Source organism: Colossoma macropomum, unplaced genomic scaffold, assembly GCF_904425465.1.
Source record: "Colossoma macropomum unplaced genomic scaffold, Colossoma_macropomum, whole genome shotgun sequence".
Lineage (NCBI taxonomy): Eukaryota > Metazoa > Chordata > Actinopteri > Characiformes > Serrasalmidae > Colossoma > Colossoma macropomum.
The window spans coordinates 18,951,274-19,086,076 of NW_023494786.1; the positions used below are offsets into that span (position 1 = coordinate 18,951,274).

At 39.2% G+C, this 134,803-nt stretch overlaps 7 protein-coding genes across 15 annotated transcripts; 5 read left to right on the top strand and 2 right to left on the bottom strand.

Annotated features, from left to right (window-relative positions):
* Nucleotides 1-14,305: 14,305 nt before the first annotated feature.
* On the top strand, nucleotides 14,306-76,316 carry ece2b (endothelin converting enzyme 2b). Of its 7 annotated transcripts, none has more exons than XM_036563106.1 (20): nucleotides 14,306-14,614; nucleotides 14,724-14,882; nucleotides 45,620-45,706; nucleotides 50,041-50,185; nucleotides 50,775-50,990; nucleotides 56,523-56,647; nucleotides 58,756-58,902; nucleotides 60,129-60,191; nucleotides 62,408-62,596; nucleotides 66,805-66,947; nucleotides 67,908-68,022; nucleotides 68,197-68,307; nucleotides 69,017-69,115; nucleotides 69,221-69,298; nucleotides 69,458-69,561; nucleotides 71,344-71,454; nucleotides 71,584-71,651; nucleotides 71,945-72,135; nucleotides 72,681-72,776; nucleotides 73,046-76,316. In XM_036563106.1, exons 2-20 carry the CDS (start codon nucleotides 14,850-14,852, stop codon nucleotides 73,220-73,222), a joined length of 2,298 nt encoding a protein of 765 aa, XP_036418999.1. In that variant the 5' UTR covers nucleotides 14,306-14,614; nucleotides 14,724-14,849; the 3' UTR covers nucleotides 73,223-76,316. The 7 variants fall into 7 exon arrangements, with proteins under 7 accessions (XP_036418999.1, XP_036419000.1, XP_036419024.1 ...); XM_036563107.1 differs by having other exon boundaries at nucleotides 14,727-14,882; XM_036563131.1 differs by lacking the exon at nucleotides 14,724-14,882 and having other exon boundaries at nucleotides 14,307-14,614.
* Nucleotides 76,317-76,496: 180 nt separating this feature from the next.
* Nucleotides 76,497-91,199, bottom strand: si:ch1073-280e3.1 (complement factor B). The gene is made up of 19 exons (XM_036563103.1): nucleotides 91,067-91,199; nucleotides 89,300-89,515; nucleotides 88,896-89,132; nucleotides 88,367-88,552; nucleotides 87,775-87,948; nucleotides 87,180-87,278; nucleotides 86,665-86,798; nucleotides 86,245-86,383; nucleotides 85,684-85,815; nucleotides 85,431-85,535; nucleotides 84,431-84,568; nucleotides 82,377-82,474; nucleotides 82,153-82,279; nucleotides 79,134-79,287; nucleotides 78,916-78,992; nucleotides 78,720-78,811; nucleotides 78,482-78,614; nucleotides 78,343-78,392; nucleotides 76,497-76,878 (listed from the first exon to the last, which is right to left on the bottom strand). The coding sequence occupies exons 1-19, from the start codon at nucleotides 91,122-91,124 to the stop codon at nucleotides 76,717-76,719; spliced, it is 2,511 nt and encodes an 836-aa protein (XP_036418996.1). The 5' UTR covers nucleotides 91,125-91,199; the 3' UTR covers nucleotides 76,497-76,716.
* Nucleotides 91,200-91,936: 737 nt separating this feature from the next.
* Nucleotides 91,937-103,020, top strand: LOC118802691 (membrane frizzled-related protein). The gene is made up of 13 exons (XM_036563139.1): nucleotides 91,937-92,043; nucleotides 92,139-92,244; nucleotides 93,105-93,239; nucleotides 93,996-94,154; nucleotides 95,133-95,352; nucleotides 95,956-96,086; nucleotides 96,933-97,058; nucleotides 97,173-97,249; nucleotides 98,270-98,418; nucleotides 98,749-98,879; nucleotides 100,085-100,219; nucleotides 100,622-100,749; nucleotides 102,109-103,020. Exons 1-13 carry the CDS (start codon nucleotides 91,999-92,001, stop codon nucleotides 102,331-102,333), a joined length of 1,767 nt encoding a protein of 588 aa, XP_036419032.1. The 5' UTR covers nucleotides 91,937-91,998; the 3' UTR covers nucleotides 102,334-103,020.
* A 951-nt stretch (nucleotides 103,021-103,971) lies between these two features.
* On the bottom strand, nucleotides 103,972-108,449 carry nudt8 (nudix (nucleoside diphosphate linked moiety X)-type motif 8). Of its 2 annotated transcripts, none has more exons than XM_036563159.1 (5): nucleotides 108,307-108,449; nucleotides 105,687-106,505; nucleotides 104,960-105,092; nucleotides 104,598-104,670; nucleotides 103,972-104,516 (listed from the first exon to the last, which is right to left on the bottom strand). In XM_036563159.1, exons 2-5 carry the CDS (start codon nucleotides 106,502-106,504, stop codon nucleotides 104,398-104,400), a joined length of 1,143 nt encoding a protein of 380 aa, XP_036419052.1. In that variant the 5' UTR covers nucleotide 106,505; nucleotides 108,307-108,449; the 3' UTR covers nucleotides 103,972-104,397. The 2 variants fall into 2 exon arrangements, with proteins under 2 accessions (XP_036419052.1, XP_036419044.1); XM_036563151.1 differs by having other exon boundaries at nucleotides 104,593-104,670; nucleotides 108,307-108,448.
* A 1,396-nt stretch (nucleotides 108,450-109,845) lies between these two features.
* ftr86 (finTRIM family, member 86) lies at nucleotides 109,846-117,745 on the top strand. Of its 2 annotated transcripts, XM_036599184.1 has the most exons (10): nucleotides 109,846-110,429; nucleotides 110,590-110,685; nucleotides 111,171-111,404; nucleotides 111,577-111,736; nucleotides 112,249-112,344; nucleotides 112,838-112,936; nucleotides 113,249-113,347; nucleotides 113,437-113,502; nucleotides 114,212-114,414; nucleotides 117,265-117,745. In XM_036599184.1, the coding sequence occupies exons 1-10, from the start codon at nucleotides 109,884-109,886 to the stop codon at nucleotides 117,598-117,600; spliced, it is 1,935 nt and encodes a 644-aa protein (XP_036455077.1). In that variant the 5' UTR covers nucleotides 109,846-109,883; the 3' UTR covers nucleotides 117,601-117,745. The 2 variants fall into 2 exon arrangements, with proteins under 2 accessions (XP_036455077.1, XP_036455085.1); XM_036599192.1 differs by lacking the exon at nucleotides 113,249-113,347.
* A 2,877-nt stretch (nucleotides 117,746-120,622) lies between these two features.
* Nucleotides 120,623-122,863, top strand: cbln20 (cerebellin 20). The gene is made up of 4 exons (XM_036599205.1): nucleotides 120,623-120,729; nucleotides 121,266-121,370; nucleotides 121,588-121,728; nucleotides 121,954-122,863. The coding sequence occupies exons 1-4, from the start codon at nucleotides 120,723-120,725 to the stop codon at nucleotides 122,379-122,381; spliced, it is 681 nt and encodes a 226-aa protein (XP_036455098.1). The 5' UTR covers nucleotides 120,623-120,722; the 3' UTR covers nucleotides 122,382-122,863.
* A 1,978-nt stretch (nucleotides 122,864-124,841) lies between these two features.
* cbln18 (cerebellin 18) lies at nucleotides 124,842-129,139 on the top strand. Its single transcript, XM_036599217.1, has 5 exons — nucleotides 124,842-124,965; nucleotides 125,566-125,696; nucleotides 126,900-127,079; nucleotides 127,240-127,371; nucleotides 128,427-129,139. Exons 2-5 carry the CDS (start codon nucleotides 125,594-125,596, stop codon nucleotides 128,735-128,737), a joined length of 726 nt encoding a protein of 241 aa, XP_036455110.1. The 5' UTR covers nucleotides 124,842-124,965; nucleotides 125,566-125,593; the 3' UTR covers nucleotides 128,738-129,139.
* The last annotated feature ends 5,664 nt before the right edge of the window (nucleotides 129,140-134,803 follow it).

The following is a 134,803-nucleotide window of genomic DNA, read 5'->3' on the forward strand; positions in this document are numbered from 1 at the left end:
CTGAAAAAAAGAAAAGGCTATGGATAGGGAGCTTACTTTGCTGTAGTAATAATGTCTACTCTTCTGTGAAGGCTTTACACTAGATGTGTAGTCAATTTAGTTGAGAATGTATTTGTATAGCGCTTTTTACAACAGACGTTGTCACAACGTAGCTTTTATAGAAAATCTGGGTCCAAGCCCAGTGAGCAAGACAAGGGGGACAGCAGCAAGGAGAAACTCCCTAACAGCAAGAGGAAGAAACCTTAAGAGGAGCCAAGACTCAAAAGTAGAACCAATCCTCCTTTGGTCAACACTGGATAGCAAAACAATAAATAACATGAGCGATATGAAAAGAAGAAGAATTTTACAATGAATGTGCATGAATACTGTGAGGTCTACATTGCTATGAGGATTTGCTTGGTGTTGATTGGCTAATTAAGTGGATAGAGGATGTTCCACTGCTCTAAAGCCCTACGCTGGGGAGCTTCTTCTAGCCAACACTTGAAACTGGTCATGGTGAATTTTTGCTTATGCGCAGCTGCTCCAGTGTGTCCTATTCCATTGACAATGCTTTTCTATGCAGATTATACAAGGTTTGTGTGCAATTAAACACCTGTGTCAGCAATAAGTACATCTTAAACTAGCCAAATTTACTAATTTGCAGGAGCTCTCTGGATACATTTGGACATGTAGTTGACACTTCTCATGTATTTAGTATTCTCTGTCTACTTGTTTACTCCACCCGTCTGTGACTTTGAAATGCAAAACCTGCATGTTAGAATCACCAAAGCAGCTGCCACTTAGATATTCAGCTTATCCTCTTATCTGCTTGCTGCTAGGATCAGAACTGGAGCTTCCCACGAGATGAGTAAATGAGGCATTAAAGAAAAAAATGAGTCAACCCTCTGAAACGTTTAGAGAAACACAAACAAGTGCACACATGTACACTATTACCTCAATGGGCAGTTTTCCAGCAGTATTAGGTCCATGTGAATCACATAAGGGGATGGAGGGGGCAGTTGGATGAAAGGGAATAGCAAATACAGAGCAGCTCAGTGAGATGTTCCAAATGAAACACCAATCAATATATTAACAGAATGAACGAGAGCTTCCCCCATCCCTCCAGAGCACACATCACCCTCCCCCTCCACTCATCCTCTCTGTGGGAAGAAAGGATCACTGGCCTCCAACAGGCTGGAGGAGTTGCTATGGCAATACTATGACAACGCCTCAACCCATCTCCTTGGTAATACTATGACCGGTGCCGAGCGTGAAAGTTTCAAAGCATAATGACATGGAAACAAACATTACATCACCGCTGTCACATCAAGGCCTTATAATTCAATTGTTTTTGGTTTATTTTTTTCTACACTGTTGGAAAGAAACAGCTTGCCTTCATATTGTGTGTATTGTTTTTTCATGAGGAATGGACAGCTGGACCAATAGAAATGACCAATTCAATTTACTTAGAAGAAAATCTAATCAAGCATCCTGACCATAAGCAAAAGGTGAACTGTTCATGGCTGGGTGAGTTACAACTATGACACCAATATTTGTTCAGAAATCAAGGGTATTAATAGAGAATGCATTCCTTTTTTGCTGGAGTAACTCTTCTGAGAAGGCTTACACTAGATATTGGACCATTGCTCTGAGGATTTAATTGCATTCACAAGAGCATTAGTGAGGTCAGGGACTGACCAGTTCTGAATCACAAACATCACTCTAGCTCATCTCAGAAGTCGTAGATGATGCTCCATCACTCTAGAGAATGAAGTTCCACTGCTCAACAGCTCAATGCTGGCATGCTTTACACCTCTAGCTATCAATTGGCAATGAGCATGTTGACCTTAGGCTCATGTGTGGCTGATCTAGATCAGTGGTTCCCAGCCCTGGTCCCGGAGGACCCCTTGCCCTGTGCATTTTCCTGCCAAAACACACCCACTTCAACTCAGGAAGGGCTGACCAGTTGGATCAAGTGTGTTGAGCGCAGGGCAAACACTAAAATGTGCAGGGCAGGGGGTCCTCCAGGACCAGGGCATCCCATTCTATTGGTAATACTTTTCTATGGGGATTATAAGTTCTATGCACAACTATACAGTAATTGAATTCACTAATTAGACAGAGTGTCTACTACTTTTTGATGTATATGTGTTTTGTTACCAGTTTTGGTTCTTTTCAGCCTTTTTCAGTCCTACTGTGCTGCTACAACAGTGTCGCAAAGGCAGTGTTAACCAGAAATACAACCATAAAATAAAATAAAATCCAATGACCGTTGACAGCTTCTGACTGACCTAAGCTGCCCATCTGTTCTCAGGAATATGTATGCTCTGTTCCTTTGTGACATTGTTAAGGCAAGTCTTGCAATTTACTACCAGACTGGCTGCCTGCAGATTTGATTCAGCACCATGCTAGAACTGAGGAAAGATGACAGTAAAAACGTGGAATCCCGAAAGACTGAGTAACCCTGTGGGGCTTTCTTTGAGGACACTGAGTCAGAAATCTGCCCTCATCTGCACTACAGCGCATCTGAAAAGCGCACTCCTATCTCTCTGTTGATTTCTGATGTGATAAAAATCAAAGCATTTCTGTCTATCACTGGTTTCATAAGCTATGAAAGGAAGAATGATGAAACAAGTGGGTAATAGTAAATACCGTTTGGATTAACTAACCATTGATTTGACATCTAATAGCATACCAGCGCTGCTCATCCATCCATTTATTCAGACTTGTGGATAATTCAGCCATTGAAGAGCTGCTACAAAAGAATTCATGTAACAAGAGAACTCAGATACAAATAATCTGTTGTTTTGACAAGATGCAGCTGCAGCCCCGGTCTTGAACTCAGACACAGAGCTAAACCCACTAGATGATCAAAATCCCACAAGATGATCAATCAGTAGACAAAAAGGTACTTGTTTTTATGTAATGGTTACACAATTTTGGCATATTAACCCTCCTGTTTTCCTCAAATTTACTAACATCTTTTATCCTTGGGGTCAATTCGAGCCCAGCAATTAAAGCCTCCAGGAAATACTAAGTTCTGGTGGGAATTCTGTTTTCCCCTCTCTTGTGTCATGTGAACTATTAGTGGTTCATGCACTAATGCAGGTGTGGTTATGTTAGGTTAGAGCCCTAAAGTAGAGGGAAGTTTTTGAAGATTATAAAATTGCATGTTATAGTGACCTCTATATGATCCAAAGCAACCAAACTGAACCCAAGGGACACAGATGTGTGCAAAATGTGTACAGGACATTGAAAATATATCATGTTAATTTTATTTACCCAGTTTTCACAATTAAGTTAGGAGAATTAATTAAATATGAAGCAAGAAAATGCTGTCAATCTTTTATTTAGAGATGTTAAACACTGAATGGGGTCAAATTGACCTCAAAGACATCAGGAAGGTTAATACTAATTATAGTAATTGATCAAAATATTAAAATGTATAGGCCTAGATTTACCATCCAGCTTTTGGTGAACTAAATATTGACTTTTTAATTATTCTGTGCATAAAAAGACACAAGCAACATCTGTACAACAAGGATAGTATGGGCCAGTTTCCCAGACCCAGATTAAGCCTAGACCAACACTAAAAAGAATGGTTTCAATGGTTATTTAACATTGCACTGCAATTTAGTCCAAGACTAGTCTTAATCTATGTTCTGAAAACCAGCCCTGTAGCTTGCATATCAAACAATGGGTTTTACTCAGATTGATAAAAAGTCCTCTTGCAGCTTTTGTTGTATTGATTTGTTATTTAATATCTAGTCTATTTATCATCAGATACAAAGTCTTTTGACTTATGACTATGTGCTTACAAATGTGAACAAAAAATTATGTAAATCGTTGTTGGCAATTACAGCTTTGAGATGTCTACAGTATTTTGGCCCGCTCCTCTTGGCAAACAATCTTCCCTTCCCCAAGGGCCTCTCTGAAGGACAAGCAATTTCAAAATCCTCCATAAATTTTTAATGGGATTCAAGTCAAGCAATCAGCTAGGCAATGCAAGCACCTTTATATTCTTTCTTAGAAACCAGTCTTGAATGCTTTTGGCTGCAAATAATAACATCTTCTTCCTGGGTTCATGGCCAATGAAGTTAAATTCTTCTCTTAATATTTGGTACATTCACGTTTCTGTGATGTGTAATACCCCAGTACTATTTGCAAGCAAACAGCCCCATATCATGATGCTCCCAGCTCTGTCCTGCAGCCCTTTTTTCTCAAAACATGAGTTTTATTACTGCCAAAGAGTTCCATTTCCAGTGTTGTCTGACCAGAGTACTGTTGCCTGACCAATGTTCCAAAAGAGTTCTGATTTGTCTTACAACTTCTATTCAAACTGTTATTTAACTGAGATTATTTCAATGCAGTTCATGCTTATTGTTCTCCATATAACTGTTGTTCTTGCTGCTGTAGGTACAAACAACACAAACTCACCATCAGCCACAGGCTTCACCCTGACGGTGATCCACGCTCACAGTTAAAACCCAAACAACTAAACCCACACCCCAACACAGAACACCCCAATAAACACATACACTTCAGTTAAACTAACAAATGACATATATATAGTAGTGTTTACCACTACGGAACAAGACACAGCTTATGCAAAAGTTGTTGTGCTCTATTAACAGGCTGTAGTTGGCCCCATCCATGCCACACAGAAAGAGAACTTTGCTCCAACAGTTCACTCTAACCCAAACTTCCATCTGCCTCACAGCTTTAGCTCTCTGCCCCCCAGTTCTCTCTGCCCCCCACAAAAAATAAACACACAGCCAGCATGCATATATATATATATATATATATATATATATATATATATATATATATAATTCTTTTTCCCTATCAGTTTCATTAATTTCATTTCATATTCAATAGCAAAAACAAAAACAAAGGTGTCTTAACACTTGTTTGCCCTCACCATTTGTGCATCAAGTTAAGATTCTAAAGACACATATTAATATTAGAACTATTTGGGGCTCCTTCCTACACCATATACCTTTAAAATCTTCCCTGAATTCCACACATGTGCATACACATAAAAAAGAGGGACTAACTGACCCACTTTGCTAAAGGACAGAGATAATATACAAGGGAAAAGGAAAATTAATACAATACTGAGTGTGGGCAATGTGTTTAAATGGGGTGTATTCACTTCTATGTGAGTGTGTGTGTGTGTGTGTGTGTGTGTGTGTGTGTGTGTGTGTGTGTTCTCTTGATTCCTGGTAGGCCTTGGTCTTGCTCAAGGTGAGCTGTACTGATGGCAGTAGACAGCCTATCAACAGACCTATCTGTCTTGTGACCTTGCTTTCGCATCTGGCAAGACTAAAAGCAGGGAAATAAGGAAGAGGTAGATTCTTATTTATGGAGATTCTTATTTTAAACTTATCTTTGCAATGAAAACACTTCCCATCTAGCTAATACTGGGCCATTACACCTCTTTGCACTAACAATATTCATAAAAAAATCTATGGAAACAAAGTCAGCAGGTGTACAGAGGTCATAAGATCTGTGACAGAAGAGAGTAGACTGAATGAATGTGTAAATGTGAAATTATGTACATCAGAAACATATAATGACCCAGAAGAAATGGGCTGAACACTGTCTTCACTGTAATGATGCATGTCTGTCAATGTGTCTCTGTGACAGTATTAAACATTTATTTGGATTCAGAAAGCTTCCCGACACATTTGCCTGGTTTGTAGCTCTTTAAAAGCACTGACTATTCTGAAGTTAGATACACAGTGTAGTGGATTTAAGTAACAGTGAATCTTTTTAGTATTATACAATATAATTTGTTGGGTTTAGTTATCTAACTTACGTTATTTATGCTTGAACATTCTTTCTTAAAGACAGGAGTAGAATGAGTAGAATCCATCATTCTCCCCAAAAACTTGTCTTTGTAAAGATGCAGATTATGCTTCCGTTAGTGACTGAGTGTCTGCTAAGGTCAGGGGGAGTATTACGTTATTGTTTTGATGAAAGAATGGGGCTGAATGGGGGTCCTGCACAAAGGACTGAATAGGTGGGTGTTACAGATGTTTGTACTCTTTCCTCAGAGCAGCCATGGAGAATTAATGTTGCTGATCTGGAAGCTTAACAGGGCATGCAGATGAAGCGCTGGAGTACTAGAACCATTCAATTCTGTTTCTTCAATAGCTCATGAATTATTGATTTGAGTATATGACATTTCATTTCATTAGTTATTTTTGCTTTTCTTTGTATTTCTATTTGCAAAAGCCTGGTGAGGTAGACAAGCTGGAGTGAAGCTGAGATAAGGATGTCTGCTAGGAAGAATTTGATCTGATAAGGTTAGTAAGGAATGCAAATCCCGAATGGTTTTGCTGTGAATGGTATAAAAAGAAAACACTTCATCTAGCTTTCTGATTGCACTGCAAGTGATTTGATGTACAATTTTTATCCCCCCTAACTTTGAATTGCTATAACAGCCTTGAAGATATTGTCAAAAAAAAAGAAACCAGTGAATTTAGTCTTTTTTATAGTTTTCAGTTTACAATATCAGTATATTTTATAAACTACACTTTTTCTTCAAGAGTTCTTTAGTAAAGACAATGGTTCTGTAGAGAACCATGAACACTCAGACAACCACTTGCATGCTTAAAGGGCTCTTTGCATGGTGAAGTAGTTCTATATAGCACCAAAAAGGGTTCTTCTATTGTTATGATGTCAAGTTTGTAACAGTAGAAGAACGCTTTTTGGTGCTATTTAGAACACTTTTCAAAAAGGTTCTACATAGCACCATGAACCATTTCACTATGCAAAAGAACCCTTTAGGCATGCAAATGGTTCTTTGAATATTCATGGTTCTACGTAGAACCAATTTTTATACTAAAGAACACTTGAAGAACCTTCTTTTTCCACTCACTATCTTCTGCATTCTGCAGGTCCTCCAGTCTTGAAGACAACCTCACATGGTGTTGTAATTCTTTGCTTTATTTTTTATTTTTTAAAGAGTTAAATATACTCCTTCCTACACATTCTTCACTGCCGTCCACAGATCATACATAGTGGTTGGATTTTTCTTCTCCACACGTTTCCCAACAAAGATCTCAGTGGAGCCTGATTTTCACAATGAACTGTCATTTTGCATTGTCTTATTGGAGTACCCATTAATTGTTGTGGTTTTCCTCATTTAAGTGAACAGACTGGATAAACACATCAAAACAATTGCTAAACATCAGTGTATTACCACACATGCATGTGAGCAATTCTTTTTGACTGGACTCCCAGTGTTTTTAAATTAATCACCCGTGGAAGGTGGTCTTATGCAAGTATCTGAAACCTATTAGACTCCACATTGTTTTGCTCTGTTACATCTCTATAATAGCACACAGTGTGGAACTCTTGAGTCCAATTGGTAATGATGAGGTGTGACAATAATAAATAACAACAGATGATGCAATTACTTAGACAGAAGTTTGTTCTGTGGCCACATGCCCAAACATATTTATGTAAACTGTCTTGTAAGTATCTTCCACAGTCTTGACAACTCCCAGACATCTTGAGTTTCGTAATTAGGTGCCATTTCACTGTAACAGTGAGGAGAATCAGTGTGATTGGTGCGTGTACCATATGCGAAGGAATAATGCAGCAAATCTGTTGTTGTTTGATTGAAAGGACTGCCTCCACAATCATGGCTTTGTTTTTCCATGGGATATTAAATCTGTAGTTAAACACTTACTTTTCTTAAGAAATGGCTTCCTTCCAAGCATCTTCGAAAATACTCCCAAGCAAATCTCTATATCGTGATCTCATTTAATGGCAAAGTAATTAACTCAAATAAATACAAACACTGTTTCTGCACTGAATCCTTTTTTGTCAAGTTTTTACAAGGATTGTCAATAAACTGTTCCAGTGACTAATCTGTGTCTCGGTATTGTGAGAAATTGAGATGAATATTTGTTTACACTCAGAAGTGTACACTTTTTCTTTCAATAAGCAGCACCCTCCCAGTTTCCAGCACTGACTGGCAAACTTCCTGTAGCATTGAGTCAATTGAAAAGATTGTTGGAGAAAAGCCAAACAGTGCTGGTTGGTTATTTGACCATGGTTAGCACTCGTGCTGTTGCCTAAGGCTCTTTAAACAAGGGTGCTTCACATTACAAGATCTTACATAAAGTGAAAAAAACAAACCAGAAATACAGATTACTGTTGATCTGTCACTCATCAGAGCTACAGAAATTGGTTTCAAGGTGTATCTGTTACGGAAAGTTTGGCTTAGCTGGCTGAGGCTCAGCCACTCTCCTTTCAGAATTCAAAGAGCATGGAACACACTCAAAGTTGCCAACTTATCTGCAAAGAGCTGGTGTCGCTGCAGGTTTTCATTCCAAGCATGATCCCACCAGATTCCACTAGATTAATTAGTTGGTCTCAGTCTTGAAACAATGAGTGTGTTTACATGCGTTTAATAATCCGATAACTGCAGAAAATCAGATTTTGTCAGTAATCCGATCGTATTTACGTGCAATTGAGCAATCAGAAAATGTGAAAACTCTGGATCTACATAAGTCACACAGTAATCAGATTTCTGCTTTACAACGAGCCAATAAACTCACAGGAGAAGACGTGACATAAACGTAATGTAAAATCGAACTTCATGCTGTTTTTTTAAAAAAAACATTGCACCACTTTGCCTGAAAATATTAACATACATCATCTAGAAGATGAAGAATAATTAAATCCTTAATTTCATCGAGAATGTAGTTGGTTTCAGCATCACTACAAAAGTGTTCTGCTGCCATCTCACCGCAACACTGCTTACTTATTTCCAGTACAGCAGTCTGTTTCACACATGCACAGACTGAGAAATCCAAAAGAAATCAGAGTAAGAGTTTACATGCACTGAGAAATCTGATTACTGAGCTAAAATCTAGCTCTCTTTATCAGATTTCTTAATAGAATTACTAGATCGGAGTATGGTGTTTACATAACCCTTTGAATAATCAGATAACTGCAGAAATCAGATTATGATCGGATTATTGAGTGCATGTAAACCTACTCCGTGAAAACCAAGAAGCTCCACATAATATTATGAATCTAAAGAACCTCCACAGAATTTGAAGAATCTTTATCAATTAAAAGGCCTTCTGGTCTAAAACTAGCATTTAATATGCTATTTGTCAGATTATGTAACATTGTGCAGTGCAGCACTGTATGTCCCGGCCTCATTTGGCAGAATTCATGACTTTGTATCCCTTTTTCGTCTATCTACTATTGCTTTGTACCCATTTTGTATCCATCTACTATCACTATTCCCCCCACAGCTTTAAAAAAATCATGACTGCTAGCATAGAGGCTAGTAGAGACGTAATATTCAGCAGTAATGTCAGCTGGCTTTCTCCCCCAGCCCCGAGTCTTTAAATCAGAAAACCTTACTCCAGAGACCTTAATCTGGAACCACTGTAGGAGGAAAGCTTGCATGTTTACAACAGATATAGTAACAGTAAAATGTTTCATTTTGGCCAGAGTACCCCTTTAAACACCGCAGAATAGTGGTTATTGGAAGGTTTCTGATAACCACTCAGAAACCTTTATATTTAGAGTGCAGATGACTTTACTATGTTAACAACACAAATATGCTTGTACAACTAAATCTCATTACTCCAACCTCTGTTAAAATTCATGGGAATTATTTGTCTTACATCTAGAGCACTCACAAGTTTAACACGTAGTATGAAATCCAACCAGTTTGTGTGATAGTGTCCTGTCCTCCAGCAACAACAGCAGCACAGCCAAAGACTCTGTGATTCACACACTTAGTGACATTCTGTTAAATTCTAAGACATACCAGAAATTCTTCTCTCACAAAGTTCTCTGCTCAGTGGTTGTGGACATGCCTCTGTGGATGTGCTGGGAACCATGGCCTTCCTGTTTCATGATGGAACAAAAACTTGCGTAACTTCATTTTTCACATCACCCAGCAGGGAGCCATCTTGTTTGGCTTGTTTGACTCGTATGTGGAACTGGTATTCTCAGTTAGCAGCAACATGAGCCAAGACATACTGTGCATTTTTAAGGGTTTGGTTGTCCTTTTGCTTTCACTCGTGAAACTGTACTGCACGTAACACAGAAATGACCATAGGTCATTTCCCTTTCCATATTAACAGGGAAACTGTACGTCTGTTATGATCTGAGATGTGTAGAAAGCTATAGTGCCAGTTATATCCCATTACCAAATGCTGAGAATCTTAGTGTGACATTCAACAGCTCTCCTAGAGTTTCCAAACTGGCATTCTGACAGGGAGATGTGGATGGGCCTCTCCATCTGGACAGCAGCAACTTCATTACCATTTACAAAGCACAAGGTGATCTTCAGGTACACACTATAGACAGGGTTCTGTGCAACATCCTCACAGATATGCGTCTGCAACTAGGGGGTCAGAAAGCAAAAGAAAGCAGCACTCTTAATGGCATAAAGCAACAATGACAAAGAGCTGTTGTGCAATAAACTGCACCAACCGCAGAGAACATGGTTGAATGATGTTTAATATCTCGAGGGGATCACATTCCCTTTGCCAAACACATGCAGAACATTACAGATCCAGGCCATCAAAAGGGCGGACTGGGGTCCCAATGGTCCAAAGTCTGTGCAGGGCCCACTCCGAATGGAGTGTTTTTTTGATAGGGTGATCAACACATCTGAACTGTAGTTTTAATGCTGGCAGCATATTCTGACACAGTGATTTAGATGAGGCTGTAGTCCTTCCTATTTGCCAGCTTCTTGTTTGAATTTTCCCATTCCACCTTAAATGGTGCCTGAGTGCGCAGTGACCTGAGGCACCAGAACATAGCTGCTACACCATTTAAGGTGGAATGGGAAAATTCAAACAAGAACCTGGTGAATAAGAAGCTGTGACCAAAATATCCTGCCTACAGTTTTATGTAGAGCTCTACCCTTAAATATGCACTACAATAGGACATTTTAACAAGGTAGCACAATTAATCAGCACCGGTACGTTTCTGTTTGCTAACATCAGTGACAGCTAAACTAAACAATATTGCTTTTGTTCAGGAGGTCACAGTCTAACTAACTGGTCAACTAAATTGTCTGTTTACCTAGCTTAGTGACACTAATGGTACCACAGACAGGCTCAACAAACAACTAAACCATGTAAGTTGGACAAAAATCATAGGACATATCAGCAAGCTACAAAGCTTTTTGTGATTTGGATAGTTCCTATTAGCTAAACATTTAGTGAATAGCAAACTTAGTGGGGTGTTCATAGACACCTGATGACTAGCCACTGACTGATACAAATGAAAGACAAACAGATTCAGCTTAGAAATGGCATTTTATTATTCAGTTCACAAGAATTTACAAACAATGCGAAATCTATGTTGATTACAACAGTTGACTAATGTTAGAAATTTGAAACCTAAGCTGTTTCCAAAAGTCCATGTGGTGCATAATTACAGACACAGATATATTCATATATAGATAGAGGCATGGTTCCATAGTTATCTGCGTCAATGTTTCCTAATTATGGTTCTGGAGTACTCCTGCACTGGCCCTTCATTTTAGGCTTTGCCCTGCCATAACACTCCCACTTTTTTGATACATGAGCTTATTAATTAGCTGATGAGGTGAGTTGAGAGTGTACTCCGTGTCGGAGTGTTTGACAAGGACTTGGAAACATTGATATACCTCAATGACATGGTGCTCCTGACCCACAACATGTGAGTTAAACACGGTCATTCTTAAAGCACTCTACATAGGGACAGAGTGTAAGATGTCTTTGGAGGCCTCTCACACACCAACAAAAGTGAGATAAATAGTACATATATATACAGGGACATGAGAACACATTTTCAATTTCTGAAGGGCAGCATTTGTCAAATATGATTCCATTCCACCTTCCACCAATGTCAAGGGCAACTAACTCTTTTTGGAATTAGCCGTTATATTGTCTATAAAGGTTTAGGTCAGTTGTTATGCTATGTTAAATAACCTTTTAAACGCTGCCCTTCAGTAAAGTGCAACAAATTCTTTTTATATTTTATTTATTTAGTCAGCTGCATATATTCAAAAGCTAGTTTTTCATCTAATATTTACATCTGCGATGGATGATCTCATGTGTTTAGGCCATCTATAAGGCCCCCCAGATCCCCCCAGTCAGATGCCCCTGTCACTGGCCCCAATGGCCCGTCAGTACTCTATCTCTGGAAATACATCTCCGTGCATGCATTTCGGTTTGTTCTGTTATTTGTTCTGTCAGGGTTTCACCACATTAGTACAATGTGGATGCAATTCAGTGCATACCACAGCTCTCCAAAGCACCCTTAATGGGGATAATGGCTGATCACTACTTTGATACTCTTCTTTTGCATGTCCTAGAGCTGTAGTATGAAGTGTTCAAGCACCATCTCCCTTCACTGAGGTATGTATCCCAATAGTTAAAGCTATTTTTGAAGTGTAGAAACCAGCAGCTTTTACTAATGGTCTGTCATGCACAGAACAAAGGTCCTCTGCTGGTGATCAGAAAAGCAGTGACAGGTATCGATTGCATAGTAAGATGGTTAGAACAGAACAACAGGCATCCACTGTGCTTATGTCTATGCTGGTTTCCTCAACACCAACATGTATAACTTTTAAGTGCCATTCTTGTCCTGGACAGACCACCGTTAGTGGTTGCCAGGTACTATAAGCCTAACAGCTGACTAAAAGACATCACTAGCACAGTGGGGCTCTACTGCCAGGATTTGAGTTCAAATCAGGTTGTCCATGACAACATAACTGGCTGCGCTCTTATTATGTGGGACGGATGGCTTAGTTAATGAATTATCTAACAATATAGAGCAATGGTAGCCAATCGAAAATGTACGTAGGTCATACAGGCTATACAGGACTGTACATTACTGCATTACAGTAAGTAAAGTAATTAAGTAAGTAAATAAATGAATAAAAATAACAACGCATACAGTGGTCCCAAACTGCATTTGGACATCTGTGTCATACTCAAATGTATTGAGTTAACTGTGTTAGGAAACAAAATGTCAAACCAAGTGGCCTTTATTTTAAATTATTATTATTGGCAGTTTATTATTGATCAGTTTGTTTGGAGATTTCTACAGGTTTCCAGACTTACTTGACTGTGATATGCCTGTTTACTCCCTACAGCTATGTCTTAAACAGGTAAATGGTCTAAAAGCATGCTCTAGAACCCCTTGGTTCTAATGTTTACCTAAATGTTTGTTAGTGCCTATTTGGATTGCAGCAGTTCTGTTATATTTAGATGTCTGACATAGTGCTAGCCAATAAGAAAGTTACATATATTAATTTGCATTTATTAATGATGATTATATCATATTGTAGGTTGTGAAGGATACGTTCAAACATGATTGCCATGGATGAGATATATTATGAATAAGACTGAGATAAACAGATGTCTAAACTGTCTTGCGTAGTGTTGTTGAACGCTAATTGGTGAGGTATGACGTTAAGAAATTGGATCTTCATGTCATGGGTGTACAATTGAGTAAGTATCCATATGAGGGGCCCAAAAAAGATTTTAGGGGGCCTGGTTGCCACATGCTCCCCTGTGCCATGAGGCTAGTGCACCTTGGATCCCCCCTCCACCCCCCAAGGTTTTTATGCCACTGTACTTAAAAAATCTCTTATGTAAATGGTTTGAATGTCATGTAGGAGGTTTCTCAGAGAAACTCTGAGGTCATTTCTGAATAAGGGCCCAGAACTTTTACACAACACTTCATTCGGTGAAACTACTTGAGTGAATCCAAGCCCAATCAGTGTGTCCTTGTTTTGGATGAAAGCCAATTGATATAGACTAATCTAGCTTCTGGTCCAGGGCCAGCTCTACAGTTTGCTGCAGCCGCTTCTAACGGATGCAGAAGCTGGGTGGGGCCCAGCGCTGCGGAGATAGGTGATGTCAGTATTTACGTTGAGCCCTTGATGAAGTGTTACGTAATAACAACAAAACATGGCATGGAGAGGACGTACAATTGTCCAGTTAAACACTTCTCCCTCACCTTTCACAAACAGGCATTTTCAGATTGGCTTAACATTGTGTTTATATTTGTGAACTTGAACTTCGTCGTAACCTCACATACAAGCGCGGTCGTTATGAGGGACCCACCTGATGCACATGTTGCATGCTGTCATTTCATGCCCCGAGCAACGGGCACGCGCGAGAGATAAAGAGCAAACAGGGGGAAAGCAAGGGCGTGCGCGCGAGCGAAAGAGAGAGCATGTAGAGAAGGAGGGGGGCAGGAGCGACAGAAAGAGAGGGGGGCGAGAGAGAGAGAAAGAGAGAAAGAAAGAGAGAGAGAGAGAGAGAGAGGGAGAGGAGAGCGCTCAATGGCAAGAAAAAATGTAGACAGAGCAAAAGAGAAAGCAAGGGCGCGCGCGCGCGAGAGAGAGAGAGAGAAGATCAAAGGAAAGAGAGAAATTAAAGAGAGAGGGACAGAGAGAGAGAGAGATAGAGCGAGAGAGAGATGGGCGGGGGGAGGAGAGGGATAGGCTGCAATGAGGAGCTGATAGCGATCTCCCACAGTCGTCGGCGCATGTTGCTGAGCGCCGCTCGCAGTCAGTCGGAGGGGAAGATCACCGTGTTTGACCATCATGCCCGCCGCCCTCTAAACAACGTCAGGCGACCAGGTAAACACTTCTCTACCGCACGTATCGAGTCAAATGCAGTGTCGTCGTGCCGCACGCTCGTGCTGTTGAGATGTAACAGTGTACTGGCGTCCATGCTAATGTCTTTCAGCAGTAGCAGCAGCGCTTTGGTAAAGGCATGGCTTAGCCCGCCGGCCCCTGTGAAGCCCCCTGCAGAGGCGGAGTGAGTGAAGAGCTCGCCTCCCCTGCTTCTTCTCCCCGGCTCGCTCTGTGCACGATGAGCCTGGCGCTGCAGGATCTGCGGAACAACGTGAGTCCCCCTCGCTGCTGCTTCTCTCCTCATATCTCGCTCTATCTTTCTATCTCTCTCTCTCTCTCTCTCGCCCATCTTGCCGCGTTTGAGCAAGAAGAGCAGCAACCGGCGTGACATGCGGGCTGGATAATGGATCATATGAGCAGCTTCTCCAGAGCTCAGGGTGATTTCTGGCTCTGTGAGCAAACTGCAGATTCCAGGATAGGCTGCGAAGTGCGTAAGCCTGCTTGTTTTTCCTGCTCGCAGGACGCGCTTGCGTGAGTGAGTGAGTGAGTGTCTGTGGACAGTTTCGAAATGTATCGCACAGGGAGCGTTCGCTTCACTTCAGCCGCGCGCGGTACATGTTGTCCTTAAGCTGCAGCCTATTTGAACCTGTTTGAGTGTTTTAACCAGACATGTATGTGTGTGCATGTACTAATGGGGGTTTGTTGAGGTCTTTGGCACAGATTCGCTTCGTTCAGAGCGGAGAAAAATCAATAAAAATCCTCCTCTGGCTTCGGCTCGCGAGCGATTCGGTTCTGTTGTGAATGTAATTAGCCTGACTCTCACCTGAGCACTGCGAGATCTGACCCCTTGAACGCGGCCGACTTGTTGCTCATTTAGAAAGATTCACAGCCCGTCCTTCCTCCTCCCTCGTCTCCCTCGCGGGTTTTGTGGGGGCAGGAGAACAGGGGCTCGCGCTCAGCCCCGCCGCTCCGCTGCTTTTACAAAACGAAATGTGAATTCGTGCAGCTCGCTGCTCGTGCAAAGCGCCGCTCCTATTGGACGGTTCCAGCGCACGCGGAGCGTCTTGAAGTGGAAAATAATTAGTGGCACGCGGTTTCCATGACGACCACGAGGGTCTGTTCTAACAGACAGAGATAAGGCTGTTCGATTCCAGACATTCGATTCCGAGAGTCGATTCCGATTCCAAGTGATGAAAATCGATTCCAAGATTCGATTCCACGCCATCATTTTCTCGATTTCAATAATTGAAACACAGGGAAGGAGATTTGACAACACAAGAAGTACAATATTACGTAAATAATACACTGTTGTTATTTGATTATATGAATAACAGGGAATACTGTCATAGTAACTTGGAGCCTGTTTACACCTTTCATTAACATGTGTTTTGGATCGTATCTGGATAAACTTTGGCTGGATTCCATTTACACCTTTCACTAAAATGCTCCCCCAGTTTGACCAGATGAAATCCGATTTTATTTTCCTGTGTGAAAAACACATCAACACATACTTTCTGTTTTCATTTTGGTTACTTTTCCTCATTACTGAGGAAGCTTGGCTAGGACCATTTCAGTGGCCCAGAGTGCAGCAAGGCTGTTGGTTTGGGATAACTTCAGCCACTTGGGCTAAATGCGGTCAGATCCATCTCTGACCACCTCTGAATGTGGTTTGAGTGATCCGATTTGTTATCTGCTCGCAGTGCGTCCTGGGGTGTTTACACCTGCCTTTTCATGTGTTCAAGTGATTGTAATCCAATAACCAAAAATGCATACTGATGCAAACAGGCCCTTGTGTTCTCCCACCTCAGACCTATTAGACCTTAGCAAGGCAGTTTGGGAGCTAGTGCTAGCCAAATTAACTTCAGTGCATGATTTTCATCTGTCAGCTTCGGGTGTGTAGATGTTTCACACTGGGGAAGTTAATTAAGCCTTTTTTTAATTATAAATTGTAAGTTTTCCTTTACTAGTCAGCTCTCTTTGGGATCGACTCCCAGCCCTAGACAGAGATGCCTGAGCCGTCGTGAACACCTTGACAATATTAGTCCAAATATTGTCACAGTATTTGTCTATCGTCAGAGTATTCTGTCATCAGTGATCTCATCTGTGATCATTGTTTTTAATAGGTAACTTTTTGGCACCTTCTATGAACACTTTTTCTACATTTTCAGGTACACATGGAAGAAGGAGAGACCATAAATGTGAGGTTAACTTATTGATACTGCTTCTACTGAATAACAGAAAACTCAAATGTAGTTGGACAGCCAAGACATATTTAATGTTCCCATAGTTTGTTTTAGTTTCACACTGGGACTGTTCACTACCAAGCCTAAACTCCACCAATTAGCATCTTGCAAACTGTATGTGTAAATCATCACGCATTTGCCTCAGATTAGTTTTAAATAATCTAAAATCTCAAACTGTCTTGCTTGTGTTGTTTCTGATAGTGTGTGACAGTTATCTATAAACATGATCAAGAGTATCTCACAAAGCTAAAATCAGTGGTACAATTTATTTTGAAACCTAAATTTTCTTCCTACTTTTGTGTCTTTGCATAACCCTACTACAAAAACCAGCACAGACCAGCATTGCTGGTCACCAGCAAAACCAGCAAATGTTGTGTTTTGAATGCTGGTCAGTAGCAACGGAAGCTGATAAGCTGATAACCATCAAAACCCAAGATGTGTTTTGATGCCAGGGTGCTGTTCATTTTGGTATTCTTTGGGTGACTAGCTAAATCAGCACCAGACCAGCATTGACCAGCATAGACAAGCTTAGACCCACATGGAATGCATGCTGGACTGTGCGGTGTTTTTCAGCAGGGAATACTGTACATACGTTGTCAGAAACCACATAAACATGTTTATTTAAGATTACTTAACGCCTCCACACTGTTTGAGACAAATAAATGGCTAGTTTTGGCAATTTGTATGATGATAACTGGTGTACCTAACCTTCTGTTACTATTAGCCACTTTAGCCTCGTAACTCCATTGCAAAATGAAAACGCTTCAGACACCAAGCATGGCTTGGTTGGTCAAGTATGTTCGAGGTGATAAAGGACAATAGTTTGGTGCCTATGTTCAGGAAAGCATAGGAGTTTAGCTAATATTTCTCTGCTTGTTTTATATCAAATTCCTGATTTTCAGTGCTATATGTCTTTAAAAAAATAGCATTACTGAAGCAGGAAAATGCTCAGGTAAAGCATCCTACAATACAATATCAACCTAAATTTGTGGCTATTGATCAACCTCTCAGAACACGTAGAGGGAGCTCTGTCATGCTGTCATGTCTAGTGGTGGAATTCATAGGATCAATTTTGGTTTCATTGCATTGAATGTAAAACTGAAAGTGCCATATAAATCTTAAATGTAGCTGTTGTTGATAAACATGTTTATGGTAATCAAGAATTAGGCAGTATATGGCTGTGTGTAGCAGAATGTAACATATTTGTTGCACTTATTTAGATATAATCTTTTGCTGGACCAGTTTCAGTTTAGTGAAAACTGATACAGTGCCGTGCTGCTGTAGTGTGCATTATGTGTTAGGTGATGGCGTCATGATGATAAGGATGCTGTATAATCAGCACAGATGCATGTGAGGCCTAAATGTGGGGTCACGCCACTTGCTCATAGCCCATTATCAGCAATAGCTCAGGAAAATAATCGTTTACACAATTTTCCTGTTACCCCAAATTAAGTTGATTAGCCAAGACATGTTTGTGTTTCCAGTCTTGCTTCTTTCATTTTGCACTGTAGTTTTGTGGCTAATGTAGTAATGAAAGCTTATAACCACCACTTACTCTTATCATACTTATAAATAAATATATAAAAATGGGCAATAGTAAGGATAAAATTCAGGCTACAAGATGGCTGCTACGACTGTCAGCTGTGCATCATATTTATAGTCCTGTAGCTTCAGTGCAAAACTAAAGAACTAGAAATGTCATGGCTGGTTGATGATATTTGGGGTCAGGGGGGAAAACTGTGTAAATTTGATTTGAACCTTAACTCTGACACCCCGTAAGGTGTCCCGTAAAGGCTTTTAAGTGGCTGTGAGTCTGTAGGACACTTTTTCATTCTTTGGCAATGACCCGTGGCCCGCGTCCACAGCTTAGATTTGCACCCTAAACTTCTGTGTGAGAAAGTGTGCGAACTGGTCTCAGACCTGTGGCGCTGCTTGGGTGTGGTGGTGTGGGAAAGAGAGCTGTTGGAGCTCTCTGGAGGTGGAGTGCTCTCTCTCCTCGACCCCTGCCTGACCCTGGAGGGCTGCTCAGGGCTTGGGAGGGCTGGTGCATCCTGCCTAAGGGTGTGTGAGTGCAGGGAGATGGCCACGCTTTCCTGTGTGTGTGTGTGTGTATGTGCGCATATGTGCGTGCATGCGTAAATGTGTGCAGGGGCCAGTCTAGGTCAGCAAGCTCACAGTCCACCTTCGCACTCATGTTCTTCACTGAGTCACCAAGGACGCAGGGGTTGAGCATGAGGATGGACCGAGAATAATTTTTACTTAACAGATACATTCAAGCTCTACAGACATCCATTATTCGAAAAGTCCAGTTTGCTTGTGTGTTCCTCTAAAGCACTTTTTTGTGATTGGTTTACAAATGAGTGTGACGTAGCTAAACCTACTACTGGTTTCATCACTTTGGAGAGTGTGACTCAAACTGAAGCTGACTGAAAGCATAAGGGGAAGTGGTTGGATGTGAAATGGGTCATAAGATAGATACATTTACCAAGTTAGAATTATTCACAGTGGTGGTGATAGGGACTAAGCATCTGAAGCATGTAATTGCACTAAAAGCTACCTCACAGAATTATTACCCAATATGGTTACAATTATGCTGCCTGATGCCTCTTATTTATGCGAGTTTTGTGTCACATTTTTGGTCTAAAACTTTGGGTTTGGTTTTTTTCATGTTGAGTTCTATTTTACTGCTATCAACTTTATAAAACGTCACTGGTCGTTTAGGATAGTGAATAAAGTTAGACTATATTTGCATTGTAGACATTGTGACCCCTGGTTCTTATCACCGTCTGAGTGGTAAGTTTCTCTACCATGTACCATTTCACATTAAACCACTCTGTGCAAACCACAGTGACTTCGTTTGTTAAATTTGTTGTCAAGCTCAATGATTGAATCGTTCAGAAAAATTGGAGGTTACTTATTAAGTTATGGTCATTATGTTATTGAGTGATGTCGAGTTGGCAAGGAGCAGTCGAGCCATGGCCATAGCCAGGACACATGCTATAAATCAGTTAGCCTAATGCTAATGGACCTAAGGTCACTTCTGCTTAGTCGGGATCATGTTCACAGGTAAAATACTAAGAAACCAATAGATTGAACAAATCTATTGAGCACAAACACATGAAAAATTCAAAAGTAAATAAACATGATATGTCCATACTTTTGTGCCCAAGCCAAGAAGAAGAAAAACAAGAAAGAAAAGAGAGAACCTATAAACTTAGGGTGCCTCCACTACACACACCCCTCGGCCTCCAATCAGGTTATTTATGAGCACATATTTAGGGATGTGCAGTATGACGTTATTTATTGTTATCACATTACGTCACATTGCCTTACAGTACGCTTTTCTAAGCTTGTCATGTGTATCGGTACAGAAAGACCAACTGCATGTTTCATTACAAAGAGCGTAATTAGTGCTGGTTGATTGGATTTAAGTGCAGCAAATAAAAATCTTTATATTCATAGTTTTCCATTCCAATTTTTGTGGCACTTGCCTGTTCCTAATTATGAAACCTCAGAAAAGCAAAATACTGTGCTACATATTGGCCTTTATTCATCAAAGTTGATGAGTCAGTGATCGGACACAAGTTTCACCGACAGTTATTCATCATTTTTAGAAGTGTGTGTAAAGTTAAGCGTAATATTTTAACCTGATACAGCAATAACAGTAAAAATAGTAAATAATGATTGTGAATACAACAACCCTTGTACTGAAGTAGATATACTTACTTTTTATGTGTACACTGACAAATGTTGTGAGTATGTGTTCAAGTTTACTTTATATTACTGGTACAGTAAATCAAAAACCCGAAACATAGCTCACCTAGTACAGTATAAGCCACCTTGTATTCTGCGGTATTATCACTCAAGCAGTCAGTGTTTTAGGAAAATATGCGCACTATATATCACGTCACTCTGTAGTTTGAAAAAAAGGTTACACAGGTTTCACATTTTACTCTTTTCAATTGTTGTAATTTGGCCTGTCACAATTATTACATATTCACCTGATCACAGTTATTTAATCTAACTGCATTTTTTTTCCACAGTCGCTAGATTTCACAATCATGTTGTATTGCAACAAACAAAATAGCCGGATGCCTTTTTTATTAGTTGGCTTGAGCCAAATAAATGTAAATATAAGAAATCACTTCTTTCTTCTGACTTCTAGTTCTAACTTTTAACTGTGGGCTATAACACATTTAAGGGGAATGTTTCTATGTTAATTTGCTAAATTTAGCATGTATGTTTGCAGAACAAGTCTCAAGAGAAAAATGTAAGCTTTGGTTGACAGTGTATCTGTAGACACTTGTTGCGCACAGTATACAGAACTAATCTCTTGTTTGCTGCAAAACTAAAGAGCTGCCTAAGCAAGATGGCTTGTAAATTAGTCTAGCTGCTTTAGACTTGTAAATCATTCATTGTACTTATATAAATAATAATCAGCTAAAATTTTGTGGTTGTGACACTGCTAAGCTATTTAGACTCTTGCCAGTAGAGGGAGCAGTTCTCCGGCTCACTTATATTAATGAGGGTAAATCGGGGCGTGTTTGCAGCAAATTATAAATAAAGTAATCGTGCATGGCTGCTTGTTTCCACATGCTGAAGCCGATTCATCTGTTGTGCCCAAATCACTGCTTGTTTCGTTGTCGTATGGCAGTTTTGTGTATCAGGTGCGGAGTAGTTTGTACTTCGTTCAGGGTGGTCAAATCTGCGCTTGTTTCTACTCAACTTTGCTGAATAAGGGCCATTGTGTATTGCGATGATGTCTTGAAGTATCCTGATGTTATATCTTTGCCATGTTGCCCACCTCTAAATCTGTTGGAAATGTATAGAATGAGTTGTTGTTCAGTCTGTAAATCATCTCCTCAAATGACACATGGTCCTCTTTCCTAGCCTCTCCACACAGGTGCTGACACCTTTTGTTGTCCAACGCCACAGCACTAATCTGTAGCCTGTTATGGACATTAAAGGAATACTCTATCATCTGCATCTGTAGTGTATGGAAAACAATTATGGCACTTTTCCCAGTTTCCCAGTAAAAAACAGAAAGCCCATAGACTCAAAACACTTGTCCACTGGCTTATATTACAAGTATGCTTTGAGTCAACGTGTTTTTTGTCCAGGGAAATTATTGTCCATAGTGATCGACTGTAATGCATGGTCCTTTATTAGACGCACTGCCCAAATTAGTCTTGAGGAAAAGAGAGAACTGCGAAGTCCACATAACCCTACACAGGCTTTCAATAATGTACCAAGCAGACACACTGCATCATTTATGTATGCACACCGAAGTGAAGGGATGCTGTATGTGAGACAGGCATGCTCTTAGTGCTTGTCTCAGTACTTGTCTGGCTGGAAGAGTGTTGTTTTAAGGTCTGCTGAAAGGTGAACTTGGTGTAAGAAGAACCTTTATATATTTTCCATTTCAATTTGTGTTACCGCTCTCTCCTTAAACTTATACTTTCTTTCTTTACAGCCGTTTGTTTTGTCACCTCTAGAAGACAGGACCATTTCTCAATTCCCTTTCACTCTGCAGCACCCCATCTTTCCTCCTTTCCCCAGTCAATTCATCCTTCAATCTGTTCTGACACTTCCCCACATTAGCTTTTGGTGTTCCTTTAAGCATCTTTGGATGTTTAGCATTCTGCCAACTCTGCACTGCAGCAACTGAGAGAGAGAGAAGGAGGTTGACAGACTGAGAGAGGGAGAGAAAGTAATGAGGAGAGAGAATACCCTCTGCTCTCTCTCCTTTCCATCTTGATAGTGAAACAGTCAGCCAGAAAACACGAACACACACACACAGAGTGCACGGAAGAAAGAATAAATCAAGGTACAGCACTGTGCAAAAGTCAGAGACCACCCTTCTTTTATTTGATTTCCAGTAAAAACGGCCAATAAGAACAGGCTATGAAATTTTCTGAAGACATTTTTGAGGAGATTACATGTAAAATAATACATGTGAATAAGGAAGAGGACAGTCAAAGTAAAATTACTGAAAAAAAAAAAACATTTCCAAAATTGGAAAAATTACTGAAACGATACAGGGAAAATGGGATTCCTAACAACTGTGCAAGACCTGCTGGACCACCAAAACTGTCACCATCAGATTAACAGTATTTAAAGCTTTCATCTTTGAAACATAGGTTAACATCAAGCACCACTCATCCATCCACTATGAGAAGACAATTCAACGCTGGGTCTGAAAGGATATGTGGCTGCCAAGCAGCAGTTACTAAGAAAAGAAAATAGATAAAAAAGAAAATTTGTAGATCAACTAAAAGAAGCTGCTGGTTTGGTCAGAACAATTGGATTGGTCTCCTCAGAATCTAGACCTCAACAGCATTGAATATGTTTGGGATTACTTAAGAAGCAGAAAATGCAACAAGCTTCTAAGCCTGAACTTTGGAGGTGTGGAACTGAATCCCTGCAGATTTCTTTGAAACACTGAAATCAAGTCAAGAAAAGAATGGAAGCTGTAATAAAGGCGAAGGGCAGAGACAGTGAGTACTAAAAGGAGCATGGCTGAAACCCCTCGTTCTTCCAATCTAACTCCATGTAAATTCACCATCTCACCTTCCGTTTCCGTGATGAAGTGTTCGCAGTCCCCACCGCCACCCCATCTCCTCCCTGTTTCTCAGTCCTACATCAGCCCTGCTACAGCTGTGAGGGGGAACCTGGCCTTCTAGATACAGACAGAAGCTGCCCAGAGCTCCAGCCCAAGTTCTCAGAGTTCTACCCCCTCCCTCAATCAGTCTTCCCTCATGCTACCACCACATGTTGAAGGCATGGTCTGAACTTGCAAAATCACATTATTGATCAGATCTTGCTTGCCTGTGCAAAATTTCACATTTTTAGAATTATTTTCAATTTTTAGATCAGGCTGGCTTGGTACCAGAGCAGAGTAGGTGGAGTCTGTACAGGCTGTGCTGTGTGTAATCTCTTATAAAACATTTTGTAAACATGGTGCGAGCGCTTCAGGCACTTTAAGCTGCAGAGAAAGAAAAGACAGAGATTTATGTTCATTTTGCTTAGCGCCCACCACTGAAGCACAGTTGGAAAAAAAAATGGATTAAAATCACAGCGAGGAGTTGTCAGAGATCTGTGTACTGTGCTTCTCGGACAGCAGCTTCCTTCTTTAGCTTTCATATTCATGAGCGTACATTTGAATACATGTGTAAACGGCTAAAATGACTCATTTAATGAGAGGAGACAGTGATATGTCAAATGTTCCGGATGGAGTGCCTGTGACTTTAGACTGTAAATGTAGTTAAGCTGGCTGAACTACACACACACAGATTTGATCACAAGTACCGATGTATACCTTGTATTAGCATGTTTTTGGTGATCGAATCATGTTCACATTTCACTTGTATGCATGAAAAGCTAGGTGAGAACCCCCTTAAGACACATTGTGAGCAGATCATTCAAACCACATTCAGATGTGGTCGGGGCAGACCTTGACCATGTTTAACATGAGTGTGAATGAAATGTGTTTTCATTATCTATATACAATTACGTGAGCAGGAAAGTGTCTGTCGAGCACTGACTAGCAGGTGAGAAAATAAAAACAAAATGAAAGATGAAAAATACACAAGGGTGAAATCATCCCCAAACCAACAGTCTTCTTGCACTCCGGACCGATGAACGATACAAGCTGAGCTAGTCGACTCATATTGCTGCAATGGGGGGAAAAGGAAACAAACGTAAAAGGGAAAAGATGTGCGTGTTGATGTGCATTTACAGCGGGAAAAGTACAATCGGATCACATTTGGTCACACTGGGGACGCATTTCCGTGAAATGTGTAAATGGAGTTCACACTGACGTTAGACGAGAAGGCCTGACTCACAATTGATGTTCCACTTCATCCTAAGGTGTTCACTGGGGCTGAGGTCAGGGCTCTGCTTTGGCCACTGAAGTTCTTTCACACCAAACTTGTCAAACCTTGTCTTTATAGAGCTCACTTTGTGCTCAGGGCTGAAACAGGAAATGGTTTTTGTATGCTGTAGCATTAACATCACTGCCCTACTTGCTGAGTTTGCGCGGCCTACTGCTTTGACGCTAAGCTGTTGTTGCTTCCGTTTTTTTACAATGATAGCACTTGCAGCTGACTGGAACAGATCTCGCAGGGCAGAAAATTTACAAACTGACTTGTGGCAAAAGTGACATCCTTTGATATTTGTACATTTAAAGTCACTGAGCTCTTCACTGAAGCCCATTCTACTGCAAGTGTTTATCCATGGAGATTGCTTGGCCATGTGCTTGATTTTATTCACCTGTTAGCAACAGTTGTGGCCAAAACACCTGAATTCCAGGGGTGTCCACATACTTTTGGCCATATGATGTACAATCCAGTCACAAAACGTTATTGCAAAGTGCAAACAGGTTCAGTGTGTGCTCAACTACCTCAGGATCAGGACAGCTAGGTTTGAACACATACTGATCAGAAACGCTGTTACACTTGTCTTTTACATCAGTATAAGGACAACATCCAAATACAGAATGCATTTTAATGCCAAGTGTAAACAAGGTCAAAGCAGCCAGCAGTTCAGCTCGCCATCATGAAAATGCAGTGGTACCCTGAACTGCACATGGCTGTATCGTCAACATCCAAAGAAACACAAGTGTCTCCAAAACTGTAAATTTACAGGTTACTGTTCTTTACTATTTGTGAAGGTTAACATAAAGAGATTTTATTCCAAGTTGTTTTGGAGCAACTCTATTAGTCCATTCATCACAAAGGTTTCACACAATGTAAAGGACAGCTCAAAGGACAGTGTTCAAATGATGCAGGAAAAAAAAATGAAAATATGGAGCAACAAAATATAAATCAAACATATTAAACTGCAAAAAAAAAATTAAAAATACAAATTCCAGTCTGAAACAAGCACACATATAGGTCTCACCTAGGCTAGAATTATTTTAGTTTTGAGATCTTTGTTTTTCTGTAGTAGCAGAGAAATCTGAGGGTGCAGCAGCCCCTCACCACCCCCACTTTCCACAGGTTTCTTTGGAGTGATGCTTATAGAACAGGCGTGTCCAATCTTATCCACAAAGGGCCGGTGTGGCTGCAGGTTTTCACTCCAAATGATCTGAAGTACACCTGAAGTACACTTGTTTAATCGGTCAGTCTTAGTCTTCGAACATTTCATCAGGAAGCTTTGTTGGAGTGAAAACCTACAGCCACACTGGCACTCTGCAGATCAGTTTTAGTAAGGGGAGGTAATGCAATGTAATTATTACAGCTGTTTTTCAACTATGTCAGTCGGGTCCGCGACAGTGATTTTTACAGACTGTATGTATTTTTCTATAGAAATTGCCATAATGTTCATTATATCCTGAGGAAAAGGAGTTTTCGAGCATACCTCTTAAGTATGGAGGCACTTTTTCTGAGTAGTCCACGTAAAGTGTACAACAGCAAAAATTAAAACAAAGGTTCTTGGCCCATGCAACCGACCACCAAAGCTTCCATGGCTCACAAGTTTATCGACCACTTAAAGTGCAAACAAATATAATACAATAATCATTGTAGTCTGTCAGTTGTGCTTGATTTTATAATATAATGCAACACAATAAACACTAAAAAGTAACAAAATATTTCCCATTTTGTGAGGAGCAAAGAACACTTTTGTCTGAAGACATTCAACATGTTTATTTGTTTTTTTGTCACAGTGCAATAAGGCTCAGTGCTCACTGTGGTATTTTTCTTCATTTTGGTTAATACTTGGTTTTATAGGGTTTCTCAATATGAGATACTGTGGCTGTTTCACTCCTCGGGGGCCAGGCTTGGAATCTTTCTTTTTGAAAGCCTATTTTATAACCATTTATCCAGTTAGGGGGCCGTGGCCGGGTTTTATTTATTTATTTTTTTAACTGTATGTAGACATTTAGGCCGTTATTATTTTAAATATGACTTTTTATAATAGACCTCCATATTTAGGTTAACCTTGCAATAAAACGTGTAAATGACAGAACAAATTTGTTGACTGTTCCCAGGCTTAGAACAATGCTGACACACTGCATTTACTTAAGACAGCTAGGTAGAGTAAACAATATTAGAATTAAATTGAATGTTTAAATGTTTTCTAATCGTGAACAGTTGAACATATTACATATGTTAATTGAGTAGCCACTTCAATAATTTATACAGAGGCTACTTATCCTGCACGAGCTGGTCATAAACATTAGATGCCCAGTGGAAAAACATCCTGTCCAAATAATACAAATAATACAGTGACGGATTGTTTGTTTTTGTAAAAGCATGTTCAGTGTTAATGGCGCTATCTGTATTCAGTCCCTGATCAATGCACTGTTGACAGTCCTCATTGTGCACGTGGACCTGTGCGTGCGTGTGTGTGCGTGTGTGCGTGGGTGGGACGGGAGGTAGCAGAAGGCGAAATGAGGACTTGTTTGTGCTGCTTTTAGGACATTTGCAGGAGATGTGTTGTATATTTGTATAATTCATTTCCACAAAAGGCACCATGACATAGTTCTCTTCACAGAAAAGGGGAGGAAAGAGGAAACGTAAGTGAAAGAAGGAGAAGAGAGACATTTAAAGAGATTAAATCTGTGAAGCTGATCATTGCTTGCTGCTCTAATCCTCAGCTGAGAGAACGAGCTAAAACACTACAGATACTCCCAATCATCTCTCTCTTTGATCTTCTTTGCGGCCTTCAAAGATGGAGAAACTCTCTGTCATCCATCCTGCTCCCAGCTCCTCCAACTTTTGTTCTCCCTCTGCTGTATTTTTTTCCTCTCTTTCTTCCTTCCTTCCCTCTCTCTTCCATCAGTTCCTCCCTCTTTCCTTTCCCTCGCCATGTGCACAGAGCATGGTAACCTTGGTGCCCAAAGAGTGACATCATTCTGCCTCTCTAGAGAAAGTGTATGTCCTCTCTCTCTCTCTCTGTCTCTCTCTCTCTCTCTCTTTCTCTTTCTCTCTCTCTCTCTACTTTTCTCTCTCTTTGTTTTTCTCCCTCCCTGCTGTTCTTTCTTTTTGTTCCTCTGTCCATATCTACTATTTCTCTCCCTTTTTCTGTCTTTTTTCTGCCTCTCTTTCTCTGTTTTGCCTCTCTGTCTCTCTCTCTCAATCTCTCTGTATCTTTGTCCTTCCGACTCTTTCTATCCCCACTCTGTTGTTTCTCTCTCTCTCTCTCTCTCTCTTCTCTCTCTCTCTCTCTCTCTCTCTTTCTCTCCCCCTCCCCCTCTTCCCCTCTTTCTTCCTCTTATCTCTTTCAAATTTCTCCTTCTTTGTTTCCCTCTGCATCTCTCTGTCCTCCTTTCTTCCTGTTTTTTCTGTCCTCTCTATACCCCTGTCTCTTTCTCTCTTTCTCTCCCTCTCTCTCTGCTGTGTTTAAACAGTGAGCTGCAGTGAGGGCATGGCAGTATGGTAATGAACACACAGACTGGTGTGAAGATGAGGATCAGTGTACATGCACAGGACTGGAGGCTGGTGTTAAAACAGGATTGTAAACAAATGTCCTTTTTTCACCGCTCATCTACCTGAAACACTGCGTGTGTGACCGGTGTCTGTGTCAGATACACCACATGGGTCTGTGAGTCTGACAGTGAGACTGGTTTTAACTGACACTGCCGTGTTGGGCTGATGTCCCTTATGTAATGTTTACATAACAAAAGAGGCACGCTCTGGCGGCTTTTGTTTGGTGGGCCTGTTGGTTTACAGGGCAGAGTGCTTGTGTGAAGTGCATCCGAGTGGCTAACTGCATTAGGACACATTGGCCTGTCAGCGCAGAGCAGAATGGCCCTTTGTGCCACAACAGTACGCCTGTCTGTTTGGCACGGCCCTCTGCTGGTGGTGGCGTGGTACTGCCCTCAGCGCGGGCCGGCTGAATGAGGTCTTTATGAATGGTGAAGGCCGAGGGTGATTGTGAAAGACGCTTACTGTGCGGGAGGCATGTATTTATGCGCTGTGGGTCCCACACTGTGGCAGCACAAGAAGGTTTCTCTGAGATCATTTGAAGAAACTGGAGAGCTGCAGCAGAGAACACGCATACATGCACTCATACACTCTCTACGCCTCTTGGCAGCTCAGGGGAGAGATGGGTGGCTCCTTCTTTTGGAACTTTCTGTTCTTTATTATCATAATGCTCTCAGATTGGAGCTTGCCAGAAAAACAGCCTCCCTCTCCCCTCTTCCCACTCTCTCTTCTCTCTTCTTGGGGCGAAATGTTCCACTTATGCTTTTTGCCTATCACTTCTATCAGAACACACACACACACACACCTATACACACACACACACACACTGAGTCTCTTGCTCTCTCTTTCCATCTGTCTCTGTCTCTTTTTCTGTCTCTCTCTCACTCTCTGTTTCTTTTCTCTCCCTTTTTTACCTCTCCGTCTGTCTCTTTCTCTCTCTATCTCTCTCATGGTCTCTCTATCACACACTCTTACTATCTCTCTCTTTTTTGTGTCTCTGAGTCTCTTTCCATCTTTCGCTGTCTCTTGGTCTCTCTCAGTCTCTCTTTTCTATTTCTTTTTTCCCTCTCAGTCTTCTCTCAACCTCTCTTTCACTGTCTCTTTCTGTCTCTCTCTCTCTCTCTCTCTTTTCTATCCCCCCTCCCCTTTATCCTATGCTATTTATTTGTGCTGTTCCTCTCTTGCATTCTTTTTCTTCCCCTGCCTTCCCTCCCTCTCCCTCTCTCTCTCCCTCCCACTCTCTCTCCCTCCCTCGCACGCTCACTCTTTCTCTCTCTCTCCTCTCTCTGGGGCTGCATGTTTACTGTCTCTCTCTCTCTGACCACCAGCAGGAAGACTTAGCAGCCGTGTGTAGTGTTGCGGCTCTTTAATGCGCAGGGCGCTCTCACTCTGTAAGGTAGGTTGTCTGCTGTCGGGCTGCGTTTTCTCTCCGCTCCTCTCTTTGCTCTCATGAGGGTTGAGGAAGCGTTGCGTTTGTGCGCGTTTGGCGGTCGGGGGACTGCTGTTGACAGTTGCAGTGTTCCCCCCACCCCTACAGAACTAGGCAGTCGCGGAGTGGGATCTAAAGTGGGTTGCGCAGGCTGTAGTGAGAGTGCACTGTGCTCAGTGGCAAGAACAGTAGATTTTAATGCATAAAGCAAGAGCAGTGTTTTTATTCAAGGTGCATAATCTAAGCCCAAAGTGAAGGCTGTCCAGTAGCAATGTTCCTCACCTCTTCTCCTGTTGAACAGACTTTCCTCTTAGCTTCAGTTATCTGTCTTCTGCTTTGGCTACAGTGTTCTCCTTTGGGGAATACCCCCATGTTCGCGCTATGTGCATGAGTTAAGACGTGTAGATGCTGTATGTGTGGATCAGTTCTAAACAGCCAGGTTGCGGAGCTTAGCACAGTAGTGAATGTGTGAATGTGTGAGTGTGAGAGTGGGGCTGATTGTAGGGGCGAGGAGAGAGGTCATGAATTGAAGAAAAGAGGAAAGGGAGATTGCTGAACCCCGACTTCCTTTTTGTGTCACCACTGCTCGCTCAGGCCAGCACTTTTCTCTCTGAATTCACATTCTATGTCACTCTGTCTGTTTTTTCTGTCTTAGTGTTTTGATCTTCTGAATAGGACGAAAGGTTCAGCGCTCACTCTTGCATAACAATACTAAACAGTTTATTAAGTTAAAGAGGCCATATTCTACATTTTATATGTTTTCCTTCCAATTTTGACATTTGCATCACAATTCATTTTTACATGACCACTCTCCAACCTCTCTTTAGAATTAAGCTGGCTGTTTTTGTTACTGTCTCTTTAAGACTGATATATGTAAATGATCTCTGTTCTGTTTGGCTGCCTTGTGTTGAACTGAAACACTCCTTATAACGTAGGTGTAAATGGGTGTGGCTAAACTGTACCTGAATAGGTGGGTGTATGTGTATGTGTTGGTTTTTGTGACATCACAAAAACACTACATTTAAAACAGTACATTTTCCAGCGTAGTTTACATATATGGGCCCTGAACTGGAGCATGAACAGTACTTTAGAGGATTTCAACAGTGATTGTGTTTACTTGCACTTAATAATCCGATAACTGCAGAAAATCAGATTTTGTCAGTATTCTGATCAACGCGATTTCATGCACTTGAGTAATCTGATAATGAGGAAACTCCGAATCTGCATGAGTCAGGCAGTAATCAGATTTCTGCTTTGCAACCGGCCAATAGACTCACAGAAGCTGACGTGACATAAACATAATGTAAAACTCAAACTTAATGAACATACATCATCTAAAAGATGAAGAATATTTAAATCCTTCATTTCGTCAAGCATGTAGTTGGTTTGAGTGTTGCCCCAAAAGTGTTTTGCTGCCATCTGGTGGCAACGCTGCCTGCTTATTTTCCGGTACAGCAGTCTGTTTTCACGCATGCGCAGACTGAGAAATCCAAAAGAAATCAGAGTAAGAGTTTACATGCACTGAGAAATCTGATTACTGAGCTAAAATCTAGCTCTCTTCATCAGATTTCTTAATCGGATTTCTAAATCGGACTATGGTGTTTACATGACCATTTGAATAATCGTATAACTGCAGAAATCCGATTATGATCGGATTATTGAGTGCATGTAAATTTACATACTACATCAAAGTTTTACCTACAGAAAGTGAGAAAAAAAAATTTTCCACAGTATCCGTCCCGTTCAAGCCTCATTCTTCTGAAAAAGCTCATACCTGTGTGACAAAATGAAATGTTTTTAGCTAAATAAATTGTTTAGTACTTTGTGATGGAGTGAGTGAACCTTTTTTTTTCCCGATGGGCATTTTTTAAATCTGCCTCACCTGGTTAAAGCACCTTCTTTTTCTGTCTTATTCACACACTCTGTCCTTTCTGTCTCTCTCTAGCTGTTTCGAAACATAACCTACAAGCTTTAACAGAGCTAAGCTAGTTTTGCCATTTGAGCTTTTTAAAACATAATCATGATGGAGAGGAAAACCACTAATTGTAATCTGCCACCAGAATTTGGGGAGCAGTTGAAGACTTGAACTCGCAGCTTGAATGAAAGTGCTCATTTTGGCGCTCGGTATTGGGCTGTGATGTAGGTCTTTTCAGAAGGAAGCTTTGGCCTAATTAAGCATCCGTGTTGTCAGCCAATTTATGAGATTTTTCCCAGCCTGCTTTTGGCCCACCAGAGCAGACTGATGTCTTTTCTAGACAGTTTACAGTGGTGTGAAAAAGTGTTTGCCCCTTTCCTGATTTCTTATTTTTTTGCATGTTTGTCACACTTAAATGTTTCAGATCACCAAACAAATTTAAATATTAGACAAAGATAACACAAGTAAACACAAAATGCAGTTTAGAAATGAAGGTCTTTATTATTAAGGGAAAAAGAAATCCAAACCTACAGGGCCCTGTGTGAAAAAGTGATTGCCCCCTCCGTTAAAACATAAATTAACTGTGGTTTATCACATCTTTGGAAAGCTGAGTTCAATTTCCCTAGCCACACCCAGGCCTAATTACTGCCACACCTGTTCTCAATCAAGAAATCACTTAAATAGGACCTGCCTGACAAAGTGAAGTAGACAAAAAGATCCTCAAAAGCTATACATCATGCAGCGATCCAAAGAAATTCAAGAACAAATGAGAAACAAAGTAACTGAGATCTATCAGTCTGAAAAAGGTTATAAAGCCATTTCTAAAGCTTTGGGACTCCAGAGAACCACAGTGAGAGCCATTATCCACAAATGGCGAAAACATGGAACAGTGGTGAACCTTCCCACGAGTGGCCGGCCGACCAAAATTACCCCACGAGCGCAGCGACGACTCATCCAAGAGGTCACAAAAGACCCCACATCAACATCCAAAGAACTGCAGGCCTCACTTGCCTCAGTTAAGGTCAGTGTTCATGACTCCACCATAAGAATGAGACCGGGCACAAATGGCCTGCATGGCAGAGTTCCAAGACGAAAACCACTGCTGAGCAAAAAGAACATAAAGGCTCATCTCAGTTTTGCCAGAAAACATCTTGATGATCCCCAAGACTTTTGGGAGAATACTCTGTGGACTGATGAGACAAAAGTTGAACTTTTTGGAAGGTGTATGTCCCGTTACATCTGGCGTAGAAGTAACACAGCATTTCAGAAAAGGAACATCATACCAACAGTAAAACATGGTGGTGGTAGTGTGATGGTCTGGGGCTGTTTTGCTTGCTGTGGTAAATGGAACCGTGAATTCTGCTGTCTACTAAAAAATCCTGAAGGAGAATGTCCGGCCATCTGTTCATGACCTCAAGCTGAAGCACATTTGGGTTCTGCAGCAGGACAATGATCCAAAACAAACCAGCAAGTCCACCTCTGAATGGCTTAAGAAAAACAAAATTAAGACTTTGGAGTGGCCTAGTCAAAGTCCTGACCTGAATCCGATTGAGATGCTGTGGCATGACCTTAAAAAGGCGGTTCATGCTCGGGAACCCTCCAATGTGGCTGAATTGCAACAATTCTGCAATGATGAGTGGGCCAGAATTCCTCCACAGCGCTGTAAAAGACTCATTGCCAGTTATCACAAATGCTTGATTGCAGTTGTTGCTGCTAAGGGTGGTCCAACCAGTTATTAGGTTTAGGGGCAATCACTTTTTCACACAGGGCCCTGTAGGTTTGGATTTCTTTTTCCCTTAATAATAAAGACCTTCATTTCTAAACTGCATTTTGTGTTTACTTGTGTTATCTTTGTCTAATATTTAAATTTGTTTGGTGATCTGAAACATTTAAGTGTGACAAACATGCAAAAGAATAAGAAATCAGGAAAGGGGCAAACACTTTTTCACACCACTGTATGTGAGAGAGAGAGTGTGTTATACTTGTGTTAGGCATGCCTGTACAAATAGAGGAACTACTACTCCCTTTATCTAGAGATGAAGGAAGGTCACTTAACCTCTGGTACATCCTTTCAAGATGTTTCTGTGTGAGTGAGTGTCAGCATGGGAAAACGTGGAACGACTTGGAACTCTGAGCTTTCAGTTTTAGTGCTAGCAGCCAGAGATGAGCAGCTGGATGTGAAGGACTGCTCATTTCCTTTTTGTGTGGATGTCATTTGTGTGGATGTTTGTGTATTCGGAAGTGTGCTGAGGAAGTAAGGGAGATTTATGGGGGCCCATCTAAGGATTTTCTTTTAGTTTTGAGACTATTAGTTTGACAAGGTGCAGATGTTAGGCGTACATACAGTAGGTGGATGTGTGTCTGCGTGCGCGGCGTGTGTGTGCGTCTGTGTGCCTGAGTGAGTGATTATTTTGTGCTTGGACTTGGACCTCGCCCATGACTCCTGGCGTCGTAGCGTCTAAGCACCTTCTCTGAGGGGACTGCAGCTACAGGGAGATCAGCAGTGCTTTATTGGCATGGTCTTCTCTACATTTCTGCCAGAGCAATTGAAAAAAAGGGGGAAAGAAAAGAAAAAAATAGAAATAGCACAATTACTTAGCACAATAGAAAATAGGCCGTTTATATTTCCTTCCATCAAGAAGGAAAGTAGGAGATTTTTTTTAAAGGCCCCATTAAAACTAATGGAAAACGAAAATGTCCTTGCTTTGTTGAAATAAGAGTTTGATGTAGCATATAATCATTGTAAAAGCTTCAAAACGTGTCGTTCTCTCTCCAGCTCATATATGATCAGGCTTGCTCTTCTCTCAAGGCAGTTTTCTTTGTTGCTGCACTCTAGAATCTCGGGGGAGATGCTTGTAGAATGTATTTCTAATTGAAGCGTACTTGTACCTCCCTCTCTGGATCTCTCTGTCTTCCTTGCACCCTCTGTTGTTCAGTATTCTGGTCACCCTGTGCCTTCATGCTGAAAGCAGGCTTTGTGGTGGCGGCATGGACGAGCTTCTCTGAGAGCAGCTTCTCGCATTGGCTGCTTCTGTTTAACCATATGAGGGTTTATCCGGGTGTAGGGCCTCTGTCTATGTGTGAGGTGGCTGTGGGGCTGCGTAGGTGGTTTTTGGGGGGTTGGAGTTCAGGGTATTTGTAACACTTTGGGGCAGAGGTTGGTCTATGCCAGCCTGCCCCCACCATACTGCTTCCCTTTAAAAACACTCCTCAGGAAACCGCTTCAAACAATTGCATTCTGCGCTGAGAAAGTTCCATACCACTCCTGGAACTTGGGAAAACCTCTCCCTTCCCCTTGCAAGGCAAGGCTCTCCCTCTTTCACTCTCTCGCTCTTTTTCTCTCTAACAGTCTGCTTCACTCTCTCTGTTTCTCCGTCCTTGTCTCTTTAGAAATTGCCCATGTGTATATACACAATGTACTCTTGCGCACAACACGGCTGCCCCTATGGAAATGAATTGTGTCATTATATAGTACAAATGGTCAAAATTGCAGTGAGCAGTACAGTATATGCAGGAGATTTTAATGCCTGTTTGTAAATGTGGCACTACTGGTCAGAATATCATAATACATATTGTGTATTGTGAAAATGCCTTTAAATATCATGATGTTTTGCCATATCGCCCACCCCTAACTTTGACAATTTCTCAATATTTAGTCTTTCAACTGAAATGGACAAAAAAGGACCACATAAAAAAGAAAATACAGTAAAAAACTATTAGTAGAATGATTTTATTTAATACGTCATATATTCCAGTGCACTAAATCCAGTTAAACAGGATTATTTTCTCTTTGTAATGAGACATGCAATTGGTCAGTGTTCTTTAAGTAGTGATGACCATAGTATGCTCAGAAGAGCATGTGATTATGTAATGTGGCTTATTACGATAATGATACATGTTGTCATATTGCCTACTCTAGTTCCAAATATATCAAGGAATAGGGATTGATTAGCAGATTAACCCTAAACCAGTAAATCAACACATGTTCCACCGATAGTATCAGTTAAAAATTGTCAGTTTAGCTTTAATTTATTTCTAATAAACAACAGTTCCTATTAAAATGGACAGATTTATCACTGATTTATCAAGTTGAGGAACATTTATGAATATAGACAAATGGTTTCACTACTAAAAATGAAGCATGCAGCTAAAATAGGAGGAAGACACTTTTCAAAGACGATGAATACAACAATGTACCGCATGCAGGCATTCAGATGTGGTAAGACATACAAAGATTCAGTACATGTTCTCCATAAGAAAGTGAGATGGATGGCGGTGTGAGGAAATACAAATTTACAGGATATGCTAAACAGTGGCAGCTTTCAGGAGCTACTGAGGAACTCTGAGCCAAAGCTAGACTTGGTCATTTCATTTATGTTCATTTTAGCTTAGACTAGTAATGAGTAATGGATTAGATGAAGTTATCTACAATGTAACGTTAGAACTTCAGACTATAGAACTGTCAGTAGTCCATCCTATTATAGTTGTCAGCCCCTCAGTTTAAACAAAGCTGTGTTAAACTTTGTTTAATATCAATCCAGGCTGTGTACCTCACGTACATGCTTACTTCTGTGTACCTCATATACACGCATATACACGCTTACCCCACTTTTCAGTACTGCATGCTAAATGCTGTGAATGTACTACATTCATGCTCTATTTAAGGAAGTCTTTTAATATCTTGGGGCATTAATGCAGATTTCAGTTGGTGTGCACTCATAAGTGTGCGTATGCCAAGTATTTTACAGTGGCTGCTAACGTAGCTCAGCCAATCAGATTTCACATCTGTTTTATTATTGATGTTTTGTAAAGTCACGTCTTAGATTTTAGGTTTGCCAGTTAACCGTTAATTGCTGAAAAACGATGTTCGTTTATTGATCAAAAGAATTTGCCAAAATTTGTCTCACTAAAATAGAACATCTTGTAATATATTTCCTGTATAACACTTTTCTTGTATAGTTCATAGGCTTGCTGTCTCAAGCAGTAAGTGCTTTCAACACCTAGAGGTGCACGCCTTCCCTCCCTTTAAAAGTGTCTTTATGAATTTTTTTGGGGGGGTGCATTTGCAGTAATTCCTCTGTTTGATCTGCAACAGCCATTGCGGCGAAATGATCCATACATGCCGTTAAATGTGCTTCAGCAGATCTTTCCATGGCCTTCGCTATTCCTTCCCGTTGCTTCCAGCCTCCTGCTGACGTGGGCCCATTGACGTCAGAGCCTCAAATGGACCTTTATGAATTATAATTGTGGCTCATTACAGACCCACATGTGCTGGGAAGTGTGTCTCCATGTGTGTGTGTCTCTCTCTCTCACTCTCTCTCTCACTGTTATTAACTCCGGACTGCTTGCGGTGCTCCAGAGCTCGTTGTCTGTTTATTGTTTATGCTTCTCTGACGCAGTTTTAAGTCTTGCGGTTGCCCCTTCCCGTAACAGGGGTACATGCTTTCTTCACTTGCCACACTAGTGACCCTATGGAACCTTTCCACTGTCATCACCCCCCTCCCCCCACTCGACAGGCCCCCGATAGGCCTGTCCACAGCTGTTAGCCCAGCCTCTAGTCCATCGGGCAGCCTGTGAAAGGACGACGAACACATTGCTTTAATTTGTGACAGCCTGATTCACGTGACTGGGATGGGGGGGCTTTTTGTTGCTGTGGCAACCACAGGGAGTGCGCTTAGAGAGAGCAGAAGAGAGAGCGAGAGAGAGAGCGTGAGTGCTCTAAAGGAAACCTCTGCTCTTTTCAGCAGCTTGCAGATCTCACAGTCAACGTTGTTAGTTCCCACCCAAAATCCAGCTTGGCACATTTGATGCTGCTTAGCAGAGTCAGATGTTACACAAAGAGAGATAAGAGAAAATGTATTAGGACAGAGTATACACAAAGCTGTTCACAGTGTAAACTATTTACACATTGTTGCAAGTGCAAGTGCACCATGTCCACTCTGTGAGTTTGCAGAGTGTACTGTGTTTGTCCAGTGCGTTGTTTCTGCTCTGTGGTTTTAAGCATGGACAATAGATTTTGGACAGCCTATCACTGTACAATATCCAAATCAATCCTGCATATATATATATGTTCTTGGTATGAATTTATTTTCCCAGCCATCCTATTGCCTCAAAATAGTGACTTAACATAGCATCTAGGCCTATTAGGACTCACTGTATAGCATTTAGCCTAGAAGTGGGCGGTTCATACTGGTTGAAATTCTTCTTAAGGTATGAGTTTTGTCATAATATTTATACTGGTATGCCACAAAAAAGTGCAGATAACGCAGCATACAAACATTGCAAAACACTCTAAGATTAGTCAGGGATGTTTCAGCAATAGCCATCTCCGGCTGTGTTGTCACTTACAGTCTGAGGTCCAGTTTGATGTCAAGGGAGCAGACAAATATAATAAATATGGAAAAATATAAAAGGAACAGCTAGTCTCTTGGGGTTGGCCAGTCTGTTTACTGTGCTTCTGTTTACTCTCACACTGCCTATGGCGCCACCTCCCTCAGTCAGCTGCATCAAATAGCGTCACGGTCTCAGGTCCTTCGCAATTTCTCAGCAGTTTCCCAGCTGCAACTGATGACTTGAAATATTTACCAAATTCCAGCAGTGTCTGACGGTAGAGTGAATGGGATGAACGTATGAAATGACTTGTGAGATTCGGGCGAGAAACAACATTTAGCTCTGTTTTTGCTATTTTGCACAATAAAATGATTTAGTTTGACTTCAGTTGTTTAAATACAGTTCTTGTTAAAAGTGAAGGGACATTAAAGAATAGTAAGCCAATGGTAACCTATAAAAATAGGTTTACTTTAGCATCTGAAATGGTTTTAAAAAAAAACAAAAAAAAAAACATTGGCCATACTGCCCATTACTAATCCAGTGCATTACAAATAAACTGCACTCTTCTTTATGATTACAATTATCACTTTGAATTTCTGTTAACATTTTCAAATAAAATCTATTTTAAATAAGATCAAGTAAGCATTGTGTGTGTTAGTGGTTAGTGGTGGTGGGGTGTGCGTGTGGGCAGGGGGAGTGGGGCTCCACTGCCCCGCCTATCAAAAATACATTCCACGGTCCATACTTTTAAGAGATACAGGGGTGGAAGGAAGTCAGAGAGTTGCTGGACAAATGACAAGCGATCACATGGACGATGTCTAAGCTGGGTTCCACCACAAGCCTGAGAAAGACGGATGATCCAGCAGACACAATCCTGGAATTTCACCAAAGATACAGCCCAGTTCAGGTACCTGCTGCTTTTGACTGAATTATGAGGACTTTGATGGAGTTTCCAGAGCTAGTTTGGTACCCTGAGTGGGACTGTTTGGCAGCAGTCTTGCTGATGTGCATGTTTCTCAAGGGTTTGTACACAGTGTCCTATAAGGAGAGGGTTCAGCTGTTGATTTTCTGTGCATACTTGACAACGTGCTGCAGTTTGCCCTTGAAGCAAGCAGTTATGGAGCCAAATATATCTCCCCTCTGTGTCTGTCTCTCTCTCTCTTTCTCTCACTGTCTGTCCCTCTCTCTCTCTCTCTCTCTCTCTCACTCACTGTGCATCTCTCTCACTTCCTCACCACGCAGGCATTGAAACATGCATACTTACTGATTCATAAACACAAAAAATAGAGCGCGTGTGAGGAGGGCCCTCAGTATTGGAGTCTGGCAGTGACTGCAAATCAGCACAGCAACCTCAGGCCAGCATTAGGTCACTTATGCATGATCTCCACTATTGTGAGATTGGCTGCTATGAGAGAATTGTGTGTGTGTGTGTGTGTGTGTGTGTGTAAAGGCACTGTGAGAGAGCTACATGTTTGAGTTTGTCTAGGAATAGAATTTATTTTGCCAGCCAAGAGTATTTTTATTACATCTCACACATTGAAAAAGTCCTCTCATTGCCATTCACACTTACTAAACTTTCTCTCAGATTTGATCCAAAAAGCTGAAGACCGTCAGCAACAGAAGAGTAAATCTTCATATTACAGATCTTCTGATTCCATAGTTAGAAGCATAACATAACAGTCATTCCAAATAAGCCTCTATTCATGGAATGGTTTACCAAAAACTCTTAAATATACAATTTTCGCCTTACCTTGAATGTAGTCAGCTGGTCAAGACATGTTTGCATAATTCCAATATGGGATTTATGGGTTGATTCCGATATGGAGATCTGCTGATGCAGATGCTGATGCTGACACGTGAACATTCATAAAATGCAGAAGTTAGGACTAAATTCAGTTGAATTAGCATCATGGAGAAATGTAGCACTTGGTTCTGTAGGCTTACAAATGCAGTAATTAATTAATGCAATGCAGAGATTTTAGCACAGTATCCCACCATTGCCTGAACAATATGCTATTATATAGTACAATAAATGCTTCATCTAATATGAGTTTGAAATATCAGCTGAATCTAAACATCTTCGATGCTGCTAATTTTTTTAAGCAGTTATCTGCTAATACTGATATGATTCTAATATCATTGTGCATTTGCAGTGGACCTATGAGGCAGGTATAATAGTAGTGTATATAATAGCTAAAAGTGATTTATAACGGCCAAAAAGTAATGGAATGGCTAAAAATGAGGCCAGTGTAGATACCCAGTGAGATTGTGGATGACATCGACCTTCACTGCTTGTAAGCTACACTAACCTTGTAGCTCCAGCACAAAACTAAAGAAGCAAACTTCAGGTGCTAAACATGTCTTGACCAGTTGACTATATTTGTGGTAACTGTTTAAATTCAGTTCTTCAGTGAATCATTTGTTTGAACTGTGCCCTCAAAGTGCAGTGGTGGGGTGAGAATGCAATAGCAGAAGGGAGGGCCATGAATGAAGGGAGTGAGAGAGCGAGAGAGAGAGAAGGTCAATGAGAGGAGTACTGGGAGAGAGACGAGGGCTTACTTGGTTCCATGAAGGGTTTGATCTGCTGCTTTTTGACCTTTTGCGAGGTAATTCAGCGAATGTGAGGGGGAGTCTCGGAAAATCTCTTTCAGCAGAAATGTTTACAAAACAGGAACCGATTATTGAATCACACAAGCTTTCTCTCTCTTCCTCCCTCTCCCTATCTATCTCGAGAGACATAGAGAGAGAGGGAGAGAGAGAGAGAGAGAGAGAGAGATGGGGAGGGGAGCTGGACTGAAAAGGAGTGAATGAGGAAAGAGAGAAAGAAATAAACAAAGATAAAGAGGTGCAGAGGGAGTGAAAATGCGAGGAAATGCGTCAGAGAGAGACCGAGAGAGTAAATTGGTTTTGCCTGAAAAAAAAAAATAGAAGTTGCCTTTTTCACAGTGTGTCGGCCAGCAGTTGTTAACAGATACTGCAGCTTCTCTCGCAAGTAGTCGATACTCAATACGAGTTAAAGCCTAGGGCCCCAGTATTGTATCGCATTAGCTGTTCAGTGATGTGATGTTTTGGCTACAGTTCATACAATTATCTCTACCTCTCTCCTTCCCCTTCTCTCTCTCTCTCTTTCTCCTTCTACCTTCATGTCTGTGCTCGACTATTTGTATTGAGACGAGAGGGGAGTGTCTTTTGAGGAAGTGTGTTTTACTGTTCTGCTCTCAGAGCCTGTGCTATACCGTTAATGGGTCATGACACTGACATATACCCAGAGTCTCCACCCCTCCACCCCCGTTTTACTGGTGTTTGGTTTGCTCCAGCCACTACATGCAGTGTCAAAAGGCAGAAAGTTGACGCTTCTGCTTTTTGTTTTACTCTAATGGGCACAGGCTGATTTCTTTGAATGGTAAGTAAGAGCAGAGTCATGGATACTGTGTGATGTTTTGTGTTGTAAATAGTCACTGTGCTATTTTATGAAAAAAGATTGGAAACTGAAAAATATTGTTGTTATTAGCTTTAGCTTAAATAACCAGACTGTTTCAGATGCTGAAGGACCACAGTCAAAATTTTACATGACCATTTTCCAACCTTTCTTTATCTTTTATTTAAATTGTATTGAACAGACTGTGTTCCCTTAAGACTGATATATAAAAATGGCCTCTGTTCTGACTGGCTGCCCTGTATTGTGCCTCGTCCAAAAAGCCAGAGTTCCCACATGTGCTGGAAAACCTGGAAATTTACAGCGTAGCTTTGCAGTCATGGAAAACACCTGGAAAATGAGAATTTCTGTAATGCCCTGTAAATATTTGTGAGGTCCTTGAAAAGTGTAAACTTAGGCTTTTAAGCCACCTGCATGTTTTAGCCAATGATGCCCTGTCCATTGAAGTTTGAGTGCTGCAGGGTCTCATGTGGACAGTTGAGTGCTATGGGGGGGTGCAGAGTATCCATGCACCGCAAAAACAACAAAAAAGCAAAGGAGCCACATATTATCAGGAGTGAACTGGAGAAAATCAACAGTTGAGGCACAGTTACAGCAGATCGCTAAATGTCTACCCATTTTGTCTACCCAGGAAATCCACCCATGATATTCAGCGCATCCCTAAAATACAGCTGGTACAGAGCATCTGAACTGTGAGACAAGTTTCGCAAAGCAGAGAAGGAAACGAGCAGATAGTTGTGGGCAGGAAGTTTCACACCATCCCACACGTCACACTAAATATGTAGACTAAAGAAAGTAGCACCTCTTGCACTTATTTTTAGGGGAAAAAAAAACAGCAGGTTTCGTTTTTCCAATTCGGCACATTAGCAACAATAGCAAGTTTCTTGAACTGCCAGCAAGCAAAGTGAAACTACATTATATTTCTAGGTAAAACTACTCACCTAGCAAGATGTTGTACAGTCCCATGTGTGCTCTCTGGTTCAATTTTACCCACCTTCTTTCTGATTGGTTATCTTCTAAAAAGTGACACAGGACAACTCAATCCACAGCAATCAATGGTGAAAAAAAATTTAACCACTGCGGCCAAAATACTCCCAGCAGCGCCCACAGAATCTCTGTCCTGTTGTAGCATAATGGTGTTTTGACAGTCCTCTATCTGAACCCTTAATTGATGTAGCATTTTATATTGGCTGCAGGCAGCCGGCAGTGACAGCGCTCACTAAGCTTAGTTTCTCTTTATTTTTTGCCGTCTGCTGCTGTACAAATGTGATGGGCTTAGACAGACATGATGCTTTACTAATGGGGCCTGGTGGCCTGACACCGGGCTTGGGGTGGGGCTAAACTGCTGTAGGCAGAAGAGATGGATATATGTAAATATGTTAACTTTTGTGACATGACAAAAACTGTGAATTCGAAACGGACAGTTTTTTGCAGTTTAATTTTGATGTATGGACTGCAAAGGCTGAGTGAACAATACATTTTGAATCTTTAGCATCAAACTTATTACTTCATTTAAAAAAAGCAAGGAAAAGTCAGTAGCGCTTTACAGTTCAGTAATAAGAGGGTAATAATATGGTAACAAGTCGTACTAACCTCAAAATTACAGGCTAATTTTTTGCTTGTTACTAAATAATAAGTTAGCAATCATAGTACAACTACAAACTTATTTTTCAGTTAATAATTGTAGTGCTAACATGTTGTTGATAAAGTGATAAGGAAATGGTAAGTTGTACTGCCCTAAAAAATGACATGCTAATTAGCTAATTGTTAATAAATAATGAGTAAGTAATTGTAGTGGCAAATAGTTCGTAATAAAATATTGGTAGCAAACTGTAATTACCCATACATAATATATTGATTTTTCAGGTAATACAAAATAGATAGTCATTGTAGATAAAAAAAGTATAGGTATAAGATGTCCAGCTCTTACTACATAATATCTGCTTAATCAATGTCAGTCAGAATGTTTTAAATCTTAGGATATTTTATTAGATTTATTACCTTAAAAACAATGCAGTAATTCTGCTAAAATTGCATAGTATCAGAGCTGTACAACACTGACTCATTTTGATTATTATGTCTTTAAATGGTCAGCTGCAGTATGATGTATGGACAGTTACAGGCTATAAATTACTGTAAAACTAATTGGTGTTAGATCTGTAACTCTAATACCAGTTAGTTTTACTGTAATTTAAACTGTAAACTTCGTTCTGTCTTGTTTCTGAGTTACAGCATCTCACATCAGGTGTCATTTTATTACCAACTTGTTGCCATTATAATTAGTAACTTGAAATTTAGCATGTCATTTTTAGGTTAGAACAACTACAATATTACCATATATTTACCCACTTATTACTGATCTGTAAAGTTGTCCATGATATGTGCCCTTTAACATGCATGCAGATGATACCCAACTTTTTACAGCACAGGTGAGGCAGACATTGCTAGCCATCAGTCCTAAACAGTCTTGGTCTGGAAGAGAGAACAGGCAAACACAGACTCTCACACGGACTCAGTTCTACAAAGGCCCTAATGGAATCACTTTTCTGTGAGTGGAGAATGCTTTTAACAGGAGATGGTATGTGAAGGCATTGAGCAAGAGAGCAAGTTTTAAGTAAAGGACTTTGGAAGTGTGTGTGGATGTGTTTATCCTGAGACATTATAATAAACAGTAGGATTTTTGGTTGGTTCTCTGGTGGTCCTGTGTTTAGTCTGACAGCATTAACTGTCCGGGGAGAACAGAGGCATTGGCGATTTAACATTCTCTGGAACACTGTGACACTGACTCTGCACAATTTCTGCCCTGAGGAGCAGATTATACACTTCAACTATGTGTGTGTGTGTGTGTTTGTGTGTGAAAAGTGATAAAGGAGTAACACCAAATTTTCCATTAGCAGCCTCTCTTCTCTCTGTCTCTGCACTGACCTAGTCTAAGAATAGAACTCAAATTGGCTATCCTGGTTCATTTTACAATGATCTCTCCAGTGGCGTTTTAATCAGTGTCATATATGCCTCCATATTCAACATTTTTGCCCCTGAAAACACAATTATAGGTATCTTCCCAAAAAAAATCTTCCCAAAATAACAAGATAAAGGTAAATTGACATGAATGGTCTTCTAAAGTACTGGTTTCCAACCTGGCCCCTTAGGGTCCCCCACACAGTCCACATTTTTCTTTTTATCCCTTCTCGTGTTGCGAGTTGAATGGGAGCAAAAATGAGGACTGTCTGGATGAGGCCTGAGTGTGAATGAATGAACGTCCTTCGCTGCGTTCTGGTGGCTAGGATTCAGCTGAGACAGATGAGTCTTCATTTGTTTTGCAAAACAGAATGGTCTACCAAGGACATTTTGTCACTTCATCACAAAGGAGCCAGCTCCCGACATTTGATGGAGACAATACTGCTGATGCGAACGATAGTAAGCTGACAAGCAAAACATGGATGTGAATGATGTGTTGTTGCCGGTAACACAGTCATTTGTTTGTATTATAATTAAATGCTGTCCTGCAATCTAAAAACTGCTCAGCTCCCTGAAAGCAGATGCATGTCACATCATGTATTTAGTCTACAGACTTTTAAACAGATAAACCAAAGAAACAATATACTTTATATTTTACTATAAATATTTCGGATCTTTTAAAACGACATGCAGTTCGCTTCATCTGAGCGTGAAGAACACTCTGTTTGCACACTCAAAAACTGTCAGAATGCAGACTGCATTACTGTGCTGTATTTGAAGAATCCTTCTGTTTGGAACAGCCTTCGATGACATAGCAGTCCCGAAATGCAGCCCACCTAGACCATTGTTTAGCTTTTGGAACGCAGCTGCTTTCATAATAATAAGACAGCAAACACTTTGTGTGTTGCTTAGCCTGCTGATCTTGACCCGGCAGCTTGAAAGAACTCATCCGTAAGTAAAATAGACTGTTACATTATATGAGAAGCTGCTGCCAAATGATGATGTTTCAAGTCAAGAGTATTCACCAGTTTCCAATACAATAGAAAGGACAATAAACTTACAGTGCTGATTCTGTACATTTCCTGCGGTTTGAGATTCTTGGTTAGTATTCTGATTATGTTATTGTGTATTGGGTATATTGTAAAGTGCCCATATTTGTGTATTAAATGCCTGAGTCTCAGTCACTGGTAGCACAAATAACCCCTTAAAAATATTTTGTATAATGTATAGTGCAACACTGACCTTGCTCATTCTCCCTCTCTCTTCAGATGTCCAACTACAAGCGTGCAACCTTTGAGGAGGAAGAGGGGGCAGACATTCCAGCCGATGGAGCCATCTCTCCCGATAGTGTGGAGGTCAGTGTGTGTGGTTATAGGTTACAGGTCATCAAGAATGTCATAGATAATATCACTGTGATTTCACCTGGAGAGGATGAGTAAGATTGCATTGTTCTTTGAAGTTTATACAGCAGAGGCAGGGATTTATTGGGGCCTTGTGATGTGGTAAGGTGAGGCCTACCCCATCACCAGTGAATACCATCCCTTGCACTATAAAATATGTATGTGTATAGATGTACTTACCTGTGTCTGCCTGTGAAAGGAGAAATAGCAAAAGGGGGACAGCAGGGAGACCTACGTACCTTATCCTTATCGGGAGGATCCACCGATGGGGAGAAAAGGGGGGGTCTATTCTGCATCTAATATCCTGTAGGAGGACAAAGAAAATAATTAAGCTGCTATAAGTTAATGGGCCCAGACAATGTATATACCTGTAATAAATTGTTTAACCGAGGTTGTTTGTATATAGCACTATCATTTGTTTCATGTGGAAACCACACTAGCAGCTTGTATTGTCTGAAGTAATGGTGTGGGGGAAGTTATAAAGGGAGTTGAGACCCAGCCTCGCGGCTGCTTCCCATGCCATGACTAAGCCTGACGCTTAGTATATATTGTAAATACTTTACTTTCCGTTTATTTTTCATTTTGTACAGTTTTTGTTTCCTGTTTTCACATCGTGTAAATAAACTACTTGTTCGTGCACTCTACTTTTGGTCTTGCCCATCCTATTGGTTGTCTCACCCTCGCAGACCTTACCAGTAAGCCACACATGAAACCCAAAATCCTCTTCACAGGGTTTAACATCTTCACAGGCCTTCATTCAAGTCAGTAGACTGATGTATTGCCTTCCCTAGACAGCATGTTCTTGCCTTTGTTGGTGTATAAATCATTGACACTAAATGTGGAAGCATCATGTGTTCATTACGATGGTAAATGATCTGAGTACTCATTGGCTATCACAAGGTCGCTGTTGATTTAGGGTTAATTTCCACTTCTGCAAATGATTAGACTCAATGACACGAATAATCCTGGGAAAAGAAGAAACTCATTACTCATCATGAAAGCAGAAACAGTTTGTGAACAGAAACCACATACTACACATGGTGTGCAGCACCGTGTGCCTTTGTTTTATCTGTAACAGACGTGGTGTACACTCACTCTTAACACTGAACCTCTTTCCTGTTTGCCCAAGGTAAGTCACCTAACCAGCCCATAAGCCAATAAGTACACTTCTTCTGTATGTCCTAGTAGAAACTAAGGGTAAAGGTAAACAGACAGCTCCGGTTCTCTTTCTGCTATCTTCATAGATTGGATTTGGGGTAATTTAGCACCAGTGTTTGAATTACACTCTGCTTTTGTTTTGGGGAGGTCTCTTCAAAACATGCCCAGATTTAGTCTGTTATCACCGCTGTCCCATGGAAAAACAAGTACCTCTGTAATAATAACTAGTAAAAGATGGAGACAAAAACACTTAACATTTAAAAAAAAGAGTGATTTCAGAGCATTTCTATCAGTCCATTCATCATATAGTTTTCACCCATATGCAAAGAATAGTCATCGTGTTTTTGTATTTTGATGTAGAAATATAAAAATCAACAAAAAATGAGATTCATGTTTGTCTCTGTTTTTGTTTTTTTTTGTACAATATACAAACTTGCATACGCAAAATCTGCATTGGTAACACTTTATTTAGAGTGGTCCTTTGTAGTTGATTAATAAACCCTTAATAGATTATTAGTAACACATCAACAACATAGTGAAGTAGCAGTAGTGAAGCATCTGAATACATTAAAGTGAATATGTTGAAGATGCACTGTTGATACATTAACAATACATCTACTTAAAGTAAGTAATGTGTTACTTCCATTGCGCAAAACCTAACCTTACCCAGCCTTACTCAAAAATCGAACCCTAACCCTGGTCCTAATCCTAACCCTAACCTTAACCTAAACCCAAAACCTAATCCAAACCTTCATATGTTTTTTACGTGTTACTGAGAGTCTTTTGAGTGTTTGTTTCATCTAAAAAGGGCCACTCAAAATAAAGTGTCACTGCTGCATTGCCTTATAATGTGCTGTTTTGTGTTGTCAAGTGTATTTGAAGTTTACAGTACAGTTGCAGGGGTGGTTCAAACTTTAGCACTGCTTTTAAGTTTCAGCTCTGATATGTATAGTGATGCATGAATACCTACAGATATGCTGTGTAGTTTGCTTAATGCACTGGAGCATAAACTCTGTGCAGACAGATTCTTTTAGGTGTGCTCTGGCCGTCTCACTCCTCTCAGAATTAAAAATTGTGCGCACTATTAACATTTTACATTTAACTTGGAATAGTGGCAGTTATACTTGTTGGAGAAGAGCTAGAAAAAGGCAGGAGAGATGGACTCTAGAATTTATAATTTTTTTTTTTCACAAAAAACACCTTTTACCACGTGAGCCAACTTTCCCCAAACTGGAGATTTTTACTGTGTTGGAGGGAACTCAAGTCTCTTCTGGGGTGGCTAAGCCCCCTTGGCTCCCCCATAATTTATATGCTGTTTAGCACCATCTTGACTAAACGTTGCTCAGCATTTGATCACTCAGTAACTGTTTTTTTGGAAGTTTGGGAATGAGTGTGGCCTTCATGTTAGTTTACAAAATCCAGCTATTACCAACCATATGAAGTTCAACTGCTTAGTGGTTGCCTGGACGTTTACCTCACACACCAACAATAGAGAAAAGCAAGCTCAGCAACACTTAAAAACTAACTTTCGTCAAAGGATGGGGTTGTTTGAGCCCGCTAAATGTGATGTAGGCTACAAAGCGCTTTAGCATCTGTGTTGCTGACGCTTCATGAGTCAGCGCCAACTTCTAATGAAACCCCACAAGGCAAAGCAAAGTGAGAGATACAGTCAAAGGCAAAGTCTATGAGAGAATAGTGGAAGGGGTACAGGAAAAATATTTATGGACTTTCCGTACCTTTGAGCATTACAATGTTAACAAAACAAGTACAGTTGAGCAATAGACTATATTTTTGTAACTAACAGCACTTTAATGGAATAGATCTAGTAGAGAACTGCATTATGAATTTGTATTTTAGGAGTTACAGTCTCCTCTGAATCTACCTTGAGACGCTTGAAAGCAGCCAGGTTTGCTGTCCAAGGCACTACTTGACACATCAGTTTCAAGAGTTAGTAGTTAGTTGTGCGTGGAAAGCATTTGCCACTGTGTAATTTGGTTCACATTAAAGTTTTCCTTTTTTCAATAATAAGTAAGGCATTTAAGAAAAATATAGTCTCTGTGCTTCTGCGAGTGAAGTAATCAAACCTCCAATAATCAGGTGTGAAAAAATTGCTCCCTCTAGTGAACCCAATTATTGTCATAATCAGGAACATGATTGCTTTTCTGCAGTGCTTTCTATCACCACCCTTTCGACAGAGATAGAAAAGCTGCTTGACTTCATACTTTCAGATATCACTGGAAAAGGTCAACTTTTGCTGACTTTTATTTGTTTAAAAATAAATCAATAATGAATTATTTTGCCTATTGGCACCTCTTTGATTCAGCCCTGAAGCTAGAAGCTATGTTCATTCCCTCACACACTTGCAGAGTTTCAAATCCTTGGTCAGTATTCACACTTTTTCAGTGGTTTTTAGTAGGTTTATACCAACATGGCATACCAACAGCCAGGTATGATGGTGGACAGGATAGGATGTGTTGTCATCAAGGCCATCATTTGAGATACATAGATTTGTGCTGTAGTAAAGATCTTTCACGCAAGACAGGTTATAATAAAAAAGCAACATGGACCAGTTATTGCTGCTGAAGGCATACCCATTTTTTGAGAAAAGGGGGCAATTGCTTTTCACTTCACGTCATTGGGTGGTGTACAGTCTCACGTAGGGAGACAGTCTGTTAGTGGGCTTGTCTTAAGCCAGTGACTCTCTCTTTAAGCCACTGTCACTTTCATTGAATCTGAGGTGATCTGGAGAAAGAAAAATAGTCATAATAATGGAATAAACTACTACTATAGCTTCATATTTAGACTGGTGTTATAGTTTTGTCAGAATTGACTATATTAAAATTATTTTAGCTACTGTTTTCTGACAAGACATTGTAAAAAGAATCTGTGGTGTTGAGTCGGAATAACAGCCAAGTATATTGCTAATAAGTAGCTAATCTATGTGGTTATGGGGGCTGCAGGTTGAACAGGTCCAGATTTTCTGTGGCTAATCCTTCACAGGCAGTCCATTACAGTTCTCACCAAAGGAACAGTTTTGATTGTGCAGGATGTTTGTGTCCAGTCTAATGTAACAGGGTGTATGCTCGTTTTTTACTAAAGATGCTTTACTAATGTATATTTTTGTGTCTTAGGTGGGCTTCCGGAAGGGTGGTATCCAGTTTTTTGGTCCGTTGGGCCGGAGAACTCAGTTGGAAGTGGTGTTAGCTGGTCTGCTCTTGGCTTCTCTACTAGCTCTTTTCGGTTGTGCCATCACTCTAGGGGTCCACTATAACAGAGGTGAGACTCCTTTATTCGCACTCTCTGGTCTGAATTCTAATGTGCTTAGGAGTACAGTGAGGGAGGGAGGGAGGGAGGAGAAGAGAGTGTTTAACTGGGAGTAAAGATCATAACTTACCAATTCTTCAGTAGCATGTGGTAGTTCAACTAAAATTCTAGTAGTTTTGGCAAGTAGTTTAACTAAGGTGGTAGTTTTAGCATTAGCTCAACACATTTTAACAATCCCTGGGCTATCCAAAGAAAAGATTATCTGTTTTCATCATTAATATACTTTTGCACATTGTTTCTCATTATGTAGCTTTAAATCCACTTTGTTAGCCACATTTCAACAGTTAGGAGTAACTTCTTTGACAACTGTTTGGCTTTTCAGAAGCTTGCAAGCAAGTTAAGCTTGCTAGTCATGTTTCCATCCACTTGTCAAGTGAATAATATGACTGTTAAACAAATGGCAAAAGATAAAAATGATTTTTGCTACAAAACCACATACGAAGTGTGAAGAGGTGACTGACTTTGTGATTATTTATAATCTATTAAGTTATTGAATTCCAGCAAAGTGTGTGGTGGTAACACTCTGAGTCTTCTTCCACAGATCCATCACGCAGCCTGTGCTTGACGGAAGCGTGTGTGACAGTGGCCAGTAAGATTGTGGAGTCATTGGACCGCACTGTTGACCCCTGTCAGGATTTCTATCAGTACGCATGCGGGGGCTGGATCCGCAAAAACCCACTTCCTGATGGCCGCTCACGCTGGAGCACCTTCAACAGCATCTGGGACCAGAACCAGGCTGTGCTCAAACATCTATTAGGTGACAGCTGGTCATGTTTGTCATAAATAACACACTTCTTCATGCATTTTAGGCCTCAAATGCGTACACCACTCTTTGTTCGTCCTTCTGAAAATCAATAGGAAAACAAAGAAATCTTCATTCATTGTTTTCCTCTTAACTGAACACCCTGGAAGTCAGTTGCAGAAGTGCAACCTTGGTATATTTCAACACACCATGAATTAGCATGAAAGCAAGTAGCATGAATTCAACTTCGGAATTGCTTTTCTGATACACTCCTGAGGGTAAAAATAGATGCTGTTTTATTGTTTCCAAGCGTCCAATATGTCAGCTTGTGAGGCTTGATTCTTAGCTAAGAAAAGTGTTTTAAACTCTTAAATAAGCTTGAACTCTTTACACATAAACATCTGTATTCACTAGAGTTTGGAATTAGGGCCATCATGATTATTTAATTAAACTCGATTTAAAAAATCATCAGTTTACTGATGAATCTGTGATGATTAGCTGGCAATTTTCATGATGATGATAATACATATTTTAAATTCTTCTGCTGGTCTCTCCTGTTGTAAGAAACAGCCTGATGCTTTTTTGCCACAAAACTAGTTCTGGTAACGTCTTTTTAAAAGTGTTTTTGTTCATCTTAAGCTATACTAGGTTTCAAAGATAAGGCTGTAAAGATAAATAATAAGTAGATAACTTTAATTACTGATCTGATCGATAGCCTTATTTCAAATACTCAGTACCTTCCTTTGCAAACAGTATTGCTTCTCACGTTACTTCACCCACCTCCTCCTTTGTTCCTGCTCCATTGAGAGCAACAACTTGCTGCATCTGAGCTCTTTCAACCTTCCATGTCCACCCATCACTCTTCATCTGAGCTTTTGTACACTTCTTTCTCCCCTTTCTTTTGTCTTTTTCTCAAAGTCACTTCATCTTTATTCCTATATTACTCATCCGGGCTAGTTTTGCGTTAAGCGCTCTGATATTTCCGAGACAAAGTGTGTGGGTGTATTTATAGGAAGAGTTAAGCAAAAAAATATGAATGAAGGCTAGAATGGTCCAGTTTTCTTTTTTTTAGTCTAGTGGAACAAACAAACTGTTCTGTCCCTTCCAGCAACCACTATGAATCATTAGTGTGGAAGAGTCTGTGTTTTGCTGTGTAGATATCCATCATTCTTTTAAGAATTTGGAACGACTGAAGCATTTTGAATCCCTGTCCAGCAGACAGCAGTTTTTACAGTCAACGTTTCAACAATAAATTGTTAGCTTTTAACTATTTAAGCTGTTCGTTGTTGAGGTCACACATTTGTACACACATTTAATGAGGCTGTATTAACAAATACTTTAGATAAGTAGTTGAAGCTTGCAGTGGATGGAGAGCACTTGCTGAAAGAGCTAGGAAGAGCTGAGTGTGGCCAGTGGCCAGAGAGGAGCTGCATAGAATAAACCATATTCACACGGTAACAGATGTTACAAGAAACGGCCAAAGAGTTGTGTCCTAAAGGCTGGCATTTGTTCTATGGATCAAGTAACTCTGAGAGCTAGTCTATCTAGCTAGTCTTTGGTGAGCACTTTGGGTGGGTGGGTGTAATGTTTATGTACTGTTTTTGTTTTATTTTGAGAACCCTCTGCAAAGAAGATTTCTCTGACTTCTTCTATACCATATTACAGTCATATGGAAAGGTTTGGAGTCAGATAACATGTTTTGTTGATTTTCGAAGTGAAGATAAATTAAGACAACACTCTCCTGCACATTTTAATGCACAATTACTATTTATTTGCAGAATTTAATACACTGGAAAAAAATACATTGCCATTGGTCTGTACAAAAGTTATGGCACACTTATGTATATTGTTTTGATATATAATCGCTGTTGTCGAAAGAAAACCTTGTATCTCCATTTTTTAGGTTTTTCAGTTTTTGACATAATTTGAAAATACCTGTTATCCTTTACATTTTATGTAAATTTCATGATGAATGGACCAAAAGAAATGGCCCAAAAGGACTTGGACAAAGTCTGACTCCGTATGTTTTTTCCTTCTCCTGTAAAGTTACCATTTTGGAGATACAAGGTTTTCTTCCGATAACAGTGATATATATATATATATATATATATATATATATATGTGTGTGTATGTGTGTGTGTGTGTGTTTTGTATGTGTGTGTGTGTGTGTGTGTGCACAGCACATAAATAGAAACTGTGCTCTAAAAGTAGCAGAAAAAAAGTTCAAAATCACATTTGTTCTCTGTAGAGGATGTGTTCACTTATTTTCTCTTAGAAAATCAACAAAACATAATCCAGGGGTGTGTTCAAACTTTTGCATATGACTTTAAATACCAGCGGTGCCCAAACATTTTGTGTTGGTGCAATATTTGTGTTGGACCGAGGACCAACAGCATAAAACAGTTCTGAAAATGTAAATCTGTTGGGTTTTGTGACTTCCCAAAAACAGTGAATTGGCTGTTTTTGCAGCTTGGTTTCCATAAGTGAATATGTTCTGGAGAGTGAACAGTACATTTCCAGTCTTTAATGATGTTTACAAACTACATCACTCTTATTTAAAAAAAAAAACAAAAATGAGAAAAATGTGGTTGTTTCACAATATCGGGTCTTTAAAGTTGGGTGTACAGTTCTAGAAAATACTTTTAATTGTTATAGAACATTGACAGGAGGAGGTTCTGAAAACTCTGGAAAGGCTTCTCACACTCACACACCTCATTTACAGAAGTGATTGTTTTATGGCATCACTCCAAAGAAGGTTTTTTGGCACCCTTAGTTGTAAGAGTGTACAGTAAAACAATTACTTAGGTGAGCAGTGAGGCTATAAAGAGGCATGCTGAGAGAAGCTAAATGCTCCAGCAAACAGTAGATAAGGGAGTATTCCCTCAGCACCTGCAGTCTGCTGCAGCAAGAGACCCAGCGCTGCGTCCAGCCAAATGAGGGAGAACAGGCACGGGGGAGCATGAGTGAAGGATTTGTGATGTATTTTTAGAATGAAGTATGGTTAGAATATGGAATTGGAAAGTGTCAGTGGGGAAGAGATGATGGAAGCGAGGGAAGGTGAGTGTGTGTATAAAAGAGGTGAGGTGAGGAGCAGGAGAGAGAAGGTGTGACAGGCTTGTAAAACTGCTGTGTGTTCTTTGTGCTTACTCAGAGACAGAGAGGCATATGGAGGGTTTGTGCTGATGCGCCTGGTCGATTGTCTTCTATTGCCCAACAAACACAAAACAAAACACGAGCAAGTATTGGAAAATGCTGTGAGAGCGGTGTTGAATTGCGCTCAGCTCGAGGGCACACTGCCAGATCTTGCTCAGACACGCGCACACACATACACGTACTTCCTTGTCTTCAATGGACCGTACCTGCTGACCAGTAATTGGTCTGCCACTGTGCGCCTGTGCATTTTTACCAGAATATTCCTGCCTTCTTAATGTAATTACACTGGACGAAAGAGGAAAGAGATGAACTGAAAGGAACAGCTGCTACTGGCTTTGCACACAGTGTCCCTGCTTCTTTTTTTTTTTTGCTGCACAAGCACATGAATTAGCACAGGTTATACGTACACACAGAGAGTACAAGGTCATTTCTCTTTTCACAATTCAAAGGGAGCATTGTCATGGCTGTAGCTCATGGACGAGGAGAAGCAGAGGTGCTGTTGACAGGGGCTTGCACTATTCCTCATTGGAATGAGGTTAGCGGTGACACTGATGCAGTTTTTCCCTTCTTTATAGCACAGGCTGCTAGTGAGACTGACGCCAGAAGCTAACAGGCACGGAAACTGTCTCTGCTCGGCCTGCTGAGTTGATGTATTAGTGTCTGTGTTCTGTCGCTGAAGAGTGGCGCTTGTCTAGTGTGCATTGAAAAGACAGGTGACAGGACCCTTTTTTTCCTTCCACAGGCCTGTTAGGAAGTAATCAGTGGCCATTAGCTGAAAGCCAGCCAGGATACTGCAGGAGAACAGCAGGCAGTCCCATAACCCTTTGCTCTGACCTCAGGGTTGGTTCTCTCTCATGCCGTCATGCTTATTTGCCTCAGGGATGAACCCTGCTGGGCCTCAGACCCCACTTTGCCCCTTAGCTCCATGACATAGCCTGCGAGTCATGTTTTTTTTCTTCCTTTAAGTACTTTCTTTTCTTTCTTCTTGTCATGTCATTTCACTCTTATCTTCCATGGTCTCTCAGGCTGAATGTTCTGACAGCAAGCATTCAAGCGCATTTAAGCTTGTATCCTCGACCAGTGTGAAGCTGTTCGTTTGTTCAGTGTAGTAGTGACGATACAGATAAGTGAGACAATCTTGAATGTTTCTGTTGTATTTGAACTCTTGTACTTAAGGCAAAAGTTTCATAACAGTTTGAAATGCATGTTCCCTGCATCATCACTTAATGGATCCAAGGCACATGATCAGAATAACAATAATATATACTATGTGTGCCTCATTCCTGACTGCAGTCGTGGATTTCTCATACTGAATTGTTGAAAACGGCATGCATTCTTCTATATACACATACAGAAATAGACTAAACTTAGTGAAATAAGTTATTTTTACACCTATCTGTATATCACACATCTAGCTTATGAAGGTGCTATCACATTTACAATATAAAAAATAAGTACGTAATGTCCAGTAGTAAAATCAAGCACACTGCACTTTTTTCCTAGTATCATTAGTGTGGTCACATCAGAAACTCAGGTTTGGAAGCTTCAAATCTGATCAGTACAACTGTTTCACTGTGCACAAATGATTAGAATAATATGGCGTTAGCATCACCATAGCATAGCAAAAGCAAGGGCCAAGTGATTTCTGTCTCCTCAAAAATGCTCAGTGAAAAAATGCTCAATGCAAGTGTTACAAATTGTAGTTCATCTTGCACTTCTATAATATAGGATGAACTGAAAAGTGAGAAGTTCTTGCATCCTCATGCTTTTTTCCCCACCTCAAGTAGAGCTCTGACAAAGCTCACCTTAGTCAATCATCAGTTTTGACTGGTCGATATCACCATGACAACACTTACATGGCTGCATGCTGCAGTTGGTGAAAAAATGTTGCTGTTTTACACCAAAATTTTTCAATAGGGCACAAAACAACAGACATAGTGTTAGCCTGCTCAGTCGTTTCTGCAGACTGTGGGAACATAGCTGAACTGTGATTCTAGTCTAAGCTACTACTTACATAGCAAGTGAGTTGGGTTAGTAGTAAAGTTAACCAAGGTAAACAAAGTTCAGAACTGGGGTGAGAGGAGGGGAACAAAAAACTGTGCATTTGTCCCAGAGATCTAAGCCTACTGTTGAAAAAAGTTAGGTCTGTGGTTAATCAGCTACTTGTGTATGCTGTCAGCTAGGCAGTTTATTGCGAGGTCAGCAATCATGTATTGTGTGTGAAATTTCAGTGACCTCTCAATGATTGGTAGCTACAATGAAGTAGCTTCTTCACTATATTGATTTCTCTAGGCCGTAATGCTTCCCTCCAACCTGTAACCAGGCCCCATAAAAGGAAATTGTGGCTACATATTAGCATAGCTAAACCCACTCTGTCTCTTTTTATGCCTCTAGAAAATGGAACTTTTAACTCGAGTAGCGAAGCAGAGAAGAAAGCTCAGTTCTACTACTTATCCTGTCTGAATGAGCAGCGCATCGAGGAGCTGGGAGCTCAGCCACTCATCGATCTCATTGCTAAGGTAAGACACTCTTCAGCGCCCCTTTTGGTGATGAGTTCTTATAATTCTGAGTGACCTTACTGTAGACAGATTGCAGTCAATACTTTGGATAAAACTCATTTTGCTAAGTGAAAAAGAGCACTGTGATGCAAAGCAGTGCTTTGCTTTGTTAATAAGAATCTGCTGTTCTTTTTCTGTCGTATTAATTTGCAGCAGTTTGATACCCTGGGGCTTATTTCATACAGCAGGTTATCTGCATAAGCTCATTAACATTGATAAAAATGGGCTTATTAATGATACCTTGGTGCTAAATTCATCTGCAAGCTTTTGAGTTATGACTCCTAATTGTACCTGTAGGATTTAAAAATGTATAAAATGTGTACCTGCTTTCTCATGTGTCTCCAACACACTACTTTGCACAGCCATTTTTAGGTTAGCATTCTCTAAAACTGCCCCTCTCTAGAGATTAATAGCATTGCTTGTGAAAAAGAAGAACACTTATGTCAAACAGCAGTCTGTGTGTCTAATTTAAAGCCTTCCGCCCGTTGCTGTCCTGCTGGAGAAAAACGATTGTGGAGAGAGGGGAAGAGAATGATGGTGAGAGAAGAGAGTGATTAGGACGGTTGCTGATGAGCTATCTCAGGAACAGACTGTCTCTCCTTCTGTCTGTGTGCTGAGGTTGTTACAGTGATTGAATGGGCTTGGCTGTCTCTAGATTTAGCTCGTATTCTCTGAGGAGAGCCACACTTAATTGAGTTTGATGTCTAACATCAGCTCTAACTTGATTGCGTTCCTGTTTCGGCATGTGTTGAGTAGAGGGTTTTGCTTGCCATCTTTTCTCTCTCTCTTAGCAATTTAACACCTTCACCACAGACACACAACCACATGTCCAAGAATCAGGCAGTGGATTTGGATTTGGGTTTGTTTGTACCATATACTGAGGCTACATTCACACGGCAGGTTTTATCGTAGCACAAATCTGATATATACATGTATATTTTTGTCTGTACATATCAGATTTAGGTTGTTATGGATTTGTTCCAAGATTGCAGGTCAGGATAATTTCATAACAGCCCATAGGAAGAGCATGGAAAGACTAACATGTATTATTTCTGATCCCTCCCACCTGCTACATCGTGAAATACAACATTATGCCTTCAAACAGATGGTTTAGAGTACTGACAACAAAACTTAATGGACTTAAGAACACTTTTATTCCTCAGTTATTTTTGCTGCTTAACATTTTAAGACAAGTGTGTATTTAGTTATATGTGCATCCATTGTGTAATACTGGGTGAAAGTGTAGTGTTATAGAGTATTGGAACATGGAGAACGTGTAAAGTATGTTGTAAGGTGTGTTAGGTGACTGTGGTGTGTGTTTATGTAATAGAGCTGCTGTGATGCAAAAAAAAAAAAAAAAAAAAAAAAATCAGACACATCTGTTTTGTATCATATGTAATGAGAATTTTTTGTTCCAAGCTTTAATTCTATTTTGGCCATTTCCATTGCTTCTTTCATCATGAAATTTTGTTGCAGTATAAATGGTAGAAGGCAAAAAAAGAACACCAAAAATGGAGATTTCTCGTCTAAAAAAGGGATTATTGGTTACACTGCTACCCAGGTGATCACAGCCCTACTCACACAACGTACACACGATTTCTTTAAGTTTAATTTGAAAAATATTAAGTAACACTGAGCAGCACAACCACTTTTAGGTAAGTTGTTCATTGGGTTACATGTCAGTCATTGTATCTAATTACATCGCCCCATCACCCAGGCCTAGTTGTCACTTTAATGACAGAACTGTCAAAACAGAAAGATCAGATTTGACCATAATATCAAAATTCAGCAACAAAGATTGTAATGTGAACTAAACTTTCCGTTCCTAGAGAACCACAGCACTGTATGGTTTAGTGATTTCCTTGTTCAGAACATGTGATAACGTAAGGCTTGATATGTAGCAGAGGGCTAGAACAGAACAGTGTCTAATGCTGTATTTCCTCAGTAGCAGGAGTGGAGAGTGCTGCGCTGTACTGCCTCAGAAGAGTTATTTATAAAAGTGTGTGTGTGTGTGTGTGTGGTGTGTGTGTGTGTGTGTGTGTGTGTGTGTGGGTATATATGTTTTTCAGACTGGGGGTTGGAACATCACTGAGCCCTGGGATAAGGATAACTTCATGGATGTGCTGAAGACAGTGTCAGGCCCATACAGAGCTCAGCCCTTCTTCACTGTGGGGGTCAGCGTGGACCCCAAAAACTCCAACAGCAATGTCATTCAGGTACACACTTTAATTACCCTAAATTAATTGGTCCAAATGGTTCACGTTCAGATGTAGTTTCACTGATGTTTTTCTACACATACCTAGCACAGAGGTGCCCAGTCTTATTCAGTAAAGGGCTGGTCTGGCTGCTGATTTTCACTCCAGTCAAGCAAGTGCTCAACTGAATTTGCTTCAATTTAAATAAGCAACCTCAGTCCTTAAACAGTTGAGCAGGTGTGCTCTTGCTTGGTTCGAACAACAAAAGAAGCCTTTTGTGGAGAAGATTGTGTAGCAAAATTGTGTATGTCTGAAATGGACATTTTGTAGAAAAAAGAGAAAGAGGTAATAGGGTCCATAAAGAGGGTCCATATCCTACATTTTTCTTATGATATTTTATTCTATAAGGTCCACTTATGACACTGGTGTGGTTATATGTACAGAAAAATATGAAATTCCGCATAATTCATTTTATTTGACTATTTTTATAAACTGTCTTAACCCTCTAGAATAGGTGCTTTTGTTACTGTACCTTTAAGCCTGATATATGTAAATGAACTCTATGAATTATTGTTCCTCATTTGTAAAGCAGTCCAGGCTGAAACGCTCCTTATAACTTCAAGGAGAATGGGTGGAGCTAAACTGCTGTAGGCTGAAAAGGTGTATATATGTAAATGTGCTGGTTCTCATGACATCATAAAAACAATGAGTACTAAACTAAATGTTTTTGCATGTATGAACTGCGGTGTGAATGATGCATTTTGAAGCTTTTAATAATGTAAATAAAAAAGTGAAAATGTGGAGTTTTAGATATGACTGCAACAATAGATTTCTTGCACAAGTTAAGCTGAATTTGTATTTTCAGTCCCAAGACCATAACAAAGTTATTATCAAGCAAAAAAAAAATTCTTTTTTTTTCAAATCCCCAGTACACTGGATGTTTGGAGGAAGGAGGTATTCTTTCACTTCTTCTCCTGGAGGGCCACATTGCTGTTTTTAGTGATTTTTTGCTCAGCAGCTTAACGAGCACTTTGTGAAGTAGCGAACTAATTAGCTGTGATGCTGCTAAAGTGTGCTATAGTGTTTTCCTACAGGAGTTTTAGAGTCCCATAATAGATACTATCAGTTCGCCGATGGTCTCTTTCTAAAGATGTGCAGTATTTGCTGTTCTGAGTTGAATGTTCATTTCAGTAAATGCTGGATGTTTAATGCTCTTATATCTTGTATTTGCTCACCTGTGTGTCCAGGTGGACCAGTCGGGGCTCTTCCTTCCCTCTCGGGACTATTACCTCAATAAGACTAATGAGAAGGTAGGTTGCTCTGTGTTAATGTTACAACACACTAGATTTACCTCATTAGGCAACAGTCAGGACCCTCATTAGTGGACACAATGAAAGCAGACTCTCCTGGAGTAATGTTGGAGATGCTGTAGTGGTTGTCTAGTCACTCTTCAGGCTGCTGACCCTTGTTGTCCGACAAAGACAAAGAGCAGTAACTGCACTCTTAAACACAAAGGTGCTGAAAATGGTTTGTTGAACTGATGCTTTTAGAATAACCACTTATTGAACTGTACTAGGACTGTATGTCTAAGCCAAAAATCAGCAGGTTTTGGCAGGATTTTGTTTCTTTCCAAACCAGTATGTTGTAATGATAATTATGTAATGGTAATTACTATTATGTAGTAATGATAATTATGTAACTACTATATAATTTTAAAATAAATACAAATAAACACAAATGTAATAAAACTTAACAAGGTTTTGTGTTTAAAAAGTTATTAATATCTTGGTTAGAGGAGTAAAATTTGATAAACATAGATTTGTTTCATGACTTTTCTCTGCACTCCAGTAATTGCAGGGATTTGTGAAATTCCATCAGCAGCACACGTGATATAAATTAATAAAGTATTCATTAGTTGACACAAGTATTGGATGGTAACTGTAAATACTAGAGTTCCTTCAGGAGATGTCTGGAAATTGTTAAGCTAACACAGACATAATCACAATGTGGTGTTCATTTATATTCATTGTAATGCTGGTGTTTTTAACAAATGAATGCTTACTGCCTGGACATAAAGATTTACATACAGTTTTCTCAGACTTTTGCACAGTATTGGATATTTGTCCTACAGCACTTACATGTTTGACTGCACAACAAACTTTGAATTTTTTTCCCACTTTTTACTGTTGACGCTCTCATCGGTGTAGTGCAGGATGCATGCAGTTCCTCTGTTTTAGTTTAGCTGAAGTACATTCATTTCCCACATTGGCTCCGCTTGTCTTGCGGCAGATGTAGAACTGAGCGATGTGTTTGCCGTACATTTCCATACTGCATGTGTGGGACTAATACGTGGGTTGACTCACAACAGCTGGCAGTTGTGGTTTACTGTTACAGGTCATATGGGTTTGGGTAGACATTATAAAATATTTATGTTTTGTTTAAGCCCTGTCTGCTTATGAATATTGTATGTTCTGATACTTGTTTAGTCACAGACTCTGCATATAAATTGACTCAGTTAAAGAGTGATTAACCGACCTTGTTACAGAACTGTTGAACCAGCTCTAGCCCGAGTCCCATGATAAGAAAAAGTTAATATTTGCCTCTGTAATCACTGGATATCACAGTCATGTGATCTGAATTACTATAAATTATTTTGTCTCTTAGGTTTATCACTGCAAACATGGCTGCCTATTAAGACGACTGACTGGCTTATCAGTTGGTATGGGGAGATGATGTGGTGTCTGTAAATGTACTAGAGAACTCAAAATTAAGGGTGTAGGGAATTCAGTACAGTATTAAAAAATAGAGAATATTAATGTTTGAAACAGTATCATAAAACTCTATTGCCAATATGCCCCTTGGCCTCTTTTGAGGGCCACTCATTTGTCATCTTTCTTGTCTTTGATCAAAATTAGGCATCTGGGTGCATCATATCAGAGTAAAGCAGCTGGGGCTTATGCTATGCATTCACACAATATCAAATGACTAGTCGTTTTTTAAGTCACTTAAATTCTAGGGATCGCAATTTTTATCGAAAAATAAAATTAAACATTGACCTCAGAATCAAAATTTGACTCAAACCTAAGAATGTATATTGTTACTTTTATTAAAAATTAAAAATTTTATTAAAAAGTCAGGCTGTAAAACTCCTCACTTTAGAAAGCATGTAGCAGCAGACTGCTTCAATGGTGCACTTCCAGGCAGTTCTATATTGTTAGCATAGAAGCAGCATGTATTGCTAGGTATCTGGCATCCAGGCAAGATGATGAGTCAGTCCAACTGCTGATGACCGTTCACTTTAGGTGGATTTTCTCGTTCTGTCTACAAAATAGTTGGATGACCATATAAAGTCATGCACAGCAGGTTATTCCAGGATGTGATTTTGTTTAAAATGCTTTGTAGAAGTCATGTTTTTTTTCTGTTTATTTGTTATGGAAACATCTGACTAACCTCTTGTAGACAGATGTTGGATTGCAGTCAGTCTGGGTCAGAGTTCTCTTCATGTTGTATGTGCGTGTTTGTTAAGGTATTGAAGGCATATCTGGACTACATGGTGGAGCTGGGTTTGTTGCTGGGAGGAGATAAGAACTCCACTCAAAGTCAGATGCAGCAGATTCTGGACTTTGAGACGGCGCTGGCCAACATCACTGTACCCCAGGACGAACGCAGAGATGAAGAGAAAATCTACCACAAAATCACCATCGCTGAGCTGCAGGTGCGTGTCGAAGTCCACCTCCTGTTTTTGACAGATTTTCTCTGTGTTCCCCTGCTGCTGCCTCTCTTCGTTCATTACCTTAAAACAGTGTTTAATCTGGCATGCTGGAGTCACCCAGTCATGCTGTTGACAGAATTTAGCACCGAGGTCCACAAGCTCCACGCTTGTGAGAAAATGGATGTGACTCATTTGAAAACGTGGTTCAGGTTGGGTCAGTAAGATAGGAAGTTCTCAGACTGTATTCAGGTTTGGGCCAAAATTCCAGATGCAATTAAAGCTCTGATGTCTGGGGTGTGCGTAGCAGATGTTTAGCAATGATGAAAGAAAATCATTACATTCTCTCTCTCTCTCTCTCTCTCTCTCTCTCTCTCTCTCTCTCTCTCTCTCTATCCCTCTCTCTCTCTCTCTCTCTCTCTCTCTCCCCCCCCCCTCTCTCTCTCTCTCTCTCTCATTCTCATCCTTCTTTCTTTACTTTTCTTTGTTTCTTTGTTTGTTTCTTTCTTTCTTTCTTTCTTTCTTTCTTTCTTAAGCCCTATTTAGATTGGATTCATTTTACATGAGGAGGTGGAGTAGTGTAATCTTTACCTGTATAGAGTCAGCTTCTTATTTACTAGCTTCTTGTTTGAATTTTCCCATTCCACCTTAAATGGTGGAGCAGTTACTATTATAACGCCTGAGGCCCCAGAATGTAACTGCTGGACCATTTAAGGTGAAACGGGAACAAGAAACTGGTGAATAGTAAGCTGACCTCAGCCCCCAAGCCGATATGTAACGTTACTGCCCTGCCTAACGTGTACAACTCAGAACATGTAAAAATTACAGAAAAACATTTGATATTAGATTAGATTCAACTTTACACATAAATCGAGTAGCCGCTCCCGTCTCTGTCATTTAGACCGAGATTTCTTATCCCGTGCGAATCGCTCATAAACGTTACAGACGTCCTGAGGTAAACTGGCAATGCCCACCTCCCCGTGGAGAACTGATCTCGTCCAAATAGGGCTTTAGTCTTTCTTTCATCTTGCTCTGTTGTTTTCCTGTCTTTCTTTTCTTTCATCCTTTCCCCTCTCATTTTTTCTTTGCTTCTTTCGCTCTGATTCTTTGTCCTTTCTTTAAATTTCTTTCTCTTTCTTTCTTTTATCTTTTCTTTCCTTCATTTTTTTCCTTCTTTCTCTCTTATTCTTGTTTTTTCTTTCTCTCATACCCTCTTGCTCTCTTTATTGTTTCTTTTCTTTCTCTTTTACTCTTTCTTTCTTTCTTTCTGTCTTTTTATTTTTTCTCCTTTTTTCTTTACCTATTTCACGCTCATTCTTTATTTTTTTTTAAATTTCTTACTTTATCTTTCTTCTTTTTTCTTCTTTACTCTCTTTTACTCCTTACTTTCTCTCTCGCTCTCTTTTTTTCACTTCTTTTCTCTCTCTCTCTCTCTCTCTCTCTCTCTCTCTCTCTCTCTCTCTCTATGATGGGTTCCCTTGCAGGGAGACATTCTGTCCTTTGTCCAGTATCCTATCCTTTCAGTGCTTCTCCCCAGGGAGAGGCGCTATTGTTCACACCATCCTCCATAATCTACCTTTTTTATCATTTCATTATTTGCCAGAATCTTCTCCTCCTCTTACACTGCTTCCAGCTCCCTTTTGTTTTGTCAAGGCCTGCGATTGCTATGGCAACTGTTGCTAAGTAACATTTCTCTTTTTTTTTTCTTTTTATGGAGCAGACAAGAGAAGAAAGAAACTGAGGGAGCCAGAATCAGGGATAGAGCTGCTTACTGGTTAAATTTCTCCAGCTGTCTGAGGGACTTTATATCAATAACAAAAGGCCAATAGCGTAAAAGGCTATTATGAAGGCACTGATGTGTCCACTGTGAACAAAACTCCTCAAAGTGAAACAAGCTTCTCAAGATGGCAGCCATGCTGCGGGGGTTTGGACCATGTAAGGTGGCTGGAGAGAGCAACGAAGCTATTTACTAAATGAGTGTGTAGCGCTTAGCAAGGGCATTTGGCCAAATGTTGTTTTTTCTGAATTTATAAAAATCCAACCATAAACATAAGACAAAGTGCATCTGCTTTGTTAATGTGTTGAGCCTGTTCATCATTATTTGAAAAGTTCTGTCCACCTAACTCCAACACAAATTCCTCTTTTCACTGGGATAATGCATCTTATTATAAAATATACTGAATCCAAATTATTTTGCTGTTTTGGCTGTCATTGGCATTCTCTCTAGTGTAGTACAAGTCTGGGCTGCTTTTTGAATAAGGCCAATCAGAACAGAGGCATCAGTCAAAAACAGCCTGTTCATTTCTAAGAGATGAGGAGAGATTGGGAAAAGGAATTGATTTATGCATACAACCCAAATCTTATAAGAACATCAGAATAGAAAAGAAGATACAGTAAAAGAAATGTATGATATGGCTCCTTTAAATTGTCTCTCATTGAAATAACAAGCAAGTTAGCGTGTCACAAATTTTGTGATTTAAGCTTTAAAATATTTGACCCTCAAAAACATCTTCCAGTACTTAACATGAGGTCAAGCACCTTCATAAATTCATCTGAGCAGGATTTCTGAGGGTTATTTTCACTCTGATTTGAGTAATTTCCTCCACTTGAACTCAGATGAAGCCTTCCGGTACTTGTTCCAGTGAATGAACAACATTTATATCTTGGAGTCCATGAAACTTCACTCTTCAACACTTCCCTGCTTTTCTTTTTACTCACTCTGTTCACACACATGCATTTCTTATTACCCACATATTACCTGAATAGAAGCTAAAGCCCCCAGGCTTTTAAACTTTATTAAGACAATAACGTTCTTCTTCTGTGGCCTGCTGAAAAAAAGAACTGTATTTTTATCACCTCATCTTCCCCCTCTTCCCAGACTCCCACAGCAAGGATGAGGGCTGTATGGGGTATAAAGGCTTTAGTGTGTATGTGTGTGTTTGTGTGTGTTGGCTATGGGGGTTTTTAGTGTAATATATCCCAAGGGCCAGGCAGCTGTAATTGCGTCTGGGTCTCTGGAATGCAAACATACTGGCGAGTGTCTCTGTCTTTGTGTGTGCATGTGTTGCGCTTGCTTGTTGTTTTGGGTGTTTGTATCTGTTGCTTGTCAGACAGTCTGAACGTGCATTACATATTCTTCTATATTCTTGATGGTTTGGCTGTTATACATGATATGGCGAAAACATGGCATTGCTTCTAATTGGTGGGTTTGGCTGTTTGAGCCACACACATTACTAACAGCATACAATGCGATCCAGTGTGCACAATGACGAGGTATAAAATGGACCTCCACTGGACTCTAAAGCAGTGGAAATGCTTTCTCTGGAGTGACTGAATCATGCTTTACCATCTGATGGAGGAATCCAGGTTTGGTGGATGCAAATTACCTGCCCCAAATGCAGAGCGCTTACCCTAAAGTTTGGTGGAGGTGGAATAATGTTTTTCATGGTCTGGGCTCAGCATCTTAGTTCCAGGACATCAAAGTAACGTGACCAACTTCTTAAGGAAATTAAGGTTATTTAATGTCCCTGCCTTAATAACATGCTTCAACAAATTATATAATATATTTGAGTTTGCTTAGTCAGGTAAAAATTATGAGCAAAAAAGAACTGTCTTTGTGAAAGAGGTGTGCGAGTGTGAAGAATCTAAGCACTATATTGTAAAGTTTAAAGAACCTCAACATAACCTTATATAACTTTCCTACTCTAATTATATATCCTAAACATTGTACTTCTAAGCCAAGAACCATTTAGAAACCTTAAATATTTTAGAGTGTTCCTGCAAGATCTGTAGTATGTGCTGTTCATTGCGTAGAATATTCATGCATTTTCCTCTCAGCCATATTAGTATGAGAGCGCTTTCTGGCTCTACAGCTCATCTAGAGCCTAGGGAGTGTTCCACTCAGCCTGCAAACAGCTGAGCCTCCCTAGGCCATGTTAATGGGTTTCGTGGCCCCTTTTTCTGGACTGTTTTGCATGTCAGATGCTTCATCCAGCTGCAGGCTGAGTGAAGTGGTGACGTTATTCGTCTGGTGTTTGCAGAATTCTTTCTAATGTGGCTAATAACGAATCAAAACCACTGGAGACCAGTTAGGAAGATTTCATTTGCATAATCCTAAGTGCTTGCACTTAATTGATGCCTGCATTAATTGATTATTATAGTAATATTCATACTTTGGAATTAATTGTTTTTTTTTGTTATCTCTTTTTCTGTAGTCACTGGCCCCTTCGGTGGATTGGCTTGACTACCTGTCCTCTGTCCTTTCACCCCTGGAGTTGAATGATACCGAACCGGTGGTGGTGTACGCCAAGGAGTACCTGCAGCAGGTCTCGGAGCTCATCAACAAGACTGACCGCAAGTATGCATGTCTCCATGGCTACAGGCTGAACCGGCTGGCTACTTTCCAAGTACTCAGTCGTGTTTAACATGTTAAGTGAAAGTATTCCATCTTCTTAGTCTGTCCACAATTTCCCAACCACTGTAATGAAGACCCACACAGTGGCTGAGAGTGGTGAAGTGTGATGCAGGGTTGTTCTTTTCTGTCTGGATCCCCAAACTTGATTTGAGGGGGGATGTCATCCCCCAGGTCAGATGTAAAAAAAAAAAATCCTTAAAAAATCCCCCTTTCCATTTCCATTGAATTATTATAATATTACCATGATATAATTGTGATTCAATGGTAATGTGATTGTACCATGAGTTTCTTAAATATATTTTAACTCCATATCAATTTGAGATTTATTCACCCATTTGCCTTAGATGTGTCAGAAGTTCTTCATATCAAACAGTCAAGTTAGGATTGTGGTAAAGAGTCTGCACATTCTACTGTATAACCAATGCGCAGCTTAGTTACATTATGAGATGAGATGTCTGAAGAGCTTTAGTGCTTTCATGTGGTAAGTTTAGTTAAAGTTCATAACTGACCACCCCCTTGAACATTTTTTACAGTTCGACCACTGCTTTACACTGCATTCTACTTCATAACACTATACCATGCAGCATCAAATATAAAGCAGCACATTGTTAGATCTCTATCCATTCAGTGTTTTTTACTGTGTGGTCCCAAACAGTCCCAGTTCCAGATAATTATTTCTGTGGAATTAATCGAAGTGATACAAAACATATGTATACCAACAAAAGTAAATGATTTGGGCCGTAGAACAGTATTGCAATCACAACATGTAGCAGTAGCACTGCAACACTAGTATACTAAATTGTGCAGCACTAATATAATATATACTAATAGTTTTATTAAAGCAGGCACACTTTTTTTCTTCTTTTCTTCTTTTATCTCTCTCCCTCTGTCTCTCTCCTGTAGTCTGCTGAATAACTACATGATTTGGAATCTGGTGCAGAAGGGAGCATCCAGCCTTGACCAGCGCTTTGAAAATGCCCAGGATAAACTACTGGAGAGTCTCTATGGCACCAAAAAGGTGACTACAGCTTCTCTTTTTAGTATGAAAGAAACTTTGGCAAACGCATTTACTCATTATATATCATTTAAACCTGAGACAGGCCAGCAAGTTGTTTACTCTCCAAGCTGCTGTACTCCACAAGCATTAAAACATCTGTTCCCCTCCCCTCCCTCTCTCTCTCTCTCTGTGCAGTCATGTACTCCACGCTGGCAGACATGCATTGGGAACACAGATGATACGCTGGGTTTTGCTTTAGGGGCGCTCTTTGTCAATGCCACCTTCGATAAAGACAGCAAAGAGATAGTAAGTTTCACAGTGAACCAAGTACAACACAGTACTGTTTTATCTGTAAACGTCAACCTATTGTTTCTGTTGACTAGGATATAATTTCACCTGCTAGGTTTTACATTGTTTTCATTATCTTGCACATGGTCACAAGTGACTCTTGGTTGCCACTGTGTGGCCACATTGTGAATTACACGGTAGAGAAACTGCAGTAACAGCCTGTAGTCTTCTGGGTTACATTGCTGTGAGGATTTGATAGCATTCGGCCACAAGAGCATTAGTGAGGTCATACTGATGATTTTGGATCACAAACGCCACTCAAACCCATCCCAGAGGTATTGGATGATGCTCTGTCACTCTAGAGAATGCAGTGCCACTGCTCCACAGCCCAGTGCTGTAGGGGTTTATACTTGGCAGTGCTCATGGTGATCTCATGTGCTGCTGGTCCAGAGCATGCCATTCTATTCACAATGCTTTTGTAGGGTGATTATAAAAGCTATGTGTGCGCAGTTGAACACCTGTGTCAGCAATGGGCACGCCTTAAAGTAGCTCACTTATTAGAAGGGGTGTCTGGATACTTTTGGACATGTAGGTTGTATTATATTAGATATAATATTAGATATAATATAACTTTTTTGCCATTCAATTACATACTAAACTGATCTCGATTCAGCACTCATTACACTGACGTTTGAGAAATTTTACAGCTGCTCTTCTCTCCATGCAGGCTGAGGGCATGATCAATGAGATTCGAACTGCTTTTAAAGATGCGCTGGACAACCTCAGTTGGATGGACAAGCAGACACGACAGGCTGCCAAGGACAAGGTGAGCGAGTGCGAAGAAATCAAACTCTTGCTGCTAAAATATGATCCCAGATATCGTGTTTAAACAAGACGTTAACATGGATAACACCTGTGTTTTTTTGTTAAGGCTGATGCCATCTATGATATGATAGGCTACCCTGATTTCATACTGGACCCCAAGGAGCTTGATGATGTTTATGATGGGGTAAGTGAATAAACTCATCTTGCGTGGTCTTTGGAGTGATCAGCCCTTTCTAACACAGATCTAACACAAAATGATATATTGTTGTAAATATTCAGGAGAATTTGCTGATGCTAGAGTTATTGAAATATTATAGTCATTGTAGACTCTCTGTGCTTCCAGTATGATGTGTCAGAAGATAACTTCTTCCAGAACATGCTCAACTTCTACAACTTTTCAGCACGGGTGATGGCAGACCAGCTCCGCAAACCTCCAAACAAAGACCAGTAAGTGTTGCGCATGCTAGGAAAAATTAGTCCTGTGTGAACATGAGATCAGTCAAACGTGTGCGAAAGATTTCAGTGTATATATATCCATTCAAATTTTGATTTAAGTCCTAGGTTTCATGGTAATTGTTGTCAGTTATGAAATTTGTGAACTATTGTCACTACATTGCTTGTGCAATATCATACATTTCCTCACTGCCTGAGTCATCTTCTCAACATAGTTATGCAACCTGCAACGCAAGTCCAGTTAAAGTGTTTATGGTAGTTGTAGTCCATCAGATATTTCCAACACTATAGAATGAATCCAGATTTGCACGCGAAAAGGCTTGAGACGTACAAAAGACACAATTTGTTCAGTTTGGATCTGTAACACTATGGGTAATGTCAGCTACGATTTGGGATTTTACCATTTGCCTGCTGAAAAACATTAGTCAGCCCAAAAATGTCATTGGTTTTTGAGGCTGAGACACCCTCTACTGTCTTTACTGCCTTTCCTAACTTTAATCTATATCCTTTTTTAAAACTCATTATATTAAAATCACATGCTTAAAAATGTTTAGCCTTACCTTTAGGTAATAAACAATTTCTGTTGCCATTCTCTCAAACAGTGAGTGTGTTTACATGCACTTATTAATCCAATAACTGCAGAAAATCCGATCAACATGTTTACATGCACTTGGGTAATCAGATAATGGAAAAATTTCGGGTTGACATGAGTCAGACAGTATTCAGATTTCTGCATTGCCACCGGCCAGTAAACTCAGTAAGTGAGTAAACTCACTCAGAATAAGACAATGCACAATGTAAGGTTTACAGGTATGACTGTGTGTGTGTGTGTGTGTGTGTGTGTGTGTGTGTATGAGTGAGTGATGGTAGGAAAGCATGTTTTGTTTTATTTTATTTATTTTATTTTTATTTACTACATGTAAATGTTTATCTGAAACTGTACTGTGAGCTCCTGTAACCAAAACCAAATTCCTTGTATGTGTAAGCATACCTGGCCAATAAAGCTTGATTCTGATTCTGATGTAAATGTAATGCAAAACTCGAGCCATTTTACCTGAAAATATGAACATATATCATCTAGAATATTTAAATTCTTCATTTCATCAAGTTGGTTTTAGTGTCGCCCCAAAAGTATTTTGTTTCTGTCTTGCGGGTGCTGTGTTGCTGTGTTAAACACTGCTTACTTATTTCCAGTTCCACAGTTGTTTTCACACATGTGCAGACTGAGAAATCCGAAAGAAATCCGAGTAAGACTCTACATGCACTGAGAAATCTGATTACTGAACTAAAATCCAGCTCTCTTTATCAGATTTCTTAATCGGATTTCTAGGCCTTAGTCTGATCTAAGAAATCAGAGTATGCTGTTTACAAGACCATTTGAATAATGAGGTAACTGCAGAAATCCAAATATGATTGGATTATTGGGTGCATGTAAACACACACAGTGACCGCATCCAATCGTAAAATCCCGCTGGTGTGTATTTTGTCTCCTAATGACATACAAAAACGCTACTTGAATGCAAAAAGCACCCTCTTTGGGTGGAATCTGAGTTATCGTGTAGAAAATAACCTCTGTAAATGTTACAAAATGGTCACATTAGCACAGAAATGTTTTTTATTTCAGTGCTACAATTTTAATTTGTGGGACAACGTTCCTAGCATTAGCACTACATGGTTAAAATGTGTACAGCCCTGACATATAATCTACTTTAGTCCAGAAGTGCAAGAGAGTGCCTTTGTTTCTCTGATTGTTTACAATCAATTTTAACTCTATAGATGGAGCATGACTCCCCCCACAGTAAATGCATACTACATGCCCACCAAGAATGGCATTGTCTTTCCTGCTGGAATCCTGCAGGCTCCCTTCTATGCTCGGGACCACCCAAAGTGAGTATATATTTCTGTGTGTATGTGCGCGTCTGTGTGTTGGTGGGCCTGATGCATTATGATTACACAGTACTATGCCTCTGTCAGTTGTACGAAGCATGATGGATGTGTCCATGTTGTATTTAACAGAGCACTGAACTTTGGAGGCATTGGTGTGGTGATGGGGCATGAACTTACTCACGCTTTTGACGATCAGGGTAAGTAAATGTGCATGTGTACACTCTTAGGGTGTGCGCATACCTAGGTCCCAAAAAGCACTCTTTGGAACTGTGTTTGATTCGCAAAGAACATTTCAGTATCTGGTCCTTTAAGGAATTTTTGTAAATGAAATGTGCAAACATGAAGAACTTTTTAAAGTTTAAAGAACCTCTACATGTAAATATACCAAATACTTCTCTTAAAACCATATGTATAAATCAAAAATTGTTTACAAACATTTTGTTTTTCAAATTGTGTGTACAAGTTGTTGCTGATCTTTCTTTCCTTGCAGGCAGAGAGTATGATAAGGACGGAAATCTTAGACCCTGGTGGCAGAATTCTTCAGTGGATGCATTTAAGAATCGCACAGAATGCATGGTGGACCAGTACACTCAGTACACAATCAATGGAGAACACATAAATGGAAAACAGACCCTGGGAGAGAACATTGCTGATAACGGAGGCCTAAAGGCTGCCTATCATGCAAGTTATATTCTCTGTTTTTACGTAAAAACCACTAACTACTGAACAAAGCCTCATTATATCATTTAGTATTTGCAAAACTGTTTTGTTTATAAACATATTTTGATATATTGAAGTATAAGTAATAACAAATATATTTATGTATTAAGGAAGATATTATTCATAAACGTATTTGTTTATTAGGGGTGTAATGATTTAGTAAATACATATTACATTTTAATTCATTACAATACAATTGTATCTTAATTTAATATGTTTTTCAGCACAGCAAAAAAGAGTGTCAGATTTAGCAATATGTTAATGTTAATATGTTATTGTTTCCACATTAGAATTGTGCAGTCTGGTTTCTCAGCAGAATATAAACATAAACTAAGTTGTGCTTTAAAACGCCCTGAGCTAACCTGCTAGTAAAGAGTAAAATGATACAGTATATGCTGTTATATGTCACGATACAATACAGTACAGTATGGGGAGTGTATTGTTATGCTCCTATTATTTACTTAGAATTAATTAAGATTCACAATGTGCTGTTGGTGTGTTTGCAGGCATACAGATCTTGGGTGCAGAGAAATGGAGAGGAGAAAAGACTCCCAGCAGTCAATCTGACCAATGACCAGCTCTTTTTTGTGGGGTTTGCACAGGTAAGCCGCCAGTCATGACTGTCTAGTCTTGACTGAGATAGATCGTAATATAAGCATTTTTCCACAATCCACCATTTTTCAGTATCAGGGAAAGATTTTCCAGCTCATGCATGATTTTGTGTGTTTTTGTTGCTGGTCTGTGGTTTAATAAGGGAAGCAGCAGTAAAACAGAAAACTTCTTAATGTCAATGAATTCTCGGTTCCTGTTCTGGTCAACCACTTGATTCTTAAAAACCTGTAAACACCAGCTGTCCTGTTCCTCTCTGCAGGTGTGGTGCTCTGTACGGACACCAGAGAGTGCTCATGAGGGCCTGATGACGGACCCTCACAGCCCACCCAAATACCGTGTCATCGGAACATTGTCCAACTCGCCCGACTTCGCCCAGCATTTCCAGTGTCCACTGGGCTCTCCAATGAACTCAGGCCACCGGTGTGAGGTGTGGTAAAGCTAGGAGCATGGTGAAGAACCAGGGGCCTCTGGCTTGCTTTGCTTTGACAAGTCAGAGCTGAATGGATGGACTATACTCTACCAAGCACTGGACCTTTTTCTTTTCTTCTTCTTTTTTCCGGTTATGGAATATGAAATGTTGTTGGACACAAAGTGGACTTGAACGGGTTGGGCCAGAGCCTGGAGGATACACAGGGAGTGTGTTAGCTAACGTTTGCATTGTCCAGCATTGTAGGCAACTGATTTCTCACTCTCCTTCTGCACGGCCACAAAAGCCCACGCAGGGCTGTCTTATTTATTATTTGCTGCACTTGAACTTCTGGGTGATACGGTGAGGATGAGGAAGAATCCCCAGCCCTTTCCTATGCTTTTATGTGTTTTGTTTTTTTTTTGTGCTTCATGACCTGTTTACAGCAACCGTGGACGGGCTTTCTTCTCCAGGAAGAAAAAAAAAAGACATTGTGATGTCAGAGGGAGTGCCCCTCCTTCACTTTGACTTCAGAGGAAATGTTTGGCTCCCTCTGTGACCTCACAGGAAGTGCCATATGCTCTTAGTGACCTCACAGGAAGCATTAGAAAGTGGAAACGCTGAGCTCCAGCCAGGAGCCAGTGGGAAGGAAGTGTTTTGAGGATAAAAGTGTTGCGTTTTTTCTTGTTGCAATCTCACCAATAAACTGTCGACCAGCAGTTGGTTCATAATGGGGACAGCCACTACTCGTTTCATTCAGCCTGTGTATATTGTCATTAGCATATTATGTTGACAAAGTTGAAATGTTATTTTAAACTGCTTTTTGCCAAAGAATATTTTTGTTTTTTGTTCCCGTGTTTTCTGTGTTCTGTCTGCTTTTGCTTACTCACACACTGGTCAGGAGATGTCTGTTATACCCTGCGATGTTTAGCTGGCCTGTGTGTGTGTGGGTGCTCAGATGCACATATGTGCGCCGACATGGGTGTCTGTGAAAGGACAGAGATGTATGTCTTCTTTTGCTAAACTTTCTATGACGTCTAGTCTGCTGAAGTGATTTAACACATTATCTTTTTTTTTTTTTTAAACCACTAAAGGAGAAGAGAAGCTCTGTCACTGATGCTCTTTTCCTTTTCTCTTTGACAGTGTTTCAGGCTGTATAAGTGAAGGTGTCATGGGTTAACCGACCCAAGCCACACTTGGACTGATGCTAATTCAACTTCCATCTGTGATGGTTAGATTTTCCATGTATATAATTCTCTGGCTATCCTCAATCTTCACCCAACAATGCTAACATTGTTAACAATGAATAGAAGCTAGTGGGCACCAGTTATCAATTTAATTTCCATAACCGTTTTCTAGCTCATCTCAGCTAGCGTGCATTCATCACTAGCAGTGTTAGCATTTCTTTACTGGTCTTCATTGATGAGCCTTGTGGTTTACAAAAGGATATTACTACAAGGGGTGGGCGATATGGCAGAAATATTACATCATGATACTTCGAGATTTTCATGAAACATGATATGCATCACAATATTTAGTTTTTCTGAGATTTAACAAAGAAAGTTGGAACAGATAAAGGGAATCTGTAGTGCCACATAATAATAATAGTAATAATAATAATAATAATAATTCTGCTACAATGATTTTATTCAGTGTTTTACAACTGCACCAAATCCAGTTAAACAGGCCTAATTATGCTCACTTTGTAATGAAACATGTAGTTCTTTAACTACTGACAATGTCCACGATTCAGAAAAGCGAATTATAACATAGTTTATCACGACAGCGATAAAATAGCGTCATATTGCCCACCCCAAATTACTACCCACTGCTACCTGCTCTCAATCCCAAAGCAAACTGACATTTTATTTGTTTAAAAGCTGCTGGTATCTTCACTTTTCAAGCACCCTTTAAGTGAGTTCATGTTTCTAAAGCCACTTGAAGGTGTTTTCAGTCTTGCTAGCTTAGCCACACTATGAGGAGCTGGGTTTCCACTATGCCATTGAATCATGTGAGCACTCGCTGTCTATTTAGCACATAACCACACATTGTGAATTAACTGTGTTAATCAATCACTTGATGCTAATTTTGGACCTTCATTCAGATATTGTATGTATAGGATTGCAAGTGTAGACTCATTCATCAGAAGGTTTCAGGTCCCTCCGTCTGCCTTAAAATGCACTTCCGTTGGATGGAGAGGGGAAAAAGATGCTTTGGTTGGCTGTATGAGCCTGCAGTGCTAACATCCCTGTGCTAACTGCTCATTGGTTGGTCTTTCCAGAGACTGATCAGGCTAGTCCTTTGTGAAGTTGCACCTCCGTTGCTAAGTATGCTTATTGAACCTCCAGCCAGAGAAACTTCACTTCACCTCCCTGCTTTCTCCCAAAATAACACATGTCCCCCTTAAGTCTCTCTCTTGGTGCGATACTCACTTAGAGAAGTTTTAACTTCATGGCTATACTGAGGCATTTGTGATAACCCTCAAATATCTACAGAGTGAAATATAGACCTACAGGAATAATAGTGCATATATATGTACATGGTTATATTTAAAATGAAACTTGAAGGCCTTCAAATAGACGTTGTGTGCCATTAAGTGTTATTGATGTGTGCTTTCACCAGGACTTTTTTCCCCATTTTTTCTAGTGGTGAATCTTGCCAAATGGCAGGTTTGCTGGCCAGTCAAGATCTGTCTGTGATGTTTTTGACCAGTGAGAAAGTAGCCTTGTTTGTCATTTCGTTGTCAAAACATTATTATTCAAGAAATCAAGAAATATGTCCTTTACCAGTTACTGTCCAAGGATGATATGAGTGGGGTTTGGTTCTCGTTTGCTCTGTGTTTGTCATTTTTCATCTTTTTTGCTCCCTTTTCTTTAAGATGTTATGATGTTATAGCCTTATTTAATTCACCAAGTGTACATTTCCTTGACTGATAGTTTATGTTTTTGTACTGGTGGTATTGAAGGTTATACTGACTGCTTTTGAATTTGTTAGTCAAAAGGACGTTCCCTGTCATCAGTTCAATCAGCATCTGTCAGAGGACGCTCTGCCCAGCCTATAGTGCAACATTCCACCTAGAAAAATATAAACAAATCTGAAATAAAAACTATATATTATAAAAAAAAACACTCTTCTACATGTATGGTTATTATGTGCTCCTTTTGCCATTCTCGCTATCGACTTGAAGGGCAGTAACTGCTGTGTCGCTCACTGTACAACAGTGACAGTAATATATTTAGAGGAGATCTGTCATATTTAGCATGTGTGAAAATGTAATGTGGCATGGAAGTGCTAGTGAGCCATCTACAGAGCTGATGAAAAATGTATTAGACTGAGCTAGTTAACTGTTGAACTAATGTCAACAGTTAAATGGTAATTGAGTTGGGAAACAAACCAATACATTAACATGATGCATAACATATTTCTCCAACCTGTTTTCATATGTTGATATATATTGGTTATTACAATACCAAAGAAGGCTTTCTTTATGTATATGTATATACTAATTCATCCATTCAGATGATTTACATGGGCAGAAAGTCCAGCTCCTTGCCCAGATGCTGTTTAAGCCAGGGCATAATGGAGAACACACTGATGTGGAAATCACGGGCATCTTCAGGAATGTCAGGAGACGGCTTGGAACTGGAATCACACACACACTTAGTGCCCCAGCTCACCACTCCCACCTACAGGATAACAACAAACAGATTGATGCAAACTGAAGCAATGTAATTGTGGTAGCACAAATACACTCTTCAAAAAGGGAAAAAACTTTGATTGGGTTAGAAATCTTTAGTGTACATGGAAGTTCTTTAAACTTTAAGTTTTGGGCATGTAAATTCAGATGGACAATCCAAAATATACCCAGGAACATAAGAGGTCAAAAATGATCAACACTTGCACGTCTCAGTTACAGAAATGGTTCTTTAAAGAAACTTTAGGGAACATAAAGTGGTTCGTCTATGACAGGGGTGTGAAACTAGAGTCCTTTTGGGCCACAGCTCCACAGAGAATAGTTTTAGTTTTTATCTGAATTCAATTAATGAAGGCTTTGCTAATTAGCTGACGAGTTGAATCAGGTGTGTTAAATGAGAATGAATAGTTAACCTTTTTGGTCCCATAAGAACCATGTACCACAGGTTCTCCATCACAGAGAAAACCCATTGCAATTAACCGTTGACGCATTGAAATTGCACTTTTTGTGAAGGTGAGAAGAAATAAACAACATCTACAGCAAACTGTTTTTAAAAGTAATGTTTTTCTGCTGTTAATGTTAATGCACAGTTACTTTATATTTCATTAAGTAAGTAAGAGAAATAGAAAAAAAGTAGTGGTCTCATATAAAAGTTTGGACAACTGCTGCAGAACAGGTTTACTTCTTTTCACTTCAAAAAAGCAACAAAAAATCTGGTGAGGGGTGCATGTGCTGCATATGACTGCGCTATAAATGAGATAATTCTATGAACAATCAGGATTTCATTTAATAATTTATTATGAGTGAATTCATGCAAGCATTGTGTATTGTTCATGAATTTGTTTATTAAGTAATGTTATAGACCAGCTATGCCCCCCAAACACACACTTACTAGCTTTGATTTGTTCTGTTGCTGTTTTAATGTTATGGAGAATTCCAGAAAAGACATTTGGAATGATGACCAAAACTATGTAATATGTGACTACAAAGAACAAGAAGAACCAGTGGAACCAAAGAAAAGGCAACTATAAACTGTAATCATTATCTGTCTTACTAAAGAACCTCTGTTTTTAAAGGTGTATGACATATACCCTCCAAATACGGTATATGGTTGGTATAATGTATTTGACAACACCTCTGCCTTTCATGCTGTAGACTGGGGTTCGATCCCCTGGGTAGGCTCCCTATGCTGTACCAATAAGAGTCCTTGGGCAAGACTCCTAATACCACCTTCACCTATTGTATAAAATGATCAAACTCTTAAGTCACTCTGGACAGGAGTGAATGCCAAATGCCGTAAAATGTAATGTAAATGTGAATACCCTTTCTGGCATCTCCTTGTTGTTTAGAAAGGATGGATGCTATTGGGAATGTTTTTTTTGGCATTATTCTTGTAGCTCGTTGCATTTTAATCAATGCTATTATTCAAACATTTCAAAGATTTCAAATGACTTACTTGGAAATATCTCATCCCCTTACGAAGGAAGAGTGGACCCCCAGAATCACCTGCAAAAATGGAATAAATAATTGATGTGTGGTTATGTCACGTGTGATACTAGGAGTGTATGTGTGTGTTCTCTTGTCTTTTTAAAAACCTTTGCAGGTGAGTTCATCCCTGTGTGCTGTTGATCCTCCGGTGCACAAGAACCGGTTGGTGACGTCGTCAGTCAGATTTACCAGCTTGCTTGAAGATAAGGCTGGTCTGTACTGCTCAATGCAGTTCTTTTTCTACAAACACATACATGGTTGTTTAAAGAGTTTTCAGGTTACTCCCACATGGCACAATCTGGCTGTTACCTTTGCTTAGTGATAAGTAATTGTGTAGTAATTCACCTTTTCGTTAGTCTGGATGTGAGTTTGTTTGCGGGTTTTGCCCTGACTGATGAAGTACGCTTGAGTCTCCTCCAGATCCAGTAAGGAGTTTTCTGTTCAGGCACAACCATTAGCCATACATTTCCATATGATACAGTACTTACAGTCGTAATTACTAATTATTTTAACAGGGCATTATGCTAGTTAATTAACATACGGTGTTTCTTGCAGGTGGAGTCAGGACTCATTTTGAGAGCTCGATTTGAAGCTTTTGTGCACGGCAGACAGATGGGCCTGTTTGAGACATCAAGAAAAAGGTATGCTACTTTTTAAACCAAATGAAAATGTTAGCTAGCATGTATGAGTTAATGTGGTGGTTTGAAATGCAACTTAAAAACAGAATATAATTCATTTTCTTTTTGAGTTCTGTCTTACCGTGCCTCAGAAGACAACTTAATCTTACTGCTCACACTAATCAGCGCTACATCGTAGTCATAAACATTAAATGCATTGACGTTCTTGTTTTTGAGGTGCTTGATATTGAAGTCTGGATGACGAATTAAAGATGAGGCTTTTGTGTTTCCATTTCCTAGAACACATGAAAAGGCAGCTGTTCAATATTTTACAGCACTTGTGACATTACGTCAATAATTCAACCAGTGATTTCAATCAAACTTTGCCTGTGTTGTACAGTTGTAGAATGACTGCAATGTATGCTGTCAAGGTGTGGGAATCCCTCACTGGAACCTGAATACTCCCATTTTTTTAGGGCAATTTGAAGTCATTTTTAGATTATAATATCAAAGTCATGTTTAAGATCTAACAAAAATCCAACTATTATTTGAAGTGCAACGATTGAAGGAAAAAACCTATCATGAAAACTCTTATCATGAAATATTTTTCTCAGATCTGCACTATATTGCCAAAAGTATTCGCTCGTCTGCCTTCACACGCATATGAACTTGAGCGACATCCCATTCTTAATCCATAGGGTTTAATATGATGTTGGCCCACGCTTTGCAGCTATAACAGCTTCAACTCTTCTGGGAAGGCTTTCCACAAGGTTTAGGAGTGTGTTTATGGGAATTTTTGACCATTCTTCCAGAAGCGCATTTGTGAGGTCAGTCACTGATGTTGGACGAGAAGGCCTGGCTCGCAGTCTCTGCTCTAATTCATCCCAAAGGTGTTCTATCGGGTTGAGATCAGGACTCTATGCAGGCCAGTCAAGTTCTTCCACACCAAACTCGCTCATCCATGTTTTTATTGCTTTGTGCACTGGTGCGCAGTCATGTTGGAACAGAAAGGGGTCATCCCCAAACTGTTCCCACAAAGTTGGGAGCATGAAATTGTCCAAAATCTCGTTGTGCTGAAGCATTAAGAGTTCCTTTCACTGGAACTAAGGGGCCGAGTCCAACTCCTGAAAAACAACCCCACACCATAATCCCCCCTCCACCAAACTTTACACTTGGCACAGTGCAGTCAGACAAGTACCGTTCTTCTGGCAACCGCCAAACCCAGACTCCATCAGATTGCCAGATGGAGAAGCGTGATTCGTCACTCCAGAGAACACGGCTACACTGCTCTAGAGTCCAGTGGTGGTGCTTTACACCACTGCATTAGACGCTTTGCATTGCGCTCGGTGATGTAAGGCTTGGATGCAGCTGCTCGGCCACAGAAACCCATTCCATGAAGCTCTCTACACTGTTCTTGAGCTAATCTGAAGGACACATAAAGTTTGGAGGTCTGTAGCGATTGACTCTGCAGAAAGTAAGCGACCTCTGCGTATTATGCGCCTCATCATCCGCTGACCCCGCTCTGTCATTTTATGTGGCCTACCACTTCGTGGCTGAATTGCTGTCGTTCTCAGTCGCTTCCACTTTGTTATAATACCACTGACAGTTGACTGTGGAATATTTAGTAGCGAGGAAATTTCATGACTGGACTTGTTGCACAGGTGGCATCCTATCACGGTACCACTCTGGAATTTACTGAGCTCCTGAGAGCGACCCACACTTTCACATATGTTTGTAGAAGCAGTTTGCATGCCTAGGTGCTTGGCTTTATACACATGTGGCCATGGAAGTGATTGGAACACCTAAATTCAATGATTTGGATGGGTGAGTGAATACTTTTGGCAATATAGTGTATGTGTGCCATAATTGCTTGCAACCCTGTAATTCATATTAGTAAAAAATATAGTATATCAGTATATTCCCATTCATATTTAATGTTTTAAAGTTGATATGAGTGATTAGGAACATCAGCCATGACTTCCTGTTTTAATGGGATATAAATATGAGGTGGCACACTGGCTACATTCCCTCAGCCATCCACCATTATGAGACAGACCAGAGAAAACAGCAATGATATATGACAAAAGGTTGATAAGCTGCACAAAATTGGAAATGGCTACAGGAAAATGGGTTGAATGGTCAAAGAATCTTCAAAGATTTCAGTTTGCCAGACGTTACTGGAACTTTCTGTGGGACTGTATTCTATGGTCATTTTGGCAACAAACACCAGAGGTGAGTTTGGCATAGGCACAGAAATAGCCATGTAGGAATGTACCTCATCCCCACTGTGAAGTATGGTGGTGGATCTGTGATGTTGTGGGGATGCTTTTCTTTCCAAACGACCTGGACAACTTACTTACAAACTAAAGCCCATAGATAACCTGTGGGATGAGCTGAAGAGTCTAAACTGGACTTCAGAATCTGAAGGATTTGGAAAGATTCTGTATGAAGAAATGGTCCAGTCTTTTTAAGCATTACATACAGTTGTTATCTTTGCAGAAGGAGGCTGCACAAAGTATTAAATGAAGGGGTGCCAACAATTATGGCACATATAGATCTGAGAAAAAAATAGCTATTTCATGATAAGATTCTTTTTTTCATTTAATCATTGTACTTCAAATAAAGGTTCGATTTTGTTAATACTGTGGCGTGTGCCACAGGCCGCGCTGCAGTAGGAGCTTGAGAGACCTGGCCATATGAAGAGGCTCCACACTCCCAGTAAAAATGTACTGATCCTGCCATTCTACATTGCTAACGATGCTGTTGTCTTAATTTAAGAGGTGTTACATATTGGTTGTCCTTTATTATGTTCTGTGTGGGCTATTTAGTGTGGCTGTAGTGTTCACCATAAAGTGAAGTTACCACAATATTTTGAATGAAAGACGAAAAAGATGAGCAAAATGTTTTTACAGCCCATTTTGCTTATGTCATGTGCATCCATGCGAGGCCACAATGGGCTCCACATACCATGCCCTCCACTAATAATGGCACCCCTCACATGGATGCAAATGATAGTTTGAACTAAAAACACAATTGGCAGGTATAATCAGGCTCATTCTTTCTGCGAGTTTCACATTAGAGAATCTGTAATCTTTATAAATCTGTTGTATGTGAAATTATTGACAGGGATAAAGTCACACAAAGCCATAAAGGATTCAGACCATGCATAATCTGTACTTCGCTGGCGATGGCATTTTCCACTTCTCCTCCTTCCAGTTTTATCAGACAGTGTGCCGCTGTGATAATCCAGTTCTCTGTCAGAATGGCGCCCTGGCATGGCTTAGTTTTCTGATTGGGTAGGAAAACAACCATATCAGGACCTTCTGTTACAGACACCGTCAGTAAAGATTTTGTTGTTCAACCATTTTTTTTTAAATGCACTTACCCAAGTAATAGTGACCTGCCAAGGCCTGGTGTTACCAGCTTGAGGAGTGTCAAATTCATGCTCCTTAGCTACTCCACACTTGGTTACGGCAGTATCATCTGGGCAAGAGGCAAAATGCTTTGAGGCATGTGGTATTTATTCAGATTTGACTAACATGGGATTTTATACATAATATGTGTGATGTTTCTTCATTCTTTATGAATGTTTTTGTAAGTCTAATTATTTTCATATTGTTCTGTATTCTGAAAATATTTATAAGTATATGGCTGTTATGCACTTTTCTTTTTTATCCCTGGGTTGTGAATGGGCTGTGATCTATGGCAATGCATTATTTTTACTTCAGTTTTATGCACTGAAGCTTGCAGTCCATTTTTTTCATGTGTCATTCATCATTCATACACATTATCTATGCCACTTATCCTTATACTGGGTGACGGGGGGTGCTGGAGCCTATCCCAGCAGTCACTGGGCAGAAGACAGGAAACAGTCACCAGTCCATCACAAGGCAGACACACAGACATATACATTCACACACACAGTTGGCCTGACTGTATGTCTTTGAACTGTGAAAGGAAACCGGAGCTCCAGGGGGAAACCCACGCAGACATGGGGAGAACATGCAAACTCCACACAGAAAGGACCCTGGTTGCCCAGCTGGGGAATCGAACCCAGACCCTTCTTGCTCTGAGGCGACAGCACAACTCACTCATCATACAGTAAAGGGTTAATTCATTTTAATTTGTTTTATTCTTGTTGTTAACATGATACAGTCATGCAAACGTTTGGGTGCCCTAGTCAAATTACGTTTTGTTGATTTTGTGTGAAAATAAGTTAACACGTTCGTACAGAGAACACACTTCTGTGCATTTTAATACACAATTACTGTTTATTTGCTAAATCTAACTTACTGGGGAGAAAATAAAATATTAAATGTGGCTTGTGCAAAAGTTATGGCAAATTTTATGTGTTATATTTTTCCCCCAATGTATTAAACTCAGCAAATAAATACCAAGTGTGCACTAAATGTTGCAGAAATGTCATATTTAAGTTGTGTTTTTTTTCACTTAACAAAATCAACAAAACATGTAATTTGACCAGGGGTCTTCAAACTATTGTATAGGCCTGACTGCATGTGCATAGCTGAAATATTTAGTGTAATATAAAGTCTAAAGTGTGATTATGTTGACATTAAATATCATAGGCAAATGCTCTGCACACAAATGTGTTCTTTCATGTTAGCAGGTTGGTCTAAGCTAAACTCCAGAATGTTGGTAGAAATCGTATTCAACATAATGAGAAATTGTTGTGCAGAGTAGCTAGATTGAGTGTTGAGCAGCATTTTAAGACTAAAAAGAGTGTTGATTTAAAATGCTATGCTATAGAGCTGGGCTAACTTGTTGTTGTTAACTGTAGCTACTGCATCCTAACAGTGTGATGTGGCATGCACATACAAAGTAAATGTCATTTAAACATGGGATTTTGACAGTGTTCTGTCAGTTTGTCCAGCCTCACAACAGTTGCTAGGAAGGATAGGATGATTTTCATCACAATTAAGGGTTTAAAAAGGTGGGTAATGCACGTAACAAGCAACCCCATTCAGTTCTTGTTTTCTAGGCGTATTTAAGCACACTTTGTTTGCAGTAGGCTGTTGAGTGGTTGGTGTTTAATTGCCCAGAAGCAGAAAGTGTGAAATACTTGATGTAAATGACCACAGACCATAGGAAGTTGAAAGGACCAGACTTTGTGGACTATTTTGTATTTGTGCAACTGTAGCTGAGACTGTTTTGTTGAGTTCTGATGCTCTGGTATGCAAAAATCGTGATTTTTCCCCCCCCCCTCCTTTTCCTGTGTCTTCTTTCTGTAGCCCCCTGAAGTTGTCAGGTTAACATAGAGCAGTGGTTCTCAATCCTGGTCCTGGCATGCGTAGTGTAGGTCACCTCAAGAAGGGCTTGTTAATTAGTTCATTAGTTGTATTGTGTTGAGAGCAGGGGAAACTCAGGACCAGGACTGAGAACCACTGACTGAGAAAATAGTAAAATCTGGAGGTTACTCACTGATCATGCTGTTGAAAACTTCTCCAAGGACAGTATAACTGCTCAGCACAAACAGATGCTGCTCTCTGATCTTACTAGATGCAATACTTTTCAGTTCAGTTCTCTTCACATTTTGTCCAATGCCAAACACATACACATCTAGAAAGATAGAAACAGAGTATTTATATGTATACCAGTTTACACTGTGAAAAGAAGAAAACTAAATAGAAGTCAAACTCTCAAATGTTCAAGTAAAAAAAAACTCAATGTCTGTTGGTGTAAAATATAATTTTGTGGTGTATTTCACTGAGTTTCTGTTTCATCCAGAAAACTGCCAGAAAACTTGCAGTCAGTTCAAGCTACCTTATAAGCGACATAAGCAGATGCTTAGGGGCCCTGCGGCCATTAGAGGGCTCCCTAATAACTTCTGGGTTTTACTGATGTCTGTAAAAAAACTGACAATGATGAAACTCATGCATTCAGATGGCCAAAAAAAACTACGGAAGGGGTGCATTTTTGGCCATAACTTATACGAACCTGGCAGTTTGTGTCACAAGTGGTCGTATGATCACACTACACTATTTGCATCAAGAGTTAATAACATAGTGCATATAAAGCAATGCTTTGATGATAGTGTGCAGCTGTATGTGTAGCTGCCATTATAATTGTTCATTTAATCAGCCTGCTGTGAACCCTTTTTTGTTTCTCCTCCTGCTAAAGCTCTGTCAGTCTACAGATGATGGAGATGAAATACGGCCACCTTGACCATGTACATGGTAGAAGGACATCCAAAGCCTTCACTGTTTTGCAATTCGGAAAATGTTTAATATGGATATGTGCACTAGAAGACTAAATATAGCCAGAAGCAGCAGTCAACAAATAAACAATACTGACTCTGGTGCTCTTGCCTTCCAGGATTTGGACCAATGAAACTTGCAGTGTGTACTTATTTTGAATTATTTAGGATGCTTTAAAAACAAAGCAACCACAGGTTTAAAAAGCAATTAAAAAGCAGACTAACCAAGGAGCTCCTCTGCTGTGTTATCTACAGCATTGCCTTTGTAACCCAAAAGCTCCCGGATCAAAGACAAAGCATGTTGTGGGTGGTTTCCCATGTTGGAGTAACCTAAGGAGTAACAGTAATGACAACAATTACTATAATAAAAACAATAAAGTTAATAGCATTGATACAAGATTGCAGAAGAAATAAAAGGCAACATTTAAAGGGTAACGTAACTGTCAGTTAAAACAAGACAGTAATGATGTTTTAGTACCATCAGTCTCAATCAGAATGACGTTCTGAGTCTCATTGAAATGACCATCTTTCTGTTCTTTAAGCCAGGCTAGTCTTTTATATACTTCGTTGAGGGCTTTATATAGATTGGTGCCAGTCTTTTTTCCATGGCCTGTGCAAAAAACAAACAAAAAAAAACAGCAAAATTTCAAAACAGTTTTGAAATAACTGTAAAGGTACAGCTGTATATACAAGTTTGAACACTTCCAGTGAAATTACATGTTTTGCTGATATTCTAAGTAAAACGTAAAAATAAGTTAAGACATCCTCTTTAAATATAAATATAACATTAAATATAAATATAAATTGTGCTATAACTTTTGCACAGGCAATAACTGTAACTATTAATGTCATCTTTTTTGCAAGATGTGAAATTCAGCAAATAAACAGTAATTATGCTTTAAAAAGTACAGAATTGTATAGAAAATGGGTCAAATTTATCTTAAAGAATCAACAAAATGCAGTTTGACTAGGGGAGCAAAAACATTTGCATGCAATTGTACATAGGACATCTTCAACGTCAACAACATAAGAAACATACTTGTGTGATTAAAATTCATCAATCTCCTTACAACAAAGTCCACACTGCTGCTGCTGGGGTCCAGAATGGTCATAATGTCTTTGGGCTCAGTGGCATAGGAAATGATATCAAACTTCATTTCAACATCATAACTGCCCAACTATAAAAAAAATAAAAATAAATAATAATAATAATAACAGTACATTATGAATATAGCTGTCCTGTATTGTGTCTTATTCAAAAACAGCCCAGGCTGAAACATTGCTTATAACTAAACTGCTGTAGGTTGAACAGGTGAATATGTGTAAACACCCTGGTGTTCATCACATTAACAATGTATTCAAAAATGGCTGTTTTGTAGCTTAAATTCCATATTTGGACAGCGTGTGCTAGAGAATGAACAGTGCAAAGAAAGATGACTTACTGTACATCAGTACAAACCTTTCTTATAAGATCAGCAGTGGCGTGTTTTGCCTTTGTAAAGTCTTCCTCTGAAATACTTCCTGAGGTGTCTAGTAGGATAAAAATGTTGAGACGACCCTCTGCTACTTTCATGGCTCTCCCAAAGCCTTGATCTACACAAAAAGTTTGTAGAAATATGTAACAGAGAAAAAATATTTAAAGTTATGAATGTATTACTTTTTAGAATAATAATGTTGAAATTATATATATATAATTATATATATATTATATAATATTAATATATTATATTATATATATATATATATATATATATATATATATATATATAATTAAAAAACACACACACACACACACACACACACACACATATATATATATATATATATATAATATATATATATGTTGTTGTCCCAAAACGACCTAACCTAACAATTCAGAATAACTGAACATCTTACTTTGAAAGCTGAGTTTAGGCAACCACATTATTCTTGATTAGAAAGAGCATTATGTTATTACTCATTTGACGTTTTTACCTTTCTTTCTCAACTCAGGGGATGAAACCTCCATTACAGCAGATAGAGAGCCACCCATAGCCTGAGCCACAGTTTCTGGTAGATCAAATGTGTACTGAGCTAAGGAGACAGAATTCATTATTGATCTCTGGATACTGATTTAACTGATTTTAACTGATTTTTCAAGTTCACGTTTGATTTATTGACATGACAAAACTACAAGTGTGTTAAAGCATTGCAACAACTATCTATATGATGAAAGTTCAATTTTAACTATATAAGATACTAAATACCAGTATAAAAATAAAGAAGAGAAAATGTCAATTATCAATTAATATTATAAAAAATAAGTAAAACAGGACATATTTGATATGTGCATGTGACAGAAAAACAACAAAAAAGTTAATTAGTAAATATATCTCTGTAATTAAGAAGGAACAAAAGACCAAAATGCTGATCAAGTTTTTTGATGTTCTCTTTACACAAAATTAATAGCTCAACTGCAATTACTCAGTTTATAGATCAAAATATTTTACCTATGTTCACCAGTGTGTGTTGCTGTTTTAAAATGTGCCCACATTCGTTAACAACTAAAAAATGAGTTGAACTGGTTTACCCTGGCAGCGTGGATCTGGTCCGCTCCATTCTCTTACACTCAGACACTCTCTCACATCAGGCCCCAGCAAGTCCAGGCCTGACTGACAGCGGTATTTCACCTTGTCCCCAATGCGAAAACGGCTGCCAGAGCGCATGGCTCCAGGTGGAGTGCCCGGATTTCTGCAGTCCTCAGCTAGAGAAAGATAGGGGGTCATAAATGTGTTCTCATGCTTCATTACCGATCAGATAAACATCCCCACATAAGCACAGCTTGACACAGTAACAGCTATTAAAGACTAGATTAGAGCCCACAGCACAGATAACTGAATTTTCCTCACTTCTTTTTAATGAATCACCTTGATATAATATGTAAACACTGTTAATGTTGCAAAATATAACACACACTAGTCCAAACGGTCCATTTAGAGAAAAGAGCCCATTTTGAATTCAGTTATATGGCACAAAATCTGACAAATGTACACATATTTAGTCTACAGCAGTTTAGATTCGCCCATTTACACTGACGTTATAAAAGTGTTTCAGCCTGTACTGTTTTTGAATACAGTGCAGCAAGTCACAACAAAGTTTTAGAAGTGCTAATGGATGCTCACTTTGGTCATCACACACTGGAGTGGTCCCCGTCCATTGCCCCCATTCTGTGCAGTTCCGCTGGACTGAGCCATGAAGGGCATAACCCTCTTTACATGAAAACATCTGTGTTTCTCCAACCTTGAACCACTGTCTTCTAGGCAAAAACTCCCCGTTGTCCAGCTGTAGCTGTGCTGGACAAAGAACCTCTAAAGAGTAAGAGAGAGAAGGTAGATAGGAGAGTAGATGGTGATCATGAAGGCTGTTTGGTTTTTCATATTGCATTGGATTAAAATGCACTGAAAATATGTAATGCATTGAATTTCCTAGAATTTTCTTTTATTCCTTTTAAAGGGATGAGGTTCATCAACAACTGAAAGACAGAATATATTTTGATATATATTATATTCATGTACAAGTAATATCCACTTCCATCAGCAGTAAAAAGTGGTCTGCGCAAAAGTTATGACATTTTATATTTTATGTTAAACAAATACAAACAAACAAAACATGTCATTTGACTGGAGGTGTTCAAAACATTTCAAAGCTTACCCTTGCATGAGGCAGTGGAAACTGTCTTGCCGGTAGGTAGCACCATGACTGACCACTCCCCTTCAGAGTTACAAACTCTGCTTTTGACTGGATAAGGGTAGTGTCCCACCTTACAGTGATATGTCAGCACACTGCCGTGTAAACCTCCGCTGGAGTAGGACACACTGCCTCCCTTAATGACCTCTGCCATAGAGCAGTTCTTTTGGGGCTCCTCATAATCACCGTAATCAAATTCCTCTAAAACAAGCCATCATTACACACAAACATTAAGCTGCTGTTCACAATGCTTGACAATGGAAACATTAAAAAAACATAAAACAGAGCAGTAATTCTGTAATGGGCATTATAATCAGACAGGAAAATCTAAATTCAAAGTGCTGTCATGTGTTTTATGTTAATCTGACCTTCACATTTCATTCTGGATGTTTTTGGCTCCCATATTCCTTTAGAGCTGCAGACCTTTTTGGAGACTGGATAAGGCTTAAATCCATCTTTACAGTGATAAGTTACCTCACTCCCAACAACACCTTCATTTGAGTACATCACTGTACCTCCACTGATGGATTCTGTCAGTTTACAGTTTGACTCGTAGTAGTCATAGTCGTAGTCACTTGTATGCACTGAAAGAGAAAAAAATACAACTTTTAGGAACTGAGCAGTCAGAGGATTTGTTTACTGTAATTGTTCCACAATTTTAAAATCAAAATGTTTTAAAGGTCCTGTATTGTGGAAAATGAATAATGAAAAAAAAACAATTACAAATTCAAAATGTTCCACCTGCTCTCATTCCATAGTGCATATATGCCAAATGTTTCAGTGCTGAAAGTAGTGACAATTTTATCTAATTTTGATCATAACCAAACACACTAGCCAGTACTTGACTAGCAAACGCAGCTTTATACAGTTGTACACACAAAAAAATCACAATATTTTTATTTAAACATAAAAATGTTTACTTAATTGCAGTAAATGTGTTTCAGTGGTATCAATTATTAAACTTACACAGATCTTTAGACTCTGGAACACATTTACTTCAAAACAATGAGGTCTAACTGCTCACCATGTGGCCATGAGGAACAGGGATGCAGTCTCACTTCCTGCTTTAAAATACAGGGGTGTGGCTAAAATAAGTCTCCATCAGTAGCGACATGAAAATGTGAGACATAATTTTTTGAATGAAATTTTTAATTTCCAAATTCATGATAAATGATTCTCATGATAACTTTCAACTTGAAAAGAAAGCAAAAAGATCTTTAAAAGACATTGAAAAATACAAAAAAGTATTATTTTCACAAGCTGAAATTTAGGGGTTAGGGTTTAAGACAGCCACCTCCCAATATAAAGTACCCTATAAATGATGATTTTGTGTATTTAGCTCAATACTCTCAATTAATTGCTAGAAACATATTCTTTATAAATATCTAAGGTGTGTGTACTTGACTACTTTTTTTGCTGTAGAAATTTATTTTGAAACATTTTGGTAGAATGGTCCATCTTAGAAAACAAAGCAGCAAAAACAGCCCATTTGAAATTAATTGTTTTTGTGATGTCATGAAAATCAACATATTTACATACATGCAACTTTTCAGCTTACAGCAGCTTAGCTCTGCCCATTCTGAAGTTATAAGGAGTGTTTCACCCTGGACTGCATTTTGAATGAGCAACAATACAGAGCAGCCAATCAGAACAGAGCTTATTTACATATATCAGCCTTAAAGGCACAGTCACATAATCAGCCTGTTTGTTTCTAAGGGATAAAGGGTTAAAGTAAAATGAGTTATGACTGTTTTTTGAAACTTTGTTAAAATCTAAGATAGCTTCCTTTAATCTCTCCATTGAAATTACAAACAGAATATTTATCAGAATTCAGTCATTGTCAGTTACTGATGGGTTCATTCTGATGAGTTCAAAATCAAAATTCTCTCAATAATGTATCTTTAAATCTGCAACTGACTAAATATGACATTGTTAACTTAAAGTCCAATGTAGTTTTGACAGTGCATCATTTTTATAGAGAAAGACACAAACTTTTTTAGTGTAATGTAAATTTCTATGATTAGGAACGTGGTGTTTTTGTGTTCTTACACATCAAAAACACTGCATGCAAAAACCTTCTACAAATATTTCTATTGTTAAAACTGTACATAGTAGTGTATAGCTGCAGCACTTACCTTTACTAATGGAGATGCACAAGGCAAAACTTAGAAGACACGCAGCTGTGAAGTGCATTGCTAACGTTTGAGTCCAACTCTTACTCACACTCAGCTGTGGAGAGCATTAGGGACTTGTATACTGGCATATTTGATGAGTGATTATCCATTAACTTCCCCAAACAAGACTATGATTGAGCAATGTAGTATTATGGGAAATGCAAAAAAAACAACTACTTCAAAAAAAGGAAAGCAAAAATATAGAACATTATAAGAAATGCACAACATCTGCTTGGACCTTCTGCTTTACTTATGTCTTGTGTTAGCAGTAATGGTTCCCATCTTCATAGATTTGAAGCCCAACTATTGCCAAAAAATGATGTCTTGTAATATGGTTTATCATTTTGTGTGTGTATGTGTTTGAGATGTAAAGATTAGAGGATCATTAGGGGGAATTTAACCGCATACAGCTCCCTAACCCCCCGTCCTGGCCTGCTCAGTCCTCTCAGCTGACTTGGCTTTGTGAGGAATTGAGAGGAGGGTTCTTAACTTCTTTTATTGTAACCTACTCACCCGCACCAAAACAGGACCCAGCAGAGACCACCTAACACAGCGCCATCGAATTTAGCAATTCATCACTTCGACAAACACAAATGAGGACTAATCAGAGCAAGCAAGACCCACTAACTGGACTTTAAGCAGGGAACTAAAGTGAAGATGATTTTTTATTAGCTCTTACATGTAGGGTTATGTGAGACTCACAATTTAACCATGTTTAATGTGACTTCAGCAGGGTGAGTAATGAAATATGCTGCTGGAAACTGCACTGCATTGCACTTTAAACCTATATTTAGAGTAGCCTGGTAATTGTTCTTCTGTACAGAATTAAGCCTCTCCGTGCTGTGAGTGAACGTAATTACAAGTAATGTCAAAGGATTTCTGGGAATGTGAGAATGGCAGACCTTGGAATGTCCAGCGATGACTGTGATTTTTATGAGGTAAAAAAAAGTTCAGTTTTAGTTTGATATTCAATCACAGAGCCCTAAGCCTTGTTAAGGCTAAACACTGTTATCTTTACCTTTGACCTCCACAGAATGTGTTTTGCAATCCAGCATTCGAGCCAGAGAATGACCATGATGAAATCAAAGATGTGTTTAAAGTTGCCATTTCCTCAGAACCTATCAAAAGGCCTGCACCACGTACGTACACAGTCCCTCAATACTGACATTATATATGACCGTGGAATAGACTTTGACTTTGTCTTATAACAGTGGTTTTCAGTCACAGTCTTGGAGACCATTTCTCAAAACATTAATGGGAATTTATCTCTGAATATTATTGTAATTTTCCTGCTCTAACAGACCTGACTATTAAAGATTATGAAGGATAACATTTGATTATGTCCAGGATGCTGGAGCAGAGAAAACACAAACATTTGGTGCAAATTTGTAGTGAGGACTGAGACTGAAAATGTATTCCCACATTATTCACCGGCATACATTTTAAATAACTCAATGTGTTACATTAGACTGAATGACAACAATGCAGAGAAATTCAGGTAGTCTTCAGGGTTATTGTAGTTAACTAAAACTATTACTAAAACTAAAATGGCAGAAAAAAAATGTGCCCATTAACTGTAATAAAAATAAAAACAAAAATTACTAAGAAAAGCCTTTAGGGTTTTTTTTAGTGTGTGAATAAAAAATTGTTACTCAACCATGAATTATTGTTTAACCGTCTTCAAGAGAAGCTGAAGCCAAGTTAAGCTCAGTTTATGAAAGATCATGGTACAAGATCTTATAACCACCTTTAAAGGAGTAGTTTGCCAAAAAAAAGACACAGTTTGTTTCTTTAGTTTAGTGTTGGATCTACGAGGCTAAGGTAGCTAACAAGTAACTGACATCTATGCCACCCAACACATTTCTGGTTGACATATATTATATTATGAGGCTTCAGAAACCAAGCAACCAATTTTTCTGTGAAACATTACTTCAGTGTCAGTGTTTTTGAACAGATTACTTTGAGTGACACTTGTCTTCCCTTCTCTGTGGTGATGCAGAACACAGAAGTTTGCTGAGTGTGTGTGTGTTGCGTCTGAGGGGTCACTGGTGTAGCTGGGGGACTCTGGTGGTGTCTGCAGTCGTGCTGGTGTTGGTGGCAGTGCTGGGCATCACTCTAGCACTTGTTCTAACACGTGAGTGAGAAATGCTCAAACTCTACTAAGCTAATGAAAATTTTCACTCAAAAATATTAATGCTGCTAGTAAGATTTTCCAGTAGTACTAACTTGTCAGTGATCTTAGCATTTCACTCATAAGTTCTATTTTAAAGCAGCATGTTCATACTAATATTCAACATAGACATTCTTTTGAAAATATATTCAGCAGAAACTTCTATCAACTGAATTACTGTTTGAGTAAAACAGCTACAGTCTCCCGGTCTTTGGTAGCGATATAGCTGGTGTTGTGATGAGGCTGAAGTTAGCTTCTTATTTGCCAGCTCTGTATTCAAATTTTCTGCATCTTAAATGGCAGTCAGTTACATGTAATCGCATGTAACGTACATGTTACATGCACCATTTAAGGTGGAACAGGAAAATCCAATAAGAAGCTGGCGAATAAAAAGCTTCACTGTGTTGTAACTGGTAAAGAAAACAGTAAAAAGGAAAATTACTGCTATTCAACACTGACACAACATACTTAAATGAAGTTTTAGCCATGAGCATTTTGGTTCAGTTAAATTATTGCTTGCGATTGTAATTGGCTTATGACAGAGATTTAGCCTCCTAGTCTTGTTATCATCATGTAGCTGTCACATTGCTGGTGCTATATCATGTAAAGAAAAGTTAAAAGAGGCTAATAATTGTGATTAAGAACTTCAAAGATGACATTTTTATTATGTGATGTGGCCCAGTAGCCTTAATATCCTATTATTTATGCTCCTTGTCACAGAGATGAATACAGACTCCACTGAGGAAGGAGCGCTGTCTCCTCTGGACTCCTGGAGTGGAGGCACAGTTTCACACAGCCTCACCCCAAGCCCCACCATTCTTCATCCTGCACACAGCTCACTATTCCCACAGCTTGAGCAAGAGGCCACCACTCATACAAGTAAGCTTCTGGACTACAGAGATTATTTGCTGATTATTTGCTGTTTCCTTTATGGTTGCGCTGCATTTTACATTTCAATATAGAGTTAAGTTGCCAGTGTATTAGGTACTTACCATGTACCCACACTCATTGGCCATTTTAGCAGGTACACCTACCATATATGTGCAATTTGTATGTAGACGGTTACCGGCTGGAGTCTCTCTGTTGCTGCACAATTTATCAGCTCCCCCTTTACTTCATCCATCAATAAACAAGGAGCACCATAGGATCATTGCTGACCCAATATTATTTGAGTGGTGTATCATTCTGTTCAGAGAAGTGACCCTAACATGGTGGTGGCATGTAGGCCTGTCACATTTATCACATAAATGCCTGGTAGGAATTATCTGAGCTAACTACAATTATTTATACTGACCACAGTTATTTTATACAGTTGTTGGCTTTCACAATCATATATTTATATCACAACAAACAGAATGTGAATTGCGTGGGGTTTCATTCATTGTTGATTGGGTCAAGGCAAAAACATGTAAATAAAAAGGCAGAAAACACATTTATTTAGAAACGTCAAACAACAGATGTAATTTCTAACTGGTGCTACAACACCTATAGAGGGCAGTAGTGATTTTTATTTATTAGGCTGAGATGTTTCCGTCTTCATTTCATTTTCATTCAAATCATTAATGATAATTAGTATAGCAATTAATTGTCAGCTAATATTTCATGATCGTGACAGGCCTAGTGGCATGTTAGCGTATGTTGCGCTGATACAAGTGTGTTAGGCACAGCATGGATGGTGTAGAGGGTGGATAACAAACTGTGCAGCAACAGATGGACTACAGTTGGTAACTCGAGATCTACAAAGTGCACCTATATAGTGGCAAATTAGTGTAGGTACAATGTAGGGGTACCTAAAAAACTGGCAACTCAGTACACTGAGACTGTAGTGTGGAATGTAACATATCTTCCCTCTTACAGAATGTGGTGGTGTATTGACTGATTCAGAGGGATCTATCAGCTCTCCGAACCACCCAGGCCCATACCCTCCTGACTCCATGTGTGTGTGGGTGATCAGGGTGTCTCCTCCATCTCTGGTCCAGCTCCACATCTCCTCCCTGGCCATTGAGGGACCATCCCCGTGCCTCTTTGACTGGCTGGAGGTTAGAGAAGAGAAAGAAGATACCACCACAGTCAGCAGGTTGGCCCATACTGGACATGTGTCTTTATAGCACTAAAAAAGTCCAAAAGTCTGAGGCCACATTGAAAATCTGGTATCTTTTTCATTTGAACCTGGACATTAACAACAGAAAGTTTTAGAATAAAAATCAACAAAGAAAAGTTATGAAAAAAATGAAGACGGAATATTAAAAACTCTGCATTATTTCTAGGTCACTGTTCAAAGTGAAGCAAATTAGTGAAATGGGCCATGTAAAGGTTTTTTAGCTCTCAGGTGGATTTGATCTACTGATCAGAGGCTTTTGCATAAACTTACAGAGTCTGTGTCAGCTTGAGCGCACAATCTCATTAAAACAAAAAGAGACATACTGTACCAAAAACTTAGTGGCTCTGAAATTCATGTAAACATTCAACGATTTTACTTTTACTTTTTTGTTATGATAATAATCTCACTTGTAATAAAAAATTGGGTATTCATTTAGAAAGGAATGCAAAATAGAAGCATTTTCAACAGTGGTCTCAGACTTTCGGACCCCATTGTATGATCAAAAAGAGCTCAAAGAGCTCGACTAAACTGAATGCTTGCGTTGTGCAAAAGATAATAACACATTTCCCTCCCCTGAAGATTCTGTGGCAATGTGGCTCCCCCCACTGTGAACACCAATAGCAGCACTGTATTGGTGTCATTCCGGTCTGACAGCAGTATTGGGGGCAATGGCTTCATTGCGCAATATCATGCCATCCTTCCATGGCAAAGTGAGTACATTTTACAGTAATACAATAATGAGTAATGAGAATGCTAGAATTGTCACAAAAATATATTAAAATACGCTGTTCTCTGCATGTAACTATGTGGAGTTTATTTAGCAGGTCTACAGTTGTGTACACTGTTAGATGCAGTGTGTGAAAGTGGTGTCAGTGTTGACTCTTCAGTGTGTGTTACTCTTCATGCTACTTCTGTTTCTGTCTTACAACATTGTGTTACATGTTTGGCTTCAAAGAAAAGGATATGAAATCATGATTCAAGTTTGATTTTAATAGTTGTTTGAATAGTGCACAAAATAAGACACATTTTGTAGTATTATCAAAACAATAAAGAAACAAATTTACATTGCTCAAAGTGCACATAAACACAAATGTAAACTACTGTTTTTTTCTTTTCAGGTCTCAGTATTTATTTATTTACTTATTTAATTTGTGTTATTGTTTGAAAATTGTCATAATGATTGATCCATGAGTGTGGAGTTCTTATCCTTTTTGACTTTTGGAATGCTTTGCTTAAATTTGATGAATTTGCTCACGATTCTAAACTCACAGTTAGATTACCGCAGTTCCTTTTTCATTATCATTCCAGGTAAAACTCTAAATCGACTTCAACTTATTCAAAATTCAGCTTTTAGACTCTTTGGTCATACCAAGTGCTCAGTACACATCACACCCATTCTCCATCACTGACACTGGCTTCCCCTTTCTCAGCAAGTTAAGTTGACATTATAGGACTTGCTGGGTGGGCACCTTTCATAAAACACAAAGCAATATAGGTCAAATAATGTTGTATGTTTTCAGTGATGATTCTTTGTGTGTGTTGGCATTTCTCACCAGAAAGCTGCTCCAGAGAGGAGTTTATGTGTGATAGTGGCCGTTGCCTGTTGCCTGTGTCTGTTTGTGACAGCCAGTCAAACTGCCAGGACCACACAGACGAAGCCAACTGCAGCCATAAACACAAGGGTAGGAGCTCTGAGTACATTCAGCACTGTGCAATATGCGCTAAGGAACTGAAGTGTTTGTCTTTCATGTCATATAAATAATCCTGTGTTTCTTAATCTGTGGTTCACTGCATAGAATGTGGAGGTCAAAAGACAGGACCAAGTGGCTCACTGTCCAGTCCAAATCACCCAAAGCCATATCCTCACCAGCAGGTAAAAACCAGTCCAGTCTTAATAGATTAGTGTATATTACTGGTACAATACATTAAACAGTAGGTTTAAAAAGGGTATTTTTCTATAAATTATCATTTCAGAGGTACAAACAGGTGACAAACTAAAGGAAAAACAACATAAAGTGTCTTAGTAAAATGTTGGGCCACCACAACCCACCAGAACAGCTTCAGTGCATACAGGTGCACTGTGCTGTATAATGCAGTAAACCTGTCTGGAAGCATCTGCACTCATTATGTTTCTACAGTCATTTACTCAGGTTTTTCCTTTAATTTGTCTCTCATCCGTACAACGACTTATTAGAACAGCAAAAATATGCTAAATAGCTCTTTGGTGTTCTAAACCATGTAGCAGCCTGTATGGTTTCGATTAATGTAACTGTACATTTAGGATTACCACTTTTACCACACGAGTGGTGGAAAATATATATTGATAAAATATATACTGATTATATATACAGGCATAAGCAAACATTAAAACACCCCTGGTCAAATTACGTTTTGTTGATTTTCTAAGTGAAAATAAGTAATGCATCCTCTACAGACAATAAACTTAAATATTTTTTCTTGCAAATTTTAATGCGCAATTTGTATTTATTTAACACATTGGAAAAAAATGTGGAACAAAAAAATGTGGAAAAAAGTGTCATGGCTCATGGGCCACATTTTATGTTTTATTTTTTTCCTCAATATGTTAAGTTTAGCAAATAAGACAGCAAAGAATTTAGCTAAGATGTGTACTTTTTCACTAGCAAAATCAACAAAACATGTAATTGTGTCGGGTGTGTTCTAACTTTTGTGCATAATTGTATACATTCCCTGCAGTATAAGTAGCTTAGGATACATTAAATGCTAAATAAATAAATGTAAATATAATGTAATGATGATGTATAAGCGAAAGTATTACAAGCATCTTAAGTCACATCAGTTCTTTCATTTCCTGTTTTCTACTTCATCTCTATATATTGGTTTCTCCACTTCTCTTGCCTAAACTCTCATTCAGCTGTGTACGTGGCGTATATCTGCAGAGGAAGGCCAGGTTATCAGATTGACTTTTCACAACTTCAGTTTGGAAACTCAAGATGTTTGTGAGTTTGACTATGTGGAGGTGCATGACGGCGCCAACACCGGAGATGGCAGTGTGCTTGACAGGTAACAATGATCTCTCTTTCTTTCTTTTTATCAGATGAAAAAGAGAAATAAGTGACTCTCTTATTGCCAACTTACACTATAAAAATGTCATTCAACCTAAAAATATACAGAACTTCATGTGGTAAAGTACTGGTTTTATTTAAACCAAATAAATTAAATGGAAAATAACAGTTCAGATGAATAAACACCATGATTTTCACAAATTTGAACACTTTAAATCAACATTGGCCATTTTCCATTCCTACAGTGCAGATAAGAAAATAGATCAGGTTGATATGTATAGATTTATACTGCCATGTACATTCATACAGTCTTTCTTGGTTCCTGTAGGTTCTGTGGCTCAGGCCTCCCTCCTGACCTGACCTCCTCTGGGCCGATGATGACTGTAGTGTTTGTGGCGGATGAAGGTGTGGCTGACAGTGGCTTTTACGCCTCTTATCAGGTCATCTCTCTCTCAGAAAGTGAGTATTGTGTGGTTGTGCATTTCAGCACTGAATGTTCTCTCCTTTCATAAGTCACTAGGGTGCAGACACACCACGAACTACTCTCAATGGAAATATTATACTCTGTGAAGTAGATGATAATATAGCAGTATACTGATCAACTGTGGCTCTGTGTTAGTTATGAAAAAGTGTGTTGTGATACATGCTGTGATATAAGCTATTCACAGTATTTTTTAAACTGCATTGCTAATATATCCATTACATATGAAATTTGTTTTTTTGCTTTTCTCACTGGGTTGCCAAAAAGGGTAAACGAGCTGCAGCTCATCCCAAATGCTGCTGCCAGTGTATTAACGGCAACACATACAAGAGAACATCCCAAACCAATTATGGCTTTAACTGACTGTCTTTTAATCTCTTTTAAAATAAATTCTAAAGCACTGCTATTGGTTTTCAAATCAGTAAATGCGCTGGAACGTCATACATCATGGATTGTCTGCCTCTGTGGACCTTAATTCATCCTCAAGGACATGAGTTTCCAAATCTGGTCCTGGAGGACCCTCTGCCTTGCAAAGTTTAGTGTTAGGCCTACTGCCAACACTCCTGACCTACAAATCCACTAATTTTACAAGCCCTTCCCGAGTTGAAGTGGGTGTGTTTTGACAGGAAAACACAAAAAAAGTGCAGGGCAGGGGGTCCTGCTCTGGGATGCTACTTTTATTTATTTGAAAAAGTTTGGGTGCCCCTGGTCAAATTAAATGTTTTGTTGCTTTTTAAGTGAAAATATGTTAACATATCCTCTAAAGAGAGCACACTTCTGCATATTTAAATATACAATTACTGCTTATTTGCTGAATTTAAAAATCTATAAAATGTGGCCTGTACAAAAGTTATGACATAAATAAATATAAATTGTGCACTAAAATTGGCAATAAAATACCATGTTTACATTTGTTCCACATAGTGGATGTGTTATTTTCACTTAGCAATTCAACAAAATGTAAATTGACCAGGAATATTCAAACTTTTGCATACAGTGACATTATCTTATTCCTAATGTTATATATAAAGAAAATGACATTTTTGTTGATTTTCTAAGTGAAAATAATTTAACACATCCTCTCCAAAGAGTTGTTGTTATGAAACAAACATATTAATTTCACAGTGTATCTATTTATTTATATTAAAATGACTCACTCTCCACTCTGGCTTTCCATTTTAAGGAACCTGCAGTCCTGAGCAGTTTGCCTGCGCCACAGGACAGTGTCTCCACCATGACTGGCTGTGTGATGGGTGGAACGACTGTGCAGATGGCGCAGATGAGCAGAACTGCAGTAACTCCACTTACCCTCCTTTCAGTAAGAACATTCATTCATAACTGTGATAAAAATGAAGCAAGAAGTCATGAGAGTGCATTATAGTAATTTGGCCATAGTTCAAAGGTGTTGCAAGGCACAAACCCCTTAACAGTTAGTACAGAACATAGTATAGAACATAGTACAGCCGATCAGATTTTAGAACCGTCAATTTTATAACAGACAAAAAATATCTCCCTGCGTAGTATTGCATTGGATTGCATTACATTCATTTTATCAAAATGACTATGAGAGTTACTGTCATGCTATAATTAATGGTAACATTTCTAATCATTAGTGAGAAAAAGAGACAACTACAATGCAAACCAGCTCTTAACTTTTATCCGTTACCTTTCATTCCATGTGAGTCTTGAATAAAGAAAGCCTGTGTCTTCTCTGCTGCAGCTTCATCCTGTGAGCCCATTCAGGTGGAGATGTGCCAGGGTCTCAGCTATAACCTCACATCCTTCCCCAACATATGGCTCTCCATTGCTGATCAGAGAGAGGCTGCCAACATGCTGCGCCAGTACAGAGTAAGAAACTACAATACCCAGAATCCTACTTGTCACTTTGTTCAAGGAGATTATTATGTCTAATTGAAGCACTTGAAGTACTGTTGCTCATTGTGCTACTTTATATATTTTTATCATTACATTACAACATTGTCATAGCCTATGCTTTCTTATCGTACAGTATAGTGCATTAATAGTGGGCAAATTTAATACAAGAAAACTGTAGTTTCTAATGGTGGTTAAAAAGAATGGAAGTACACTAATGAAAGTGAAAAATTAGTATGCCCTTTTTGTTGTAAGGGATATTGCCAAAAGAACCATGAGTGAAGAATTAAACATCCATAATATCTTTCTTGACTGTAATGATGCTGCAGTTAGTTATAACGCTCCATTACGTCTTTAAGTCTGCTCACAAAACTGGAACCACTGTACTTTGTGCAATATATGAGGCCCTTCAGAAATGATCTTTTGTGTCTGCAAGAAATGGGTTTGACTGTAAATTACAATACAGGTTAGTAAAATAATTAAACAGCATCCCACAGTAAAAGAACAGGGCCCAGTTTCCCAGAAGCATCTTAGTGTTAAGATCATCTTAACTGAAAGAACGAGTGTTCAGTGGCATGTTCGATCTACCATTTAAGAACAATCTTTGTGCTAAGAGGCTTTTGGGAAGCCTAGCCAATGAAAAGGGACCATCATAGGACCACCTTACATAATTCTCAGCTCGGCAATGAAAGCAATGTGGTAGTGGTATTGTAAGAGTCACTGGGAATAGTTCACCAACCAAAATATCCAGCTATCAGTAGCGCTGTGGTCAGAAACTGATCATTGTTGAATAAATAACACAAATCACGCAAAGATGAGCTATAGTGTCTAATGCTTTACCAGCAAGTTGGTGTGTCCAGTTTCCCAAAAGCATCTTAGTGTAAAGATTCTCTTAACTGGTGGAGAGAGGGTTCATTATGATGCTTGCTCTACCACTTAAGAACCATCTTTGTGCTAAGATGATTTTGGGAAACCCAGCTGTGGTCAGTAAGTGTACAGACAGATGTTGGCACTGGAAAACAACTGCCAGTAAATCTACACTAATTTACAGACAGCCAAGTTTCCAGAAACTGCATTTTACTGCATATTTATAAATTATATACAATATTTCAAAGTATGCACTTTAAAACAGAAAAACACCAAAGAAAAACAACAACACTAAACTAGGTAATGGTTAGAAATGGTAAAGGGGGCTGATAAACTGTACAGAGCATTTGGGCAATGGTAAACCTACAAAGTGCACATATATGGTAGGTGTTTCTGATAAAATGGCCTATTAGTATAGGGTCAAGTCAGGTGTATCTAATAAACTGGTGTTTGTGCATTCTTGTACAGGTGCTGAAGGAGCTGGCATGTTTTGAGCCCCTGCGGCAGCTGGTATGTGCCATGTTCTTGCCACAGTGTAGCTTGCAAGGGGGCGTGCTGCAGCCATGCAGATCCATTTGCTCAGCAGCGGAGCAGCAGTGTGGCAGAGTGCTGGACCTCTTCAGCCTGAGCTGGCCTTTCAATTGCCACTTACTGCCTGACTCCCATGACCCCATGGAGTGCTCCCTCCCTTAGCATATAGCTTAGAAAGACTAAATGATGACTCATAACTACAGCAGGACTCCGCTGGCTGGAGTACTCAGTGTATTGTTGACTGTTTCTTGTGGATTCCTGACAATTGGAGGACAATCCTTTGCAAAAACGAAGTATGCTGAAAGTTACCTTTTGTTTGAAGTACTGTTTTTGCTCTACCAATGTCCAAACTTGTACATTAAGTGCAATAATGGGCCAATTTAGAACACCAGTAAAGATCCTTTTTTGTTGTAAGGGACATTGCCAAAAGAACTATGTGTGACCAACTCTTTCTCAAATATAATGGTGCTGCAGTTTAAGTTTAAACTCTCCAGTAAATCAAATAACTTAAGTGTTCAAACAACTGAACCACTATTATTTGTGCTGCATGACCAAGAATGTTGGTGCAAATAGAGTAGACAAATGAAGCGCTCCAAAAACGTAATGATCCTTTATGTAGAGTAATGTAGAATTTTGTAAATAAATGACTACTTAATATTATACATTACAATGTTTTTTTTTATAATAGTGGATTTGGCTGTAAATTGAGATACAAATTAGTTTGGCAGTATCAGGCACAGTAAAAGAATTTAGTAGCTTTGTTTTTCTTTTGGTGGCCTTTCTGTATGAAGGTGCATATTTTGAAGTATTTTTATATACTCTGTAAATATGCAGTAAATGCCAATGTCTTACAGCGCAGGCAGGAAGTTTTACATATAAAATCAAAAATACTACCTTGCCTTATTAAGGCTAAACACTAAATGGTGTTGTAATCATTGTTATACATTACAAGTAAGAGATTTCCATAAAGAACCAGAACGGAATACTTCAACACATTTTATTTTTTACTGCTTTGAGTTATATAACTGCAAAATGTGTTGTGCTCATACTATCTGCATGTCATGTTTACTGAAAACAATTCTATTAACCTTTTTCAAGCTCTTGCTTAAAGGTGCAGTGTGTTTAGGGGTATCTATTAGCAGAAATGGAATATAGCATACTAAACCATATTTTCATTAGTGTATAATCACCTGTTACTACAAATCATTGTGTTTTTGTTAGCTTGAAATGAGCACTTCATATCATAGGGAGCAGGTCCTTTTGCAAGAGTGGCCAACACATTGCACCACCATGTTTCTACAGCAGTCCAGAATGGAAAACCAAACACTGGCTCTAGAGTGACCTTTGTGTTTTTACATTCAAGCAACAACTTGAATTTGGTGGCATTACAGCACTGATTGGAGTACACAAAAAGAATAAAAATCAATGGTTGCTAGAGGAGCTGGCAAACCATTCTGTACTGTGTGAAGTTTGAGAACCCAAACCTTAGCAAATGGGGATTAAACTTAATATTTACCACAAGACCCAAGCCCTGTCACCAAAGAGGCGAAAACATGATGGCCAATGTAGGTTCTACTACACACCTGGAAAGAGAGGGTGTTCAGTTGGTTGCAATCTGCAATCTCACCTCTAGATGCCACTAAAACTTACACACTGCACCTTTAACCACTAATGTCTTTTCACATGTGGTCTGCAAAATGATTTACTCGTGAATTGAGCCTGGTTTGTTGACCTTCAGCTGCAGCTATTACTAAAAACCCAGTTCACAAAAAAAAAAAGAAAAAACTTGCTTCAGTTGGATTGAAATTAAAGTAGCAATTTATCTCTTAAATATAACTTTATTGCATTGTCAGGTACAAAGCCATGTCTTGGTAGTAGTGTGACATGATTAAGTGCTTTCCAAATAAAGATATTTCAGTAAAATTCATTCCATTGTCAATACATACCACTAATATTTTTAAACATTGCATTGTTATTCTGTCAATTACGTTTGCATCAGCAGATGCAAACAGTGATGTTGAGAACCAGTCCTGGCTGTTATTTCTAAAACATCATTCATTTCATTCTGAAGTGGGGCCATTACCTCTGCACGAAAGCAAAGTAAATGAACCAAATCTCTTTCACAGAGTAGAATGTTGTTGAATCAGGCTGTTGAGCTGCTAAACCGGGATAATGAGTTTAAGTGTGTGGTCCAAGGCTACTGCAGTCAGGCCCCAGATTCTGTACTTAGCATTGTGAAACACAGGAAGAGTGTAGCCATAACGGTCCCCAGTGCGAAAATGAGTGTAGCCTCGGTTCTGTGGGTTGCATACATGAGCTACACTCAGCGTAAAGATCTCCTCCACCTTTGGGACACAGAATGAGACAAGTGAAGCACACCAAGCAACATCTGAGAAAAAGCATTTCAACAACACTATTTACCTCACTTGGGTTGGGCTGGAATGTTAGAGCCTCCAGTGGTCCAAGGTGGGCTAACACAGGGGCTACCATCATTCCTGACTGAAAAGCACAAAAAGTCATGTGACTGTCTTACATGAAATTTCTGACCTCTGTTGAAAGTATATATTAGACCACAATTAAAATGTATCAAAATCTGATATTCACATGGATCTTACAATAGTTTTTATGTTTTTTAGTGGGCTCTCTAATGTTCTCATTGATTATTCTCTGATTATTTAACTGCATAAATTTTATAACTTCCTGGATTTAAATTTAAACGCTCCAGAGAGTGCATTGATGAAACAGTGTTTATATATATATATAAAAAAGGCTGGTAGGTAATACTTACTCGATCGCTCAGTGGCTTCAGCACCCCCCACACTTTATTTTCAGTCACAGCAATCCCCAGTTCCTCCCTGGCTTCCCGCAGTGCTGTGTCTACAACATTACTGTCAGAGGGGTCTCGCTTCCCTCCTGCAAAACTGGACAGAGGAAACAAAATGTTTGCCAGGTGGACAGATGTTTTGATCTCAACAAGCTGAAATGAGAAATATAAAGATGACATGAATTTAAAGTCATGCTAACTTGCAACCACAGCTTTTGTTAGCTGTTTGTCACAGAAGCACTGTATGGTTAATAGTACTGCTATTACTACTTCTTAAAGAAATCCTCCAGCATTTCTCAGCATTTATCTGCTGCATCTGTCTGTCTGGTCAATTGCCATGGATAATAATTTCAAAGTGTTTCCCTGGGCTAAGAAAACCTGTTGGCTTGAAAAATAATTATGATAGAATTCAATAGGCAGTTACTGAATTCTGTCAGTAATGGTTTATATGAAATATTTTTTTTCATGAATTCTTCAGGTAAATGTATTTCTAAATGGAAATGCAAAGCTGTATAACTTGTTCTTTCAGAGATGGACTACTCTTTCACAAAGCTGAATCTGCGATAAGTTCTTACAGGCTTTGCCTAATCATGCATGGACACTAGAAAATCTTAGGGAAAGTTAAACGACCCTGAATTTATTTCCTTTTAAATAGTCAACCTCAGCATCAGCCATTAAACAGGACTTGTACCTGACATCTCCTTTGTGTCTTCCCCTCAGTTTACTGGATCTCAGAGTGAAGAGGAAAGAAGGATCTCCTCCAACTGTGCATAAAGAAACCAGCACAGCTGCCCAGATTTTCCCCTTCTCCTTCTCATACAGTGCAGTGTTGGGCTGCAGGTGGCCTCTACAGCGGGCCTCGTTCTCTGCTGATAGACACTCTTCTAGAGTGGCCTGGTGTGGGACTCTCTTGTGCAAACCACGGATGTGGGTTGTCAGAAGTCCACAATGGCTTCGTTCTGATGGGCTTGAATTCCAGAGCCTTCTGCTTAATTCATACGCCCTACTGAAATTGTCTTTACAGGATGTGGCCTCTATAACAGTGTGGTAACTCTTCTGACTTTTGATACTGGTGTTTAGGTGTGTTGTCCACTTACCCATTAAGCTTCTGTGTTTGTCTGTTTGGTTTTCAGGTAGAAGGCACTTGTTAGGAACAGAGTTTCTGAGACAATGTGCTAGGATGTCAGAACTGACTCCTTTAAGCACATTTGCCTGATGAATCACATTACAGTAAAAGGCTGAAGGTTTAACAGAGCAGCTTGTGTTAACAAGACAGGAGAAAGACTTGTGAAGAATTTTTTGTGAAATACAAACACTGTTCCATGACTCATGCTTATGATGCTGTTTCCACTGATGTCCTTTCTCTCTACTAACAGGGCAAAACTGTGAGAGAGAGCTATTGCACAACGTCCTGAGAGTTGGCTTTTGTGAGTCTTTTACTGTCACAAGCAGTGACCTATGCGTCCCCAGGAGGCATGATGAAGTCACAAACTGAGAACTCCTAAACATCCTGGAATAAAAACAAGAGCCAATGTGAGTTCTATAAGAGTTACATGTATTTGAAGCCCATTTTTAATGATCAACCTACATGTGCTTGATTGTTTAAGACCATATTTTGAAAATCAAACCATCCTTCTTTAGGTTTAGAAGCCTATACAACGGCTTAAACATTAAAACATATACAGGACAATTAATAATACTTACAATCAAGTTTAGCTTTATATAAAGAATTGAACGGTGATCTTGTGAACACACAGCCCTTTAGACTTCTTTTTCAGTGTTGTTAAAAGGGAAGGTAATGTAACACAGTGGTAAACATGCTGCTGTCCCAACTTTTTTGGAACGTTGCAGACATCAGTTCATAACATAAAACAAAATATTCTGTTTCTCAATTTAATACAGGCACTTAAAGAAAAAGATATTATTGATTAAAAACTCATTTTTCCTAAATTTGGGGAAAAAGGTTACTGTTACGGGTAGGTGATTTTCACAAAACATAACATGTATCACCATATTTAATTTGTCAAACAAGCTGGTGCTGACAAAACACATCAACAAGACAGCAGTGCCACATTTACTAAAGGAGCATAAACAGAATGAGTACAATGATTTCTATTTATTTAACACAAGCAAAAATAAACTATTTAAGAAGGAACATTAGGAAAAAAACAAACAATATGTAAAACTAAATTAATAAAATAACAATGGCATAATGGGCTGACATCCAATTAGCTACTTGTTTCTATGCAGTTTATAAAGTTACTGTACGTTGTTGTTGTTGTTTACAGGTTCCTTATAACTTGTCTAAAAGTAGACTTCATGATACATTTGCTTTTTTTATTAGTGCTGGCAATACCTGAGATAAACTCAGAAAAAAGCATGGTGGCACAAGTTTTTACAGTAATAATGGCATACTGTCATATTGCCCACCTCAGGAACCGAACCTCAGACTATACATTACTGATAGATGGCCAACTTGACGAAAATACAAACTGAGGATATACAGCCTGGAGACCTGGAGGGCCAAAGTTGATCTAATGCACCTGACTCAACTAGTCTACTCATTATTCCATAAGCTGAATCAAGTGAGATAGAGCTGGGAAAGTGCTTAAATGTAGCAATGTGTAAGTCTGTGTTACAGGTTTTGTGTTTCATGTAACTGTATACTGTGATCGTCAACTGGTCAGCTCACTCAGATTTGAGGCCCATTCTGGTTACCTGTCTCACTGACAACAGCGGGTACATTTATTTATTTTTGTCAATGTATTGCCTCTTTTTATGGCTGTCTTTTATAAGACAGAGCGGACAGAGCTGGAGTCTCAGTGGGTTTGTACACACAAGTGTACACAGGATTTTAAATGTTACTAAAGATACAGCTATAAAGCTCAGCTAGCTTGTCGTGTAGTTAGAGCTTTAACTTGGCGTGTTTATGGGCACATTCAGTTACAGCGGGGATATTCACTCAGATATGAAGCTTACACTGACTCATCAATACGCTAACAAAAACACATTTATCTCGTCTCCGAAGAGAGACTATGTTATTAAACACTTCTTAGTTAACACTTCTTTTGTAACATTGACACAAACCATCTCTCAGCACCCCCCAAAATCCAAACCTGTCATTAGCATTAGCATAAGTGAACCGCTAGCCGACAAGCTATCAGTACCAAGTAAACGGTTTCTTGGCAGCGCTTGAAAGAAGTGTTTTAGGAACCGAAGACGCCGCTGAATTTGAAACCCCCAGGCGGTAAAACATACAAACATGTTCATTCAGTAAAGAACAGGCCAGTGTTTTTCCTGAAGTCACTCACCTTGAACAGGACTGACATACACCACGCTTTTCCGGCTGCTGCTCGGGTTGCCAGTTGCATCAAACAGTCCCCACTTTTGGGGGCTGAATGAGTGAGGAGTTGAACAGTGCAGTGCTGTTTACCCGTTTAACCGCAGGACTCAATTAGCGAAAGTCTATCTGTGTGGTTTCGAGCAGTGGATACAATGGATTACTTATTTAGGCTTGAAAATGTAAAGGGCAACTCCACCGATTTTCCTAAATTTCACAATTTGTTCGTGAAGAAGTAAGCAGTCGTTGGTTTGATGTGAAATGTGCCGTTGGAGAGAAACTTAGAGGCCTATAAAACACGTTCATGGTGGAGTGGTACATGCAGGCCGTTGTAAAGCAAAATAGCCTTCAGTTTCCATAGTCAGAACATGTTTCGTTACTCATTACTGCAAAAGTAATTGCCTTCACAAAACATATTTTATGAGGAAAATAGTATATATTTGTGTAATGTTTATTAATGTGCCAAAAACAGTCATAATTCATTTTTGCTATGACCATTTTCCGTCGTGATCCCATAGAACAGCAGTCCTCCCTGTTTTTTTTCAAATCTAAGACACTGTTTCTCAACCCTAGTCCTGGAGGCCTACTCCTCTACACTTTTTAGTGTTTTTTCCTCTCATTAACAGCCCCTTATTGAGTTGAAGTGGCTGTGTAAAGCAGGGAAAGCATAAAAATGTGCAGACGACAGTGGACCTCCATGACCAGGGTTGAGAAACACTGCTGCCTTACAATTAAACAGATTCTAAAAGGGTTTTTTTATTACTGTGCCTTAACCATGAATGAGGTCTGGTCTGATTGGCTGCCCCATTTTGTGTCCCATTCAAAAAGCAGACCAAGCTGAAACACTTCTTATAACTTCAGCGTGAATGGGTGGGGCTAAACGACTGTAGGCTGAACAGGCTGATACATGTAAATATGTTTGTTTTCGTGACATCACAAACAAAAGTTAAGAAAGTTTATCAGATGTTAACACTGTTTAGAAATCCAAGTGCTCTTAGCATTCTCTCAAAAAAATGTTTGTGTCCAACTGTAATTGACCAGTAATTGACCAGTCATTCTGAACACTGTTTTATCAGACAAAAAAAAAAGAAAAAGAAAAGAAACACTGGAATTTCCCAACAGGCCTACTGACTGTCATGATTGCCTCTGGCACTGAGGGCTTTCCCTCTGAAAAATAGCACTTATTCCAAAAACTTCTCTCAGAGGTTAAAGATGACACTTACTAGATGACTCTACATTCCGTGATTGGTCAACTTAATTACTATGCATTCTTTTGACATGTATGTCAGTTAGCTAATGTGCAGCAGAACCTGTCTGTTTGCCTTCTTAGAATTCTTTTCAGCCTACATCATTTAAACTGAGGACATTCTCCAATTGAAACTGGTGTGGCTTCAACACCTTGTCCCCGTGATGCAGTTGGAAAGTTCTACAGGACCTGTTATACCAGTCGTTAGCTCCACCCACGCTGTATTAAAACTAAGTCTTTGTGTTGTGAGATTTAGATTGTCTCAACACCATCTCCGGGGACTTTGTCTACCTTTTCCAGTCATGGCTACATCCAGATGCCGTCCAGAAGAGTTTTCATGCCCCGTGTGTTTGGAAATATTGTGTGACCCTGGTACACTTCCCTGCGGTCATACCTACTGCCTTCAATGCATCCAGAAGCACTGGGATAAAGCTGCAGCGAAGGGCATCTACTCATGTCCTCAGTGCAGGCAGGTCTTCAACCCCAGACCCACTCTGGGCAGGAATAATATGCTGATGGAGGCCATGAAGAAACTGAGGGTGCAGGAGCAAGATGACCCCCCGTCACCTGTGCATTCCTCTCTCACCTCATCTGCTGCTGTGTTTGTAGATTCTTCCTCTCAACCAGCACCCCTTGATGGAGCTGAAGGAGCTGTTGAGGGTGTTTCAGTTCAGGGGGGATTATATCCTCAGCTCCCTTTCACCTCCCCCAAGATGTGTCCACTACACCAACAGGTCCTTGAGTTGTACTGCTGCGATGATAAGGAGAGCGTGTGTGATGAATGTAGTCTCCTGGGACATAAAGGCCATCGGGTGGTCCGTCCAGATGAGGAAAAGGAAGAGAAACAGGTACAAAATTAGAATTGATTACTTTTTTATTCAGTGTGTGTTTATTTATTTATTTATTTATTTTTTTTTTTATTAGGAGACTTTACATATACATTGTTGGTTTGTTTGTCCTGAGTAGTACCTCTTGTTTTTTTGTTTGTGTTATTGTCTTTGTGAGCAGCAAGAGCTGGAGCAAAAGAAGGAAATGATACAAAAAAGCATTCAAGCCAGAGAGAAGGTTATTCAGACTCTACCACAGGTTTTGCAAGCTCATAAGGTAAGACTTGCACCTAGATTTTTCTTTTACAAACATTAATTAAGAAAATAAACATATATGCTACACAGAAAAATCTCAGGTGTTCAATTGCATCCAGCTGGACTTGTAGGTATTTGCTAAACACTGGTTGGACACAAATGAACACTCTTAAAAGGCAATTTCACAGATTTTCCGGACTTTCTGCATAATTTCTATTATGTTATCATTATGAATATCACATGTAAAACTCAGGAGACACATACAGGTTCACTGTCATTTTGGATGGCTATATTTGCCATGTAGACATTATGACCCCTGGTTCCTTTCACTACCACTGTAAAGATATTTTGACTCGGTCGGGTTCTCTACAAAGCACCAGTTCACATCAAACCACTCTGAATGACTTTGTTCGTATCTGATCGATTGAACACTAGTGATTTTACTCTGTAGCATCAGTTTATTCACTATTCATGGTACATCAAGTCATTTTGTAACTTTTATGTTAGAATGCCATTCAGGGGCTGCAGAGGTACAGTCTGGAGACGTTTGCTGATGTAGTGAAGAATGTGGAGCTAATGAGCTCCCAGGTCATGCAACTCCTTCAAACCTATGAGGCTTCCTCTTACAATCATATAGAGGCCGACCGCTACAGACTGCAGCAGGAGATCAGCCAGCTATGCAAACAACAAGAGGAACTGAACAGATTAGCTAACACTCAGGACTCCATTCAGTTCCTAAATGTAAGTAGGAGCAGTCTTATTGCAAGTAATTTCCTAGTATGACACACTACTAGACTTTCTAGGCCCGTGAATGTCAATATGTAGTGCAGACAGCTGTAGACCTTCTTATGTCTCATTTCTGTGTGGGATATATGATACCATATTTAAAAGAGCTTTATTAATGTTGTTGCAGGCTCTTGTCATGCCGGGCGCTGTGGGCCAGGTTGAAAATGCTCAGCTGGAGATTTCCCACCCAGAGTTAGTGGAAGCTGGGATCAGATCAGCTCTGGGGACTTTCAGAGAGGGACTGAATGACCTTTGCAAAGGAAGCCTGGCTAGTATCTTCAGAGCTGGTGAGATTGAACATGATTTATCAAAGTTGTTATTGCCCTTTCTATAACACCTGAACTCTTATCTTACTGCAACAAAGGGGAAGTACCACTGATTTTGCTAAATTTCTGCGTAATTTAATTGTCAAGATGTATAAAAAGTCCAGGAAGGAAAAGTCCAGAAAAAGGAACCACGAAGTGGTGGCTAAAGCCCAAATATAGCCATTTTATTTACTATCCAGAATGACTAGTGAACCTACATGCATTTACTGAGTTTTTCTATGTAATGTTGATCATTTTATTTGGGTACTCTTTTGCCTTATAACGCCCTGCATGTACTTCACTGCCATATATGGATTAAAAAAATATGTTTTAAGCTAAAGCCTAAACTCAGAAGTACTGTGAAAAAAATTATTGGGCATCAGGGAGTGTATTCATAATCATTCAATGCAACAGCTTTTGGTGAGGAAGCTTTTTTTTTAGTTGGTGCATTTTTGAAGAATAGCAAAACCCAACACTTTTTTTTTCTACTGTAGTGAATGATGCGGCAGCAAGGGCGCCACCAACTAATGCTCAAGCATCAGAGACAGGCCCTGTGCCTAATGATTTGCAAGTTGCTTCACAAAAGACAGGTTTGTTTGTTTGTTTGTTTACTAAGCACAATAGGGAACTGCTATTTATTATAGTCTTCCAAATGGTTTTTTTGCTGTTTGTTTAACTGACCGTTCAATGTTTTTTTTTTTCTGTGTTGCATTTAAAAAATGATTAAACACGTTAGTCACATAACGACAGTATAATAAACTCAAATACGACTAGAGCTGGTTATTGTAATTTAATGCTTTTATGGTGTGGGCCAAACTAATTAAACACAGTTATCAAAAAATCTATCAATGAAAAATTTTATTATTGAAGTAGTTGGATTTATCAGCATCAGTAAGATTGACAGACAAAGATTGGCTGATAAGAATGTTACTGAAAACATTTCTGTATGATTTGTATAATCATTCAGAAATCGGTATCCTCGTCAAGGTGTCTGTATTGCTATCAGTAGCAAAAAATACAATACCCAGCCCTAAATCTGTCTAAGATAGCCTTCCCAGACATTACTTTCTGCTTTCTCTTAAGCTCCTGAGATGACGGTTTCATCTAGCAACAGTAAACCTGAAGACAAAACAAGCCATTCAGCAGCACATCAGCATCCACCAGCTGCAACTGCACAACCAGGTGAATATGCAAAATATAAAAACATTCTGTTTTTTACAATTTTCTTCTAAAAATGCAAAAACCTGCTGTCACATTAAAGGAATAATTTGTCCAAAATAGTCATTTTGCTAATAGTAAATAAGAACTAGATGGGGCTATTTAATTGTATTACATTAATTGAATGTATAGGTATCATTCAAGTTGTCTCAAGAAGCTTTAATTCTAGTAAAGGCACATCTTAGTTAAAGGGCACATTCAAAGTCATTTGCAAAAGTTTGAACACTCCTGGTCAAGTTACATGTTTTGTTGATTTTGTGCCTGCTTTCTCTTTAGCTCCTGAGATGACAGTTTCATCCAGCAACAGTAAACCTGAAAACAAAACACGCAGTTCAGCAACACATCAGCATCCACCAGCTGCAACTGCACAACCAGGTGAATGCTCAAAATATACAAATTGCAATGCAAGAACACTGCATTCTGTTTTTTGCTTTGAATGACTTGCATTCCCTTCATCTTTGCAGCGAAGGAAGCGGCTGCCTTCAATACAGAAAACCCGGCGCCTAAAACCAGAGATGAAATGATTAAATGTAAGTGCATATTTAATTTGAGACTTGAAAAGTAAACATGTCACATAAGCTGCTGTAGTTGTTTAATTAAAATGAATAAAATTATTATAATTGAAAATAAACTTTCTGCAGGGTAGGATGTATAAAAGAAAAGCTGACCTGCATGTAGATAAAGTCAGACTAATTGAATAAATATTCTTCATTAAGGAATCTTCATAAAACACGGTTTTCCAATAAAATTTTTAACCAAAATTTGACATTTTTTTGGGTGAGGGTTTAGTAAGGTCTTGTTCTTTGTTTAGTAAATCCTGAGTTAGACACTGTTAAATTGTTTATTCACTATATATTAAACTTTATTTATTATGACTTGCATTTGTACAGTTCTGTTATGTAAAAATCACTAATAATTGTGTTATTAGTTGTAATGATGCACAATTAATGTTGTCAGACCTTATTATGAAAATTATTATATCACCTAAATGCATGTCATATTGGGCTACAATAATAAATTATTTTTACCAAATAATAAACCTCAAAGTTATTGATCATCTCAATGCAGTTCATAATACAATGAACTTTAATACATAATTAATAAACCATTTAGAAGTGTCTAATTTGGGCTTTACTGAGTACAGAGCAGAACCATGAAAGGGTCCAGCTACTGAATGTAAGGAGATTTTCTCATAAATATTATTTAAGAGCAACAGTGAACAACAACATTTTCTTTCAGTCCGCTTTGAGCCCACGCTGGATCCCAACAGTGCTTATCGTCACATCCGTTTGTCTGAGGGAGATCACAAGGCCACACTCCGTGCAGAGAACCAGAACTACCCGGAGCACGCTGACCGCTTCCTCTACTGGAGACAGGTCATGTGTCGGGAACCTTTGGCTGGAAGCCCTTACTACTGGGAAGTGGAATGGACAGGACAGAAGGTACTGTAGCACAAAACCAATTTGTCATAAAACATGGTTACATTGTTAAAAATGTCCTGGTGGTTTCTTGACACAGCATTAAAATTTTTTACATTCGTTGAATGTATACGTCTCAGTCAGGTTGTCTCAAGAAGCTTTCATTCTAATAAAGGCACATCTTAGCTAAAGGGCACATTTAGAATAATTTGCAAAAGTTTGAACACTCCTGGTCAAATGACATGTTTTGTTGATTTAAGTGAGTAAAACTGGTCTGTGAAAACATATTCTTTGATCTTTCATTAAAACAAATGTGACCTTTAATTGAAGTGCAATGATTAAAAGAAAAAACTGAATTTTATCAGGAAATATTTTTCTCAAATGCATGTGTGCCACAATACTTTGTGTAGCCTCCATTTGCAAAGGTAACAGCTCTAAATCTTCTCTTATAATACTTAATGAGACTGGAGAACACATGGCAAAAGATCTGAGACCAGTCCTCCATACAGAACCTCTCCAGATCCTTCAGATTCTGAGGTCCATGTTTGTGGACTCTCCTCTTCAACTCATCCCACAGGTTTTCTACAGGGTTTAAGTCAGGGAACTGGGATGGCCATCACAAATCCTTGATTCTGCAGTCAGGGAACCATTTTTGTGTTGATTTTGAGGTGTGCTTTGAATCATTGTCCTGCTGGAAGATCCAACCACTGCCTAGTTTGAGCTTAATGTCAGAGGCGGTCAGGTTTTGATTTCATTTCTGCTTGTACTTGATGAAGTCCATGATACAGTATATGAACAAATTGTCCAGGGCCTTTAGAAGAAAAACAGCCCTGAAACATCACCAGTCCACCACCATACTTCACAGTGGGGATGAGGTGCTTTTCTTTGTGTCTACACCAAACCATTCTCTGGTGTTTGTTGCCAAAAAGCTCTATTTTGGTCTCATGGTCCAAATGACGTTCCATTAATGTCTGACAAACTGTATGCGGTTAAATTTATTGATCCTTGGCAGACATTCTGACCCTAAAACCTAACTGAGGTTTGCAGTTCCTCAGCTGTGATCTTTGAAGATTCTTTGGCCACTTGAACCATGCTCCTGACTGTGCGTGTGGTCATTAAAGACTTACATCCTCTTCCGGGTAGATTCTTTACATCTCCAGCTTCTTTAGAATTCTTTATAATTGCGCTGATATTGAAAATGGGCATCTTCAACTGTTTAGCTGTTTTCTTGTAGCCAGTTCCTGATTTGTGCAGCTCAACAACCCTTTGTCACACGCCATTGCTGTATTCTCTGGTCTTTTTTTATCGTGATGGTTGACTGGGGGAATTTGTGACATATATATATATATATGTACACACACACACATACACCACTGTACACCAGTGAAACAGGAAGTCATGACCATTGTTTCTAATCACTCTGGTGAACTTGTGATGCCAACAGTTGTGACACACATAGATTTGAGAAAAAAAATGTCATGATAAGATTTTTTTTTTCTTTCAATCATTATATTTCAAATAAGATTTTTGTTAATATTTTGAATAAAACATCAAAAAGATAAACCATAAAGAAAGTTTACAGCCGGTTTGCTCATGTTTACCAGGGGTGCCAGTATTTGTGGTATTTGTGGAGGGCACTTAAACATAAAATATAAAATGTGCCATATTTTTTGCACTGGCCACATTTGATGTTTTCTTTTTCTTCACAATATGTTAAATTCAGCAAATAAATAGTCATTGTGCATTAAAATGTGCAGAAGTGAAAAAAACATGTTGTTTGACCAGGGTTGCCAAATGTTAGAACTAATAACAGTTTGTTTAACCATTTAACAATTTCAAAAAAGTTTCAAAACGTACGGTACACACCCCAGTCTATACATGCAATTTAAGCTGCAAAAACTTGCCCATCTTGAATTTGTCATGGTTGTGATTTCACAACCATGAACATATTCAATACAACCACTCATTCAGTTTGCAACAGTGTAACCTGGCCATTCACATTGGAGTGATAAGGAGAGTACTGCAGTTTGCAGGAGTTATCTTGCTCCTGACTGCTGGGAAACAAATGTGTCAGTGTAGCCTTCTAGTGAATCCACACATTCAAATGAGTGGCTGGAGCTTATTTCTTCCTCATGTCTCTGAGAATTTCAATCTGAACAGGCCCTTTCAGCCCATCCTGCTTTTTGAATGAGTCGGCCAATCAGGACAGAGATCACTTGCAGTCTTATCAGTCTTAAAGACACAGTAACAAAAATAGCCTGCTAATTCTAAGGAAGAAATGGAGGTTTGAAAATGGCCATGTAAAAAATAATCATTGTACATAAAACCAAAACTGTTATAAGTGTATTTTGAAATGCTGACAAAGGTCCCACCGCCAGGTACAGTCATATGCAAAAGTTTGGGTGCCCCTGGTCAAATTATATGTTCTGTTGATTTTCAATTGAAATGCAAATAAGTACACATCCTCTACCGAAAGCACACCTTTACACATTTTAATACACAATTACTATTCATTTTCTGCTAAAAGAAAAAAAGAAAACATAAAATGTGGCCAGTGCAAAAGTTTTCTCTGTTTTTCCAGTGTTGCTGTACTAAAGTGAAACTGCACAAATATTTGCAGAAAATGCCATATTTAAATATCTTCCCTGTGAAGTATATGAACATATTTTCATTTAGAAAATCAATAAAATATGTAATTTGACAGGGGTCTTTGAACTTTTACAAACAACTGTACGTAGATTAGCCTGTTATTCTAAACAGTCTCCACTAGGTTGAATTCTAGTGGAAATCCAAAATACGTGCTATTTGGTATACTAGACACATTGGTTTTCTATTGCTGTATAATAATAAAGCTATATGTAACTTCTTCCTCAGGTGACTATTGGTGTGGCTTATAAAGACATGGCGCGCTCTGCAGCAGATGACAGCTCCAGATTAGGCCACAATGAGCACTCCTGGAGTCTGTACTGGTCAGGCACTGCCTTCTCTCTGTGGCATGCAGGGAAGGAAACCACACTAGCTGCTCCTAAAGCCCGGCACATTGGAGTCTATCTGGACCAGCAGGCAGGCCTTCTAGCCTTCTACAGAGTCTCTCATAACCAGGCTCACCAGATCTGCTGTGTAGAAACAGAATTTAGTGCACCTCTCTACCCCGGCTTCCGCTTCTGGTCCGGAGTGGGTTCCACAATCACCCTTTGCCATCTGGACTAATAAATGCTGGAGGTTGATGAAAATGAGCTGAATATGTAAATGTGGATTTTCTTTTGTCTGTCACTGCATACTGACGACATCTTTGATTTTGTGGATTTTGTTTAATGCAAAAATATTGTCTGATTCACTCCACTTTTCTGTTTTTCTTAACTTTTAAATAAAATAATACTTTAGTCTGTCAATGATGTTTGTGGAAAAAAGCTAAACTGTTCTATGGGGCCACTAGAGGGTGCTGTGAGCATACAACTCACAAAGAACTATGTAAGCTCAGACGCAATATAAAAGAACTTCAGTATTACTCCAGCAGAGACCAGGAATGGTTTTAGCATAATAACTTTACCTGCACAGTACTCTGGATAACACCAGCTGCTCATTTCAGTGCTTGTGTTTGCCTATTAAGTATTTAGTTTTGCACTGGATCCATGAGGTTAATATAACTAAGAATGGAAGCCTATACTTGCTAATTAGCATAATGCAAACTTCATGCCTAAGTCATAACACATTTGCCTCAAACTGCATAGAGTAATAATATGTATGTGGTTTCTGTGGTTTCTGACATTGTTCATGAAACACTGTAATGGACAAAGCACAGTCAAATTCAAGCTTCAAGATAGCTTGTTCTATTGTAATGTACTTTTTTCCTTTAGAGTTTGCACAATCCTAATTGGTGGGACATAAACTTTCATTACGTCTTTAAATTTGCTTGAATTTGTTGCAGGATTTCTTTATTGAAATGACTAACATTAATGTGTGGTGTAAAATTGTACTGATCTAGGATCTGAATTGCCCAAAAGCATCTTAGCACAAAGATAATTCTTAAATAGTAGAAAGAACATCACACTGAACAATCTCCCTACCAGTTAGAATGATCTTAACACTAAGATGGGAAACTGATTCCAGGAGGATAATATTCTGTCCTGGTAGAACTGTGGTAGTTAAATTGTTCTAAAGTAGAGATTCTACCTAGAGTTTTACATAAGAAATGTAAAGAAGGACCATGACTTCACTTCATTGGACTAAATAACTGTTACTGTTATAAGCCTGTTCTTACCCAATTTTGTCTCCAGTGTAGTCATGACAAAGTTCACCCACTAGTTAGGTCCTTCATCAAACCATGCTAACAAGCTGTGAGGGTGAAGGACTGCATGTGCTTATGAGTCACATAAAGCATCACTGATCTTGTGTGTACTGTTGCTAATGCAGCATCATTGAACAGCTCAAAGCACTTGGAGGAGAATGTTAACTGGTTATTCTGTTTTGTCAGCTGTCGGTTATCATAGTGAGTGATGGGGGAGAAAAAGGGCCCACCCCACAAGAGTGAGGCCAGTTATGCTCTCTTGGACTTCCAGTCCTGGATTGCTGTGGCATCGTCAGGGAACAAACTTGCCACTTCCCAATGACAGGGCCCAAGCTTATCCTTAATGCGTTATCAAGTGTAAATGGAAACTTCTTTGTTGCTCCTTAAGACCTTGTTTGTTAGTTAATGTGGGGACATTGAATATTACATTTTGTTATGCTCAATTTAATGTTTCTTCTTATATTTACTTTTTAAACATCAAATCATGCACTGATCATAAATCAAAACAAAACAAAACAAACAACAACAAAACCCTGTTCCCTGATGACTTTTTTTTGTTAAGTTCACAAGAAAAACAGAACACAAAATATCAGTTTACATGACCATTAGTATCTCATTTCATGTCTTCCTTTATCTTTGCACACTTGGGCTTTGGCCTACTTTTCCACAGTGTTCTCTCACTGGGGCTTTCTGTGTTGTCGCAGCACAAAATTGGATACGCAGAAACATTTAAAAACTGTATGCAGCAGATTTGAGGAAATTATATTAGAGTAGTGAAGTTTTTAACTCTGTTCTAGCCTGTTAAGTTGTTGTCATCTACAGTACAGTGCATAAATCAGAGACCACCCTACATTCATTTAATTTACAGTGAAAACGGCCATTGTGTACAAGTTATTATGTTTTACATATGAGATAATGCAAATGCGAAAAATGAGACTAACAACTGGTCAAGACCTGGTAGACCATCAAAACTGCCACTGGCTGCCACTGTTTGTCTACAGTACTTAAAACTCCACACTATGAGTCTGAAAGGATGTGTAGCTGTCAAGAAGCCCTTACTGAGAAAAGGAAAATTCTCAAATGAAACAAAGAGGCTGCTGGTGTTCTCAGAACAATGGATTGTCCATGCCAGACTTCAGCATCATTAATGTATTGAGTAGTGTTTAATGGCCATTTGGAAAATAACTAAAAGGGTGGGCTCTACTTATAATGGGTTAATCATTATAATTATTTTATAATACAATTATTTATAATACATGGCATGACTTTGTAATGTGTTTAATTATGTCTGTAAATTGTGCAACTGTGTCCCCACATCCGTGCATCATATTTGTGGCTTAATACAAACATGTAAATTAAAGGAAACAAAGGGTTAACAAGAGGCATAGTGTGGCAAAGCGAGGGATGGAAATGAAGAATACAACTAATCCTCCCAGCTAGAGAAAACCTTCATCTAATCCATTTAATGTAAAATGACTAGAAAGGTTGGCCGAGCCAATTCACTCAGCAGTTCACTCTAAAAATAAAGGTTCCATGTTGGCTTGAACAACCTTTACATTGTGTAGTTCTTTGAACTTCAGAAAAGGTTCTTCACACTCACACATCTCATTTACGAAAAAACTTCTTTAAAGAACTATTCACTGAAAGGTTGTTTTGGGGAACCAGAAGGTTTTTTTGTGGCATTGCTCCATCGAAGACGCATTGAAACCTCTAAATTTAACAGTGTAAAATGCAAACCATCTTCAGAATAGCACTTTGTTGTTAGCACCCAAACAACTGGTGGAATGCTGATACGAACTTGTATGAGTGTGCTTGTTCAGAGGACTGTACTGTAGGAGTCACATGATGTGCATGAGATTCCACATAATACACGTCCCACTTATTGCTTATTATCACTGGGACAAAGCCACAAAGGTTCTGCCCATTCTCTCACCTAGAGGAAGCAAGAGGTGGAGTCAGCCAAGGCTTTATAGACAAGTCACCTCCACCTGTGGGCAAACATCTTCCACACAGTAGACATCAGAGAACATCCACACAGAGCAGAATGAGAGGTAAGACTGAGAACAGACCTGTGAAGTTTGGTGAGGTAAATAGGCTGATTTGGTGTCAGATGATGTAAGGAAAACGTTGGATTTCCTTAAAAAAAGTTTTAGATGTCAGCAGATTATTTCTCTGTGTGGGAATTGGAGATATCTATTCAGACCATTTAATTTGATGCTATAATACACTAGCATGGCATTGCTGTCCAAATGTGGATCTCCATTTTTTTATTTTGATTTTTATTTTTCTACATCATTTCAACACAGCAGCTGCCTTTACATTGTTTGAAAACTGCATACTGAATGGACCAACAGAAATGGTCTAAAATTAGTTTGGATGAAATATCTTTACATTAATTTACGTTAAATGGAAGAAAGGTTTTTGAAAAGTTACCATTTTGGAGAGATATGTTTTGAGTGATGATGGCTTAACATCTAAAATATTAGCTATACTTTTTTGAAGTACATTTCTGGTAAAGAATAAATGTGGATTGCCACCTCTAATGAGTGACTTTTTATGTATGACTGTGTTCTCTTTCCTAACCCAGGCATTGTGTTTCTGTGTCTGCTGGGGTGCTCCCTTGCTCAAAACTTGACATACTCTTGGAATGGCCCTGGAGCTTCCAGCCAGGTTGACCCCAACACTGCCAATGGTGAATTGAATGAGAGATAATTCTTTAAAAAATTAATTCCTTGGTTAGCATGCTAATCAATGTAAGGTAGCCTTATCCGAACCCAAAGGCACTTTGCCGACCTCAAGTAATGTCGGCTTAAATGGAGTCAAACGTTAGTTTGCTAACCTAAGAAATGAGCTTTGTAGCGTACCACCTAGAAGGACTTTAGACTGACTGTATGATTTTCCACCTGCAGCGTGTCTGACTGACACAGAGACCTGTGGCTGCTGCCTGATGCAGAAACAAATGTGGAGGATGGAGACTTTCTTCAACATGAGCCTGGCCGAGCTGCAGAGGGGTCTGGAGAGAGCTCAGGGTGTTCTAAACAGCATGCGCTGTGAGCAAGCCTTCTTTCCAAAGTCCACCCATATCCACATATATCTAAACCACCCTCACAAAACAAACGCTACAATAGCTAATAACAAATGACATCCTGCATTATACTCAGCATTATACAAAAGAAATCCCCACAAATTTCCATTCTTTGTTAGCCATGTTGCTATGTGCTCTTTTAAGTAGGTCGATGTTCTTTATTACTGACCATCCCTCTCTTTCTGCTCAGCCAGCCGCAGTGCTTTCTCAGTGGCTCTGACCGATACTCGCCGATGTGTGGGTCCCAACCGTGCTGACGTGGTGGTGCAGTACCAGAGTGTGTTTATTAACCTGGGTGATGGCTACAATGTCAACACTGGTGTATTCACAGTCCCTCGCTCTGGGGTCTACACCCTGGCCCTGACTGTCTACAGTGATGCAGGGGCCGCCGGGGTCCTCCTGGCTGCCTGCGGCCGCATACGCCGGAATGGCCGTGTAATCGCAGCACTTAATGAGTACAACACGCAGGACCAGGAGGACAGCGCCACCGTCGTCCTGGCAGTACAGATGCAGGCCGGGGATAAGGTGGATGTTATTCTCCCTGCCACCTGCTACCTGTGTGACGACAACAGCCACTACAACACCTTCAGTGGCTTCCTGCTCTACGCCACTGACTGAAACCCTCTAGTTCTCTCTCAAATTTGAGGTTGAGAGCACTAAGTCTTCACTCAGTTCTGTGACCATATGTCTACTCCATTACACATTGTAATTTGTCTTATAGGTCCTCATGACCCTTCATAATCAGCGCTATATATTCTCCTCCAATGACATAAATCTCTTGGGCTTTCCTGTTATCACTGAACTCCAGGATCAACACAATAGCCCTATTGTACAGTGTGCACTGTAAATGGACCTCTAACTAAACAGTTTTTTTCTTTTCCTTTTTTTAATCATTAGGCTGATAAGTAAATACCTGATTGTCTGACTGTGATGTTGGTGACAGAGCATCAAATGTGTCTATCCAAGTGAATTGGAAATAAAGCTGGATAAACTATAGAAAAATATTTCTGCATCTGATAATTGTGGTCATATAATGAAATATGATGTATTTTATGACAGTTTGAAAAGTATAAATAAAAATGAACATTTCAGAAAATCAACAATACAACCTATAATTGTGCAATCAAGGGTTTTAATAGTCCTCTCTTTGCTGCAGTAACAGCCTCTACTCTCCTCTGAAGGCTTTACACTATATGTTGGAACATTGCTGTGTGGATTTGATAGCATTTAGCCACAAGAGCATTAGTGAGGTCAGGTACTGATGTTGGATGATTACTTCTGGACCACAAATGCCACTGCAACTCATCTTAAAGGCTCCAGAAAAGACAAATCCACACTTGTCATAGGCTCATATGTGGCTGTTTCAGAGCATCCTATTCTGTTAGCAATGCTTTTCCATGAAAATAACCCCAATATACAGTATGTGTTATAAACTGGACCTTTAAGTAAACAGTTGCTCAGTTTCTACTTTTCCTTTTAAATCATTAGCCTGTAGACTAATGTTTGATTGTACAAATTGCTGAAAAAACCAAATATGTTTATACAAGTGAATTAGAAATAAAACTGAATAAACAACAAAACTCATTTTTACAGTTTAGAGTTGTAATAGGTATTCAGTGATGCTCCATCACACTGAGATCATAGTTCTACTTTGGGCATGGCTTATGAGCATCTAATTCTTTTGGTAATGCTTTTCTATGTAGATTATACAAGCTGTGTGTGCACAATTGAACACAGCAATGAGTGCACCTTAACTAGCTGAATTCACTAGCCTGAGTCTACAAACTATTGGGTGTATCTCACTGTTATATAGCAACCTAGAGGTCACTTTGTTGTACTACAAGTGCTTTCACATAATAACAAAACCCCTACCAGAGTTGAGGAGAATTTCCCAATATGCTGTTCTAAATGTGTTCAGTAATGTATTCCATTACAATACATAAAAAGGAAAAAGTATTCAGAATATATTTAGAATGCATGTAGAATACATCTCTATAAAGTACATGAGAAGCATAAGAGTGACACTTCTTGGTAAATGCTCCAGTGGACCCACACAAAACTTTAATATAATGTGTTTTATGAGTTGGCTAGAGACAAGCCTCTAAAATGTAAATGTATAAAAAGTGTGCAGTTTTATTTGGATACTATACACTCTGGAATATGGGTACAGTTTTTCCACTTTAACTGTCTTTTTTCCAAGTAAAGTGGTAGATGGTAAAGGTTTAATTCGACTGTCCATTAAATGAGCTTAGCAGTGCTGAGATAAATAGATTTCATCACACATTTATCAGTCTACTCATGCTTTAGCAAGAACATCAATGTTTGCAAAGCAGCCTTTTTGTTGAGCTCTTCCTGAGAGTGAGTCTAATGAGCATGTTTGCTACATGTTGTGGACTCATTTTGAAATATTTCATATATAAGCATTGATGGGATTTCTTTTTAAGATTGTCATTTTTTTGTACAGTAAGTAGGTATTCTAAAACTCCAAAAATATGTATTCCTTTACACCCCAACCCTACCTCTTCACACACTGTTGGTGAGCTCAGAGGACAACTGTGGGGCTGAGGTTTCAGCATAACTGATCTTCTGTTCGTTGCCCTAACCCTCCTATTGTAATTCAACTTAGCCTGTTACAAGAGATAAGAAACAGCTTCTCTTCGTGGATTAATCCTCCGTAGATCTCTGTATACAACTGAAATAGATCCCCAGGCATGGTCCACACCCTTAGCTGAGATCAGACTACAAAACCAAACCCTGAACCTACCTCAGAACACCGGCACTGCTGATCAAGAGATAGAACTAATCAATGTGTCGGCAATAAAAGGCAATGCTTGAATGACCACACAACAATGGCTGGCATTAAAACACACCCAGCATGCACTCCAAATCTGACACAAGATACTGGTGTCCTGATAAGGCATATTATATTTGAGAATAACAACAGAACAATCACACCAAAAGTGTTCTGCACTCCCAGTGGCCTCCATGGGACAGGTGAGAGGCACGGTAATGGGCGGGAAGTTTTCCCTGTCCTATTTTTCCCTCTCTGCCATTCTCACCAGCCCATACAAAGGCTGGACAATTCTGACATTAAAGCCTCCGAATGCATAAGACAGGGTGCACTCTGAGTCTGATGAAATCTCATAGACTGACCTGCAGCAGTTCCCTCAGTTCATCTGCTCCAACAGCTCTCCAAGTCACAGTGAGTATGAGGACAGGACTTGGTGTAGGATGACCACTTTTGACAGTTTACATACAGACAAGAGGCGAATGTTTAGAATTAAATGCTGGGCACATGCTCAAAATGAACGCTGCGTCATATTTTATGCTTTTATTTATGTTGTCTTGAATTCGACACTGTACATGTTGACAAATGCATTGATATAATTTGATTCAAATGTGCACATCATTTCCATGTGAATAAGATATAAAACATTAACATCATTTTGTCTTTCAGTTTACTAACTTTTGGCAGTAATTGTGTTGATGTATACTATTTTCAACTGGAAATTATGTTCCCATTTGAATCAATTATATTCAATACATCATTTTCTTTAGTGATATATTAACACTAGCCTCATATATAGGACTCATAAATAACTGCTAAAGTAAGATGAAAGTCATCTTTGTAGTCTTATAAGAATGACTGATCATTATGGCATGCAGCTGTGTAGACACAGTTACGATAATTAAACCTTGAACAAAATAATATTTGTGTTAACATATAAATGCAACTTTATGTTCTCATAAAAATGATATCATCAAAAATGAAATATTAAAACTCTATGGCTTTATATCAAAGAAAGAAAGATTCTGTCCTTAACCTGAAGATGAAGACAGCTGCAGTAGCAGTTGTGGGCCTGCTGGGGGCGCTAAGTCTATGCTTAAGGACAGAGGCAAACACTGCTTGGGACCTTGTACGCCAATCTGCAGGTGAGTCACTTCTTCTTGCTACTGAATCGTTCTCAATATTATTCCTTTCAGGAATTTGCGACCACAAATTCACACAAATTCAGCCAACCGTCGCAAAATTTGCAAGGGCTCGCAATTTTGTCCAATTGCTACATTATTTCAACTTCAAATGTGTAAATAAGTGCTTTGACAATTATGTTAAGCAAGCATCTTTTGTGCTACATACAGTTACATTTGACAACGTATTTTAGCTAAAGAGAAGGCAAACCAATTCCTGAACATATTACATTAAGAGCAGGGTGGAATTTGATGTATGCAATGCTTTTTTGAGCTGCATTAATTTGAACTGTGGTTATGGCTTACTGTTGTAAAGTACATTAGATGCTTTGTTCAAAGACTAGTTCAGAAAGCCTGGGTGACAGGATCATCTAAATGAATATCAGTAATGATTGACAAGTACCCTGATGATGATAATGATGCTTCAAAGGAGAACAGAGAACCAGAGAGGACTAATTTACTAAACAGCTTGCTTAAATGATATGTACATGTAATTTTTTATTCTCGTTTACTGTTAAAACAATTGATTATGACAAGGTAGTAATAAACTGGGTCGGCCACAATCTTGATGAAAAAAGAAAATAATGTGCTAATTATTTAAAAAAAAAAGTTTGAGAGCAAATATTTTTCTTATTTTCCTCAAATATTGTGATCATTTTTATGTAAGCAGTGACATTTTATTTTAACATTATTATGTACAACATAAAATAATACAATCTCTTTTCTTTAAATTTAAAAGTGTTAAAAATTGTATTGTATGTTCTTGTTTCTCCCTGGTTTTTATTAGAAACCAAGTAGGCTGCATTCAAAACAAGTTGAAGAAATACATCAGGCTCACAATCATCACAAATGTCTAGTTATATTGTAACCCCCAGCCCCCCCAAATAAAATACAAATAGTGCATCAAATATTGAGAAAAACATCTTCGCCCACATTGATCACAAAAAGTCTGCTTTGGTTAAGACTAATGCAAAGAATTGCACACATATTATCGCAGATATCTGCATATACAATCTACAAAACTGTAGAAATCACAAGTTCCTCTTTTTATATACACAAAAGACTTTTAGAAGAATTGGCTTCGAAATTTGTATTGAGATTACTCTGATCAAAAAGAATGTCAGTGTCTATCTCTACACTATCCTTATCTTTGTTTTCTTTGCTCAGCGAACTGGACAGGCAATCTGCCTTGTGGTGGCTGGGACTGCGACTGTGAGTTCAGGAAGCCGAAAGGCTGCTGCTGTGTGGCGAGACCACTGTTTGAGCTGGAGGAGGCTACCTTCATGCGGATGGTGGGCTTATGGGAGGGCTTGACTAGTCTCAATGAACAGATTGATGAGGTCACAGGTAATGGTCATTCTCTTCCTCACTAACCCACACATGCCCTGAGGGTTTCCAGTTGCTTAAGGATTGGTTTTGTTGATTCATAAAAGCTCAATTCATGACATTTCTAGTGATTTCCCCACCCAGTAGCTGCTTTGTGTTTCCTTTCTCTCCTCTGTACTAGGTGGACGTAACATAGCATTTGCTGCTTTTTTGTCCTCGACACCTGGATGTTTTGGGCCTTTCACTAGGAACGTGTCCATCCCTTACCAGAACATCACTCTCAACCAAGGCTATGGGTATAATGCTGCACTAGGTAAGCAGAGACTACCATCAAACTACATACTATACACACAATCCACAGTTTTACAGCTTGCTTGAAAGCACACACAGCAAGTACATATCATCTAAACATTTTTACAATTTTTATTTTTCTATGATCATTTCAGCACAGCAGCTGCTGAACACTTTAAGTGAAAATCTCATCATGAATGGACCAATAGAAATGCTCAAAAATTGCTTGGGATAAAATCTCTTTACATGAACATTACATGGAAAGAATGTTTCTGCCTTTTCCTGTAAAGCTGCCATTTAGAGACAATATTCATTGGCTGGTTTGGAATACAAGAAGACACAGCGTTTGTGCTTTCTAACAATAAATATTTCAGAATTATTTCAGGTATATTTGATTCATGCATTTCACAATTTCACAATTCTTGCAGCTATGCTTCTGGCAAAGAGTCAAATTCACTTAATTTCTCTTTATGCCGAATGTAGTCGATCAGCCAAGAAGTTTGCTTCTTTAGTTTTGCACTGGAGATATGAGGCTAAAGGAAGCTCGTATACAATTAGCATCATCTAAACTACACACCTCAAACCATGTCAAGTTGTTAAGTAATATCAAATAAATATGCTTATGTGGTTTCTGACATGATATGTTCTCCAGAAAATGTATAAAAGTACATTATGTAGCTAAAAACAGTAATAGTAGCCATCTAGAAGCCTATCATTGTCTATACCAATGTCCATTTTAATAGAAAACAATACTGGTGGGCTATGAGCTTCATAGCTGCTTGGCTAAACTAACAAAGCTAAGTTTGGACAGCAAACATTTCTTAACTGACCTGGTCCATTTGAAGCATAGAAGAAATTGTGTTAATTCAATTTTTCGCCCAACTTTCTTTAAATGGTAGGTGTCTGAAAACTTGAAAGGTAATGAAGCCTGAAGTTCTGAGAGAAGAAAAATGATCCTATTCTCTCACCAACCACTTCCCAAAAGCAATCACACAATGCCCACCAATCCACTGATATTCATCCTTATGCACACAAAGCATGAGATGACCTGATATTTGATATTGTGATCCTGCACAGGTGCTTTCACTGCTCCTCGTGCGGGCCTCTACTCCTTCAGCTACACTGTGTACTCCAACGTTGGGCCAGCAGGTGAGCGCCTCTACCACAAGGTGCAGCTCATGAAGGATGGCCAGGTGATCGCCTCCTCCTGGGAGGACAACCGCGAAGACTCGGAGGACAGCGCCACACAGACGGTGCTGCTGCAGCTCAAACAAGGCAACCAGATGTATGTAGAGCTGGTGTCAGGCAGGTTTCTGTGTGCAGACATGCAGGGCTACAACTCCTTCAGTGGATTCCTGGTCTACCCGCTCGCTGATGTACCAGTGTGAGGCTGGTAACTAGCAGGAATGCCCAAACACTATTTTCACAGCCAATAACGATAGCAGAGTCAGCACAAAACTGGCCCTACATCTCTAGAGATTACTTATTGTTTTGTGTGATTATGATTGAACTATGAGTAAAACCACATGATGCAGTACACATTAAAGTGATATTCAGCAGGGGTACGCATTATGACTACATGCTTTAGACAGTCCGTAAGCAGCAACAATCAACATCAAGTGAACAAGCTTCACAGTAACAAGTAGCTGATTGGTTGTCAGCCCAACTTATTCACTTTTCCCCCCTATAATTTCAATTAAACCTGACTAAAAAACATTGTAAAATATTCCTTTTTTTGTGGCACTACTTTTTTTTGCTGGTGCATTTTGTCTGTAACAACTAGCAAATTAGTCAAGTATCGTAACTTTATATTTGTTGCCACATTGCCCACTCTTAACATTCAGTGACAGTTAGTTCTATCAAAGTTATCACTGTTTTCCATCATCAATGCATGCACTGGTGTAGGAAATGTGACTTTTAACATCACGTTCTTGTACAGTAATTAATCAGCAAAATGGTTCTGTGATGTATTACAGCGACAGAATATCTTTGGTGGATGGAATAAAACCTTGCTTTGGAACAAAGTTAAGGTCACCTTTTTCTTATTTTTGAGTGATCTGAAAGTGAACATCAATAATTGCAATGTCGATGACATTCTGCCCTAACCTGTGAAAAAGACAGTGGGAAATCATCCTCTAGGCCTCTAGAAAAGGCCTAATGATATCTGTGAAATAAAAATATATAATTGCAATTTTTTGTTCTTTTTTTGTCTAAAATAATCATAATGCTCATTGTATTTAAACTCTAAGTAGATACATTCATGCTAGGTCTTCCATTGGTTAGGACTTCAGGAGCTGAATATATAATGTTTAAAATTAATCACTAACACAATCCGGAATTTACACTGGAATCAACCAACCATGTTCTGATTTACCATGAGTGGGAGCAATTTCACAAAATAATGTCAATCTAGGCCTTCTGGAAGTCCTACGTACGTCACTGACTGTGACTATGAGTGGAAGCCTGACCCATGCATTACAAGAGACATTAAAAAGACTTTGGTTCAAGTCAGATGTCAAAAATGTGAAAAGCTCTATGCTATACACTCTTTATTATACAAGGTAAAATATATTGTTGCTGCCCAAAGAAAAACAATTATCTCCAAAATAGTAACTTTAAATGAGAAACCAAGAACATTCTTTACTTTCAAAGTAAGTTAATCTACAGAGATTTTATTCCAAGAAACTGTTGGTCCACTCGTCGTGAAATTTTCACATCATGTAAAGGACAGCTGCTTTGTTCAAATGAAGTAGAAGCGTAAAAATCAGAAAAAAATATAGATACATGGTTTGCTTTGGACAGCAATGATATGTTAGTATGTCTGTTACAAACTTCAAATAAGCCATGTAATGTCTTTCACAAGCTTAAAATGTCTGTGCTTAATCCAGAACACCTAAAAAATGTTTGTGTCACATAGTAAAAGTTAAAAAAGAGCCATTAAAAACTATGAATCCCATTAATTTTGCTGCAATGCAATAATTCCACTTAAACATGACTCATTATGGACTCTCTATAGTGACCATGCAGTTCAGTGTTCTTTAAGTATTGCATAGATCCATGATATGCTCAAAAAGCATCTTATCACAATAACAAAAATAGTCACAGTGACCATAAAATATTGTCATAATGACCACCTCTATATCTGGCTTCCCTCTGTTTTAGCCAGCTAGCAGGGAAAAAATAAAACATTTTGAAGAGCTTGGCCTTCTGTATCTGCCCAAAGCAGACGCTTTTTAATTTCTCCCACCTTCAAGACACGATAAAAAGGGGTTTCTTACGGTGTTCAAAGCATAACATTTCATTCTAGGAATGAAAGTGGAGACAATTATGCATGTTTACAACAGGTGCAGCAACGGGTACGTTTTTCATTTTGGCTGCAGCATCCCTTTGAGGAATGCATAAGAAGCAGTCACAAGAAGCAATCAAACCCCATATCATCCCTGATGAAGCATGTAAAAAGCATGGTATCATTGCAGAATCACTTTGAACTGTTAAATTTACCCTTTGCATTATATATTTTTTCCTTTGACTTGCAAAAAACACAGCTGAAAATTTAAATGCTGAAGTCATTCATAAAACTGGATGAGTCAAAAGTGCATCAGAACGTACTAATCCAGAAGAAACCCACAGATCTGAAAGCTGAACAGTGTGTAGCAGTTTGTCTGAGCCACATGCAATTCAACATCTTTTTTGCATGGTAGAAGTCCAACTGCTCTGATAGTGTTCCTCATAATACTGCTATCTGGTCAGTATATAGTGTACTGTTATGTATTCAAATAGCACTGTAACTAAACTTTGTGTGCTTACTCTCAGTCCTTCTCGATTGTTTATAGGAGTGACTGAGTAGTTTTGGTCCATCCATGTCTGGCTGGAATCGCTGGAAGCTTTGCACTAACATGATACTAGAATGCTAGTTTGTGCCAGTGGCCCTGGCAGAAACTAGCATTATCGTAGAAATGCTTTTTACCATGTTTTTGACTGAGTTTTGAAATTTATGGCCTAGCATGGCCGCAACTCACCAATTTAAAAAAAAAAAAGCACAATATAAAGCTGTACAAAAACACTGTATTTTATTGTTGCAGTATCTGTAATGTTCACATCATCCCATTAAATTTCACAGTCACTGGACCAAATCATTATGAAAGCCTGAAACATAACCAACACTCATGCCCTAGAAACTTAGTATGTTAATGCCCATTCTGCAGGCCTTTTGCAAGTAGGAGATCCATGTACGCGCCTTCAATCAGGTGCTCTTTCTTCACACCCAAGTCCTGCATCAGTTCGTTGGCAATAGCAGCTCCTTCTTCTGTGCTTTGGTTTTCCTTCATAACTACCTGTATGAAGATGTTTGGGACCAAGAAGAATACTGTGATGTTGGATCCAGTCGGATAATAAGATGTTCAATTTTTATTATTCTTAAACTGAATAAAAAGAAATTCATTTAGATCTCAACTTTAGCTAGTAGCTGCTAGTATAGCTATACAGTTATAAGCTGCAATCTTAACATAACTCTGAAGTTTCGTTTGTGCGTTTTTGACAGTCTCTGATTTACCTCAAGCTCCATGAAGTTTCCCAGGCCTTCCACACAGTCCACATGCACTCGCGTCTGCCCCACCATATAGAGCCGTCTCTCCTTCTTTACCTGGCCCACCTGTCCGAGAGCATCTGACAGAACCCTCTACAGACAGAGCAAAAATACAGGACCTGATAAAGCCTAGCAAGTACAACAGCATATCCCTCCTGACTGGTACGAGGTGACAGTTAAGAATTTAGAATACAATTCAGTACAATCCAACCACAACAAGCAAAACCCATGTTATAACTGATGAAGCCGACAATAGAGCAGTCTAGTATTTATAGATTAAAAATCTCTTAAAATATTTCAAAAGTTACTTCACAAACACTGCAGTTATTATTTTTTTCTTTCATTTTCAAAACATGAATCAAATCACAGCCAACACTTTAAACTCAATCTGAAATCAAATCTTTTTTTACCTTGTTAGTTCATGTCATATTAGGCATTAACATATCATTAAAAGACAAATATCTCGTTTTTTCTGTAAACGTCTATCAACGTGTAATGACTTGTTCACTTCTAATATTGTGCCAGCAGGAGGGGAAAAATAATATGAACCAATTAATTTGTTAAAATTTTAAAATAGGCATCAAATTTTAACAATGATTTCACACTTAAATAATTTTAATGGTGATGAAAATATTTTTTTTCCTTTACTGTCAGTGCAGTTTAGTTTGTGTTTAAACAGGTTAGCAGCAGGGACATTAGACAAGCAATTTGTAAGTACTGTTCAGGCTGAGTAACAAGAGGGGGTTCAACACCCAAAAACTTCTACTTTAAAGTTTTGACTCCACTTGAAAACACAATATCCGGTTCGATATACAGAATACAGCAAATGACAGAAGCAGAAAGGAAAGCATGCAGACGCCTTTGGTAGCCTCAGTTTTGAAACGAAAAAAAAAAAAATCACGAAAAAAACAGCATCAGGTCAGCTGTTGTTCTTTTGAATGGACTGACGATCAATAATAACCTATTTTTCATCAATAACTCATTTCATTTCAAACATTTCACTAAGAATCATACATATCATATAAATATCTCAGCTAGCATCGAGACCCTCCCTGATACGATGTTCCACTCGTAAATACATCACAGTATGCAAGAAAAATGTGTTATGACTTCCAATTCACGTTGACTTTAAATGACATTCAGAAAACTGCATGAAAATAAAACGCAAAAAACTTGACTAAGTCAGACAGGCTAACTCAACACTAGCCACGTTTACATGCAGCCTGATAATCCGTTAATAATCCGACTAATAGCTCAATCGGAATAGAATACGTCCATGTAAACACCTCAATCGGAATAGTCTAGTCCGATTAAGGCCATTCGGAATACAATTTCTATCCGATTGAACGAGGTGGGTAAACCTCTAAATAATCCGTTAAATAGAAGAATAATAGCCATGTAAACGCCTGAATCCTATTACATCCCAATCGGAACGTGTAAGTATGTTCTGCCCATGTGCGTTGCGTCATGGCGAAAGTTTATTAACTGGTCTGCAGAGGAGACGAGGTTTAGGCTCTGAGCTTTAAAAGACGGCGGTGGGACGGACGACCAGCTTATGAGTCTCAGAACATGACGTCTTCCTTTCGCCGCTTCCTTTATAAGCACACATGAAGCACGTTTTCCTGAGTCTGACATCATTTTAAAGCAATTAAAACACAAGCGCGCCAACTGGAAACTCATATCACGCGGACTGGACCTCACGTGATGTTCGCTGTCATGGTAACGTTTACTCTAAACGCTACTCCACGCATGCGCGTCATTTTGCATCGGATTACTTGTAGTGAGCATGTAAACGAAGATTTTCCATCAAATCGTTGAATAGAGTGTGCATATAAACACCTCAGTCTGAATCTGTAATCGGATTGTATTCAATCGGATTGGCAAAAATCTTTGCATGTAAACATAGCCATTGGGCAGTACATAACATACTACAGTATTGTTTCATCGTCAAATGACATTATGACATTTATGTGCTTACTCGCAGTCCTTCTGGATCATTTGTGGGAGTGATTGAGTAGTTGGACAGTTTGGGTCCATCCATGTCTGGTCTCTCATAGAATATCAGCTGTCCATTTCCATCCTGAAAAGGGAAAACAATTACAATGTAGGCCTACGGTCATTCATATCATGATGAAAATAAGAGAGTACCTCTTTTGATCTACTGAACTCATTTTAACCAAGTGTCAAGACTCACTAGGAGATCCCTCAGTTTCAGGCGTCCCCTGGCCACAGTGAAGAAAGTGTCCTGCTGCTTGATGACTGTTCCATCAGAGCCACTGAGTTCCTTCGCACGCTGAGTGAGAAAATCAAGATCACACACACGAGCCTTCACCTCTACGTTGGATGGCATTCCTGCAAAAAAGCACTGATTTTAAACTACTCATCAAAATGAGGTTTTCTGGAGTGATGCCATAAAAGAACCACTCTTAAAGAACTTTTTAATTAATGATTCATTAAAGAACTTTTTTTGTGTGTAAATTAGATGTGCTTTTTAAAGCTGAAGGAATATGATGTAGAACTTATACTATTACACAAGTTAAAGAGCTCATATTAAGGTAAACTGAATGATCCTGTTTTTTTGAATTAGGAGATTAGTTGTCTAAGGTTTTAAAACAAACTATTCACTCTCCACACAGTCCATGTATGAATACCACGCTGCAAAAACAGCTTATTTTGAATCCAGTATATTTTGTGATGTCACAAAAACCAACACATTTACATATATCTACAGTTTAGCTGCACCCATTCATTTTGAAGTTGGAAGGAGTGCTTTAGCTTGGGCCTTTTTTTTAATGAAACACAATGCAACATGACCAATCAGAACAGAGATAATTTACATATATCCGTCTTAAAGGCGCAATAACAAAAA

What these genes read in the sequence shown, in the direction of transcription:
- ece2b (XM_036563104.1), top strand. Translation starts at nt 38,772, where the DNA reads ATGTCTAAGCTGGGTTCCACCACAAGCCTGAGAAAGACGGATGATCCA. An exon ending in TCAATAAGACTAATGAGAAG is followed by an intron (nt 60,192 to 62,407) that starts GTAGGTTGCTCT and finishes GTGTTTGTTAAG; the next exon opens with GTATTGAAGGCATATCTGGA. An exon ending in GTCTCTATGGCACCAAAAAG is followed by an intron (nt 68,023 to 68,196) that starts GTGACTACAGCT and finishes CTCTCTGTGCAG; the next exon opens with TCATGTACTCCACGCTGGCA.
- ftr86 (XM_036599184.1), top strand. Translation starts at nt 109,884, where the DNA reads ATGGCTACATCCAGATGCCGTCCAGAAGAGTTTTCATGCCCCGTGTGT. An exon ending in AGGAAAAGGAAGAGAAACAG is followed by an intron (nt 110,430 to 110,589) that starts GTACAAAATTAG and finishes CTTTGTGAGCAG; the next exon opens with CAAGAGCTGGAGCAAAAGAA. An exon ending in GGCTAGTATCTTCAGAGCTG is followed by an intron (nt 111,737 to 112,248) that starts GTGAGATTGAAC and finishes TTTCTACTGTAG; the next exon opens with TGAATGATGCGGCAGCAAGG.
- si:ch1073-280e3.1 (XM_036563103.1), bottom strand. Translation starts at nt 91,124, where the DNA reads ATGCACTTCACAGCTGCGTGTCTTCTAAGTTTTGCCTTGTGCATCTCC. An exon ending in ACCAGATCCACGCTGCCAGG is followed by an intron (nt 87,279 to 87,774) that starts GTAAACCAGTTC and finishes CTGTCTCCTTAG; the next exon opens with CTCAGTACACATTTGATCTA. An exon ending in AGGGGATGAGATATTTCCAA is followed by an intron (nt 76,879 to 78,342) that starts GTAAGTCATTTG and finishes GTTATCCTGTAG; the next exon opens with GTGGGAGTGGTGAGCTGGGG.
- cbln18 (XM_036599217.1), top strand. Translation starts at nt 125,594, where the DNA reads ATGAAGACAGCTGCAGTAGCAGTTGTGGGCCTGCTGGGGGCGCTAAGT. An exon ending in CCTTGTACGCCAATCTGCAG is followed by an intron (nt 125,697 to 126,899) that starts GTGAGTCACTTC and finishes TTCTTTGCTCAG; the next exon opens with CGAACTGGACAGGCAATCTG. An exon ending in ACAGATTGATGAGGTCACAG is followed by an intron (nt 127,080 to 127,239) that starts GTAATGGTCATT and finishes CCTCTGTACTAG; the next exon opens with GTGGACGTAACATAGCATTT.
- LOC118802691 (XM_036563139.1), top strand. Translation starts at nt 91,999, where the DNA reads ATGGCAGACCTTGGAATGTCCAGCGATGACTGTGATTTTTATGAG. An exon ending in AGAGGCCACCACTCATACAA is followed by an intron (nt 94,155 to 95,132) that starts GTAAGCTTCTGG and finishes TCCCTCTTACAG; the next exon opens with AATGTGGTGGTGTATTGACT. An exon ending in CTCCACTTACCCTCCTTTCA is followed by an intron (nt 100,220 to 100,621) that starts GTAAGAACATTC and finishes TCTCTGCTGCAG; the next exon opens with CTTCATCCTGTGAGCCCATT.
- cbln20 (XM_036599205.1), top strand. An exon ending in TGACCCCAACACTGCCAATG is followed by an intron (nt 121,371 to 121,587) that starts GTGAATTGAATG and finishes TTCCACCTGCAG; the next exon opens with CGTGTCTGACTGACACAGAG. An exon ending in TGTTCTAAACAGCATGCGCT is followed by an intron (nt 121,729 to 121,953) that starts GTGAGCAAGCCT and finishes CTTTCTGCTCAG; the next exon opens with CCAGCCGCAGTGCTTTCTCA.
- nudt8 (XM_036563151.1), bottom strand. Translation starts at nt 106,504, where the DNA reads ATGTTTAGGAGTTCTCAGTTTGTGACTTCATCATGCCTCCTGGGGACG. An exon ending in AGACACAAAGGAGATGTCAG is followed by an intron (nt 105,093 to 105,686) that starts GTACAAGTCCTG and finishes TCCTCTGTCCAG; the next exon opens with TTTTGCAGGAGGGAAGCGAG. An exon ending in TCCAGCCCAACCCAAGTGAG is followed by an intron (nt 104,517 to 104,592) that starts GTAAATAGTGTT and finishes TGTGTCCCAAAG; the next exon opens with GTGGAGGAGATCTTTACGCT.